Source organism: Podarcis melisellensis (assembly GCF_964234715.1).
Source record: "Podarcis melisellensis genome assembly, chromosome: 9".
NCBI classification, from domain to species: Eukaryota; Metazoa; Chordata; class Lepidosauria; order Squamata; family Lacertidae; genus Podarcis; species Podarcis melisellensis.
The window spans coordinates 75,295,984-75,440,162 of record NC_138541.1 but is presented as its reverse complement, the minus strand read 5'-3'; the positions used below and the strand labels follow the sequence as shown (position 1 = coordinate 75,440,162).

Genomic DNA, 144,179 nt, shown 5'->3' with positions numbered 1-144,179 from the left:
GCTTTCAGCAGTGACACACTAAGTATTTCATGCTTATCCTGTGGAGATAGATTCAATAGGCAAACACAGACTTTTTGAAAAGTCACTTCTTACAAGAGAATTAAAAATGTGAAGATCTCTGTACTTTTTAAAGGCAGGGATTCTATGGAACTGTGAGGAGGTGGATAAAATATTCATTATTCTCCGCTTAAACCAGCAAAACACCACTGAGTTCAGCAAGTTTACTCCTGAATTTGCAATAGACAATTATATTCACAAGAGCAAAATCCTGCATCTGGGAAACCTCAGTCATTGTTTGGCTCTCCATGTGTTTTACCCACTTTTTCTGTTCACTATTCCATTTTAAAGGAGAGTCTGTCTTCAGAATCAGATAACTAGAACCCCAGTTTATGGCAGTTCTTGATGAACAAAGAGCTTTACAGTCTTGCACTGACATATTCTAACAACTACAAGAAAGGCCTTTGTGGAAGCACCAACCTTGGGAATGTGTGAGGGTACCAACCACACAAATTATGTAAGACTCAGGTGATCGTGCACATATACTTTATTCTGACATTCAGAAGATATTTCGCCTGGTTGTTAACTTTATTCTAAAATGTGGAGTTTTCATTGTACCTTTTGTTGTTGATTCTGATGCTGAAGAGGATGTCCTAATTAGTTAACTGCGATGTTTTGTAAATTGACATTTTTCTAATAGTTTTGTATGATCTTTATTAATGATGTTTAAGATACACTGTAAACCACTTAGACCCCCCCCAATATAAGCAGTATATAACTTGTCTAAATAAACGAATAAGTACAAATGTACACTTTTTTGCAATTTTCCTGACGTCTATATGAGTTGAGCTACACCACCTTGCATTCCGTTCCCAACATCATGTGCCCTGACTGGTCCCTCCTCCTGCCATTTGAATGTTCAATGTGAAGGAAGGGTTCTTTGCAACCACAGCAAAGGCTCCTCCCTGGTTGCTGGGGGAGAGGCTTGTCGGGACACACAGTGTATTTGGTGTGGCTCTCTCACACATGAGCCCTTCTTCTGCATAGGGCTAGATATCAGGGAGGGATTAGTTGGAGGCTGCAATGTCAGGAACCTGACTAACCAGCACAACCCTGCTCACACATTCTCCTGAACAGAGCCTGTGATTGTCCCACTCCTTGGGGCATGAATATGGGGTGAATCATTTACACATTTGTACATACAAGAGATTGTGGCTGGCTTTTACATGGCACCATTTGTGAGTCAATTAACCAAGCCTGGTTCTTCCTGCCCATTACATAGAACTGTTTAACTGCAAATTGCCACATGCTTCTTTTAAAAGCCTCTGTAATGCTAGTACATTGCATGTGTTCAAATGACTTCACATGCATTAGCTCAATAACCCTCGGAGCATGGTGGGGCAGCAGCACCCACCTGAGCTCTGGCTACCCATGTTGCTGCTGCTTACAGGAGGAGCGGGGAGCAAGGCGATGGTGAGGTCAGTGCCATGCAAACATGCTGGCAGGAATGCCAGACTGGTGCAGTGCAAATGCACCACAGCACCAATCTTGCCACTGCCTTGCTCCCCCCTCCATCGCAGTATGCAGCAGCTACATGGATGCCCAGAGTGTCACCACCGGACCCCACCGGCTGCTACTGCTACGGCTCTGTGAAGCTAAAGCAATACTGTTTTCTGCATGCTGCCGTATAATAAGTGAAAGCTAAGAAAATATGGGCTTTCTCAATGACAGTTAAGTGTCTTTGTGAGTGAACGGAAGACTTCATTGCCCATAGTTCACCTTCTTTGGCATCAGTCCTATACACACTTGCTTACTTTCATGTAGGCATGACTGGGATTGCACTGTTAGCCTCTGAGGTGCACGAACTCTCAGATGTGTACCATATCACAAAGTATATTGTATCAAGCATCCAAATGGAGGTGATGAAGAGTTAGCATACACTGGTACCTCGGGTTAAGTACTTAATTCGTTCCAGAGGTTCGCTCTTAACCTGAAACTGTTCTTAATCTGAAGCACCACTTTAGCTAATGGGGCCTCCTGCTGCTGCCACGCCACCGGAGCACGATTTCTGTTCTCATCCTGAAGCAAAGTTCTTAACCCAAGGTACTATTTCTGGGTTAGCAGAGTCTGTAACCTGAAGCGTATGTAACCCGAGGTACCACTGTATTCTGTTTTGTGAGTCTGCATAAAGCGATCACCTGAAATAGCAACGGCCTGCTCCCTTTTCACCCTAAGTGGTGAGAAATGTAAACATTGCTTTTTCTGTGCCATTCAAATGACTAAAGTGCCAAAGGATGTCTCCGCTCTCTAAAAAGCCACTGTGGTATCCTTTCGTCAACTAATGACTGACTCCCACACTCATTAAGCCAAGAACTTCCCTGACTCTCTGTCAACAACTGCACCGTCTGTCAGATCATTGCAGAATATTTCTTACAACATTTGCATACCAAATTTGAGGCACCAAAGAGTATGATTAGCTGCTAACGAGTCTACAAGGCCTAGTGGACATTTGTAGTCAGGGGTGGGGGGTTGACATTTTTATTCTGACCCAACATACAAATCATGCTTATATTTCAAATTTGTATTCCTACGTCCTTCTCTGGGGTTCAGGGAAGTATGCAGAGGGTTATCCCATTTTATCCCTTCAGAAACTCCATCCAATAGATTAAGCTGAAACATAGTGACTGACCCAACATCACCATAGAATCATAGAGTTGGAAGAGACCACAAGGGCCATCGAGTCCAACCCCCTGCCAAGCAGGAAACACCATCAGAGCACTCCTGACATATGGTTGTCAAGCCTCTGCTTAAAGCAGGCTTCATGGCTGAGCAGGGCTCTGAAGCAACTAACACACCAACCTCTGGCCTGTCCACAAATTTTAATTAAAATTTTAAGCTAGCAATTCTCACTAAAATACATGATTACATATTATGTGGGTCCTATCTACACTGCAAACTTAACTATAGTCTATTAGAGATCTCCCAGAATGTCACTTGCCACAGTAAAGATGTGTGTGTGTTCATGAATATATATCCAGGTTGTATTCAGTTGTGTCCCTCTGCTTGTGGGAGGTTCTTTTATCCAGTGGAGGCTTCCATTAACAGAAAGGTAGGGAAGAGATGGGACACAGGTGGCGCTGTGGGTTAAAGCCTCAGCGACTAGGACTTGCCGATCGAAAGGTCGGCGGTTCGAATCCCTGCTGCGGGGTGCGCTCCCGCTGCTCGGTCCCAGTGCCTGCCAACCTAGCAGTTCGAAAGCACCTCCGGGTGCAAGTAGATAAATAGGGACCGCTTACCAGCGGGAAGGTAAACGGCGTTTCCGTGTGCAGTTCTGGCTCGCCAGAGCAGCGATGTCACACTGGCCATGTGACCCGGAAGTGTCTCCGGACAGCGCTGGCCCCTGGCCTCTTAAGTGAGATGGGCGCACAACCCCAGAGTCTGTCAAGACTGGCCCGTATGGGCAGGGGTACCTTTACCTTTACCCTTTAGGGAAGAGATATGTGCTTATTCCCCCACTTCCCTCTGCAACTCCCTGTGTGCATCCCTAAATCTACTTCAGAACATTAGAAGATCTTTTAGAATGGCAGGTTTGGTGGTGCAGGGGGAATGCGAGATAAAGGAAGAGTTTGCTAAAATCACCTCCCATGACCCACCCCTTTAAACTGATGGAAGCCTCTGATGGGTCAGTCTTCCTCCAGTGGAGGGGTGCAATTGGATGCAACTCATGCGCATACATGCCAACCTATAATTTAAAATGAGTGCATGGGGTGGTTCTTCGTAGCTTTCATTGCAAGTTCAAAAATATCTAAGACCTGCACTGAGTAGCAAAATTGATTTCTACAAGAGGAATTACAACAACAGGCTCAGCGAAGTTAATTACCCTAGTAATGCAATATTCCACAATAAAAGTTAAGAAAATTGGTCACGAAGAAACATACCAATATTATGATATTAGAAACACAACAATAAAATTAATGTCCCAGCATGCTACATAATTGCCAGGTGGTACTTATTAGGCTGTGTCTCAAGAAGCTGATATCTACAGTCCAACATTGAAGTACAATTCCAATTTCCAATCTGCAATCTGCAATGACCATGCAGTGATAATGCATAGGTATTTCTGAATATGAATCCAAACACATTGACTCCTGGTTTGGGGGAGGGAATCACAGGGCCATTCAGTTCCTGAGAATCGCAAGGTGGGGTGTGTCCTCTTGCACTCAAGCCCGGCTTATGGGGTCCCCACCGCAATCTGCTTAGACACTGTGAGTTTTCTGGTTGACCCACACTTTCTAGGCCCAGATCCAAGTGGTTTACCCTTTGCCCCACTGCTTTCCTGGGGAAAACCAGCTCTTTAGTACCAAATCAGAGCAACATGAATCTGACAAAAACCCGAATTAGCGTTCACTCTGAGGGAGCGCTAAAGAGCAGTTTTCCTTGGAGGCAGGGGCATATTGCCTGCTGGGGCAATAACTCTGGGGGCATTTTGGGGGGGTATGCGCTGGCAGAGTGGCATGAGGAGAACACAACAGACATGCGCCCTTCAAATCAGTCTGATCGGACTGATTGGAAGGGCACGTGCCTGCCCTGCTGCGTCCTCCTCACATTGCCCTCCGCAACCCGCCTCCGCCACCCGCCCCGGGCGCCATGAAGACACACACCACTGCTGCCGGGGGGGCGGGGAGAGCAGCAGGAACAGGATGTGGAAGTGTGGCTCAGCCCTCCAAGAAGAAAGCTAGACTAGGTGGGCCTTTGGCATGGTCCAACAGGACTCTTCTTACATTCCTATGAGCATCATTTTTATACTGTTTGCTTATGAACAATAGGTACATTAGGCAAATCCTCCTTGGATATATGGAAATCCTGAAGGGGGAGGAGCAGGTTTGAGGAGCTGTGTGCCATACAGTTAATGAAACTGCCTCCCTGTGATATTTGGGGATGTTTCAGAGGGATTTCATCTCCATACTCTCCAGGAAACTTCCCCAGCTATATGACAAGAAAGTGCTCATATCTGAGACTGGCACATTGGCACTATACAGTACAGTGTGTGACAGTTTCAGGCAGTGCCAGATTAAACATTGTGGAAGCCGCTAGGCAGCTGAAATCTCCACACACACCCCACCGCCCGCATTGAGCTAAGAAAGCTTGATTGTAATTTCCTTTCAAGATCAAATCAATATAATTTTGATCCGTTGTCACAGGGCCCTTAAAGGTGTGGGGCCCCTAAGGTGGTGCCTACTCTGCCCACTTGGTAATCTGGCACTGCTTTCAGGCGAGGGGGGAAGTTTTATTAAAAGTATCTTCTTCAACCCCCACCCCATTTTCCATGAGCCTGGAACAAGCGCCACAAGGCTCCTGTTCTACTTAGAGGCTGACAGGATTTCTTACTTCTGGTTTCTAAATTACACCTCCTTGGGTTGTCTAGGTGACAGACAAAGGAAGGCATGCAAGAAGGAAGATTGGCTTTTTGACTGATTCCCAAAGTGGAGTTTGATCTTTATGAAATGCCAGTCACTTTATCAAGCAAACTTGGTTTCATTACAAGGTCTTCATGAAACACTCAATAAATGTATGGGGTTCCTTGCCGCAGAACATTGTGAGGGATGTCAGCATAACCTATTAAGCAAACACCTATTTCTAAAAGTGCTAAAAATGGAAACAAGAATACATGTTTCCTCCCATTTTAGCCTCTCAGCAAACTTGTGAAGTAGCTTAGGCTGTTTATTCCATCCTGGCAGCCGCTAGAAAAAAACAATATGTGGGTAATCCTCAGGTAGGTCTGCCCCAGTGTTCAGTTCTGTTCCCAATCCCCCCACAAGGTCTGAGGGACAGTGGACTGGCTCCCTGCTGAAAAAGTTTGCTGACCCCTGTGCAAGAGCAATGCAACCACAAGCCTGAAGTTGAAGTAGTTCTGGCCAAACTATTCAGCCCAGAGCTCTTCTCCAGTTTCAGAAGGGTGGATGTGGGCCAAAAAGAAATGCTGAAAGGTGAAATGGTTACCTGCCACTCCAGTCTCTGCTGAGTGGGGCGTGAGACTCCAGGGGTTCCTGGCACTTACACAGAGTTTGTGTTTCCTTTTGGAAATGGGTCACAGCAGAGACTGTGGTGTCATTATGATATATGGATTATTTATACATATTTACAACCTGAGCCTAGATGAAGATTGCAGAGTCTAGGATTTCAGGGTGGATGGCATAAGCGATTGCAGAGCATTCGCACCCCAAGTGGGTCTGCCTTCCTCCATAAGCGCAGCGTTGGATTCAGAGAACAGCCAAAAGCCATGCCCTGTGCATCTCTTGTTCCAGCCTGTCACAGCTGGCCCATATCGTGTTCTCCCCCCCCCCTTTGGTCTCTGCCCCCCAACACAAGGCTGAAGGAAGGGCCCCTCCCCCTCCTTGTCTGGCCGCCTTCACTCTCCCTTGATGGTTTCCTTGAGGGCCCATCACTGGTCTTTGTCTCTTAATGTCAGAGACTGGGCAGAGGAGGAATGGTGGAGACCGCCACCCCAGCCTGACCCCTCCACGGAGGAGGAAGAGGAAGACAGTATAGATCTACAACAGGGGGCTGAGGGAGGTCATAGCTCAGAGGCAGATGAGGGGGAAAGTTGGGAAATAATGGGAAAGGAGGAGGCAAGACCATAATGGCAGCTGACTGACATGTGGTCATTAGAAAGCATTCCAGACCCTCCATCTCCCAGAACCCGGCGAGCCTTAAAAGTAGGAGAGCAAAGAGCTCAAAGACAGAGGGCACGTAGCAACACCCATAGGAGAAACGATGAGATTGGTGAATGAGGAAGTGGGAGAGACTGGGGGGGGTGGAGATTCACTTGGCACAATGCCATTATCCAAGAGGTTGGGTTCTATAGGCTCTCTCTGTAATAATGAAATGAAAAAGGACAGTAAGGAACTTTGCCTTGTCTTTATACTTTCCTGGGCAACTGGCCAGGAGTCACTGACAGCTTCCTGACACTTAATGTTTAGGGAAGTTTTTAATATTTGATATTTTATTGTGCTTTTAATTCTGTTGGGAGCCGCCCAGAGTGGCTGGGAAACTCAGTCAGATCGGTGGGGTATGTATAAATGAATTATTATTATTATTAGCTTACACTCAGCTAGCCATGCCAGGCTAGTCTGGCTGGTTAGCATAAGCTAAACCTAGAAATTTCTGTGTTTGGCATAATTTAATCAAACCTTGATTGATTCTTGCTTTTACTAATTCTCAGAATTATGAGTGCCTTTCACCCACAAAACTCTGGCGCCCCAACACATAACAATAGTATGAAATAAGGTAGCAATATTCCTACAGTCAGATGGCGTCGGGGCCAGAATCCACAGGGAATCCATTCAGGGCAGCCACCCACCCACAACCTCAGGAAAGACACAATAACAAGCCCCATGAATCTCAAAGGATCAAAACAGGTCCTATAGCAGGGTCTGAACCGTATAAAAGCTTCCAAGTTGGTCTTGATATCTGGCTGTCAATTAAAAAAAAAGTAGTGTGGGGGCTTTGTATTTTGAGAAGGAGCAGACGAGAGGTCCACATTTTTCAAGACAACGATAACAACTCAGAAAACATCAGCTGCTGTTTCAGGTTTGATTCCACACCTGTAACAACGTCACTGATACTCGACTGGTAGCCGCAACTGGCAACAAAAATACTCCTTTTAGCACACAGCTCTCCTGTCAATATTCCGCAGGAAGCTCTCTCAGGCTAAGAGGGAGAAAGGCATTAAAAGAATCAGAACCATGGTAACAATAACACTGCCCAAGCCAAGTTGTGTTCTGAAATGGGTAGGTGGCTTGTGTTTCTAGAATAATTAAGCGAGGGGGATTTTTACTGTGAATCCACTCTATTGAGGACTGGAATTGCCTTTTTTTTTGCCAGAGAAATGGACAAGACCTGTCGGTTGCCCTCAGCTATGTACTGACCTACTACTGTTTGTTTCCATGAACCCTCTGTCTCTCCGAAAATAAATTTGTAGTCAGAGGCAGCTGCCTTGGGTTTCTGCCAAGAGGGCCCTGCTTGGCTATGGCTGATTATACCTGTGATGCTCTCTCTTGCACCTGGAGACAGACAATGGAGACAACAGGAAGAGGTGGAGGAGCTGACATCCCTGCCTGAGGAGGCGCTTCTCTTTGTCAGCCAGGGACTGCATTGGTTATTTTTCACCCCTGGGAACAAGAGAAGGAGCGGCTGCCTTACCCCCTTCTAGCAGATTTTGGAGAGTGAACGTTAACTACTCTTCATAGCTTCAGATCTTTTTTAGGACCATATCTTTTGTTGGAGGCATTCATAAAGATCTTTGTTAGACTTCTTGCTTTGGACGCTTGAGGAGATCTGCAAAAGCTTTGTGAATTTATTAACTCTGGTTAGCAAAGAAGGGTGGAAAGCAGTGCTCCTCACTCCAACGGTGCTTCCAGACAGGTGTTGATGGTGGGATAAGCGTGTTTTTCGCAGCATCCACACAATATTGTTGACATCAAAATGGAAGCCCACATTTTCCCCAATTTAATCTGGATTTTCCTTTTCCAGGAAAAACCCAGTAAGTTAAAACAAAAAAACAAAAAAACCCCAAAAAACAGACCACCAGTTGGAAGTATCCAGAATGGGCTCCATTTGCTTTTGAATGGTAAGATGGTAACTGTCATCACATGATCCTGAACTCTGGATTAGATTTCTTGAGAAACCAAGAAAGCAGCAGCCACTCAGACTCCAGCTGGGGACAAGGAGAGGATAGCTGCAAACTGCTGTAAAAAAGTTAGGATCAATAAGGTTTCCCTCAGTGGGGAGCTGAACCCCGTAATCATTACTTTAAAGTCTAAAAATATGTCCAGAGAACTTTCAGCTCAACTTAGCCAATGATCAACCAAATCTTCTATCTATACTAACAAAACTCTCCCTGAAATCTTTTCTGCTGGTTGACGGCAACATTAAACAGGAAACTTGTGGCACATGTCCTTTTGAATCATCTGATTTCTGCTTCACAAAATAGAAGCATCACTTCTTTTTTATGGCATTGGAGCAGCAACGTAGCAGCCATTTTCTGCCTTCAAGTGAAATGTTTTCTATTTCGTGGATTTCTTCTTAAATTGGGGAAAAAGCATCTTAACTACCCAGAAAGGCTCGTCTTCTTTTCCCAACGGCATTTGCAAATTATACTTTCATGCCGCTTACTGGCTGTGCTATATTAGAGAGGATACAGTCAGACTTGGCTGATCAAGCTTAGTGTAGCCTTATGTTTGTGTTTCTGAAACATGGTAAACAATTTCCGAGTATGTACAAGCTCACTGACTTTCAAACAAGGAACATTTTTCTGACTTGAATAAAAATGAAGTCTGCAAGCTCATGATCTGTGTCTCTTATGAGGATTTGTATATCTTGTACCCCGTGTTTGCTAATGGGAATAAACAGGTTTGGGTCCACCACCACCTACTTAGTTTCCTTGCACAGCCCCTACTGAAGGGAATGGAAGTTGTGTGATGCACCAATGTGGAAGTGTGGAAGAAGGCTCCCTGAAAACCAGGGGCAAATAACACATAATCTTATGCCAATAGTGCAAATTCAATTTCTTCAACCACTTCTCCACTGTCAATGGAAAAGAGCCAAGCCCAACCACCATTGTTCCTAAATCTCTCTCTCTCTCTCTCTCTCTCTCTCTCTCTCTCTCTCTCTCTCTCTCTCTCTCTCACACACACACACACACACACACACACACACACACCATGCTCCTTTTCTTTTTCACTTGCATTCTCTTCCTCAGTGGAGAGTTAACGTATAGGTAGTCACTCATTTGAGGTGAATGGGGGCCGTGGAGACGGTCTTTTGAGTGGTGATGCTCCAGTTATGGAATGCTCTCCCCAGAGAAGTCTTCTTGGCTTTGTTGTCTTTTCAACACCCAGACCTTATACATATAATTTTAGCTGCCTTGATTGTTTTGCCTTGCTTTATAAAAGTTGCCACCTTTTACTTCTTGTGGTCATTATGACTGTTTCGTTTGCATTATTTTCATTTCAACTGGATGATGTCTCATACTCAGAGCAGGCCCACTGAACGAATGGACTTCAGTAACTTACGTCCACTGAGTCTACTCTGAGTATCTGAGTTGAAAACTACCCATCGCCTTTGTATTTTCCTCTTATAAAAACTGCCTTCATTATTTTTTATGAAGGGTAATATGAAAAAAGTATGATGAATGAATAAGCAAACAAATAGAATGCCCAAAAAATTCACAACAATTATATGGAAAACAGCCAAATTACAGGCTGCTCGTCTCCCAATAAAAGCAAGGAGAAACAAATATGAATGGGAACAGCAAGAATGAATGTGAAGTTAGTAAATATGTAAAAGGTAAAGGTACCCCTGGCCGTACGGGCCAGTTGTGACCGACTCTAGGGTTGCGCGCTCATCTCGCTCAAGAGGCCAGGAGCCAGTGCTGTCCGGAGACACTTCCGGGTCACGTGGCCAGCGTGACGAAGCTGCTCTGGCGAGCCAGCACCAGCGCAGCACACGGAAACGCCGTTTACCTTCCCACTATAAAGCGGTACCTATTTATCTGCTTGAATTTAGGGGTGCTTTCGAACTGCTAGGTGGGCAGGAGCTGGGACCGAAGGCGGGAGCTCACCCCGCCGCGGGGATTCGAACTGCCGACCATACGATCGGCAAGTCCTAGGCACTGAGGTTTTACCCACAGCGCCACCCGCGTCCCTGTGGTGATTATCATTTATTTATATAAAGCCATCAATGTTCCTAGTGCTGTACACAGTCAAAATAAGAATGCCACATTGAAGGGCATACAATCTAAAACAACAACTATAAACAACACAATAAAAATCAATAGTTTAAAATGCACTATTCACAAACCATTCCATCAGGTATACGAAAACCAATCTATCTGGGTGCAGCCCTTTGCACCCATGGCATGCAAAAAGGGGAGAAACCTGAGGGGTAACTCCCTGTGGTGTCTCCCCCTTGAGGTGACTCCCACTGGCATTGGCCTATCACTGTGCAGATTGCTGCCTGCCTGCCTGCCTGCCTGACTGACTGAGATGCCAGAGGTTTGTGTCTCTGAGCAGTGGCTCCCAGCTAGATCCTTGAGGGGCAGAAGGAACAAGCACAAGCTCCGAATGCAGTCCGAAGTCTCCCAGGTGTTCCCCTTCTCTCGCACTCCAGTCCCCTCCTGGAGAGTAACAAAATTAGTGAAGTATTTGACAATGAAGAAGAATGCAATAGTGAAACTCCTTTTTTTGCAGATCCCCAGTGGCGTAGCGTGGGGGGTACTGGGGGGCCAGCCACACCGGGCGCAACATCTGGGGGGGGGCGCTCGCACTCGCAGCTCTCTGCCCCTACCTGGCTCACTCACTCTCTCTCACTGCAGTGCTGGCTGTGCGAATCTGATCCGAGCCGCCGGGTCGCCGCCCACTGTGGAGGGGGTGGGTGCCAGGCATGCCGTGCGGAGAGAGAGCGAGGGACTATCTGGGGGAGGGACAGTGCAGCGGCCGCCCAGTGCAGCGCTGAGCGCGGGAGAGAACCACACCAGACCAGACCAGGCAGCAGCAAGAAGAAGCTGGCAGCGGCGGCAGGTTAGGGGTTAGGGGGCGCAAATTACTTGCCTTGCCCCGGGTGCTGACAACCCACGCTACGCCGCTGCAGATCCCTCGGGCACTGAAGAGCTGAGAAATCAAGTAGCATACATGTACATGTGGACCAGCCCTTAGACTGCAGAGGGTGCTAGAGGTTAAGGATGGAACTTTCCAGGACATGGGGCTACCACCAAAAATAGCATCCACTTATTCTTTTCCAGTCCCCCATAATATGTAGGGATTCTGAGGCCCTGGTGTAGCATAATCACATCTTGAATTTCCATATTCAATGAGGGGCAACCAGCAAACAAACAAACAAACAAACAAACAAATAAATAAAGGTGGACAGGTAAATCCATGTCCTAATGATGACACTGCAAAACAGAGAAGTGTGCCTAAGCGTCACAAGGAGCAAGGAGAATGGGGCGCCATTTTTGGAAGCAGTCCAAAGTGTCCAGGACCAGCTCTCGTTCTCTCATCTCACTATATTGCACTGTCTTCCTCCTCCTGAAGGGGATCAATATGCATCTGTGTGAGGACTGGCTGTGAACACTGCAAATGTTGAGATTACATTACCTAGATTGTTTCATTTGTTAAATACACCTTCATATTTGTAATGTTGGGATTTTATGAGGCACTGAGGCAAAAATATTTCTACTTTATTTCACACTCCCTTTTAATAGCCTACTGCAGAATCTATAGGCAAATCTGTTAAATGCTGTATTTGTAATAAGTAGCATGTGTTTCTCTCCCCCTGCCCAGAGCTTTGTCACAGTGCTTACAGCCTGGGGGGGGGAAAGAGTGAGAAGCTCATTTGGATGTACTGTTCAGCAAGCGCCAGGTTTTCAACACAGTGAGATTAGGCACCACGGTGTTGTTTGCCAAGAATCAACACAAATTAATGACTTAAATTACTGTTCATCTCACTTTATAAAAATCACACCTGGGAGCATCTGAGCACCCTAGGGCTTTCGCACAAACAGATGCAGGCAGGCTCCTTGCATTAAGTCCATTGCATCTTGGTCTTCTTTCTCTTTGCTTTTAATGGTTCTTTACATCATGAACTCTCAGGGGCGAACAATAAAGCAGGCACACAGCAGAAGGTACGAGGACTTTCAGAGGTAAAAGCTCTCTGTGCGGCATCTCAATACACTCCATTAGTTCTAGGAAACAGAGGCAAAATGTGGCAGATGTGCCCTTACTCACCAGGCTGCAGACAAATGCAATTAAATCTATTTTAATCATCCATGAGATGCAAATAGGTTCCACTTGTGCACTCGCAGAAGCCATTGTCTGCCTTACTGGAGTGTAGTACAATGCCAATTAAACAGGTTTCCCCGTGTGAAAGGTTATCCTGGTTGCTTGTGTAGAATTGCCTTTTTTCCTGGATATAAGCAGTGGCGTAGCAAGGTCAGGTGGTACCCGGTACAGAAAAATTCTTGTCACCTCCCCCCCCCCCATCGATTTTTATTTTTTATTTTTTGCCTGCAAAAATGGTTTGACTTTATTTCTTTTTTCTTCTTTTTTCCCCTTTTTTTTGCAGAGCCAAAGTTGTTGAGTTTTAGGGGGGAGCCAAAGTTGTTGAACTTCTTTTTTGGGGCAGCCAAAGTTCTTGAGCTTTTGGGAGGGGATTACAATGGGGAGTCTGCCAGCCGCCCTACAGCTGAGGGGCAGCCGGGAAGCCTGCGCGTGTCAAAGGCACAGCGTCTCTCGCAGATATCGAGTGCCGCACAGCATTTTGTCACCCCCTCGGAGGTGACACCCGGGGTGGACCAAGAAGAGAAGAAAAAGAGTTTGGATTTGATATCTCGCCTTTCACTCCCTTTAAGGAGTCTCAAAGCGGCTAACATTCTCCTTTCCCTTCCTCCCCCACAACAAACACTCTGTGAGGCAAGTGGGGCTGAGAGACCTCAGAGAAGTGTGACTGGCCCAAGATCACCCAGCAGCTGCAGGTGGAGGAGCGGAGACGCGAACCCGGTTCCCCAGATTACGAGTCTATCACTCTTAACCACTACACCACACTGGCTCCCAAACCCACCACATCCACCTTGCGACATCTCTGGAGATAAGACCAACATTATGAGGTCCATGGGTTTGCCCCCCCCTATAGTGCAGTGTTTTTTGGCACCAGGAGCAGCCCGGGGTGGAGGTGGGGGCTGATAGCAAATGCACACATAATTTGGGAGCAGTCTTCAGCAGGGTTACCCAGCTAAGTTTTGGAAGCTGTGCTCTCACCACGTTGGGCAGTTGTTAGCAGTGCATTGGGGTTGGTTTTGCTGTAGGCTTGCAGTCCACAGTGCATTGGGAGTGAAGAACATTTTTGCTTCTACAGCTGTTGGGAGACCGGTTGCTTACTTGTGAAGTGTCAAGAGCGACACAAGGCAGTGATGAATAATGGTCATGGACTACAACAGATATGAGGCAGTCTTTTACTTGTCCTGGCTGCCAGCTGCTTAAAGCTTTAAAAACTAATATGTTGGACTGGAGCTTAGTGAAGCTGGTAAAGAGGGGGAAATGCTTGCTCCAAAAGTCTAGCAAAAGGCAGTTGTTCAGCCACTGCACTTTGTATCACCTGAAATTTCCAGATACTTTTAGAAGGCAACCCTGCGAAGAGTACATTACAGAAATTTCACTTAGATGCATCAGAGATGTGTGTTCTCTCCAGAAACAAGCACAATTTACACACCAACTTCACCTGGGCTAAAAGCAGCCCATAGCTTAAATCTGGGAGTACCTTCAAGTTGTAAACCTACTTTTTCAAGGAGAGTGCAAACCTGCCAAAAATAACCTGTCACTGAATCAGCAGTTCTACTAACCAAGAGCACAGGCCTGGAATAATTTTCCATTTGGGAAATAGAATAGATTGGGATAGAAATGGAATAAATAAATAAAATTAGCAGTTGCTGTTATGCAAGCCAGCTTAGTGTCATAGTTAGAATGCCAGGCTTGGACCTGGGAGACCAGAGTTCAAATCCCCACTGAACCATGAAGCTCACTGTCTCTCAGCATAATCTACCTCACAGGGTTGTTGTGAGAATATTGTGTGCGTGTTTATATATAGCTTATATGTTTTATATATATAACTATATATTGAATTAAAATTTGCTATTGTGTCTGAGATTTGGGCTCTGACCCGTGAAATTATTTTGTTTCATTTTTTTGTTTTAACTGTTTACTTGTAAATGACCCTGAGATCTTTGGATGAAGGGCAGAAAATAATAATAATAATAATAATAATAATAATAATAATAATAATATGATGATGATGATGATGATGATGATGATGATGATGGAGGAGGAGGAGAAGTTATCCCACATCCAGTCTGTTCTTGATTTCAGGCATCTTCAGGACCACTATAGACTGAGATGGAAGTGAGAGATAAGACTTATTTATCATCAGTATATTGGTGATATTGAACTGATATTCTATTGAAGACCCCTCCCAGCTGTTTTCTGTAGATAGCAGAGAGTTCAAGTTAGAGCCTTTAGAGACCATTAGGGTTGTGTCCCTGGCCAGGACACTGAGCAAATGTCTCTCAGCATTACCTTCTGGAACAGGGGCAGCTAGGGTGATGCTCCCAGACACTATTGGACTCCAGATCTCGACCGCCCTAGCAAGCATGACCAATTGTCCTGACACCATCCTTGGGTACTGGGAGTTCTAGTCCAACAACATATGGAGGAGACCATGTTGGCTACCCCTGTTTTAGAACCTATCCTCCAGGAATGACAAGAACCACCTAAAATAGTCACAGCAAGGAAATGTAAAGAAAAAGAAGGTACCTTTTATCACATGTGGTGGTCATGTAAGGTAATAAAGGCTTTCTGGGAAATGATATATAATGAATTGAAAAAATGTTTAAAATCACCTTTGTAAAAAACAAAAAACAAAACCAGAAACTATTAGGAATTATAGGTACCGATAGTCCAAAGGAACAGAAAAGACTCTTTATGTATGCGACAACAGCAGCACGGATGCTACTAGCCCAGAGATGGAAAGAAAAATGAGTCCCTACCAAAGAGGAATGGCAAACTAAGCTGTTAGACTATGCTAAAATGGCAAACTGACCGGGAAACTCAGAGACCAAGAAGACAAGAAATTCAAGAAAGAATGGGGAAAGTTTGTAATTTACATAGGAGACCACTGTAAGCAGATGAAAACATTAGCGGGATTTTAATCTCACTTGTAATGTAAGAAATACTATGGACAATATGGATGGATACAAAACATAGTCTACGAAATAATATGTAGTTGGAAATGTTGACAATAGAGGGAGGGGGTGGGGGGAAGTCCCGAGATTCAGAGAAATCTCATTTTATGGATATGTATTTGGTATTGTAACTAATTTACATTTGTAAAATCAAACAAAAATGATTTTAAAAAAGGGTTAACAAAAAACAAAAATAGTTGCAGCAAGTCTCATCCCAGCCAAGAGAAAACAGAAATATACCATAGTGGAAGATGTCAAAAACCACTGAAAAGTCTGGCAAAGTCATCTGGTATAATCTCCCCTCCCTTTTCTCCCGGCATAGATCATCCACCATGGTGAGCAAGATCCAAAAAATGGGTCAGAAAACATGCTGGAATGGATCAAAACGTTCGGTATTATCCAGAATTCTGCAGAGCTGAGTTGCCAGCACACTCTCAAGTATCTCCAATCCCCACCCCCCATAAACGTTTTTCAAATGCTGTTTCTTAAGGAGGCAAGCAAAACTGTTTCAACCTGAAGCAGCCGGAGAAGACACGTTCAAGCTCGCAGGCAGGTGGAGCAGTTCTCCAATGCCAATGTCTCTTCAGCATCTGCTGGCACAACTGACTGGTATCCTATCCATGTCCCACTAATGTAAGTTGAGGATTGTACTGTTTGTCTCCCAGTGCGTATTTACAATACCAAGCGTACAGCTTATCTGATAGAACACATGAATTTTGGTCCAAAAGCCCCGATGAAAGGAGCTTTATTGTAGAGAAACCAAATAGCCCAATGGCTATCTGCCCCTCCTTGTTAAATCTAGCTTTGCAGAATTAAAGCCAGAAAAGGAAGATTCTGGTAGCTATCTCTAGCATGTGCTGCTCACTTGAACTGAGATCTCCAGACTAACATCATGTTTTTTCTAAGATGTATTAGAAAAAGGGGCTCCTTGTGAATAATTATTTAGTGATAAAAAGAGCTGTTCGTTGGCTTTTAACAGATCCTGTACAGCTAATTAGGAAGTTAAAGGCAGACCATCCATGCCCATGTGACTTAATCTTAAATTACTAGTTATAAGACTTTAAATATCCTCCCTTTTTATCTATTTGCAGGTCCCACCCACAAAATCTCTGCTACAAACCCCTCTGTTTTGCAGAAAAAGCATATCCATCAGCGTTTCACAAACAAAAATGGGAATGCCTTCTTACAGCACTTTGCCTACCCACCACCCCAGCCAACCGTAGCAAACTAACCATAGCAGCTTCTTTTAAAAGAAGAATTTTATGTATTGGATTAACACAATCGGCAGCATTTTCTCCCACCACACACACAACACGCAAACTCTCTCTTCAGATTTAACTTCAGGGAAACTTCTCTCCGTCTCTCGTGTGTGTGTGTGTGTGTGTTGGTGTGTTTGTAAACTAACATTTCAAAATCATATTCCCAAAGCTGATAATAGGGATAGGTGGAGCATGTGAAAAGGTGGAATCTTGGTTCTCTTATCACCACATTATCTTGTACAGTGTTCTCATTATTGGATCTGCATAAAATTGGCCATAGTAGAAAGTAATGTCTTTCTGGATTCTTCAGCTGCCATGTCAGTCAGCTCCACTTTCCCACCCTGTGTTAGACAATGACAAGCCAGGTGACTCACAGATCCAATCTAGCATAAGACCACTTGTTCTGTTCCCATCTGCTGACAGGAGGGTATCTTACCAGCAATGCCATAATAATAAAGGCAACTCTCTGGGTTCTGAGGTGCCACTTCATGCTTGAATCCCAAAGTTGGCTGTCACTTCAGGAATCCATCCATTTATGGGGTCTCCTTGTTTGGTTAACTGCTATAATTATTCAGCCAAAGCTCCTGGGTTTTCTGAATTTAGGACATGATTCACACAGCAGCAAGAGAAGGGACAGCAGGCTTCTCAGGAGCAGAGCAGAGCTATTAGCAAGCATTACCAGCGCAGGAGAGGGGGAGGCAGACACTTCAAGTCGTACAATCATAGAATCATAGAACTTTAGAGCAGGAAAGGACCCCTGAAAGTTATCTAGTCCAGCCCCCTGCAATGCAGGCATCTCAACTAAAGCATCTGTTATGTACTGAGTTGAATAGGATCCAAACTGCAGCAGTCTGATTGGTCCTAGAACAATAGGCTCCAAAAGGCAGCAGTCTGATTGGTCCTAGAACAATAGGATTCAGAATGCAGCAGTCTGATTGGTCCTAGAACAATGCAGCAGTATGATTGGTTGGCAGGAACCACCCAATCATGCTCCAGATAGAAGTGAATCCACAACCTGATTGGCTTACAGTAGAATTCCGGAATTAGCCAATCATGTGCAGCCCATTGTGTAAATAATGTACATAAAGCAGATACATTGAGCCAATGCAATTCTGGGCTGCATCAATAGGAGTATAGCATCTAGATCAAGGGAAGTAATAGTGCCACTGTATTCTGCTCTGGTCAGACCTCACCTGGAGTACTGTGTCCAGTTCTGGGCACCACAGTTCAAGAAGGACACTGACAAACTGGAACGTGTCCAGAGGAGGGCAACCAAAATGGTCAAAGGCCTGGAAACAATGCCTTATGAGGAACGGCTAAGGGAGCTGGGCATGTTTAGCCTGGAGAAGAGGAGGTTAAGGGGTGATATGATAGCCATGTTCAAATATATAAAAGGATGTCACATAGAGGAGGGAGAAAGGTTGTTTTCTGCTGCTCCAGAGAAGCGGACACGGAGCAATGGATCCAAACTACAAGAAAGAAGATTCCACCTAAACATTAGGAAGAACTTCCTGACAGTAAGAGCTGTTCGACAGTGGAATTTGCTGCCAAGGAGTGTGGTGGAGTCTCCTTCTTTGGAGGTCTTTAAGCAGAGGCTTGACAACCATATGTCAGGAGTGCTCTGATGGTGTTTCCTGCTTGGCAGGGGGTTGGACTCGATGGCCCTTGTGGTCTCTTCCAACTCTATGATTCTATGATTCTATGACATTCATTCATTCCTCCTCACCACTATGAGCTGAATAAAGAGCATGAAATCACTTTGCGACTCTGAGTATATTTCAGCATCCATGACAGATAGCCACCTAACCTCTGCTTAAAACCCCCAAGGAACAAGAGTCCACAACCTCCCAAAGAAGACCGTTCCACTATCAAACAGCTCATACTGTCAGAAAGTTCTTCCTGTTGTTTTGTCAGAATCACATTTCTTGTAATCCCTCCAGGGTCTGTCATCCCTGCTCAACGCCCATAGATGGTACTGCTACTAAATGCTAGGCCAGTCCAGAACAGTAGCTTGCCAATGGACTGCCTGTTTCTGCCTCCGAGCCTCTGCTACACTGGGGAGGTAAAACCTGACACTGCAGGGTGACTGTGGAGGCTGGGTGGGTGGGGGCCACTGCTTCAGCACCATGCCATGTGACTCACATTGGGAATCTCCCCCATACAGCAGTGTTCAGCTACAACACCATTTGAGAAACAGTGCAGGTTTATCTATTTACATGTCTTGATCTTTACTCACTTGATGGCTGTTTGCTGGATGTGCAAAGTGACTCCATTTCATAGGAACCAACTCCTAGGGGCTGAGCCCCCTCTAAAATATTTGAGGAGATGGGGCCCCCCAATGTCGATAGGCATTGCCATTCAAATGGTGTGTGCGCACATCACTGCGCCTTGTGATTGATTATGGGGGGAAGGACTTATCTACCCCCCAATATTTTATCCAAGTTGGCACCCCTGCTCCATTTACTACATCTGTAGGCAGCAGCCCAATCTGCTTAGCATCAGTATTATCACTGAATCATGTGACTGCAAACTGCTACTTGGGTCCAAGTATTGCATTTCAGGTGTGCAATGGGAAAGCTCTTAATTGAACTTGTTTCGGTTGTTGCTCGTTTAACAAATTCTTTATTAAATCTACTTTAATAGAGGTTACTGACACTAATTGTGTGGGAATAGCCTCTGGAGCATTTGAAGACCCACTGTGATCAGCTGGCTGCACATTTTGAGAGTCAACTTGCTCAACTTCTGAGTGACCTGGACTCCGCAGTTGTTGCAGTTTCACCCAAAACAACCAATGTTGCAGTCTGCGATGTGTTGTATGATCAGTTTCAGTTTATGCAGTTAGATGTTGTGGGCAGATCCTGACTGCATGCCCTCTTTATGAGCCAAATTAATGGAGGACGGTGTGTCTTCTGAGGAAAACTGAAACTTTTGAGGAAAACTGAAACTTTCTAAAGAAGGCTTTTGATAGTGTAAGTGGGATAGCTCAGGAATTACTTGAGTGGGGATGTGTAGGATGCTGACAGCCTCCTGAGTGTGCATCTCCCTGACAAAGTAACACTGCGGAAAAAAGAAAATACTGCTCTATCTGAAATGACTGCAGTCCTCAAGCTACAATCCTTAAGCATGGAACATGGATCTAACCAAGCTGGGGTTGAGGGAAGGAGATGAAGAAGTTGGTCACCTCAAGAAGATGACTAAAGAAATGCAGTGCTGAAAAGAGAAGGCCAAAGCAATAAAACACCCTGCATCAAGAAACATGGCCCAAACATGCACAAGAATGGGAAAGGGTTTAATGCCACACTCAAATCAGGAATAAATCACTAGAACTTTTACAAGCATGTCCACATCAACAATGAGTTAGGATCTGTTTTATGAATCCATAAGGAAGACTTTTGGGAATGATTACTGTGATGCATTCTGTTGGTTTTTTCCCCAAAAAAATTATTGGTTTTCACAATATTATAAACAAACAAACAAACAAACAAGACAAACAAACAAACCAAACATAAATCATAGCCTTTTTAAAAATTACAGTTATTAACTTTGTTAAGTGACTTCCTCGCTTCCCCTTGGTTGAATTTCATTGCATGTCCTTTTAACGGTTTTCCAAATCCCAATTTTTATGAAATTTAACTTAAACATTAACATCCTTAAATCTTCACCTTATAGAATTAAACATATTAATTCATCACTTAACATAAATAAAATCCTAAGCCCATTAAGTATCTGCAAGCTATTTCCAGTTAGTTTAACTTAACAAATTTAACTAAATAATCATTAAATTTATTCCATTCTTCCTGATACTCCTCCTCCTTCTGGTCAGATCGGCTAGCTCTGAAAAATCTATCATCATCTACCATTCTTCTATTGTTGGTAATTCTTGGGTTTTCCACTTTTTTGCCAACAAAATACGAGCAGTGACTATGTGAGGGCATGACAGAGGATTATACAATTAGAAAGACTGTGGGGAAAGAGTGTTTACTCCTTCTCAATCTTAAAATCCGATGAAAGTGATTAGTAGTGGCTTCAGACATCTACACAATGCATAAGTAACCTATGAAATTCATCTTCAAAAGATGTGGTAACAACCCCCAATTAAGTTGGCTTTAAAAAAGGATTGGGTAGATTAATAGAAGACAAGTCTATCATGGCTTTTAGCCACAATAAGTAAATGTAGCCCTCCGGTTCAGAGGCAGTCTGACCATGAAAAACAGATTATGTGCTCAGGCAACTGGGGCGGGCCGTTGCCACCATGCCCTGCCTGTTGGTGCCAAGAAAAATGTTCATCCCAATACAGCCCCACTGACTCCAAAATTCACCAGCTGTCACTTGTTCTCAATGGTGTCTGTTCTTATGGGGCAAATGTTCCCATGAGATAAAACAACAAAGCTGCAGTCTAGAATTACAGCTGGCTCAGGAAGCACGGCAATGCATCCTTTTGGAAGGCACTAAGTTGAGGGACGCAGGTGGCACTGTGGGTTAAACCACAGAGCCTAGGACTTTCCAATAAGAAGGTCGGTGGTTCGAATCTCCGCGACGGGGTGAGCTCCTGTTGCTACCGGTCCCTGCTCCTGCCAACCTAGCAGTTCAAAAGCACATCAAAGTGCAAGTAGATAAATAGGTACCACTCTGGTGGGAAGGTAAACGGCGTTTCCATGCGCTGCTCTGGTTCGCCAGAAGCGGCTTAGTCATGCTGGCCACATGACCTGGAAGCTGTACGCCAGCTCCCTCAGCCAGTAAAGCAAGATGAGCGCAGCAACCCCAGAGTCAGTCACGACTGGACCTAATGGTCAGGGGTTTACCTTTACCTTTACCCTTTACCTTTACCTTTAAGATGCTGTGCTTGGTTACATCATTACACTGATTACAAATCCTGCACTCTACCCAGGTCACGGGATGGCCAACCCCCCACTGACAGAGAGCCGATAAGGGCAGAACGGATGTCTCTGTGTGCAGGCTGCAAAAAGACTCTGCTTCTCTACCTAGTACCATGGTCCTTGCATTATCACAAGTTCTACCTTCACACACACAGAGAGACACATACCATTTTTCCTAGCATACTATAATTATTAGTCAGCTATGCTGCAAGCATGTAAGTTTTGCCACACACTGCTATGTTAGAAATTCTCAACCTCCACCATTGCTAAAATCACCTTCAGAGCCAGAAGTAGGAGCAGGTAATTTAGTTTCCATGGCAATGCAGTTCTGGACCATTCTTAGGCAGAAGCTGCCAACTATGACAAATGGTAGGTGCCTTTTTTTTGTATGTGAACAGCTATTCCGCTGGAATTGAAATGAGATTGCCAAATTCACTTTCCCCGGGATCTGAACGAGGGTCAAAAGCCGGGTTACAAACTATCGTTTTAAAAAATGGAGGTTTAAGCTTCTCCATTACAGAATACAATATACAGAATTTATATTTAAACAAACTCCATATGAGACACATCAAACGTTGGAACAGATTTATGTCAGGTATGTCTAAGATCAGTTGTAAGCATGGATTAATAGATGATAAGACCGGTTGCTCTTCATTCCCTTATGAGGAAAAAATCAGTCTCTCTTTATACACCCTCTGTTGCTAGTATAGTAAGCATTCATATCTACTTCCCCAGACAGGCTCACAATGCAAGTTCCTTAGAGAGTGTGAAAAGTGGAAATGAACTTTCAAGACTACTGATGGTAACAATCAAAGTTTTAAGGACACAGAGTTCTGCTTCTTCTCAAAAGCTGTTCTGGCAGAAAAGCCTGTCAGTTGCTCTCCACTGTCCCATGTTTCTGATCTGCTCCCCCCTCCCTTGTTGGTTTTGCTGAATGTGATGTGTGTGTGTGTGTGTGTGTGTGTGTGTGTGTGTTTGTGCTAGGCAGTGTGGGCCAGTGAGAAGCCACAAGGATGCATTGCGCGTGGCCTGCTCTCCTCACCAAACATCTGAGAAAACTGTTCTCTGGCTTTTCATGTATCATGCTGAAAGCCTGCTCAGTTATTTTACAATGGAAAACAAATATCCAACCATTTAACATTTTAAAATAAATGTCAATATCATTTAGTGTACTGGGGAGGGATTATCATACCATTGGCTGGTATAAATGCATAAAGACTTGCCACAAAATCCTGTGTGTTTACTCAAAGCTAAGCTCTTTGGAATTTACACAAGTGTGCATAAGATTGCTGCCTTAAATTCTTCATTTTATCTTAGGGTCATGTTTCTCTGTAAAATGTCATGTGCATTAAATTGGGGGGGGGGGGTGAATAGAATTCCCAAAGATAAGTGTTGGACCATTTCTGTTGTCTCCTTCAGGAAAGCCATGAAAACATTTTTATTTCACCATCTCTTTGATCTTTAAGTCATTGAGAGCTTGATTTTCTTTATGTTGCCTTCTATTTTAATGATGATTTGTTTTTAAAGTGAACTTTTTTTAAAAAAAAGGAAACTGCTGAAAAGAAAATCTAAATTTGGAAATAATAAACAACAAGCAATATCCTTTTCCATTCATGAATCATCACTGCAGTCATTAGATGGTCCACCAGAAATTGGCCAGAGATCAATTGCAGAATCATTATGTTTCGTAGATGGTCTTTTTATTCTATCCCATTTCGTTTCAAGCACAGAAATAGGGCAGTTGTGATCCCAATGGAAAAGTGCTTAACTGTTTACATATTATTCTGACAGATGATCAAAAAGTGACACATTCAAGCTTGCAAGAGGACAGATGGGGAAAGAGGAGGCATCAGTATGCAAATGTAGGCAGCTGTATGCAAATTAACTGCACTATTTCCAAACTGATGCTGATAGGACGCATCCATACAACCAATCAGTGGTTGATGGACACTTCCTGGGGTGGCGGCAATGAACTTTCAGCCAATCAGAAGAATGCTTTTGACAGCTACCTATGGATCAGTGTTTGTAATTGAAAAGTGTTAAAAGGGATGAAGGAGAGTGGGAGAACCCAGGGAATCAGCAACAAGAAGGGAATGAGCTGTGAGTGTATTTCAATAAAGTAAAACATGCAAAATTTATTGACCAATTAGGTATTAATAAAACTGGACCACAGCTAAGAAAATGAATTTCAATAGGGACAAGTGTTAGATTCTGCACTTAGGCAGGAAGGACCAGCTGCACAAATATGAGGGACACCTGGCATACTAGTAAAGCATCTAGGGGGCCTTAGGAGGCCACAAGTTTAACATGAGTCAATAGCAGCAAAAAAATAAAGCTAATGCTCTTCTAAGCTGCATCAACAGAAGTATAGTGTCCAGGTCAAGGGAAGTAATAGGCCCATTCTATTCTGCCTTGGTCAAACGACACCTGGAATACTGTGTCCAGTTCTGGACACTACAATTTCAGAAGGATATTGATAAGCTGGAATGTGTGCAGAGGAGGGTAAAGGTAAAGGGACCCCTGACCATTAGGTCCAGTCGTGGCCGACTCTGGGGTTGTGGCACTCATCTCGTTTTACTGGCCGAGGGAGCCGGTGTACAGCTTCCAGGTCATGTGGCCAGCATGGCTAACCCATGGCGAACCAGAGCGGCGCAAGGAAACACTGCTTACCTTCCACCAAGCTAATACAAAATCTGGAAGCCAAGCCATTCGCCATGCTTCTGGAAATATGGAAACTAGGACTGGGAATCTGGGAGGTGAAGATTCAAATCCTTTCTCGTCCATGAAACTCGCTGGGTGATCTTGGGCTAGCCACTGTCTCAAATACCTCACAAAGTTGTTGTTAGGATAAAACAGGGAGAGGAGAGCTATGCATGGTGCCTTAAGATCCATGGAGGGAAACCGTGAATATTAACATAATAATAAATAAATTTTTGGAATTGTAGAAGGGAACCCCAAGGGCCATCTGGTCCTGCAGTGCAGGAATCTTGGCTAACGCCTTCATGGCAGGTGGCAAGTTTATAATGTTAGGATGCAAAAAAATAAATGAAAAACAGCTTTGCTGTATATCACACTTGAAATTCAGGGAGCGAGGACCTGTTTCTCCAAAGATGCAGTGCAGACACACCACCCAGGCAAAGTCTATGAAAGGGGGAAAAAACACCTCACCTGTCAGCTTCACAAAGCCCTCATCAAACCTTTAACTCATTCAGTATAAGCCATTTCTCATCCTTTCTACCCCAAATTTGATATGTACCATCCTCAAACTTCTCAGACTGCCAAGTTTCAAAGTAGTCCACTGTTTTTCCCTGTAAACATAAGCTGTAGGACCTTTCCCCCCCATCATTTCTAATTATAATGGAGGAATGTGATTCAGCTGATTCATGCTTAACACAAGGCCACAGCTGAGGTTCTGTGACCAAAAACACAGAATCCATATCCTCCCTCATCTTCAGTTATCCTAAATATATTGTGCTTTTTGCCTGCTTGGCTGTAGAAACATCTTCTGGAGAGCTGTGTGCGTGGATCTTATTACAATTGGCAGTATAATTTACGGTTTGTTACTATGACTCCCTGCCCCCCTCCAGTTGCTTTAGAAAGATGAATAGCTGACACTTATTCCAGCTACTGAGTGTTAAAAGTTGATTTCTACTTTCTTCCACAAAAATTCAATTTTACATCGAAGCCACAAATAGCCTTCCCCATGCCATTTGAAGATGCGTGTGAAATACGGCTCCCTAGTGCGTCTCAATGAGCTGCATTTACTGATGTAAGCAGGCTACAGAATTTAGTTGCTCATGCCTCATCTTTCACTCCATGTAAACTCTGTGAAGACTCTGAAAACCTATTAAGCCCATACCTTAATTAAAGATTAGGTGTGCCTTTATGTTTGCACGAGAGCTGCAGTATATAACAGTGTTGCATATAATGTATGAAAGATGGCGTGCAATCCATTCTGAAGCTTAACGGAGATGAAAAAGCAAAGAGAAGGATAAAATGTTAGGGGCAAAGCTAATAGTGGCAACCCACGCTGTGATGATTATCGGATTCGGCGAGGAAAATTTCCCTTCTTGTGAATAGAGCGTTCTCAAAGTGCAACCAAGAGAAGTTTGATTGTGTCTGCTTTTATAGTCAGATGTAAGATGGTGTGTTGCTGAGGCAGCTGGGCCTGTATGACAGAGGCCACTCAACTCCCGCTTGCTTCAGTGTGATTAAGCAAACCGTTTGCAGGATTGCTACCATACACGCCTGCTAAATGGCTTGCAGGAGGAAGGATCCCTGGGGTGGGAAAGAACAGTTCTGAAGACGGGCTTTTGTTGGTATCTGAAACAGATGGGGTGGCAGTGTTAGCATACTGGCTGTCATCTCCAGTATTTTCAGGGGGACCAAAAGCCACCCCACTTCTTTTCAGTGGACAAAACTGACCATAACCTTTTCCCCTCCCTTCCACCTCAAGCGTTGTGTCCCAAACATTTTGCTGCCTGAGGAGAAGGACACAATGGCATGCTTCCACACCACTTTTGCATACAGAAGCTGCCCGGCCTGGCCGTTGAAACTGACTTCAATGCAGGCAGTGGATCATGTCCTCCACTGCACCTGAGGGCCTTACGCTACATAGGGGGATGCAGGAAAGACTGCGCAGCAAACACACAGTCTGTCTTCCCACAGAAGGGTACCAGGCTAAAAAAGCCCCAAGCAGCTGGGGAGGGTGTCTCCATTCCCACCACCCCAACATTTCCCATCAGAGGCAGCTGCCTAAGGACAGGCCCATCCCTGACTGGGATCTAGGTCAACAAGGATTTCAGAGCGTTACACTGACCAAATCATTTGGGCAAGACACATCTGGAAGCACTGTTTCCCCTGCAGTCCTGATATTTCTGCAGGGCTCTTTGTTTGCATGGAAGTTCACCCACCCAGGTCCCTGCTTCATGGGGGGGGGACCATTTGGGGTTTCCCAGAATTCCCTTCAAATGCTAAAGCAAAAAAAACCAATGACTTTTCCCCAAAAAAGTTTGACAGGAACATCTGAAAGGCTGAAAAGTTTGGGGCCCTCATTCACACCCACTCTAAAGGTGGGGTCTCCCCTTCACATTAACACCCCAGCACAGTCAGCTTGGTGTTTACAGTCTTTATTACATATGTACAAGAAACAGCTACAGTTCAGGATTACGCCTCTGAACCCGTTGAGTTTGGGGAGTGGCTTCCTTTGATTCCAGTGCCAACAAAGTAGGTGTGGGAATCCTTTTCTTTCCCTCCTTGTCTGTGCTGATTTGAAAGCCCCCTCCCTTCCAGAGTCTGAGCTCCCTTCCCATCCTCTGTGGGGTTGCAGGGCTCCACAACATCCCTGAGCCCTTCCTCCTCCTGGCTAATCTCCGCCCTCTCTTCCGCTTCCTCCGTCTCTGGGCGGTTGAAGGGCTCCACAGCATCCCCGAGCCCCTGCTCTGCCTCTTCTGTCACCTGCTCCTCCGAATTCTCCCCGACACCCACCCACCTGTAGCTTCTGAAAGAAATTGTGGCAAATTGTGTATGCTCTGTGCCCCGCAAAAATTGCAAGGGGGGGGGGATAGAACATTGGAGAATTCCACACAGGTGTGAAACACTTTGGGACCAGATGAGTAGAGTTTCAGAAGTCCTAGACTTCAACTAGATTTGAATGTACATATTTTACAGCTACTGGAACGAAAAATGGTACAGGTTTTTTGTTGGTGTCCTTAGAATTTATTCTTGTGTGCATCTTTCTCAGCAAAGTTAGAAAATCCATGTGCTCTGAAGTGAATGGGAGCTGCAAACGAGCACTACAAGGCTCTCATTCATTTCAATAGATGCTAAGTAGGAGAACACCCATGTGCATTGTTCCCCAAACCCCACAAATGGTAAACAGCATTGCTCTAGCCAGATAGAAATGATTATCCACTTCACATTCATAAATAACACCAACACCTGTATGTTGTGACACTATTCATATTAAACAGGAACAGTAGATGGACTTTAATGGAGATGGGAAAGTGAGTGTGAGCTGCTGGACATTTGGGTTATATGCAAAGGCTACATTCACACGAAGTTTATTCTGCTAATCCAAAGCTAGCTCAGCTGGTAGAGCATGAGACTCTTAATCTTAGAATCGGGGGTTCAAGCCCCATATTGGACAAAAGATTTGGGATCGGATGACCCTGATGGTCCCTTCCGGCTCTATGATTCTATGAAGTTCTATGTTTTACTGATTATAATGCCCATTTTCTAGTGTTCCTCTCACCCTGCAGTACTGACACACAGCCAAGTCACCCTAAATTTCATTCATACTGAAATAGGCACTGCAAGAGTGAGGTTCTGCACCCTGAAGGATCATGGGGGGGGGGGGTAGGACGAAGCCCTGAAACCAGCTTTCCTATAGGAATGCAACTTGCTCAGTATCACAAGAAGGGGGGTTTGGGTGGGAAGTGAGGCAAAGGGGGGCTGGTCAAGGTGCTTGTTCAATTTGGGCCTGACTACCTTTTCTGTGAACATTTCAAGTTTGACAGCAACAGTGAGATGGAGAGAAAGGCGTATGGAATTGAGGCACAAAAGTCCCACAACTTACGGCATGTAATGCCCTAAAAGAAAATATTATGAAAATGATTTACAGGTGGTACATGACCCCAGTCAAGCTTGCAAAAATTTACCACTTGGCTGATAATAAGTGTTGGAAATGTAAAGAGAATGAAGGTACATTCTTTCACCTTTGGTGGACATGCCCAAGGATTAAGGCCTTCTGGGAAATGATTTATAATGAAATAAAAAAGGTACTTAAATATACCTTTTTGAAGAAACCAGAGGCCTTTCTCCTGGGTATGGTAGGCCAATTGGTGTTAAAGAAGGATAGAACATTTTTTATGTATGCTACAACAGCAGCAAGAATACTTATCGCAAAGTATAGGAAGACACAAGAATTACCCACCGTGGAAGAATGGCAGATGAAGGTTATAGACTATATGGGACTGGCAGAAATGACCGGCAGAATCCGAGACCAGGGAAAAGAGACGGCGGAAGAAGATTGGAAGAAATTTAAGGACTATCTTAAGAAACATTGTAAGATTATTGAATGTTAGAATGATGTTGATTTAGAAATTAAGGGGTTTCTAGCTGTAATGATTATGTAATTAAGAAAAGAAAGATAAAAAATTAAACAGGAATTAGGGGAAGGATTTGCTGAATTGGCTTGATTAGAGATTGGAATACAGAGAGGGGAGGTATGAGGAGGTCGGGAAAGTAAGTTATATGACTATAAGGGATCGAAATTATACTTGTTATTTGTTTTGTATGTATGTTTATCTTATTGTTATCTTTGTTTTCTTTTTGTTTTCTTTCTTTTTGTTTCTATGTTATATAATTTCTTGAAAACTTTAATAAATATTCTTTAAAGAAAAAAAAAAGTCCCACAACTTCCCTAGCTAAGGGATCTGCAAACAGAAAATGTCTGGAATATTCCATTGCATTCCCTTAGTTTTACGGAAGCGGCTTTTATGTCATGTGAAAACTCATATAGAATGTGCAAAATAACAGTTAGGGAAACATCAGGAGAACAGAACAAATTACCATGTGAATTGGCAGCCAAAATCCCTCCATAAAACCTTGAGCATCGAAAACCTGGTTGGATTCCGTACATAACATTTGCTTGCAAAAATGTCTGGGTAATATTAATATATTCAATGCAAAAAATAATGCTATCCTTGTTTATTGCTGCTGTAGAGGTTTTGATACTTCGATTTTCACTACAAAATAAGTGGAAACCATATAATTTATGATTATGTGTAAAGTGATTTTATGGTGTTTCTTCCTGTTGACAGAATGTTCGGAATAAAATCCCATTTTGTTGACAAAACTGTGATGAAAGGCCCTTTGTGAACATTATGAAGTTTGACCAAACACATTTTGCCGAGAGGATGAAATAAAAGTTTAGACCAAATGAATATTGTCTTTCAGCTGTGTGGACTCAGAATAATGTCTGACATTTTACAAAACCACTTTGTGGTATTCTGAGTGAGTAGTTTTATCCAAATTATCTAGACCTAAAGAGTTAAGGGACAAAAGAATAAGTAAGTAGTGTGAAGTTTTGTATTAGCATTTAAAACAAAATACACACAACCAAGCACTGCCATGGAAAACTGTCTTTTGCTGCATTGTGATTAACTTGTATGCAACAGTGATTTTTAACTTTGTCACTGTTTTACTTTATACGCCACCTAAACAATTATTGTTATAGGGCAGTGTATTCACTGAACAAACAAAGGACGGAATGTAAGAACAAAATTCCAACTTTTTAATTCCTCCCCCCCCCTCCAAAAAAATCTAATAATTGCGCTTAGGGGTTTAGGGGAGTTTCCACATGAGCATTTAGGGTGGAATTGGTGCTCCACATGCATGCATTCCCGCCCCGCCCCCAGCATCCACATAACATAGTTGGCATCAAAATGCCAACCTCCGTTCTCTCACCCCCATTCATCCAGATTAATCTTTTCCGGTGGAAATCCAATATGTTAAAAAAGAAACTCTTTCCAATGACCGATTTATGATATTTCCATGACCCATCTGCAAATTAAGCCCCAATGTTGAAGCCCCCTAGAAATAGCTACAATCCAACTGCTAGATAACTGACTAAATAAATGTTTTGGGATGAGTAGTTATTTTAGATTACAGTAGCTGCCTAATTTTTGCCAGTTTTGGTTGAGAATGTTAGAGCTTTGTCCTTGCCATAAAATAGCATAACCTCATTGCTTAATTTCCAGATATGGGAAACTCATAAAACCAGTGGGACAGAGTTAGCATGCTCAGTTCCTGCTTGTATACTTCCCATATGCATCTGATTGGCCACTGTGGGAAGAAATGGCTGGGCTAGATGTGATCCAGTTTATGACTCTGTAACATTTCCCATTACGGTTAAGAATGTGAAATCTTATTCATAAATTCATTGCAAGAGGCTGAACCCAAGCAACCTCTTTTGTGCTTCCCTGCTCTGCAATTTTACCATTCAAACCGAAAAACCACGTTTTTGATAGGAAAGCAAACATTCTCAGGAAGGTCTTTTATACCCCTAGATTGTCCCTGGATTTTTCCTAGAGAAAAATTGGGGGGGGGGGCACCTCAAGACAAGCTGAAATTTCTCCAGGTGGGTTGGTGGGAATCCACACATCTCTGAGCTTTAACTCAAATTCAAAGGAATGTTGGAGGTAAAACACTAGAAGAATTTTAAGGGAAGCTTTATCAATGTCAAAATGACTACTGAACTGTTTGGTGGGATAGTGTGTGCATGGGGGATCAATATCATCATTGCATATTGTCATATATATTAGCTATAAACACCCCAATAGTATTTTGCGTTGTCTTCTTTGACTTCAAAGTGTGCTCCCTGAGAGATCTATTTTTAAAAAGGGGGAAGAAGTAAGATAAAACTGAACATTATTCTGATTTTCCCTCACCAAAATGCAGGGTTTTGCATGCAAAAAAAACCCCCAAAAACCTAATGACACAAAAAGTGGAGAAATGCTAAAAGGCAATCAGAGTGATGTGTTATAAGTAAAATAGCAAATTACATGCAAAAACTATGCTAATGGAACATTCAGGTTAAGATTCTAATTGCCCAAAGGCAGGAAACTGATTGTTATGGTTCGCATAGCAATCATTGCTCAGGCCCTTGAAGATATTTAGAATTCTGTCTTCAGGATTGTACAGCATACAAAATAAAAAGCTGCATACTCTTTGAAAAGAGAAGAGAAATGCAGACGGGCTACAGAAGCAGACCCTGCACTCCATTTTTATTTTCTAATGGCAAAGTTTGTTATAGCCAAGCATGGTATAGCATTAACTGACATACAATTAACTCATCCTAATTCCTATATTTGGATGTATAAAAGAAATAAACATGAGAAACTGGGTTATGAGGGGCTCTTTGCACCTAAAAAGCCAATTAAAATGCATACAGCTACTCACAACCCAAACAGATTATTGCATTGCATTCATTCATTGACTACCACAAAGATCATAGACTTGGTAGGCCCCGCTACAAAGTTCCATAGACAAGAACTGTCACTGGTAGGTCTACAATTATAGACTTTGTTTGTTTCCTTAGTGGTTCACCCAGTGGTGAACCTGAGGAACCTTTGGAAACAGTGGAAGAGGAGGCTGAGAGGAGATATGATAGCCATCTTCAAATATCTGAAGGGCTGTCATATGGAAGAGGAAACAAGCTTGTTTTCTCCTGCTCTGGAGGGTAGGTCTCAAACCAACGGCTTCAAGTTACAAGAAAGGAGATTCTGACTTTCTGACAGGAAGAACTTCTGACAGTAAGAGCTGTTTGACAGTGGAACAGACTCCCTTGGGAGGTTGTGGACTCTTCTTCCTTGGAGGTTGTTAAGCAGAAGTTGGTTGTCCATCTGTCTTGGATGCTTCAGTTGAGATTCCCGCATTGCAGGGGGTTGGGCTAGATGACTCCTGAGGTCCCTACCAATGCAACAATTCTAAGAAGACATTTGTCCTTGGATCGCCAGCTATACAGAAGAAGAAGAAGAGTTTGGATTTGATATCCCGCCTTTCACTCCCCTTCAGGAGTCTCAAAGCGGCTAACCATCTCCTTTCCCTTCCTCCCCCACAACAAACACTCTGTGGGGTGAGTGGGGCTGAGAGACTTCAGAGAAGTGTGACTGGCCCAAGGTCACCCAGCAGCTGCATGTGGAGGAGCGGAGACACGAACCCGGTTCCCCAGATTACGAGTCTACCACTCTTAACCACTACACCACACTGGCTCTATACAGCCAGGATTTTACTGGTTCAAGCTCTAAAATTGTGCTTTCTTGTCCAGTAACCAGAATTGAAACTTAGCACCTATTTAGCCAACATCCCAGAGAGAAGTTAAAAGCCTTGGGATACAAACAAATGTTCAGTGACCTAGAGATATAGAACCAAGGGCAATACCAGAATTTTAACAGACAAACATTGAAAATAAGCACAGCTTAGAGTCTAACAACACTTCTCGTCCAATAATCAGACATTTCTTTTACAACCAGTATCCGAAAATTGCAAACAGGTTGGCAACCCCAAAACGTGTGCTAGTAAGACCCTCTTTCATGGCAACCACACCAGCCGAGAGGTGTTATACTGGGCAGGTGGGTTAAAAACTGCTGTGCCTCATTTTAAAGAATTCTTAGTCAGTAACCAAATCAAGGGATACTTTTGGGAGAGTAGAATTTTGCCTGCTATTTCATATCAGCCATTTTAAAATTCACGAATGACTAAACAAAGCTACAGCCTAAAAAACTGCAGTCTTTATTTATTCCCCTGACATTAATTCCCAGTTAAGAAATTTGCCTTTTTCTCACACAGCCGTATTTCACAATTGTTATGCAGGTATCCTATGTAGATTATATTACTTGCTTCAAATAAAACCTGAGTTCCAGACTTACCTGGGACAAGTGAAGATCACCACCTTAGCTTGTCTGAATTGCGGAGGGATGTGATGGGGCTGTTGTGTCGTTGCAAGGTTGTGGGGAAGACATCCTTCAAGAGAGCCAGTCAGTGCCCTTGCTGGCTCCTGCGGAGGTGGGCCCCAAGGGTGGACTGGAGACAAGACTGGGCCTTCTCTGGTCTACTCTGGGCTATTTCTCCAAATATTCTCTGCCACTTCTCCAAATATTCCCCCATCCTCTGCTCCCTAAGTTCTGTTTGACTGAATAACTATGTTCTCCTCATAGTTATTCAGTCAAACAGAATGACAAGAAAAGTTGATTAACTATGCAGAGTTAGCAAAGTTAACGGACATCTGCATGAAAAGGACAATAGTGACTTTGAAAAAGAATGGGAACCCTTTACAATATATTTGCAGAAGCAACAGAAAGAAATGGTCTCGTTGGCAGGATTTAAATAAATATTTATAATTTTATTTACAGAGAACATTACAACAATGTGATAACATAGTATTGTATATAAACAGCAGAATGTATCATCTGATGTAATAAACCAGAAATGGTATTTGAGGGAAGTCAAAAGGGAGGGAGGGGGGATTGGAAAATGTATGTTTAGCAATGATATTGGATATTTGTTTTGACAAAAGAAAATTAATAAAAATTATTAAAAAGGAAAAAAAGAATAACTATGTTCTCCTCAATCCCTGCTGTGGACATAGTCAGTGGTTGTTTGCCAAGGCTGGGAAGAAATTTCACCTACAGGATGATTGAGTATTGCTGCTGTTGTGTGTACTGTCACAACTAGGCAAAATTTGGCATTTGGTTGGTTCTCTAGTGGAAATACATACCAGGAATGAACTCCTGGCTTCGCATTTTGAGGAACCCCCTTTGGGATGCAGGTATCTGCCTCCGTATCCATGATCCTAGCTCAGACGGCAAGGTGGGAGGAGGCAGCCGAGGGCCAACCATCTTGTATCCCCACAGTAGCTCCCCAGGGCTTCACCTGGTGGGTGAGGGCTTACACATCACACAGCATAAGGGTTGTGCAGCAAGCATATCCTGCCCCAGTGCCAAGCCAAACTCCCATGTTCTCTTGCCAATACAGCTGTCTCCCATTGCAGCTGGGTCTGCAATAAGGCTTATCTGCAACTGCTGTGGGTTGTTGTTTTTAAGGGTGGTTTCTGAAAACAGCTGATTGTTTCTCCAATTTGTTGAACTATTGTCCAAAATGATCTGCAAAACAGTTTTAAAAGATAAGCTGCCTGCTAAACAGCTTTTGTATCATTTATTCAAAAGTAATAAGCACCAGGAAGACAAATTCAGTTGTTTCCTTAAACCAACTGAGGAACCCATGTTCTGAGACTATGTACTACAATACTGTACTAATATAAATGGATTTAAAACACGCTGAAAAATAGCTTTGTCACACGAAACCTCAAGAATTGTAGTCCAAAGGAGCTGGAGGTTCACAGAGAATTATTAGCCCTCATAAACCTACAATTCCCTGGGCTCCTTTGGGAAGGCAAGGAGAATATTGTTATTGTTATTCCCATGATTTCTATCATGGTCAAAATGCTTAAATGTTTGGTCTGCCATCTCATGACATCTAAAAGTACTGCGGGAACCTCGTCAGACTGATCCTGGGTCTTCAGAAAGGTTGGAAGTTTTCCCTCACTGAGCCGCTGAGAATATAAAGGTAAGAAGCAATTGGGGGGGAAATGGTCTTTGTTTGAAATGCTTACAATTACTCTGTGGCTGGCTATGTTCCTGAGTGAAGAGTGATTTAAGGGCAGGCTCATAGCTTGGGTAAATAGCCCTTGAACAAGCCTGTGTCCTACCCTGAGTGCCAGTGCCTCTAAGTGCCGGCAATAGCGTACTCTGTTGCCCAGGAGAAGCCTGGCTTTCTCACTAATCTTTCAGCAAAATTGAAAAGGATGGTTCATACCACTTTGCCATAAAGGCCATTGCTATTTGTCTCTCCATTCCATGTCTCATGTAATTCACATCTGAATCACTTTCAGGGAACAGTTGTGCTGTCCTGTTGTGGCACCTTAAATACTAATACCTGGATGGCCCTATGCACGTTTACTCAGAAGTAGGTTCCACTGCGCTCAGTGGGGCTTGCTTCCAAGTAAGTGCATACAGCGGTACAACTCTTGTCTGTTGCCCCAGACTGAAACAAAGCCCCACTATGTGTAATTAATTGCATTTTCTCAAATTCATCCCAGTACCCAGTGCCTCCAACTTTGCTTAATTTCTTTTGCTCCAGGGCCGGCTCTACCATTAGGCAGAGTGAGGCGGCCATCTCAGGCAGCAAATGCAAAAAGACTGGTAGCAGAGCATTTTAACTGAACAAACCTACATTTCTGGCATGCACTTGAATCAGAGGCGCCATTGTTATTTATTTCAGTCCTGGAGGTGCTGTTGAATATGATTAGAAGGGACCGTCTGATTAAAGGAATTCAGGTCGGAGCCAAACAATATAAATTGAAGGCTTTTGCAGATGACTTAGTTTTGACATTACAGGAGCCAGAATCTAGTACGAAAAGGGTATTAGAACTGATTCCAGAATTTGGTCATGTGGCAGGATTTAAATTGAACAAGTCAAAAACTAAGGTTTTAGAGAAAAATCTAACACAGATTGAAAAAGAAAGGTTTCAGAATGAGACTGGTTTGACCCTAGTTAAGAAAGTGAAATATCTGGGGATTAATATGACAGCTAAAAACTTGAATCTATTTAAGGACAATTATGAGAAATGTTGGTCAGAAGTTAAAAAAGATTTAGAAATATGGTCTAAATTGAAGCTTTCCTTGTTGGGTCGAATTGCAGTTATAAAAATGAATGTATTGCCAAAAATGATATTTTTGTTCCAAACTTTACAGATTGTGGACAAGATGGATTGTTTCAAGTGGCAGAAAGATATTTCTAGATTTGTCTGGCAGGGCAAAAAGCCCAGAATAAAATTTAAAATATTAACTGATGCGAAGGAAAGAGGGGGGTTTGCCCTGTCGGACTTTAAACTTTACTATGAATCACCAGCATTCTGCTGGTTGAAAGACTGGCTGCTTCTTGAGAACACTGACATTTTGGATTTGGAAGGTTTTGACAATGCTTTTGGATGGCATGCATATTTGTGGTACGACAAGGTTAACGCGCACAAAACTTTTAAACACCATATTGTCAGGAAAGCATTATTTAATGTCTGGATAAGGTACAAAGATTTATTGGAAAATAAGACCCCAAGGTGGCTGTCACCCATGGAAGCAAAGGCTCTGAAAAGACTCAATATGGAGGCCAAATGGCCAAAATATTGGGAGATACTAGAACAAGAAGGAGATAAACTGAAACTGCAGAGTTTTGAGAAATTAAAAGACAAAGTGCGAGATTGGCTTCATTATTATCAAGTAAGAGAGGCCTATAATTTGGATAAAAAATTGGGCTTCCAGGTGGAAAAATCAAAATTGGAAACAGAACTGTTAGAACCTAAAACTAAGATTCTTTCAATAATGTATAACTTGCTGTTAAAATGGAATACACAGGATGAAACAGTCAAATCAGCTATGATCAAATAGGCACAGGACATAGGTCATAACATTATGTTTGCCGACTGGGAAAAGTTGTGGACCACCGGTATGAAATTTACGGCATGTAATGCCCTAAGAGAGAATATTATGAAAATGATTTATAGGTGGTACATGACCCCAGTCAAGCTTGCAAAGATTTATCACCTGCCTGATAATAAGTGTTGGAAATGTAAAGAGTCTGAGGGTACATTCTTTCACCTATGGTGGACGTGCCCAAAGATTAAGGCTTTCTGGGAGATGATATATAATGAACTGAAAAAGGTATTTAAATATACCTTCCTTAAGAAACCAGAGGCCTTTCTCTTGGGCATAGTCGGCCAATTGGTGTTAAAGAAAGATAGAACGTTTTTTATGTATGTGACAACAGCAGCAAGAATCCTCATCGCAAAGTATTGGAAGACACAAGATTTGCCCACCTTGGAAGAATGGCAGATGCAAGTGATAGACTATATGGAGTTGGCAGAAATGACTGGCAGAATCCGAGACCTGGGAAAAGATTTAGTGGAAGAGGACTGGAAGAAGTTTAAAGACTATCTGCAGAAATACTGCAAAGTTTATGAATGTTAAAACAATGTAGGATATGAAAATAATATGGCATTAGTGATACAGTTTAAAAAAGTATGCAAAAATGCAACAGAAAAGGGTGAAAGACTAAAGTTATATTATGTCGAAAGTAAATAACATTTTAAAGGTGTTTAAGTATAAGGAGGAAAGATTGGAGACATAATAGAATGAATCTAATAATTAGAAATGAGATCTGAAAGAGGGTAAGGATTTGCTGTATCTGATTGGGTAAAGAGCAACACAAAAAAGGGAGGCGTGAGGAAGTCAAGAAAGGAAGTTAATTAAGTATGATTTTAAAAGTTGGAGTTTTTATGTTTTTTATTTTGTTGGGTGGAATCTTATTTTTCTGTACTCTGTTGTTCTGACTTGTTTTATATGTATCTTTGATTATGTTTTGTTTCTTTTCACTTTTGTGGTAGTTATGTGTTTTTTTCTTTTGTAAAAACCTAATAAATATATTTTTTAAAAAAAAAACAGAGGCGCCGACTTCTGCCCAACACTGGAGGAATTGGTTCAGCGTGTGTGCATGACATTACATGTGTGGCACACGTGTGTGATGTCACGTATGTCAGGAGGAGGCCACGAGGCCTAGGGAGACCCACTGCTGCTGTAGGGAGGCCCAGCAGGGCCCAGCCCCTCAAGATTGGGGGGCTCAGCGCCATACCCACATACTTCAGGAGGGTGAGCTGTTCTCAGCCCCATAGAGTTGGCCCCTGTGACTTGAATCCTTCCTGCCAAATACTGGTAATCCGGATGCTCCTAGTTTGTCTTTATGCACTGCTTTGTAAGTTTCCAGAAACATTTCAATGGCCTGTGCTGGAAATTGGTTAATGAACTGGGTGCCCCCTTTGTTCTGATGTAAGACTGGATATAAGCCCTTCTGGGCATAAGCTCTTAAGATTACCTGTTTTTTATTTAAAAAATAAAAAAATTAAAAATATCAATAAAGATTTGCAGGCTCTCCAAGTGTCCCTATTTCCCAGGGGCATCCCTGATTTAGAGAAGCTGCCCTGGTTTCTGATTGGATCCTGGAATGTCCCACTTTTCCTTTGGATGTCCCTGTTGTCACTGGGGAAATGTTGAAGGGTATGGAGTTATCTGACCCCCAAGCTGTCTGAAGGCAATGAATGTTTAATGTTTTATTATGCTTTTATATATGTTGGAAGTTGCCCACAGTGGCTGGGGCAATTCAGTAAGATGTGTGGGATATAAATAGTAAATTTATTGTTATGGAATGGGATGTCCCTATTTTCATGGGACAAATGTTGGAGGGTATGGATTTGTACCCATTTCAACACAATTCTGTATTCCAGTGCTTCTTCCTTTAAACCCCCACAACTTTCATGTTCTCACTATAAAACCGGAAACGAACAAGTTGCCAGAGACAAGAAACTTGGCTGTCTCCCTGGACTGACTGGCTGTGTACATGTAAAAACTATGAATCAGCAAAAGTGGTTCATCCTGCAAACGAGAAAGACAGGCTTTCCTGCATTGCAAGCAAAAGGACAAGCATATAATTGCTATAAATACTGTGTTTTATTTTTAAAAAAAGCACAAATGCTGTTCATTCATCTATTTAATTGATGGATCACACTGCTCCCATTATATTAAAAAAATGCTCAGTAATTCAGTAATTATCAAAAGCCATTGAAAGAGGTGAATACTGTGCAACTAGAAAAACATTTCGTTCACCTAGAAACTCTGGGAACAAAATATGTTTCCAATCAGGTTGTGCTACAATCCAAGCACACTGTGTGCTTTCCTTGAAATAATTCTAGTTGCCTTTTGTATTCTTTTCCAGTAGTAATAGAAACTTCTTTAATCTCTAACCCCTAATCCTCCTAAAGTCATCTATTCGGGCATGTCTCAATACTCCTCTGAGTTCTGCTAGAACCTGTTTACATGCTCTGTGCCAAAACCTCTAACATCCAGAACTTTTCCAAGGCAAGAGAAAAATGTAAAAACGTGGATAAATCCAGTTGCTGCATACCCTCCAACATTTCTCTAATGAAAATAGGGACATCCTTTTCCATTACTATTATTATTGTTGTTTCTATTTATACCCCACCGGTCTGACTGGGTTACTCCAGCCACTCTGGGCAGCTTCCAACAGATATAAAATCATAATAAAACGTTAAACATTTAAAAATATTCCCTATGCAAGGCTGCCTTCAGATGTCTCTGAGGTCAGATAACTCTATACCCGCCAACATTTCTCTGATAAAAATAGGGACGTCCTAAGGAAAAGCAGGACAATCTGGTATCTAATCAGAAACAGAAATGGCTTCTGTAAATCCGGGACTCTCCCTGGAAAATAGGGACACTTGGAAAGTCTGTTGCTGGAACATTTAGTTATAAACCAGATTGGATGTAAATTCCAACACATATAGATTGCAAAGAGTAATCATGTTCTCTTGTGCTATCAAGAAATAGACTGCACAAACTGAGCCCACAAGTCTTGGATTTGTCACACATTATGTTCCATTCAAAAGGAAGAAGTCCTGTTAGGAGGAGAGCAGGTAGGTGGCCGGGAAACTTTCCATTTCCCATTAAAAAATAAATGGTTTAATGTTTACATCTGCTTTTGTTGTCCATCCCACCCACCCCCACCCCAAGTGGAAGGGGTGGTGGAAGCTGCCATTGGCTGATAGATCTCCTTTCCTTGCATCAATAGACTATCTGAAATGGACACACTTGAAACCCTGCACTGTATTATTCAGCAATACATTATTCACTGTCTTAGATGTCTCTGTTCTACATTGCCATGTTCCATATTCCTGCATTTATACCAGCTTCCTCTTTCCATTCCTTGCTGTTCCAGTTACTTTACCTCCCTACCAGCCCCAGAAAGCACCAGCTGCCACCATTGTTGACTTTTGAATGCCCGCATTTGAGCATTCTATTGTTTTCTGCTCTTCTTTCTTCCTATGCCCCTTCTTGAAATATTTGTTCCTTTGAAACTGCTCTGTTCCACAGATCCATACTTATATCTTCCATTGCACTTTCTCCTCTTATGCTCTTCACTACCAGAACTAACTCTTTACCTCATGCTACTAGAGATTTATGGGACGCGGGTGGCGCTGTGGCCTAAACCACAGAGCTTAGGACTTGCCGATCAGAAGGTTGGCGGTTCGAATCCCCACGACTGGGTGAGCTCCCTGCTCCTGCCAACCTAGCAGTTCAAAAGCACGTCAGAGTGCAAGTAGATAAATAGGTACCACTGCGGCGGGAAGGTAAATGGCATTTCCGTGTGCTCTGGTTTCCGTCACAGTGTTCTGTTGCGCCAGAAGGAGTTTAGTCCTGCTGGCCACATGACCTGGAAACTGTCTGTGGACAAATGCCAGCTCCCTCAGCCAGTAAAGCGAGATGAGCACCGTAACCCAAGTCGTCTGCGACTGGACTTAGTGGTCAGGGGTCCCTTTACCTAGCTACAGATTTAAATGCCTATTTAAAACTCACATCTTTATGATGACATACCCCAAACACATCTCCCTTCCCTACTTTTCCCTTTTTTGCCTATCCTGCAGGGTGTCCGGTCTCTCGGAATTCTCTGCCTGAGAGCAAGGCCTGTGTTTTCCTTGTGCCTAGTTGCTGTAGATGCATTATTATTATTTATAAAGCACTTTTAATTTTTTAGATGCTGTGCGGAGATTAAAAATACAAGAGTGTTCCTGTCTGCAGGGTCAAAATCAGACAAAGAGAAAATAACAAAGGATTGATGTGGGAAGCAAACAAATATTGGTACCAAAACTTAAAAGTTTTGCATGTTACTGACAATTTACAGGTGGTGGGGATGGGAATAAAAAGCATTTCATTTTGAAGCAAAAGTTTACATACCCTTCCTTGATAATGGGTGGCACAGACACTCGGTGGGGAAATGTTTCATGGTTTTGCTTGCTTTCTTATTGTACATCCTTAACGCTGCAAGCTGTTGTAAACTGAGAACTCATGTGAGCCATGGGCTGATATTAATTTTTCAATAATGGACATGAAATAAGCCTTTCCCTAACAGGCTCTGCAAGATGGGGGTTTCCCTCCACGCATACCCCACCCATCATCATCACGATGGGCATTTTGCTAGTAAAACAGCTTTTCCCTACCCATTGGTATTTAGGGCTGCCGTACGTCCAGATATTACTGGGATTTCAAAGGGGGAATTGACATCTGGGGGGATTTTCAAATGGCAGCCTTTTGTCCTGGATCTTAGGCATGTCAATCAAAAAATTATGTTTTGGGGACATTTTTAGGTGTTTCCTAAAGTGAAGCTCAACCACCTTTGGGGTGTCCTGGTTTTTACTTTTTGAAATATGGCAGCCCTATTGGTATTATGCTGCCAGGCCAGAAATAGGCAGCAATCACTTGTTTGCCTCCAGACATGCGTAGCAGGTGTGGACTAGTAGCCATCGGAAAGGCATGAGGGGTGGATAGGAGGAAGCCTGCATAATATTTCCTCCTCCCACTTTTCAACAGTAATGTGACTCTCAGTTGCTTGCTCTCAATTTGGCAGGAAGCGCCATCTCAGACTCAAGCTGAGGCTAAAGGTTGCAGCGGAAGGGTGGAAGGTTTTCTCCCGCCACTTCTCCACTGCAATTGCAGGGGAATTTTTCAGTGATAGAGGAATGCTGAATCCTTCCCCTGCGGTGCCTTTATCATATCTTGTTTAATTGTCCTTTATACAGTATATTGTTCCCCGATCAAGGATTCTGAGTTCAATCATTTTGGAAACTGTTGCTAAACCACCTGAATTACATCTAGCCTATCTACTCCAGGACATTGACTCTTATAGAACATTACAGGTTGCCAGATTCCTGATTTCAGTTCTTTCATATAAAAGACTTCATGGAATGCTGCATGACAATTAAAAATCTAGTAAACTCTATGCACCATCTTTATATTCAAGGCCACAATACGGTACATCTAGAGATTGTATGTAATGTGAAGGAGATTATGCGTTGAAATATTTTAGTTGATATTTTAGAATGTAAGATGCTATTTTATTTATTGATTGGTTTTACCTTGTGGGCTTATAGCCGAATAAAGTATTATCTATCTATCTTTCCCTGCGGTGTGTTTTTTTTCCCCTAAAGTGTTTTTGTTTTAAGTGGGTTAGTTGCACTGGAGCACCAAATCCACTTTAGCTGTACAGTGTGATTTTGCCAGTGAGCAACTGAAGCCCATCTGCAAGGTATTGACGCCCTGAAAGTGGCTCAAATGTCTAGTTGCTCCCAAGAGATGAAACAGGTATGACAGGACTTTCACACCTGTTAATGATACATGTTTACCATGTGAAAATCTGAAAAGTTGGAACTGAAACAAACATCATTTTAGATAACATACAGAGAGCAGCAAAGGAATGGTAAAATGTCTGTGTTACAGATGGAAGCAAATTACCTGGATGATATTGTCATGGCCACTGCATGATTTATGACAGGCAGATTGTGACTCACTCCCTGCCTACCACAAATGCCTTTTCATCCTTACAGATCAATGTGGAACTACAGGCTTTTATTACTGCCTTATTCTACGACATCCCAGGTGAGATGCACAGTTTCATTTTTCACAACTTTTAAGCAACACATATGAGCAAAATATCCATGGATTAGCAAACTGCTACACATAAAAACGCCCATCAACAAATGAGAATGACTCAATGAATGTGAGTCAAGATTAACATGTAATATCTCTTCGTAGCCCTGTGACTGTAAGATGGGCAGTCCCGAAAAGCTGAAATCCAGGTGCAGTCACATGCAGCTATGTTCACACACTAGAGCCAATTCACAAACCTATCTAGCACAATCTTATACATGTCGAAAGAAAGTCCTAGTGAGTTCAATGGTGCTTATTCCCAGGTAGGGATGGAAGGATGAGTTGAGATTGGGGTGACAGGTGACAATCATGTGAGTTTCATGGATGGGTGGAGATTTGAACCTGATCCCCTCTGATCTAAGCCCAAGACTAGGCACCACACCATTAGGCCATTAGGGCCTGAGGATTGCCAAAGCCTTGATATTCAAACAGCATAGTGAATGAATTTGAAAAGGCAGTGCACTGGGTTCAGTCCAGATACTAACATTCCCCCCTGCTCTGGGAGCCTCTCAAAACTGAGCACTCTTGGCTCTCAGCCTGATTCAGAGGCTGTAGCTGTACCTTGAGCTGGATCAGCCTCTTTAGAGTACTGTTTGATGAGCTTGATCTTACGTTGCAGATTGCGATGCCATGAGACCTTTTGAGGAAATGGTACCAGATTTGGGCCACAGTCTAAGGAATCATTAGCAGCCCCCGTGCTCTGTTGAATCCCACCCATATGTACAGTACATGGGATTTGGAGCAGCCCTTCTACTACCATCTCAGAAGGCCCGGGGAAGGGCTTGCGAAAGGGAAAACACTTCCTCAGATTTGAAAGCAAGGGTTCAAGGGCACAGCCAGTTCCGCCTTGGAAGTTAAAGAGGATTCTTAGACATGGACAACAGCAAGCATTACAATTTTAAGGTTTATTCAAGCTAGGAATGGTGAAAACACTGCCACACATTTTCTGACATCCTCACCCAAATTCTTGTTCCATTTTGTACAATAGCTGTATTACACAGGTTTTTTCCCCTACATACAGTCCAAAAATAATAATTTATTTTAATCCTAAATTACTTTCTCAAAATTAGCTTGCTCTCTTGAAGCGTTTCCATTGACATAAATGAAAGTACAAGAGAAATCTTTATTAAAAAAGATTTGACTGATGGGTTGGTTGACCAAGAAGCATTGGTGGATTGCTGGGGCCATCTCTACACAGGGAAAAAGCTGAAGACCAGCTGCCTGAGAGTGTAACACTACTGTTGCTTGCATTGATTGGCTATCTCATCTGAATGGACTTTTCATTCTGACCTATGGTCCTCCTAAGGGTGCATATCTTCAGTAGTTTCTTCTTTGTTAATCAGAATTCATTAAACTTTATAGGGTTCATCTATTCCAATGAGTTTTACATTTTGACTGCCTAGTGTGGGGATGAGGAATCTGTGACCCACTGCTTGTTGCTGGTTTACAACTCCCACAATCCCTGAAAATTGGCTGTGCTCATGGGGGTTGATGGGTGTCAGACAACAGGTGGAGAACCACAAATTCCCCATCCCTAGTGGAGTGTGCAAACGAAACACAATGCACTGTAGACAAGTGTCTCAGGACACATGTTCATTCCCAGTTTTCAATCTGACCTGCTGCCATGCATTTCACAGCATTAGTGTTACATTTACCTGATTGATCCTACCACGCATTTCTCAAAGCTGTTGCAGGGCTAGCCAAGCAACCGTGGCACACTTAGCAGTGCAATTGCTTTAAGATAGGAATGCTGAGATAAGTATCTGGTTAATTATGGGTGTAGCAAACTTGGGCTGATTTCACGCAGCATAAAAAGTTCTTGCAGTGTAGTTAATGCATTAAAGTAGTATTATGTAATGTTGTATCTAATTAAAAACTTTAAAGTTTCAGTGACTGGAACTGGAATTACATGCACCGAACTTGGTTTAAGACAGCAATCCTACGTAGAGCAACGTAAGTGTGCCAAGGGTTTCCTACTTACATTTAATTGTACCCTGACCTAATAAAACAAGTCATAATAATATGGGGATTTCAGTTGTAAAAACAGTAACTAATTGATGATTACCAAATGGGTTTGTGGATGAACTGGGAGCTGAATTCAACATACCAACTCTGAAAACATAGAACTGGTTTGAGGTCCTCTGATTTCAGTGGAACTTTCTTTTAGCTAAGTGGTTCCCATCGCAGCCCAAGTATTGATTTGAGAAAGCAAACAGTGATGCCAAGCAGACGTACCTGGAAAATGGGGAGGGGCTGGGTTGGGGTAATGGGCATGTGTGGGCAGAGGAAGCAGGTCTGGAGGAGGTGCACCTAGGGGAAGCGGCCGATGATTTGTGGGGTTCTGTGCCACCCATGAAGCAGTGCTGAGCAATCTGCAGCCCAGGGCCCCATAATCTCTGTGGGGCTCGGACACATGCCAATTTAAAACAAAAACAAAAACGAAGAAAAACAGGCAGATTTTACTATCTAGGCATAGAAAATGGTACACTGTGACTTACTGACTGATATAATGGGTAGGTTTGCATCAAAAAGAGCTTGAAATAGAATCATAGAATCATAGAGTTGGAAGAGACCACAAGGGTCATCGAGTCCAACCCCCTGCCAAGCAGGAAACACCATCAGAGCACTCCTGACATATGGTTGTCAAGCCTCTGCTTAAAGACCTCCAAAGAAGGAGACTCCACCACACTCCTTGGCAGCAAATTCCACTGTCCAACAGCTCTTACTGTCAGGAAGTTCTTCCTAATGTTTAGGTGGAATCTTCTTTCTTGTAGTTTGGATCCATTGCTCCGTGTCCGCTTCTCTGGAGCAGCAGAAAACAACCTTTCTCCCTCCTCTATGTGACATCCTTTTATATATTTGAACATGGCTATCATATCACCCCTTAACCTCCTCTTCTCCAGGCTAAACATGCCCAGCTCCCTTAGCCGTTCCTCATAGGGCACCGTTTCCAGGCCTTTGACCATTTTGGTTGCCCTCCTCTGGACATGTTCCAGTTTGTCAGTGTCCTTCTTGAACTGTGGTGCCCAGAACTGGACACAGTACTCCAGGTGAGGTCTGACCAGAGCAGAATACAGTGGCACTATTACTTCCCTTGATCTAGATGCTATACTCCTATTGATGCAGCCCAGAATTGCATTGGCTTTTTTAGCTGCCGCGTCACACTGTTGGCTCATGTCAAGTTTGTGGTCAACCAAGACTCCTAGATCCTTTTCACATGTACTGCTCTCAAGCCAGGTGTCACCCATCTTGTATTTGTGCCTCTCATTTTTTTTGCCCAAGTGCAATACTTTACATTTCTCCCTGTTAAAATTCATCTTGTTTGTTTTGGCCCAGTTCTCTAATCTGTCAAGGTCGTTTTGAAGTGTGATCCTGTCCTCTGGGGTGTTAGCCACCCCTCCCAATTTGGTGTCATCTGCAAATTTGATCAGGATGCCCTTGAGTCCATCATCCAAGTCGTTGATAAAGATGTTGAATAAGACCGGGCCCAAGACAGAACCCTGTGGCACCCCACTAGTCACTCTTCTCCAGGATGAAGAGGAACCATTGATGAGCACCCTTTGGGTTCGGTCAATCAGCCAGTTACAAATCCACTGAGTGGTAGCATAGTCAAGACTGCATTTTACCAGCTTCTTTACAAGAATATCATGGGGCACCTTGTCAAATGATTTTGAATATAGCATAATGTTATAACCATGATTCCCCTATGAACATTCCGTGTGAATGTCTTCATTAATCCCATACCTTGATCAACTCCTTATAGGTGATAGATTTATAAAGAATCTTTTTATCAGTGCTAAAATTTCAGCAACGTTCTGCTGTCATTGAGTAAAGGAGATGACAAGGTTTTGTTTCTAGTGATTGGATTCTGTTAAGTCTGGGCATTCCGGAGGCTCCTAGCCCAGCGCCTTTACTTGCTTCATTGTCGGCAGCTGGTGGTGGTGTTAGAAGATGAGGAGATGTAGACATGGTAGAAGGTGGCAGGAGAAGAGCTACAGGCACTCTTGGAGTCTGGAGAGCCTGTGGCGCTCCCAGAGGGACTCCTGCTTTTGGTACCCCCAGCATCCGTCCCCCCTTCGTTGAGGGACTTGAAGCAATGTGTCAGACTAGGGGGGTTAAGAAGGCAGGAGGGCAGGCCTACACTGTTGCTCCAACTGTCTGAGCTGGAGTGCAACTCTGCAATCATAGGCTGCCTAGTTAGCAGAGAGTATTGCTGCATTCTACTTGCATAGGAGGAGCCGATGTAATCAAGTTCTTTGCCAATAAAGAATAAAAGTCCAGTCACTCGTCCTTGTTGGTCTGGGTGTGTTTGAGACAAGTTGGGGGTCCAGCAAGGGGAATGGTTACTCCCAGCTCTGGATTTAGAGCAGTGTGGGCCGTCCCATCCCCCACAGGGCGCGGAGCCAAGGGAGCGCAAAATTGAGAAGATCCATGATTGAAAAGATCCATTTGGGGATGCCAAATTTTGGCCTCATACAGGGTCCCATATTATGAAAGATTACCCAAGTCCTCCCCTGGTTAGTACGGGGGTGGGGAAGTGGCATAGAGGAAACATGGAAACTAGGATGAATTAAACACCCCTCTTTGTGCCTGCCATCTCTCTACTGCAGATCTGCACTTGCCCACTCCCCATACATAGGACCTGACCAGTAATGTATAGTGCAGCCCATAGCACAGATAGTACATTCTGTTTAATTATTGATACCCAACATAGCCAATGTATCATGTGAGAAGCGGCATTTCTAATACCGTATTTCCTTGCAGTTGTTGACTCAGTGTGATGGTAGTTTCTTAGTGGTCAAACCTCCCCCCAAATCCTAGAGCACTCATTCAAAGTCTAACTACTGATTTAAATACTTTTAAATGCTAATTTTAATTTAATCTTTATTTATTTACCAACCCTGTAACATTAATTGGATATTCAAGGCATCTTACATCCAAACATAACACTAAAAACAATTTCTTTAAATTATGTAGATGAGCAACCTTGTTTACTATACCTGCTTTATGAGATCTGGCACATTTCCAAAATAATGCAGTATCCTGGGGACGGTGTGTAATGAGATGTATTTTTAAATTGGTGTGCAAACATGGACATACCAAAAATAGCCCTTTATAACACCATGTTATCAGAGTGAAAATGCAAGTAGTAGTCAGGTAAGCCAATTATCATCTAATTTCCATGGCTACCGTGCCTTTTCATCACAAATGAAGTTAGCATTCTGGGGGGGAAACGAACTCCTTATATTCTCATCTATCTAATATTTTTCTCCAATAACTTTTTGAGTATATTTTACAGTTGCAGTGTAGTGCCTGAGAAAATTTTGAAATCATCACTGTTTCTTCTTTTATAATTTTAAAAAATCATTCCAGTCCCACAAAATTAAACTGTAAAAAGTTTGCATCAAAATGCAGGATTTTGACCTATGCATTAAACTTGGTTGAACAGTGGTATCTATATAAATGAATTACTTAATTTCAGGATATGAAAGGGGGGTGGATTATGGATATGTGTTCCCTGAGCAGTATTCGGTCAAGTGAATACACAAACACGAAGACCGTGTCCCAGCAGCTTTTGCCATTAGACTATTTCAAACATCATAGAATCATAGAGTTGGAAGAGACCACAAGGGCCATCGAGTCCAACCCCCTGCCAAGCAGGAAACACCATCAGAGCACTCCTGACATATGGTTGTCAAGCCTCTGCTTAAAGACCTCCAAAGAAGGAGACTCCACCACACTCCTTGGCAGCAAATTCCACTGTCGAACAGCTCTTACTGTCAGGAAGTTCTTCCTAATGTTTAGGTGGAATCTTCTTTCTTGTAGTTTGGATCCATTGCTCCGTGTCCGCTTCTCTGGAGCAGCAGAAAACAACCTTTCTCCCTCCTCTATGTGACATCCTTTTATATATTTGAACATGGCTATCATATCACCCCTTAACCTCCTCTTCTCCAGGCTAAACATGCCCAGCTCCCTTAGTCGTTCCTCATAAGGCATCGTTTCCAGGCCTTTGACCATTTTGGTTGCCCTCCTCTGGACACGTTCCAGTTTGTCAGTGTCCTTCTTGAACTGTGGTGCCCAGAACTGGACATGTTTTCAAATGTGGCTGGATAGGTGCAGAGCTTAATGGCAACAACAATCCCCTGCTGCTTGCCCTCCCTCCTCAGTAAACGCTATGCAAAAGCACACTGCCCCCCAACTTATAGTTCCTGCCTGACTCAGAGGAGCCAACTCCTAGGGGCCACGGGGCCGGGCTCCCGCAAAGTTGATGGGCATTCCCATTCAAATGGTGCGTGTGAGCATGTCATGTGATCGATTATGTGGGGCGGGGCTTACCTGGGCCCCGACAATATTTTATTCAAGTTGGCACCCCTGCTCTGACTGGTAGACCTTTCTGCCATGAATTCGTCTTAAAACAACAAACCACATTTTGAAGCCATCCAAGCATTGTGGCAGTGAATTACTAAGTTCATTATGTGAAGTACAGTGGTACCTCGGGTTACATACGCTTCAGGTTACATACACTTCAGGTTACAGGCTCCACTAACCCAGAAATAGTGCTTCAGGTTAAGAACTTTGCTTCACGATGAGTACAGAAATCGTGCTCCGGCGGCGCAGCGGCAGCAGGAGGCCCCATTAGCTAAAGTGGTGCTTCAGGTTAAGAACAGTTTCAGGTTAAGTACCGATGTCCGGAACGAATTAAGTACTTAACCCGAGGTACCACTGTACTCTTCTTCTTTTTGCCAGTCCAGAATCTACTGAGAATTGGTCAATGAATAAATTTAGATATGGAATAGGAGAGTGCTGTTGGGTTTATGTCCTAATTCTAGGCTTCCTGGGGGCCTCTGGTTGGCTATTGTGGGAACAAGATGCTGAATTAGATGGGGAACAGCAAGGCTGTTCTTAGAGAGGGGGCAGAATTATCCCTCATCTTCCTCTATCCCGTACATAGTTTGATGAACATCTATATTGCCTTTTAGTCCACTTCTTCAAAGGGTGTCTGGGGTGTTAGAAGATGGGTAATACACATTGTGCTCCTTCTGGGGTGGTTTGTCCACCTTTGGTCTCCCCTCCCCCTGCACTCAGCTCCCACCTGTGGCTCCTAGTAGTTGTCAGCATGTGACAGTGGCCACACCCCGGGAACGGATTTGACTGGACTGCTAAACCAGGTGAGGGTAGCCAATGGGTCTCAAACCCTCAGTGCGTTAGGGACTTCCCCTGCATGCGAAGACAAGAAGGAGGTTTCTGCATGCGCTATAGAGGGAAGTGAGAGGCTGATGAGGCTCATCAACCTGGGAAGGTAGCCCACCTAGAAGAAGGAGAAGTCAGATCCTAAACTGCCACTGCCTTGCGGGATATCTTCTGGAGAAGAAAAGACTAAGGAGTAAACTGTACACAAATCTGGAGTGGAGTCTTGTCATCTTGGCAGCGCAGGACCTCCATACACACTGCCTCGGCTTGCAGTGGTTTGACTTCGCCACCGGCGGCAAACTCCATTGTCTCTCAAGACAGACAGATGCCAAAAAATTATTCTAAATAAAAAGCCTTTGTCCACAAGGAAGGTGCTCCAGACCCTTGATGAAAGATGCATGGCTGAATCCCTTGCATTTCTCAAAAATACTCTGAGCGTTTATTTGTAGGTTTAATTAATTTATATGCTTACAAAAACTGGTTGAAACAACATAAAAATATATTTTGAAAACTGATTGAAACAGCATTAAATTGTCCAATTCCAAGCTGAAAACAGCAGCAGTCTTAAACACAGCATACAGTTCTTCAATAAAACACAAAGGTTGTAAGGTCCTTTAATCAATGCCAAGTTGCTCCAATATCATACACTGCTCTCATTCCAGAAGCAACATCTCAGTTATAGTCTATAAGAACAAGAAAGACCTTGTGTTACTCAGGAGCTACATCATATACAAGAGGTAGTTTAGGTCCATTAGACAGTTAGGACATTTGTACTTGGCTGCAACTCTCAGGCCCTTTTGTCTATATGGCATGTAATGTTATCTGGCTGTGTGGAGAGACCATCGTAGCATAGCTATAGACTTCCAGCACATCCATAGCTGTGAGAATTCTCACCCACCCACCATAATTGGCACGCTAGCAATCAGTGTTGATAGTAAAAGCTGATTCAACCAGTTTACCATGTGCAAGGAAGTCTGCATGGACTGAAAAACAAGTAGTTGCGTGAATCAGGGCTAATTTAGGGTGTGTGCATCCCAACCCTTTGCTTGCTTCATTTCCCCTTTATCTTATTTCATTGGCCAGTTGCCCTCTTTAAAAGATTGTCCGTGTGCACCCATTGATCCAACACACATGAGCTGTAGAAGAGTCACCAATGAATGTGATTCAACTTCATTCCATTACCAAATATGTATCACACCTACAGTATGTCTTGAAAAGAGTAGAGGGCTGTTGGCCAGGGTTTTCCAGGACGCCACCACACTGCTCTGGGTGTTGTTGTTTTTCTGATGCAGTGAAACCAGCTAAGGAAGCCACTTTATACAAAAAGGCCTGAGGAGATCAAGTGATATTCCCTGACTCATAAAAGAATTGTTTTATTATTAATGTTTTTATGATACTGTGTTTTTATTGGTATTCTTATGTTTTGTAAATTGCCTTAAGGACTTTCCATTGAAGGCACATTATAGACACTCCTAAAATAAATAAATTATAAGAGCTTCTGGATCAGAAAGATTGCTCAGTGGTCTGAGCAGCTAGGTGGCCTGTCACTTCAGAATACAGATTACATTTGCTCTGTTCTCAGCTGCGCAGGAGCAGAGTACGACAGGAACTTGATAGCTCTTATTTCTTTGGAGACTAATTTAATTCTAAAGAATCACAGTGTCAAATCAGTAAACAAAACAAATGCATTAATGTACAAAAATGCCGTCTGAAGCATTATCAAACCCTACGAAAACAGCCAAGCTTTTGCAAATGATGCAACAGAAGGATTGCTGGTGGCCAGTAAACACTTGCAAACCACCTGCCCCAACCTCACACTCCCCCTACCTCCAAGCCCTGGGGGGGGGGGCAAAAGAAGGGTTAAGTGGTTAAGCCTAGTTCACCTCTTTGTCCAGTTCATTGTGGGATCTCCCACCTTCCCTTCCTTTGTGTTGGCTTTTGTGTGCCACTTGACCTTGCTATGGCTATTGTTGGCTGCTGTGTTCAGGGCCATGTTGGAATTTGCCCAGGGGACTGTCCTTTGGTTTTGCCTCATAGCAATTCTAACAAGTTTGATGGTTAAGGGATTGGGTAAATCTTAGTCTTTGGTGGAGGTGAGGTTGTAACCTCTGCATGCCCCTCTAAAGCTCAGGGGTATCCCGGTAGAGAAATCCAGGAGGAACTGCTTCTGTCTGGAAGCCGAGGTGGGGCTAAGGGCCATAACACTCCTCAAACTCACACCCTCCAACATTTCTCTGATGAAAATAGAGCATCCTACGGAAAATCTGGACATTTCAGGATCAAATCAGAAACCAGGTTGGCTTCTGTAAAACTGGGACTGTCCCTGGAGTATAGGGACACTTGGAAGGTCTGCAAGCTGACAACCCCACAGGGGGTACCTACTTGATGTGTGTCATCAGGTCCCCTTTGCCTCAGGTTGACCCCAAAATGGTATACCTCAGCAAGCGGACTGATGGTCAAACTGGTTTCCCAATGCCTTGCCCAACCCTTCATCTGTAATCAATAAAAGTTGCAGTCTTATTTGACCTAAGTTACATGTCCTGTGTAATCATTGCAGGCGCTCCTAGGGGGAGGGAGTGCCCGGCTCACGCAACGAGAAGTTAATTGCAGTCTCCAAATCCCCAGTAGGAAAATACTCTGTGGGGTTTCTGGGAGCACCCATGGTAGCTGCCCCCTGTCACAGCATTCTTGGGTTTGTGGGAAAGGGGAAAGAGAGGTGGCTGCAGGCTGGTGAGCAGCCAGGGCTTGCCTTGGTTCTGCTCACGAGCGCTGGAGCAGAGATACTCGGTTTTGTAAATCAGCCTGGCTGAATGGTCACACTATTCCTACTATTCAGAAAGAGACCACAGTGGGGCAAAAAACCTGAGTGCTAGCACTACAGGCAAGAGTAGCTTGGTCACATCCTGCAAGCCTCTGGAAAACACCCTTCTGACCTGTCATAATGTTGAGCTCCTCAGGGTGCCCTGCATTCCTTTCGCTTCATTTCTCTTCTTCATACAATAGCTTAAACTTGGGAGTAACCCAAGAAACTCAGCGCCTAAACTTACATGACAATGATTTAATTGAACCCTTGATGTCTAAAATAAGATCCAGCAATGAGCCTCTCCCTGTACCTTGGCTTCTAGCAAGACTGGTTGGGCAGTCTGTTGTGTTGGCCAACTTAACACTGCTTCAGAAACAAGTGAGCTGACATGGGATAATGGTCAAACGCAACATTGTCCAGACCTGTTATCATCTAAAGTAGTTTTCATCTTTCTGGACTCAACTTAAACACCAGACTTGGTTTCTCCCATTAGTATTTCTCTCTCCCCCTCCCCCCCCCCCCGCTTCTCATAGAGCTGAAAAAGTATTTGGTTATTTAAAGGACCACCATCATTCATATAAACTTTCCCAGTGCATATGGTCATTATTTCTGGACCTACTTTTAGGTACCTACTTTTAGGTACTCATTTGGGAGTACCAGACGCAGGTCCTTTTCTGCGCAATTCTTTCCTGAAGAATTGTGAAATTCTTCCCTAGCCCATTCCAGCAAGTGCCTCCCCCCACGTACTTTAAAATGAGCTTTGGGGGGGGGGGATTAAAATTCAAGGCCATTTATGGCTGGAGTTTTGTTTATTTATTTATATTTTTTTGGAGTGCTGTTTTAACATTTTTGGGCTTGTGGGGATATTTTCCAAAAGGTGAAGTGTAACCCACCAATAAATGACAAAATAAAATATATAGCAGCAACCATTTTTGAAACCCCACCTCACTTGTTCCTGGCTCTTTTTAACTTACATTCCTAACCTTCACCAGCAAACACAAGGAAAAAGCAAACAAACAAAAAAGCCAGAATTTGTTTTGCAAACTGGCCAAGGAAGATGATTGTTGTGCCACTATATATGTATTTGTAAAGAAGCAGCTCCTCCACAAGTGTGACCCAGCTAAGGTTAGTTTATTACGCACATTTCACTAACAGAATCATAGAATTGGAAGGGACCCCAGGGGGCATTCAGTCCATATCCCTGCAATGCAGGAATGGCATATAGGGAGGAGACCAATGAGAAATTTCTCTCCGATCCCTACACATGAGTCTGTGATCATATTATTAATAATAGTCTTGGCAATTAGAGCTGTGCACAAACAGCACTTCAACAATCACCTTAAGCCATTGAGAATTATGCCTGCTTTGTCTGAATAGAGCCCTTCTGGACTTTGCTTCTTGCTCAAGCTCTGCTGAATGGCCAAGAAGAGACAGAATGTCGGCAGCGTGGGACTGAGGACTGCCTGAAGCAGTGTGATTGCTACATGCTAATAGGGTGATCCCAACCATTTAAAAAAAAATCACATAGGAATTTTAGATGTACGTCCTGTAGAACTCCATGGGACTTAGCTCTGTGTAGACCTGAACAGGACTGCACTGTGAGATATCTAACAATAAAATACAGGCAGGTCATAGACTGATCATTCTCTACTATTCTTTGTGGCACACAATGGCCTCACAGATATATCAGACCTGAGAAGTAAGATGCACACACACACACACACACACATTCACACTAGCAAAGTAAAACACAGCTGGTAACTCTACATTTAAAACCTTTTCTTTCAGCAGAGTGCCTTTGAAATGTTAAAATATTTATGCTTTCTGAAATGCAATGTGCACAAACAGAACTTTTTTCCTGCAAAGCATTAACTTTTTTAAAAAAGTGGGGCATTAGAAAGTTGTGCTGTAGTTGGTGTTCCTGTTCCATAATCTACCCATTAATATTTCACCAGTGAAACTTAGAGAATGGGGAAAATCTTTTGAATTTTGTATGGCATGACAAACGTCCAAGAGTAACGAAAGCTACTCTGGCAAGACTCCCTGGGGACGAGGGTTTAGGTCTTCCTGTTATTGCCTTATGCTCATCTATGTCATCTGCACTTCCTGGCAAGATGGGTTTTAGCAGGAAGTAATTCTCCATGGAAGGAGCTAGAAGAAAATTATTTTAAGACTCCACTGGAATATGTTTTGTGCACTGACGTCAGTATTAGATAAGGGTACAGGTTAAAACTTTGAATGAAGATCTGAGGATCTGAAAACTGATCCAGACAGAGCCCTCTTGCCATCAGTTCTGTTTATGGACAAGTTCAACAAGGATGGTTTTTTTGTGAAACTTTGACAGATGAATGAGGGCAGCTCCCACTGGATGGACTGATGAGGAGAAAGTTGTCCATTTATTCCCTAATAAGAATTGCCTGTGGAGAATACTGATTTCCCATTTCAAAACTCCCTTCAAGCCGGACATTTCATACAAACTCAGAAAACTCACTTTGTCACCCTATTTCTCTAACCCTTTCTGGTTGTGAATTGTGGTGTCTCTGAGGGAACATGAAACTTGGTGGGACTCCTGCAGACCTCCTGCTGCATGTGGCTGCCATTGTCCTCCCCAGCCCAGAACAATACGCCCTGGGATGATGCTACATCATGACATGGTGTCCTTCTGAGGGAGGGAGGCCAGTGCCCACTGCCTGTCACGGGGGACCATTTCCCCCCACATAATGCCGCTCAGAACGACACTCCCACCATTCCTGAAATTACATGACTTTTAAATTGTAGATTAGTTATTGGAGATATGGGATATAGCTTTCACAGAAAGGTTACTTAATATATGAAGATAAGAGAATGAAGAACATATCATGAGGTTCTGGCAAAATGGGAGTTTATTTCTACATTTCTGGAAATAACATGGTAAGATTATGAATTTGACACTGTAGCAATAGATGCGAACTGAGTATTTGAAATGTGATATTGTTTGCATTGCAGATATACTATACATTTCTTCCCTAATAAAAGAAATGTTCAATGGTATTGTGTTCTCTTTTTGGTTTTCTTTCATCATGTATGGTTGCAGTCCAAGGTTTGACCATTACAAAAACAAAATGACCCTCGTAGTTTTCTTTTTTTTAATCTCTGAGTTCAGTTTGCCTTTGCTATCTACCATGTGCCCAAACCCTGTTTTAGAGTAGTTCTCCAATCACATGAGAAAGGACCACCTTCATATCACCCTGAAGTCTGGTGTTTTGCTTTGCTGGGCTGCACAGTGCAGCCAAAGAGCGAGAGGGAGAGAGATGGCTCTCTCATCAACCCTAGTATTCCCATTCAATGTGATGATGCTACGCCAGTTTCCTGCCATGCACATCCCTCATCACTTCCCACTGTCTCCTGCAGTTGCCCCCTCCTCCAATCCAGTGGGATATATTTCAAAGTCAGAACTACTTATATCACTGTTTTTATTTATTTATTAGATTTAGCCACAGTCCTTCAACAAAAGATCTCAGGGCGGTTCACAAGATAAAAAAATACAAGACAAAAGTGCAAATATGCAGATGTTAAATAGCATGGAGGATCAAACTGAGCCCTGAGGAACTCCACGTTGAAGGCTTAGAATCATAGAATCATAGAGTTGGAAGAGACCACAATGGCCATCGAGTCCAACCCTCTGCCAAGCAGGAAACACCATCAGAGCACTCCTGGCATATGGTTGTCAAGCCTCTGCTTAAAGACCTCCAAAGAAGGAGACTCCACCACACTCCTTGGCAGCAAATTCCACTGTCGAACAGCTCTTACTGTCAGGAAGTTCTTCCCAATGTTTAGGTGGAATCTTCTTTCTTGTAGTTTGGATCCATTGCTCTGTGTCCGCTTTTCTGGAGCAGCAGAAAACAACCTTTCTCCCTCCTCTGTGTGACATCCTTTTATATATTTGAACATGGCTATCATATCACCCCTGAACCTCCTCTTCTCCAGGCTAAACATGCCCAGCTCCCTTAGCCGTTCCTCATAAGGCATCGTTTCCAGGCCTTTGACCATTTTGGTTTCCCTCCTCTGGACACGTTCCAGTTTGTCAGTGTCCTTCTTGAACTGTGGTGCCCAGAATTGGACACAGTACTCCAGGTGAGGTCTGACCAGAGCAGAATACAGTGGCACTATTACTTCCCTTGATCTAGATGCTATACTCCTATTGATGCAGCCCAGAATTGCATTGGCTTTTTTAGCTGCCACGTCACACTGTTGGCTCATGTCAAGTTTGTGGTCAACCAAGACTCCTAGATCTTTTTCACATGTACTGCTCTCAAGCCAGGTGTCACCCATCTTGTATTTGTGCCTCTCATTGTTTTTGCCCAAGTGCAATACTTTACATTTCTCCCTGTTAAAATTCATCTTGTTTGTTTTGGCCCAGTTCTCTAATCTGTCAATGTCGTTTTGAAGTGTGATTTCAGCTTCACAGGGCTGAAAAGCATCACCATCTGAGTAGGACCAGAATCACCACAAAGCGATGCCACCTACGCCCAACTCAGACAGTCTCTCCAGAAGGATGCCATGGCTGATGGTATCAGAAGCTACTGAGAGGTTGAGGAGAACTCGCAAGGTCACATATCCCCTGTCTCTCTCCCGACGAAGGTCATCATGCAGGGCTACCCAGTTAAAAATGCAACATTTGCCATGTTGACTACACAGGAATCTTGCAGATGTTTCTGGGATTATCTGTTGGTAATATAGATATATTTTTGAGGGTTCGGGAAGGCTGCATTGGGCTGGCCCATTCATTTTGCAGCCATTCCACGGGAGTCACTTGGCTCTAGAGGTCAAGCTCATTGGTAAAGGATGGGTGACAGGCTGCTCTGGAGACTAACAGGCTTACAAAGCAGATTATGAAGAAGGCAGAACATTAGTACGGGCAAAGAGTACCATGTCTGTAGAATGCCCTCCCAACTCTGTAGGCCTGTATGCTTTGTGAAAACATTTTGTTGTACCCAGGCACTTTAATAAGTAGTTATGTTTAGTTGTGCTGGTTTGATATTTAAACAAACAAACAAATGCTTCAAGATTACAAATCATATCTTGAACAAATCATATATGTTAAAACAGCAGAGGCAATAGGAACATGAGAGCATTGCAGTGGTGGACTGAAAGCAGGACAGGACACATTTGGGGAAAATAAAGAGGTATTGTCACACCCCATAAAGATCTAAGCATGAGTTACAGGATCTCTGTAAAGATTACAGAGATAATGTGATGTGATATGCTTCGAACATGCAAAATAAACTATATAATTGCTAAGGTTTATCATTATGATCGTCTCTAACAATGGAATCTTGAAGGGAGAGAAAGATTCTGCCACCTCACATTACTAAGCATTATAGTAATGCCAGCTGGCAGCGTTGGGGCGGGGGGAGCCTTGGAACAAATGCTTTCTGCCAGATATCATGCGCCGCATTCAAAGTTTAGAGCGCCATGGTGCTTTTCTTTCAGCAGACATGTTCTGCTTTCACGGAAAAGAACGTGAGCACTTTGCTGCTACAAACGATGAAGGGCAGAGATTCCTTTTACTAGACCCATATCCATTAGTGGAGGGGGGGGGGTGTATTTGGACTTTTGATACCATTTAGCTTATATAATACTGTTTGTGAAGAGCAACTCAGTGTCCCTCACAAGCTCACACGTCCGCCACAGCTAGGCCGCAGTTCAGCAAAAGCATATCTTTGCATCTCCTTTTGTGCGCCTTCGGAATACGCCATTTAAATGCATCCTTCCTTCAAATTATTACTGCAGGGAGAGAGAGAGAGGACAGTAGATGTGAGACACTAAGAGGCACAGTTATCTTGGGCTTTTGATCATTTAGTTTTCCTTACCTCTGCACCTGTTTAATATTTCAGACTTGAGATACTGTCTTTTATGTCCTCCTTTTTTCTGCCATCTGTTGACACAATTCAGTTTGTGTCGCCTGGGTAAAGTCCAGCTGGCAAACACAGAAAGTGAGCACATTCACTTCCCCTGAAATTGCAGATTCGGTTGGTGGGGGAGAACGGGGTGCGCTGGGGAGCAGCGACTGAACCTGCTCCTCCAGACTACGGTAATAGCTCCTGAGCTAAGAAGCCCATAATTGCAATCAGCGCGGAGGCCAAATTTTCTCCATACGCAGGCATCCTTTTCTCTCTCTCCCCACCCGGCTCCCCTGCCCCACTTGTATGTTGTAATCACAAACAATAGGAAATGCAGGATAACAATCACGATGATAACAGCTGCACTCTGGGGTCACGCTTTACATATTCCCCTCTTAACAATAGCAACGTGTAACTCCATCTCCGCACCGAGCTCTGAATAATTTATTTATAGATGCCATATCTATTTTCTATGACATCAGAATGGCTTTTCATAAAGGGAAGGTCACCCAGATCATTCTACACAGCAGCCCTGAAGGATTACAAGTATCTGTTCTTAATAGATAGAATTTAAATTTCAGGAGGCAGGCGGGTGTGGGTGGTGGGTTATTGCAAAATAAAATGAAATGTTCTCTGACACTGGCTTGTTTTGGAAAACGGTGACATGCCATTGTAACATTAATGTCCCCATTTCACAGTGGAACAAACTAGTGAGGAGAATCAAGAAAATCATTAACTTTTCTCTTGTGCTTGACTCTTCCTAAAGCTGCCAGTTTTTCCATGGACCACAAGAGATTGTGCAATTTCTGGGAAATCCAGCTAATTGCAATAAAATAAATCATTTACCAGGTGTATGAAAAATGTGCAAAGGTTCGATTTAGTTCTTATAAAATGGTTTCAAAAATTTAAATATACAAATTTGACATTTTTACTTGAAAATTATTATATTAGATCCGGGACTTAATTTATCCCATTGTGTTCATTTCTCCCATTCCATAGCATTTAAATATATTTCATTTTTCTTCTATCCCCTTGTTAAGCATGCTTAATTCACTCACTCCTTTGATTATAACTATGGGTATTTGTGTGTTTGTGTGTGTGTAAGTTGCTTGGAGACCTCTGGATGGCAAGCAACTAATAATTTTAATAATAATAATAATAATAATACAGTGGTACCTCGGGTTAAGAATTTAATTTGTTCCGGAGGTCTGTTTTTAACCTGAAACTGTTCTTAACCTGAAGCACCACTTTAGCTAATGGGGCCTCCTGCTGCCGCCGCGCCACCGTAGCACGATTTCTGTTCTTATCCTGAAGTAAAGTTCTTAACCCGAGGTACTATTTCTGGGTTAGCGGAGTCTGTAACCTGAAGTGTCTGTAACCTGAAGCGTATGTAACCCGAGGTACCACTGTAATAATAATGGGTGATATTTATTGGTTTGTTGCTTTGTTTAAATATTTATAAACTGCACTTTCACACAAAAAAATACAGCAAGGCAGTGCACTGCAAAATAATAATAATAATAATAATAATAATAATAATAATAATAATAATCAATAGCAGCAATAATAATATAAGTAAAAACAGCAATAAATACTGGTCAGCAACTTGTCTGAATAACACAGTTTTAATGAGATGTCTAAACAAAGACAAGAACAATTCCTACCAAACTTCTACTGGCAGGGAGTTCCATGGGGCAGACATGTCACCTGAAAGGCTTGGGCCCTAGCAGAGGTCGCCTGAACCTCAGGGGTATGGGGAACCACAAGAAGAGGCAGTGTGGTGTAGTGATTAGAGTGTTGGACTAGAACCAGTGAAACCAGGGTTCAAATCCCTGCTCAGCCATGAAACTCCCTGGGTGACCTTGGGACAGTCACAATCTTGCAGCCTAACCTTCCTCAAATGTAAAGGGGAGGAAGAGAAGCATGTATGCCGCTTTGAGCACCTGCAGAAAAGGTGGCATAAAAGTGCAATAAATCCTAGAAAGTGCCACATAAGGGGATCATAGGCTGTGTGCACATTAGCAGCTTAACAGGCAGCAAGATCATTTTTCCTTGCTGCATTTCAAGATGCATTTGCAAACTGCTGTACACACCAGAGAGCGGGCAGGGATGTCCTCAGCTGTTGTGCATTACCTGTCTACTTTCCCCACACTTGCAAGGCCCCAATCCCAATTTGTGAAGCTGTCATCTGTGCATGAGCCATGGCCTTCACAGATGTACACACACCAGCTTAAACAGGTAAAAGGTAAAGGACGCCTGGACGGTTAAGTCCAGTCAAAGGCAACTATGGGGTTGTTGTGCTCATCTCGCTTTTCAGGCGGAGGGAGCCAGCGTTTGTCCACAGACAGCTTTTTGGGTCGTGCAGCCAGCAGGACTAAACCACCTCTGGTGCAACAGGACACCGTGACGGAAACCAGAGTGCACAGAAACACCGTTTACCTTCCCACCAGAGCGGTACCTATTTATCTACTTGCACTTTGATGTGCTTTTAAACTGCTAGGCTGGTAGGAGCAGGGACAGAGCAACGGGAGCTCACCCCGTCACAGGGATTCGAACCGCCGACCTTCTAAACAGCAACTCCATGAGGCATAGAAGGCACCCATCCAGCTATCTTAGGGACTGCATTCCAGATTTGTGTAGCATTTACTAGGCAGCGGAGGTTTAGGACCAGTTTTCCTTCTCCTAGATGGGCTCCCTTCCCAGCTTGACAAGCCCCATCTGCCCCCCACTTCCCTCTACAGCACATGCAGAAACCGCCTTCTTGACTGCTGGACCCACTGTTGGTCTTGTCCGCTTAGTCTGCCAGATCCTCCAGGGGAAGGCCCAAACTCATTGAGGGTTTGAGACCCATTGGCTACCCTCTCCTGGTTTTGCCAGCCAGTAAAAGCTGTTCCCAGGTTGTGGCCGCTGTCACATGCTGACAGCTTATAGCAGCCACAAATGAAAGCTGAGCGCAGGGTCAGAGGCATACAAAGGGGGGGCGGGGGCGCTCACTCCGGGTTCCATCCCAGAGGGGGGGTGCCAAAATCCCCCCTGGACGAATCGTGCCGCCACACCACGATAGGGCCCCTGCCAGGCGGATTGCGCCACCACGCTGCAATCACCCCCCCCCCTCCTGAGGATCATGCCGCCATGCTGAATGCCCCAGCACTCTGGGTACAGGGGCAGCTAGCTCCGCCACTGTGCAGGGTACCCCGCCCCTCCCCATACTTAATTTTAAAGCGCTCACATGCCAATTATGCAAAACTTTGAAATGACTTTCCCTCAGAGTTGTTGACTTTCTAAAAAACTTGTTCAAAAAAAGAGCTCTCCACATATAATATACAGTGGTACCTCTAGTTGCGAACTTAATTCGTTCCAGAGGTCTGTTCTTAACCTGAAACTGTTCTTAACTAGAGGCATGCTTTTGTTAATGGGGCCTCTTGCTGCTGCTGCGCCGCTGGGACATAATTTCTGTTCTCATCCTGGGGCAAAGTTCTCAACTCAAGGTAACTCTTCCAGGTTAGCGGAGTTTGTAACCTGAAGCGTTTGTAACTCGAGGTATTTGAATAAGAAATAAAGGAAGGCTTATTTATTTCTCTTTTACTTCTCACCCCTGGGCAATCTACCATAGTCTAAAAGACAAGGTCTCATGACTGGCAGCTGGCTGGTTCCTTATAATCCGAGTCTGCATCCAGTCTGGCTAATTACAGCCTATGATTACCAATCACTGAACATCGCTGTCACCTGCCATAGCTTGACAGGATGGTACCATCTGTGCCCCATGGCCGCAGTATGGCAAGCAGGCAAGAGGTCACAAAGAGGGGCAAAGAATCCTTGGTGGGTGGTAAATGTGTTACGGACATGACAGCTGAGTGTCATTGAAGCATATGTATTGAAAAATATGTATTCACAGCTGAAGATGCTCTCCTGAGAAAGAAGTTGCCTCTGCAGCATGGCAGGGATCACTCAATATTCTTCAACAAAATGCAGTTCAGACAAATCTCTCTTTTCCCACAAAGGTGAGCACCTGCACACAAATATTAAACCATAAGTTATGGTTCTTAAAAGGAAAGCTGTTTTGTGCTTGATAATAAAGATGCAATGTATCACAGTGTTCCTTGCTCGGTTTTTTGGTTGCTGGGAGAAGGATGTGCATGTAAAACATCCCTAAATCTTGGCCCGGGAACACATAGCTTGGATAACAAGGGATAACAAGCATGGAGCCACATCACTCTCACTTCATGCCTGGAGAACCTCTGAGGACGCAAGAGGGTGATGGGAAACCTGGTGACACAAACAGTTTGGCCGAATAACACAGGTAAACAAAAGGGAGGGAGTCCTTGCCTTCCTGTAGGAGTGGATAACTGGGCCACAAATATGGGGAAAGAGGGTGCCAACTAAATAATAATTCCTCCGTCAACAGGTAGTAGCAACGTCTCCTATACAGTGCAGAGCAGGGGTAGTCAACCTTTTTATACCTACCACCCACTAATGCATCTTTCTGGATGGTAAAATTTCCTTACCGCCCACCAGTGCTCAATGGAAGAATTCAACTTATGCCGTAGAACCCCCAACTGCCCACCTAGAATCCTGAAACGCTCACTAGTAGGTGGTAGGGAACAGGTTGACAACCCCTGGGTAGAGGAAGAGCTTTGTTGGCCATGAAACCCTGCATGCAGGATAACTCCTGACATACACAAGCCAGCGAGGACAATGGGGCATACAACCACCTTTGTGAGTGAACACAAAGCTTCTGCTCTCCAGCTATTGCTACTGTTGGACAAATACTTGTGACCCCTTTGGGGCCAGATCCTTGGCATATATAGTAAGTTTTATGCAAACACCAAAATCCAGCCTCCAACCCCCAAGATGTAAGTCATTTTTGTTCTTGACTTATGAAACACGGGTTATTTTAACAATGGTTTGCTGTTGCATCCAAACCTAGCAGTCTTGCTTAACCATTATTTGTTTGACCACTCCACCTTGGTGTTTACTAAGTTACAGGTGCACAAAGAGCAACTGGGGAGGGACCAAGCTAACCTACTTGCTTGTGGGATGTCTCATGGTTTATTGAACAACCGTGGTTAAAACAAGCCATGGCTTAATGTTATGTGCAGCAATTATTGGAATGAGAGGTATTTCAGAAAGAGCTTTGCTGTGAGAATAACCAGCAAAATAAGTTGTTGTTTTTTTAAAAAAAATTATTGAGATTTTACATTTTTTTAAAAATAAAAATATCATAACATATAAAAAAAATACCATTCCCTAATTTCCCCCTCCCCTCCACAACTTCCCTCAGCTTCCTCTTCTGGTTTTTTGGCATATTATCTCCTCCTGCTTATTTGTTATTTCTTATTCTTTTTTTAAAAAATAGTCATTATTCTTCTCTTATCATTTTAAAATTGTAATTCTAATTCCTACATTTGTTTTCTTAATTGCAAGTGTTTAATCAAACCACAGAGCCTAGGAGTTGCCAATCAGAAGGACGGTGGTTCGAATCCCCGAATCTCTGGCGGGAAGGTAAGCGGCGTTTCCGTGCGCTGCTCTGGTTCGCCAGAAGCGGCTTAGTCCTGCTGGCCACATGACCCAGAAGCTGTACGCCGGCTCCCTCGGCCAATAAAGCTAGATGAGCGCCGCAACCCCAGAGTTGGTCATGACTGGACCTACTGGTCAGGGGTCCATTTACCATTTTTAATCAAACCCTGCAAGTGATTCCATTTCTTTACATTGATTCTGTAAGTATGACATGAATGGTTCCCAGTCTTTCTTAAAACCTCTATTGTCCTTGTCTCAAAGTCTTTCCATTAGTTTTGCCATTTCAGGATATTCCATCAGTTTCCCTTGCCATTCTTCTTTAGTTGGTATTTCGACACTTTTCCATCTTTGTACTAGCAATATCCTAGCTGCAGTTGTAGCACACATGAAAAGTTTTTTTCTTCTCTTTTGGCAAATCTTGACCTGAAATGCCTAGCATAAAATCTTCTGGATTTTTCACAAAGGTTATCTTAAACATTTTTTTCAGTTCATTGTAAATCATAGCAATCGTAACTTGTGATGCATCACGTGAAATGCATTCCAACATCCAAAAATGGTGCCAGAGCTGGTGAAAGGGAAAGGTGGCTTGAAAGTGTTCATTTTTTGCAAGCACCGATAGGACTGCATGCAAAGATGGACAGCCAAGCTCATGTACCTTCATCCACTATGTCCAGGAGGCAAGCAGATAGCTTGTGCAAATTTCCCACTGCTACACTTTCTTCGTACCAGGTATAAGACCTTAAAATCTGTTTTAAAAGCATAAATCAGTTTTACTTGTGAACTACCACCATATTTTGTAAATAACTGTTTGGTACGACCTGAGAAAGTCTCGAGGAACACAATTTTCATATAAATTGGCCAGGGCTGGAGGAGTACGTCTGACAGCTATACGAAGGAGCATGCAGTGAAGGAATCCTAATTTATCTGCAGTACAGCAAAATGAGGGAAATGTGGTTTATGTACTAAGCTGCTAGATCATTCAAAGTGCTGCTGCATATTAGCTTGCCAGAAAAAACACATTGGTTTTTATGACAGAGAAGTCTTGATTCTTTCCCTCATTTTAAATTACTGTATATATTAATATAGTCTTCTAGTTTTTCCCATCCTATTCCTTCAGAGATCAGAACTAGCCAGCAACCTCTAAATGAAATAGTAGCTGCTTGCACTGCTTCTTCTTTTGTTGTTGGCATTGAGAAAGGCAAATTTGAGGGAGGAGATGAGAGAGGGAGAATGGAACAGAGACTTAGGCACCATCTTTAAGATCCTCAAGGTTCTCTCAAGATTGACTAAAAGGAGATAATCGCAAAACCATTGAAATCTGAAAGGGCTAACTGAACAGCTAATGGGCCAGATAAGAGCAGCTCATAGCTCCAACCACTGGCGCTGGAAGAGGGATTTTAGAAGCACATGGAACAGGAAGTACAATCCAACTACACTTCCTGCTTCCTTCCTCATAGCATCACGTTCAAAATGGGCATCAGGCAGGGCCTTCAGTTCATCAGTCACGCACAACATCCCTTTGTGTTTCCCTCAGAATTCTGATGTACCAATGATAATCATGCCTTAAAGTAACAAAGTGGAAAAGTGTTGGCCGGCTTTGTCATTTTTTCAGAGCAGTTGTTAGACAAGAGTGGGAGAAAGCCTGTCATGCTGATAATTATCCTCAAAACTATTTTTTTAATGCTTCCTATTTGACAATTGCACATTTTCATGCATGTGCTAGTATGCTGGGGTACTGGGCAGGATGAGGCCAGCAAGAGCACTTCTATGTGTGCTATGTACAGGGGCTGCTGCCCTTCCCTTGTCTCCTCCAAAGCTGGTGAGGGCAGAGGCAACAGGGACACAGCAGTGGTGGATAGGCTCACACCCCAGCCCAAACTGACCACACTGGGAGATGTTTCCGTTTTTCAGATGCTCAACCTTGGGCAGATAAATGTCTGTTTGTATGGAACATGCCGAAGCTTTCCAACCAGTCTCACCAACGTAAAAATGTTACTTCCAGGAGAGACTCCACCACTTGATACAGAATGGTTGTATGAGAAGGAACTGGAGCTGATACCAAGGGCCTTCTCGGTGGTGGCTGCTCCGAAACGATGGAACTCCCTCTCTGGAGAAACTAGACTGCCTCCCTCCTTGCCATCCTTCCACCAGCAAGTGAAGGACTTTCCGATTCCAACAGGCTTTTGGGAACTGACAACTTTCAATGACAGGGCTAGCGTCATGTTGCTTTTATTATTTTATTATTGTAATTATTTGTATGGTTTTAATAGTGTGTGTGTGTATGTGTGTGTTCCATCAATCAAGGTTTATTTCATTTCTTTCTATATTTATAGCTGTTTATTTTTATGTTTATTTTTATTTTTTAAATTTGTACCCCACCATCTGACTGGGTTGCCCCAGACACTCTGGGCGGCTTCCAGCGCATATGAAAACATAATAAAACATTAGGAGCAGGAATCTGCATCTTGCCAGCCTGCAGATACCTAAGTTCCCACCAGCTTAGTTCCCGCTCCCCCACTCTCTGGGCTTTACTTTATAGATTATAAATGCTGTATTTATCTGTCAATCATAAAACGTGACTTTTTACTGTATTGTGATGTTTAGTTTTAGTTGTTTTAGTTGTTGCCTTGTTAACAGTGTTCTTTAGATTGTAAATGTTTGTTTCACTGATGATGCCTTAATTATCTTATATGATCTATGCTGCATTTGTGATGTTCTGTTGTGTTCTACCATGTTGTCGTTATTAGTTGTTTGTGAGCCACTTTGGGATTCATTTCAATGACAAGAGGCATAGAAATATACTGAATCAAAACCAAACCGAGCCACTTGCCGCAGCTTGCGAAAAGCGACTGATGACGTTGCGAAGCGAGTGGTGGGCGGGACCGTGTCCCACGCGAACGAGGCGTTGGAGTGACGTCAGGCTCCTTGGGAGAGCCGATTGCGCCGCGCTTCCTGGGGGACGTGGGGAGAGAGGACGGGGCGGAGACGCTGTTTCCCAACGCAGCCAAGTAAAACACCCAAATGAGCTTTCCACCGTGTCAGCCAACGTATCCCTCCGGCCGCGTTAATGAATTTTTTGTAAAAGAAAAGCCCCCCCTAATGAAATGTATCCCGTTGGTCTCGTCCGGCTTCCCCCCAGCGCCGACTAACTGACGTCGAAGACGCCGCGGAGAGACGCGAGCCGACGGCGCATGAATAATTCAGAAGGAGGCGGGGCCTGAGGGCGCGGCGGGGACGTTGACAGACTGGCGAGGGGCGGGATTGTGATGCGTGACGGCCGTGACGGCAGTTCCGGGTTCTTATGCGGGCGGCTGCGGCGGGGCTGGCGCTGCTCAGGCGGGGCTGACAGACCGGCTGCGGAAGAAACGAAACGCGGGGATCCTGTGCAGGGAAAAGAGGCGGCCGCCCTTTGGGGAGGGGGGGTGTCTTCCCAGTCCTTTCTTTTGCGCAGGCCGTTCGTAGGGCAGGACAGTAGAACATGGAGGGGCTTTGACAGGAGCTGCTAAGAGCACCAGATCGAGGGCGGCGGGGATCGCTTCAGTTTTTATGCAGATAAATGAGATCGATAGATAGGCAGATATATGTATTTATGTACATACCGAGAGAGAGAAATCGCTGGTTTCGGAAGGGGTTTTTTTCCTATGATTTTTTCAATGTCTTCTTTAAAGCGGGGGCTATTTTTCAGCACAGGGGGATTTCCCCCCAGTACTTTAGTGACGTGAGGAAATCCATTCAATAGAGTTGGACACCAGTCATAAACAGGGCTGCTTCTAGATATACATATACTGAATTTTTTATTATTATTTTAATAACTTTGACAATATTCCGTGAAGGGCGGTGGTTGTTCTCCCCCCCCCCTTTTTTTTTGGTCCAGGACCGGTTTTTGTTAGTTAAAACCCTCCCCCACTTCTCTCCGCCCCCTGCCCCCCCCCCCAGGAACCCAAATACATGATTTTTGCAGCCGAAGCCTCTTTCAGCAACGAGCAGGGAAGCTCTGGTTTCGCCATCGCTGGGTACTTTGGGGGCGAAGCAAGCCAGGAAGGAAGATTAGCTCCCCCCCCCCCCCAAAATAAAATCTGGGCAGCAGCAGCAGCGCGGAGGGGGAGAAAAGAAGAAGGGCAGCCTTTGCATTGACTGAAAGAGCCGGACTCTGCAGAGAGGGAGAAAAAGGAAAGCGCCGAGCCAGCAGCAGCAGAAGCAGCAGCGCTTCGGCGGAGGGAGGCGTCGCCCTCGGTCCTTCTCGCCGCTCCGGACGCCGCTTCCCCGAGAAGCCGAAGCAGCTTGTCAGGGGAGGGCGAGCGCCGCTGGCGGGGCTGAGCGCGGGGAAGGCGAGGCTGGAGCGGCGGGCGAAGCGGGCGGCGCCGGCGGCCCCCACCCACCGCTCTCCTCTTCTCTCCGCCCCGGCCGGCTTTAAACCCCGACCCGGACGAGGGAGTCGCCTGCTGCGTGTCACCCAGCGGCGGCCTCGCGAGCTGAGCCGCCCCGAAGGCTCGCTTGGCCCGCGCCGCCCTTTCTCCTCACAGCGAAGCAGCCCAAGCGCCGCCGCCAGCGCGGTCGGACCCCCGGCGTCCCTCGGCTCGCTCGCTCGGCCGACCCCGATGTGGCGCCCGGCGGCGACGTCGGCTGCCCGGTGGTGGTGAAGCGGCGCCGTCGTCGCCCGCTCCCTTCTCGCCCTCCTCCCTATGGAGTCTCCCCCCAGCAGCAGCAGCACCAGCAGCCACTTGCTGGGCAGCGCCGGGAGCCTCCTGCCCGGCGGGCTGGGCTCGGGCTTCAGCAGCCTGCAGAGCCCCGAGCTGGGCAGCCCTCACGGCGGAGGCTCCTCCTCGGCAGCCGCGGCCTCCCCTCCGCCGCTGCCCAGCTTCGGCACGCCGTGGTCGGTGCAGACCTCGCCGCCGCCTCAGCAACCGCCGCCGGGCCAGCAGCAGCAGCCGCCGCCGCAGCCGCCTCCTCCGGCCGCCTCAGCCGCCGCCGCCATGGCTCCTCCGCCCAGCCCGGAGTCGTCGTCGTCTTCGGAGGGCGGCAGCAGTTTCTACGCGGCGGGCGGCGGGATGCCGTCGTCGCTCAACCCGGCTTTCTTCCAGAGCTTCTCGCCCGTCTCGACCCACGCCGCCTCCGTGGGGCCTTTCGGAAGCCCCTTCTCGCCAGCGCCGCCGCCGCCGCCGCCTCAGATCAGTTTACCTCAGCAGCAGCCGCAGAACCGGCGCTCGCCCGTCAGCCCGCAGCTGCAGCAGCACCACCAACACCAGGCGGCCGCGGCCGCAGCGGCAGCCGCCTTCCTGCAGCAGAGGAACTCCTACAACCACCACCAGGTGGGTGCTGCGGGAAACGGGGGGCCTCGGGGGTCCCGGGTGGGTGGCGACCCAGAGGAGAAGATCCAGCTCTCTGGCAGCTATTGCCGATTACTGGCCCTTTCCCCGATCTGGCCCTCTAGTCGCCTGGGCGCGCCGTCCCATCAAGCAGTTTGGACCTATCGATGGAGCGATTGAATACATGATCAGGCAGGAAAACGGTGTATTAACAGTCGCCCTCCCCCATTTGGATGGTGGTTTAATGGCGGGAGGGCTGGGTAAAGAGGAATTTAATTGCTTACAGAAAGCTGGTGGTGAAACAGGGTTTGTGTGTTTCTGTGTGTGTGTGTCAAAGGAAGAGGAGTGTGTGTGTGTGTGTGTATCTAAAGAGGATGTCCTATGATATGAGTGGGGTTGTTTTGGAAACGTGTGTGCATGCATGTTATTTTTGCTTTAAAAATTGTTTTTGCTGAAAACATAAAAGAATGGGGGGGACACACATTTCGAATGCATGAAAATTGAGCAAGGAAATATGGTGGCAAGTTCTGTTTAGGTTTAAGGCTTCTCAGGTTTGAACCCTGTCCTATAGGGTTGCTCTCTTCCAAGAAGAGTTTGCCATGTATGCTGTGGCAGGAATCTGTTTTTGAGGAGAACGACTGAGTGAGGAAGGGGCTGGGGGGCCAAAGAGAACAGTGGAGTGAGCCTGGGCAGGCTGTGTGTGCGCACATGCCAGAGAGATTTTTAAGGACACAAATGCACATGCTGAAGTGTCAGAGGAGTGTCAAGCCGCCAGCTGGCTAGTGGAGCATGGTGGGGGCCCCAAGGTGCCTTCCTTCGGAGAGAGGAGTTTTTCTAGGGGTTGGGAGTAGACAAGACGTACCACACCTGACCTCTCGGTCCAATGTGCTCACAAGGGAACACTTGTGACCACGTATATGGCTTTTCTAGTGCAAAGGTTACCTCAGGGTAGGGGCAAGAGGGAATAAATATGTGCTATAATCTTTAGGATGATTTCACAAGTTACAAAATTCCAATGTGAAAAATAAGTCGTAAAAAAATAAAGATAAAATGAATCCTGTGTGTACGTCAGTTGTGTGCGGATGATCTTATATGTCTGCTTTTTTTGCACAGTATGTGTGCATTGGGCAATCAACCATTGAGGTGTAATTGTCACATACGGCGTTCTGTATTGGACTTACATTGTGCAATACATGAAAGCGCTTTCTTTGTTGGAATTCGGTAATATGTGAAGAAGTCCTAGGAAGACAAAGGAGACCTTTAACTCCCACATCTTTTTCTTAGTTTCTGTTACAGTAATTCATAATAAATTACTGTACTAGCATTCAGTTGGCTGTTCTCTCTTCCCAGTCCTCTTGATCAAATCTGCAGTCTTAACCCACTTAACTGGCAGAAAGCCCTATTGAATTCAGTAGAACTTACTTCTGAGTAAACATGGTTAGGCTTTTTCCATTAAATATTTATTCTCTGTATATATAATATGGCCTAGACATTTCATGCACTTAACAATACAATCGGTGCAACCTTATGCATGTTCACTTGTAAATAAACTAGGGTTTCGATGCTGAGATCTGCTGAATTTTACTGCTAGTTTTTATTGTTTATTTTGCATTGGGTTTTTCCGCTGGATATTTGTAAATGGTTTTGTATTGTATTTTTACCTAACGATGATAGCCACTTTGCGGAGTATGAGCTCAAAAAGCAGATTATCAGTTTTTTCAAACCAAATAAATTACCAAATAAATAAGTTCTGTATTCAGTACAACTTACATCTGGATAAGTATACACAGGATTTCAGTTATGAAGGGCATGGGTGTAGCGGGGGGGGGGATCAATCAAAATCCTGGCTACGCCCATGATGAAGGGTCTACATAACTTATAGTTATGTTTAAGCAGTATTCACTGGGTTGTTATACTGGCTACCTATAGATTTTATTTGCTTTTATTGAATAGTTTTATTTTGCAGTGAATCAGCAACATCATAACTTCATAATGAACAGAACAGGGCAGTTTTGAACATCTGTTTCAGACAAGTTTATTAGTTTATAGTGACTGTTTTTTGTTTAAACGAGTTATACATATGTGTAAACCAACAACCATAAGTGGTAGTCCAAAATTTGGCATTCCAATCCACACACCCATAAATTGGCCTAAAGCAGCTTAAACTGAGTATCTTGATTTATCCAGGTTGTGAATAGGTCTGTACACAAATTTCCACTTACGTTTTATTTTGCAACACTGAGCTATGTGCTAAGCAGCTTGCATAAGCAGCTGTAGATGCCAAGAAAAGTTTTAGTGTGGTATTTCAGGTTGTCCCAGTCTTTTCGCATGCAGCACTTACTGCTGCTACCTTATGGGTGGGCTGAAAACCTTTTCTCCCATTGGTTGGAAGCTTTCTTCTTTCAATGAGCTCTGCATACTCACAGTAATATAAGTTTACAGTTTCATGTTTTCTATAACAGACTAGCTTTAAACTTCCTTGTTCATCGGGTAGTGTGCTGCATTTTGTTTGTGCTCTAGTATTGTACATTTATGCTTAGTATTAAACATTTTCCTTCTAATCTTTTTATTGATTCATTTAAAGCTCTTTAATGTTAAAGGCCTCTTGCTTCTTCTTGGAACAAGCTGGCCTAGTAGATTGCTGCTGCTCCCATTTTACAGATGGCTGAGAGAGTAAGTGGCTGCCTAGCAGGTCAAAAGTGGATTGAGATCAAATGTCACCCATGATGGTGTAGAATCTAATTATGATTGTCTGTGTAACCAACTGTGTTTCTGTAATAAAGACCTACAATGACAAAACAAAAAAGAATTATAAGTTGTATTTAATGGAGAAACTAAAATAAGATTTTTTAAAAGTACAGTATCGTTGATATTCACTATTCGGTCTATTGTTGGACAAGCTAAGAATTACAGAAAGAATTTCTAAGTTTTTCACAAAGCAAATGAAATCTCTTCTGCCTTTTGTGCTTTAAGCTTTATAAATAGTAGTACTTGGTGGGCATCAGACTAGCTGTAAAGATGAAAATCCTGTTAAATCCTGTTACCTTCACTGTTAGTTTTACAGTATGATGCATATTTCTCCTAAAAATTGCAGCACGAGACATTCAAGACTGACAATGTCTATCTGCAATTATTTAGGACTTTAGTGTCTGCCTAATTATCCTACCCAAATGTTTTATATATCTTCTTCACCAGGATGTATCACAACAGTCTTGAAAATATTTCACTTTGAAATAATTATATCGTGACTGTTCCTGTGAGATACTAGCTCTCATCATCCCTGACGATTGGCCATGGTGACTGGGGCTAATGGGAATAGTAGCCCTCTAGTTGTTGCAGTACTATAAGTTGCCCCTCCCAAATTCTTTTTAAATGTATGGGGTTGTTGTTTTTTAAGCCGTGTTAAATTAATAACATTGGACACATTGCACAGCTTATCTGAAAGATAAAGAACTGAGTACACATAAGTATTATGGACAGTTGAGCTAGCAAATATCTGTGGGACATTAAAGGTGCAGTCTTATACAGTACTTTGATCACCTGGGGGCAAGCACCATTGAACACAGTAAGACTTAATTTTGAGTTGCACTTTAAGCCTTGCATACTTCTGTAATCCTGAGAGAATCACCTCCCTTATCAAAATAGGAAGATAGTGTTATTGAAATAGGGATAAATACTTACTATTACTGTGTGTGTGTGTGTGTGTGTGTGTGTGTGTGTGTGAGAGAGAGAGAGAGAGAGAGAGAGAGAGAGAGAGAGAGAGAGAGAGAGAGAGAGAGAGAGAGAGAGACCTTCAGTGGTATGTATAAAGCAAGTGTCAGTTTTCATTTTAATTATTTATGAATAATGTTAGAGATGGGACACGGGTGGCGCTGTGGGTAAAACCTCAACGCCTAGGACTTGCCGATCGTATGGTCGGCGGTTCAAATCCCCGTGGCGGGGTGAGCTCCCGTCGTTTGTCCCAGCTCCTGCCCACCTAGCAATTCGAAAGCACCCTTAAGTGCAAGTAGATAAATAGGGACCGCTTTATAGTGGGAAGGTAAACGGCGTTTCCGTATGCTGTGCTGGTGCAGGCTCGCCAGAGCAGCTTCGTCACGCTGGCCACGTGACCTGGAAGTGTCTTTGGACAGCGCTGGCCCCGGCCTCTTAAGCAAGATGGGCGTGCAACCCCAGAGTCGGTCACGACTGGCCCGTACGGGCAGGGGTACCTTTACCTTTTAATGTTAGAGATACAGAACAGTGAGACTCTGGACTGCAAGTTCAACCAAGCACTCAAGTTGAGGAATTGCAAATATTTCCTAATTTGTGAGAGAACAGGGCTGATCATTTTGGGATATTATAAATCTGGCATGTAGTTTTGACATTTTTCTTTAAAACCTGATTCATCTGTTTCCGTCTACACATACAGCCTTAAGGAAATAGATTCTATTAATAAGTGGCAACTTTTGGTTTTGTACTCTTTTAGTCAGTCACATCTTTGCTTTCATTAGTAGAGGGGCACTAAAACTTTTTTAGAGAGAGTGACTGTGGGACTGATCTCGCAGCAAGAGAGGAAATTAGCAGAAAGAAAAATATTTATTTTCTTGGTATTATAAGATTAGTACTTAAAGTGGCTGGGCCTCCAAGTTCTGCCCTAGAAAAATAACATGCAAAAATTGAGATGGGAATAGAGAGCTTGAGCCTCTCATAGCAATCGCCAGAGATACCTATTGTCATTCTCATGTCACTACTACGTACAGTGGTACCTCCTGGATGTGAACAGGATCCGTTCCAGAGCCCCGTTCGCATCCTGAAGCGAATGCAACCCATGTCCGTGTGTGCCGCGATTCATCGCTTCCGCGCATGCGCGTGACATCATTTTGAGCGCATGCGCGAGCGGCGAAACCCGGAAGTAATGCGCTCCGTTACTTCTGGGTCACTGCAGCGCACAACCCGAAAATACTCATCCCGAAGCTACTTTAACCTGAGATATGACTGTATATGCTAGTTTTATCAAAACTAAGAACTATGTTTTGTGTTCCTCCTGTTGCCCTGATCCAGAAAAAGTCAATTTGGTTTTAATAAGATTGTAGTATTAAGCTTATTTGGGAGTAAGCGGAATTCTGAATTCAGCAGGAATAATTTCTGAGCAGTCATGCATAGGATTAGGCTGTGTTACCAATACTTTTTAAGAAATTGATCAGAAATATTTTCAAATAACTTTAGTATTTCTCCTCCTTCACCTCCCCTCCTCAGCCTCTTCTGAAGACATCACCCTGGAGCAACCATCAGAGTACTGGCTGGAGCACAGGAAATATGTCTTGGGGAAGTGTGCATGGTAGAGACCATCGTAGAACTGGAAACATGGGAATTCCAGGAACTATGAACCAGATCTCTCCCTTAAAGAAGCCGTTTTCTGGTAACGTCATAGCTCCTCCCAAGTTTACTCGTTCTACTCCATCGCTGACTCCTAAATCATGGATTGAAGATAATGTTTTCCGAACAGACAGCAACAGTAACACGCTCTTACCCTTACAGGTAAGAATGGTATGTAACCACAGCCTTTCGATGTTGTTCAACTTTTGCCAACATACTGTTTTTTAAATAAGCAAGATGGCTGAAAATGTACTTTCTGACTACAGTTAACATCTCCTTAATATATAGCTTGTGTTGTTTAGTTCTCTCTGTAGATATTGAATGAGATAAAACTGAATACTTCCTTAATCATGCAACTTTTGTAACGTTTATACAGTGGAGCCTCCAGATACGAACTTAATTCATTCTGGTACGAAACTTAATTCATACGTACCCCAGAAAGTCCACATCTAGAGGCACCGCTTCTGCGCACGCACGCGGCGTGATAGAGTGGTACTGCGCATGCGCACGTGGTGAAACCCGGAAGTGTACACTTCCGGGTTGGCCACGTTTGCAACCCGAAGGTTACATTACCTGAAGGTCACGTAACCCGAAGGTCCACTTTATATTGTCAGAGCAATGTTTTGCACCCTGAAACTTGCTATGAAAGTCAACAGTCAGTACGGTGGAATACTTAGCATTGCGGATCTTGATACTGCATTAGTATAGCAATGACTTTCTGCTGGAATTGCAAACATGGCATTGCAAATGTTTAGATTTGGAATGCAAGTATTCTCTTTTTTATACTTTTGTCATATGATTTTCCTTGTAAATTAACTCTGGTTTCCTTGTCAGTTTTCCCTGCGTTTCATACCACTGAAATGAGCAACTTGGTACTTAGAAAATCTGGGGGGAAAATTGAGTTTTTATCACTTTTGCATAAACTACAAAACAAGGCAATAGCAGAAATATCAAAGAAAATGTGTTGTATTATCACTTCTTTCAATGAGTACATGAGTGATGTAGACACATATCAAAGAACAACTATTAATAAGTCCATATGCCATGCTTTTCTTCAAAGCATGGCATATGGACTTATTAATGAAAATTATTTGTCTTAGTATGAGTAATATAGTCCCACCATAAAGTAAAGTATGTTCTGGGTGTTTGAGAGCTTTGGGGACTTTACATTGTACATTATAATTTCTCTAGTTGTCAAGTTCCATGCATTGTTATACCATAAAGAAATTTGCAGATCCTAGTGTCTTCAATTTTTGCAACATGGATAATCCTAGGCGGTACCAGCAGCCATGTTGTAAGTTCTTTGGGGTGCAGTCGTCAAGTTTGGTTGTGCCATATATTTAAAAGCCAGCCTTGTAGAGTTATTTGAATAGAAGTTTTGAAGATAATGGAAAACTAATGAAACACATTATGCCATGACTTTTTTTTACAATCAGACACTCCCAACACAGGTGAAAAGATGTTCCCTGGGCCCCAAGAGTCTGGTGCTGTTGATGTTGTGTACACTAGCAGATGTTGCAACCAAGGCTAGGATTAGAGTTCAATAAGATGTTATCCAGAGCAATGTTAAAGTATATTGCACATAAAAAAAAATCTTAATAGATAACAGTGGAGTGGCTTGCCTAGACAGTAATGAGAAAACAATCTGTGTATAAGATCACAAACTATAAATCAACCATGTTGTGTTGAAAATGGAATTTCAATGTAGATCGCCTCAGATCAAAGATACAGGAGGCAACACTTTCATTTGACATTGAGTAGGCCTCTAGTGGGCATAGTTTTGTGTTCCCCATTTAGGCTGGAAGCTTGCATCCTGCAGGGCAGAAATGTGTAGAAATGATGTTGAAGTAACTGGATTTAACTGCAGCAGTTGGCATTGTATAAATCTGTGTGTCCTATCTTGAAAATCATCTTTCATTCAACACTTAGTTTTTGCATGTGCTAGCTATTAAGTTCTGAAACTTCATAATACTATTGTTGGGCCAGCTTTTCTTGATGCATTTGTAGATGTTTGAGTGGCACAGAAATTTGAGGTATCTGTGTGTCAGTGATACACGTGCACTTGTACAGAATTTAGTGGCTTAATTTTTTTTTTTATAAAGTCTCAGAGTTTATATTGCTTATGGTTTTGGGAATGCAAATTGAAAATTGTTCCACACACAATGTAATTTTTTTTAAAAAAGTGTTATGGTTAATATTGCTGTGTTGAGAAGCAACTTGGATATTGTGTACTGGTAACTGGGTGGAGTTGTCATTCAGGAATAGGAGATCTTACTCCATTTTGCCTTGACTGTTAATACTGCTTACTATACTGCTAAACCAGTGTCCCATAAATCAACAGAGTCTTTCCTCTACTCTTCCCCCATTTGAAAGTATTCTCAAAGTACGAAAAATACCTTAATACCTTAAAAAATACCTTAACAGTGAGGTTAGTAGTCAGTATGACCATTATCTTTCATTTATTAATGTGTAGTGGCATTTCCATTACAGTACTTTGAGAAATCTGGAGATCACTTTCAAGGAAGTCTTGTTGAGAAGGAATTGAATTTTCCTAGTACTGAAAACACAATACTTTGCTATTGGGAAAACATGAATTTATTCCTTCTACACTTCTTAGTGCTGTGTGAAGTAGATTTCATAAATGTCTTGCGACATCCATGGTAACAAAGGATGCATGTTTGACTCCACCATTTTATACAGTTTTTGAAACTAATTTTATCATACAGTATTGAAGCTAAGCTCTCCCAGGCTGTAACACTAAAGCATGTGAATTAAAAAGAAGAGGAGCAGCATGAGCTACAGACATTCTCATTCTGACCTTGTAGTATTTATGTCAGGTCTACTTTTTTATATAAAAAAGTTAATAAACTTTAATCTGTGAAGTTGATAGTAGTTAGGATCATTTTGTTCTGTATAGCATGAAATTGTTTATGAATTGTAAGCAAGCAGATAAAACAAGTATAAGACAATAGGATTATTATTATTGTTGTTGTTGTTTCCCACACTTCTGGAATAGCAAATGGCTTTTGCACATTTTATGAGTGGAGAGATTGGCAGCTATTGTAGCTGAGACAGCACCATAACAGTTCAGTTATTCTTCTGAGTATGTTCTATGATTGTGATTATTCCTCATTGCATCTTGGCTGCGTTAAGTATGGATGATCTACACGGGCACCTTTACAGTGCTATCTTCCAGTTACTGTATTTTTCGCTCTATAAGACGCACCAGACCATAAGACACACCTAATTTTTGGAGGAGGAAAACAAGAAAATAAATATTCTGAATCCCAGAAGCCAGAACAGCAAGAGGGATCGCTGCGCAGCGAAAGCAGCGATCCCTCTTGCTGTTTTGGCTTCTGTGATAGCTGCGCAGCCTGCATTCGCTCCAAAAGACGCACACACATTTCCCCTTACTTTTTAGGAGGGAAAAAGTGAGTCTTATAGAGCAAAAAAAAATGGTAATTCTCTGCCTTTGTTATATGACATGATTATTCATGCCATCCTACTGGCTTATTGGCTTCTGCTATTAAAAGCAAAATTGCAAGATCTTTTCCAACAAACACTGTGTGATCTCAAGGTAAATAAGGATTTTATTTTATATTCACCCAAAAGGAAAGCAATGCCCAACCTGGTGATAACAGAATAAATGATATAAGGAGGGAGCTGCAGCCCAGGATAGGAAAAGAGGTAGTAAGGGAACACCTAGCTACTTTAAATGAATTCAAATCTCCAGGGCCTGATGAGCTGCATCCAAGGGTACTAAAGGAGCTTGTGGATGTATTTTAAGAGCCCTTGTCTATTATCTTTGAGAATTCTTGGAGAGCAGGTGAGGACCCTGCAGACTGGAGGCAGGCAAATATTGTCCCCATCTTCAAAAAGGGGGAAAGGGATGACCCAGGAAATACCAACCGGTGAGCTTGACATCGATACCAGGGAAGATCCTAGAACAGATAATTCAACTGTTGGTCTGTGAGCATTTAGAAAGGGATGCTGTGATTACTAAGCCCCACCATGGGTTTCTCACAAATAAGTCATGCCAGACCAATCTGATTCCTTTTTTTGATGGAATTACAAACTTGGTAGATCATGGAAATGTTGTGGACATAGTGTATCCTGATTTCAGTAAGGCTTTTGACAACGTCTGCCATGATATTCTCACAAGGAAGCTGCTAAAATGTGGGTTGAACAAGGTAAATGTTAGGTTGATTTGTAGCTGGTTGACTGACTGAATCGAAAAAGTACTCATTAATGGTTCCTTGTCACCCTGGATAAAAGTAACAAGTGGGGTGCCACACGGTTCTGTCTTGGGCCTGTTGTTGTTTAATGTCTTTATAAATGACTTGGATGAAGAAATTGAGGGGATGCTAATCAAATTTGCAGATGACACCAAACTGGGAGGGGTAGCTAATGCTGCAGAAGACAAAATCAGAATTCAAAATGACCTTAACAGATTGAAGAACTGGGCACAAGCTAACAAAATGAATTTCAGTAGGGGCAAATGTAAGGTTCTGCACTTAGGCAAGAAGAACCAGATGCACAAATATAGGACCTGGCTTACTAGCAGTACATGGGAAAAGGATCTATGGGTCTTGGTGGCCTTATTACCTTTGGTGCTCTAAAATGCTATGCAGAAGCTAGTATACTAGAACCCCAACAATACTTTCCCTGTGGAGTGGAATATGAGCACAAACTGCACCCAGTCATGTGGGGCAGAACATTTTGTAGCTTTATTTTCTGTGGAAACTAAGTATGGATGTGCAGAAACAAATTTCAAATAGTTTTAGACAAGCTAGGCACTTTCAAAAGTTTTAGCTTAGTGCATTAAATACAAATAAAACAGCCATACTAAATTAGGGCACCAAATTCTGTAGGGCACCAAATTCTACTCTCCTTCCCCCCATGCTAACTGAAAGTTTTCAGATGTAAGTTAACCTGCAAATTACCCTAATTTGCAGGCTAGACAATGAGATTGAATTTTCCAGTTCATTTCCCCCCTCAAACCCCATTTCTCTGATTGCACCTGTATGTTTTGCCCTATACATCTTGCGCTCCCTGATCTAGATGTCAAATACCCTCGTTCATATGCACTTTTAGCAAAAAAATAAAATATGCCATCAGTATCTAATCACAGATCTTGTGCATCACATGTAGTTTGTCTCTGTAATACTGTGGTGCCTCGCAAGACGAAATTAATCCGTTCCGCGAGTCTCTTCTTCTTGCGGTTTTTTCGTCTTGCGAAGCACGGCTATTAGCGGCTTAGCAGCTATTAGCGGCTTAGCGGCTATTAACGGCTTAGCGGCTTTAAGAAAAAGGAAAAAAACTTGCAAGAACTCGCAAGACGTTTCATCTTGCGAAGCAAGCCCATAGGGAAATTCGTCTAGCGAAGCGGCGCAAAAACCGAAAAACCCTTTCGTCTTGCGCGTTTTTCATTTTGCGAGGCATTCGTCTTGCGGGGCACCACTGTAGAGCAATCTCTTCCTGTTGTCTGGACTGAAACACCTTGATGAATCTATGTATGCATGTAATAGTGCCCTGTGCCTATAGTAGAAAGTTGTTGACACATTAGTAGGTTGTCATGAATTGTAGCTTTTCCTCACATTTAATGCTGTTTTCACATGTAAAGTTTTATGTGCAGGACTTGTGCAGTTTCTCATATGGAAGTATTTTAGATTAGGATTTGTGCAAAGCATGAATACAATACCCTCCCCCATTGTACTTTGAGGTACTCTTCCTCTGAATCTGGAGACTCCATTTAGTGTACATGATTAATAGCTGATAAACATATGCTCCATGAATTTGTCTAATCCCCCTTTAAAGTCATCTCACTCCCTGGTCTTCACCATTTATTGTGCCAAGAGAACTCTCATGATGCATTGTGTGAAGATGTCCTTTCTTTTGTCTTCCTTTGATCAATTGCCAATAAATTTCATTGAATCACCCATATTGTAATTTTTATTGTTTTTTCATGTATAAAAAGGCCCTCTCTTTTCCAGTTCTTCACATCACGCCTAATTTAAGGCATCTTGTTTTTATTACTGCTTGTTAGCCGCCCTGAGCCCGGCCTTGGCTGAGGAGGGCGGGGTATAAATAAAAATTATTATTATTATTATTATTATTATTATTATTATTATTATTATTATTATTATCTTAGTCATGCAGTTATCTGACTTAAACCCTTATCTTTCTAACCCCATGTTGAGGAGGTCAACTTTAGTGATAGACATGAAGAAGGGAGGATGCTTAGGACAGCGTCTCACACCCCTTTCTTTGCCCTGCAGTACTAAGAGTTGAGTCTTAATATCCAGTAGTTGCTGCTGCCACCACTCCTTTTTGGTCACCTATATCCCCAGAAACAAGGGGTAGGGAATGAGGATATCCAATTAATGGTTAAATTCCGGGATCCTGGATTAGCAGGCTTCATGCCTCCAGCCAAACCCTTGCAATTTATGTAGAGTGTAAAGTCAGCTCTCCAGCGCTCTGTTTCTCCCTGACAATAGGGCAAATTACTGGATTTCCTAACTCTGTTCTTAGATTTCAATAGCGTTAAACCCAAAGCAACCTAGGTGCGTGGTGATTCCCAAATCCTGAGGGTGGCAGTCACATACTGATTCCACTAGTTCAGTTGTGAAAGTTTATTAAGAGTACACAAGGAAAAGGGCAATAAGGTCCAACAGAAATATTAAAAAGAGCCGGAAGGCTCTAACACCTGATTACTTTTATTCTAATTGCTAATACAGTAGCACAATGATCTCAGTCTACTTTCACATAGGCAGTGAGGCTGGTTAGCTTCCTGGTGATATGGAAGAGCCAGCCTGGATTCCTGATTATGAGAGGGACAAAAGTTGCAAGAGCAGCTCAGTTTTTAAATACTCTCTCTCCTCTCCCTTCTCCCCTCTCCCTGAAGAGAGTGACCTTTGGATCTTTCTAACCAATGAGAGCCATAGTCATTTTGTCAGATTTGTCACATATCCCAGGTAGGCGTCTTAAGTACCTTTTCCCATGTGAGTAGAATTAGTGGGAGATACATGACAGTCTGGCTTAGAGAAATGATGGAGGTAGGAGACCAAGGTCCTGTGTGACAGCAAGTCGCATATTTTTTGGTAAGGGAACTCCAGTTCCACATTTGAGGTTTTTTAAAAACAGTAAAATATTTGAATATAACTTGGATTAAAACAAGATAATATCAAAAACCAGAGTAACAGCTTTCAACTTTAAATAAGTTATTTCTAGGGAAGTTAGAATGGACTGAAAGGTCTGTAAAATATCTTGGTGAATTCTTAAGAAGGATATACAATATATTAATGTAATTAAGAATAACTGCAGACTCTTAAGAAAATCAAGGTCTGGTGGTCTTGTCTAAATATCTCATTTGGATGAGGGTAATTAAGAATATAAGAACTGGAGTTGCAGCATTGTGGAACAGGGAGAAAGTGAATGGCTTAGTGTTGCATGAATGCACCTAACCACCTCCCAGGCCCAGTGTTCGGAATTAGCCAGGCACATATTGCACCTGGTTTTTGACACTTGTGACCAAATGAAGATGCCTGGATGGTGCCTGACATCTCCACCATCTGGAAGTGCATGCCTGAGGTTCATTGGACTGTTTTCACACACTAATACCACACCCTGTACAATTCTATCAGTTATATTTTATCTGTACAATTGAAAATAATTTCAGAAACCAAAATGCTTTTTCTGTGCAGCAGCAGTCACCGTTATGAAAAAGAGGTAGGAATAGGCTAATACATACGTGGACTCTCCCTGGATCGAGTGACTTTAAGTTCTCAAAGTTCTTAACCTAGCTCAAGGTTGTCATCTGAACTAGCCAGTTATTTAATTGATAATCAGTCATAGTCCATCATATAAGACTTTAGAGCCATCTTACCCCTAGACATTTTGTTTTGCTGACTCTAACCTTGGTTTATGGAGCCATTTGGCACTGAGCTTATGTATCTGAGTTTTGGACACTGCCCAGTCCTTTTCACTCTGCTTCAACCCACATGACCAAGAGAAGGAGTTCAGAACTTTCCACTTTGGCTCTTAGTTATGGTTTGGGAAACAAAGGCAAACACAAAACGTGGGAAGAGAGTAGGCTCACTCACGTCACCTTGAACCATGACTTAGCATGGCATCTGAATGGAGCCAGTGTTTCTTCACTCTGTCCAGATTGTGTATAATTTTATAAACTTCTGCCATATTCCTTCCTCAGTAAATCTTTTACTATGCTAAATAGTTCCAAATACTTTTGCCTTTCCTCATAGAGAAGATGTTTCATTACCTTTATCATTCTTGTTGTCCTTTTATGTACCTTCTTCTGTTCTATGTTGTCCTCCTTGAGATGGAGAGACTAGCAATTTTCTTTTCAGTCCCCTTAATCATTCCCAACATGGAATTTGCTGTTGCTATCCCAGCTGCAACATGCAAACTTTACATTTTCACTGTGCTATTTTTTATCTTCTGGTCTGTGACTGTCAGTTTAGACCTCCCCACCATCACCTGTGTATAGGTGAAGTTAGGATTATTTATTTCCTTCACTGGGCATTACCTTGAAGCAAGGAATTCTCATATAAATGATAATGAAATCATTATGAATTTAACCAAAAGGGAGCTTTTTTAGAAACCTGTTGATTTTTATCCCAGATAAGACTATGAGATTCACAGATATCATTAAAATTTATCAGATGTAGCAAAAAGCTGAAAGGTGACGCAGAAAATTATTTTATGATTAGGAAAAAGGATTGTAGTGCTAAGCCTACAGTTGCATTACAAATAATCCAAACTGGTGTTTTTATTAGACTGGCTCAATGAGAATGTAATCCATCTTGGATATCCCATGAACAAGTAAAATTTTTTTTTAGAGATTGTATTCAAACCTTGGGCAAATATGTTAATTTCGCTCCAGAAACCTTACCCTAAGTAGTTCAATATGTGAATTTTAACCCATTTGCAACTTAGAAATGCCAGCATTTGAGGAAAATGCATTATAGAGAGCTATAAATACTACATTGTTAATAACATATGCAGAGATTACAGGTTCATTTCAGCAAAACTGAATCCAAGATATATTGAACTAGCAGTTTCCATATCTTGCACTAGAAATCTAATAGATTTTTTTCAAGCTGCAACTGCTGTATCTTGAAGTAGTTTCCCCATAGTCTTCCAGCTTTTAATATGCAGCTTTTTTATACTTTGCCACTTTAACATGTAGCTATTTTATTGTTCCTTTATCATTGCTAAAAAAAATTTGTAAAGCTCATATAGTCATGACAGTGGTAAAGCTGTCATGGCCTATGACCCTTGCTCAATTATTTGTTACAGCTTTTGAACAGCAAACACATCAAAATCTGTGGTTCCAAAAAGAAAAAAATATTAGACTTGAGTAACAACTTCTGTTGTTTTTTCTCTGTGTTAGTTTTGTATCCAGGAAATACATATTCTTATTTTGCATTATTCTGACCTTACTGACAGCTCTTTTTCTTGTTTGGAAATCCCTTGGAGGTAATCAGAGGTTCTGAACAACTGTGTGTGCAAGTTTCAGAAGGAATTACATATTAATGTATTGCAGCAAAGAGAATTGTGGTATAACCTTTTTACTTTAGAGCACACTTTATTCAGGTAGCAATGTAGGCATCCAGGAAAGCTTGCATCATTTGTGTCAAGAGACTTCCAAGGTTTAGAGTACCTTGGCTGATACACCAACAGCAAGCATATCTGGGAGGAGATGGCCTGACACCACTATCCAGACCCTGTTAAACCTCCTACTTCAACAATACAGAGGTCACAAACATTTTTGGGATCTGTGGACACATTCATAATAGGATTAAAATGGATCCTTTTGAATTTGCATTATGTTATATGGGGTTCTTATGTTAAATTAAACTTTGCAGTGGTAGACTGCATGGTAAAAAATCAGATGCAGTGCTTGTTAGCACCCTAAAATATTGATTCAAGGTACAGATCCTCATGGATCTTCATATTTTTTTACACAGTATGCCAATAAAATCAGCAACAAATCACAGAACACAGATGTGAACTACAATTTGATGGTAGTTTGACTGGATCCTTTGGAAAAAATTGAGAATCTATATGGATCTGTGTCGTATTGGGAACTAAATCCTATTATTTTTACGGTTTAGTCAATGAAGACAGCTGGGATCTGTGATTTGAAAGAGGTGGGGGAAACTGAAAATTTAGTCAGTTCCAATGGTATCCATTTCACTGGATCCAGCTTCCGTATGTGGGTGTTCCATCTGTCTGTCTGTTTCTCTTGTGCACTTTTCCACACTTACCTTTCCTTCATTCCTTACAGACACTGTCTGCAATTTAAAGCTCTCTGTCCAAGCACCTCTCCCTCCACCATGAAAACCTGCTCTTTAAAGCTCTGTCAGAGCAAACTTCAATCCATGGAAAACTCGAATTGACATTTGCTCTGATTCAGCTATCCTTCCCTTCCTACCTTCTTGGCCACTTTGCTTTTTGTTCAGCTGCTCAGGTTGCAGTCTGAGCCTTGAAAAGTATAGAAAGATGAAAGACAAAGTTGGAAGGGTAATGTTCTTTCCCACTTCACTTCAACTCAATGTGCTTTTCAAAGCTTAGATCAGCATTTCAGCTGCTGACCCAATTCATGAGGAGCACAGAGCTGAAATAATAATAATTTTATTACTTATATTCCGCTCATCTGGCTGGGTTGCCCCAGCCACTCTGGGCAGTTAAAAAGAGTGCTGCTCTTCCAGTTTCCTCCTTCATTGTCCTTACCAGCACATAATGTTGGGGACAGTGAGAATATATATATGGGTTCAGAAGCATGGCAGGTGCCAGAGATACTCCTCATAGGTGAACTGGGTCTAGATGATTCAGTAACAGTATGCTGGTGTCTTATCAGCTACACTGGATGACAGGCCTCATCTGCACTACAGTGGAACCTCATGTTACATCCCATCCTCCTAACGAATGCTTCAGGTAATGAGCTCTGCTAACCCGGAAGTAGTTGCCCCTTGTTGTGAGCTTTGCCCCAGGATGCAAGCGGAAGTCGCGCACCGGCGGTGCAGCAGCAGCGGGAGGCCCCATGAGTGAAAGCGCACCTCGTGTTAAGAACGGTTTCGGCTTAAGTACAGACCTCCGGAATGGATTAAGTTCGTAAGCGGAGGTACAACTGTATACATTAAAAGCAGCATCATAATACTTTAAACAATCATGGCTTCAACCAAAGAATCCTGGGAACTGTCATTTGTTAAAGATGCAGAGAGAGAGTTGTTAGGAGACACCTTTTTCCCTACAGAACTACAATTCCCAGGGAAGAGGGATTGGCTGTCAAACCAGGGGTCTTCTAACAACTCTCAATCCTTAAACTACAGTTCCCAGGATTCTTTGGGGAAACCCAACAACTATTTAAAATGATATGATACTGCATTAAATGTATAGTGCAGATGAGGTCCCAGTCTCTTTTCTGACTCTTGGTTTTAACCTTAAATGTCCTCAATTGGCTTAGGGCCAGGACATCTTAAAATAATCTTCTCCCCGTTATATCCACCCACATTTTGAGATAGTCTTCTTTAGGAATGAACATACCTTTCAACTTTGGTGTTCTCAGTTTCTGATTTTTCTAATTTCAGTTTTCCAAATTTCTGCAACAATTCATGGATTAGAAATATTAATAATGAAAATTTATCAGCATTTTAGTACAAATTTCTTCTAATAATTACATGTTTATTGTACAGTTTTGACTACACATTTTGCAAGAATTCCCCCTAATATTTTGTATGTCACTTTCATAAATATATTCATTTTTATGAACACTTTCCACTGATACAGGCAATTTTATAAACATTGGTTGGAGAGTTGCACTGCAAAATTCAGATAAGTGCAAATTTCGAATGATAGCTGCATTTGGTTCTTATATTGTTTCAGAAGTGAACATTGGGCAGGTTCACCTTTAAATGTAAATGATATCTAATTTCTTCCCTATCTCTACTCTTCCGGGTCTCTACTCCTAATACCCTTGCCAAATGGTAGCTACCAAGAGAAGGGCCTTCTTGTTGGTAGCATATCAGCTGTCCCCTGAGAGGCTTCCCTGGTGCCAGTCTCACCTTCACAATCATTTTGGCACAAGGTGAAGACTACTTGGTACTCCTAGGTTGTGTTCTTAGGTGTATTTCCTCTTCTTAAATATTAAATTTAGGTCCTTCCATTGGCTCAACAATTGTGTGATGCTGGCAAAGGTTAAGGTTTGGGAATCTAACATGTCTATTTTAATGCCAGCCGTGTCTCCATTGTTGCTGTTGGTCTTTCATCCCTCTTTCTTCAATAGACACAGAGCTTTTGAGTCTGAGGTATGGTGTGCTAAGTGGTTGTATTGGGTCTCCAATTTCTTTATGCAGAACACTAATTACAGAACACATGGTTAGAGAGAATTTTAGAGCCACATTACTATCATGGTTCTCTTGGGTTCAGCTGTGCTCTTTTTTTGTTGAAGCCTGAGATTTATCATGTAGCCTATAGAAGGCTTACTTTGTTTGCTGGAGACTGTGAGTAGTAAGACAGGTTTGGCCCCAAACATGTATAGGTTACTGATAAACCATGAGGAAGGTGCAGTAGATGGTCTTTGTATGTGCTGAAAAGAAAATAGTTAAGTAGAAATAGATGATGGACAACTGATCTCACTTTGGGATAAACCTTTCAAATCAATAACTCTGATTAAGAGATCATTATTAAAACTAATTCATAACTGCTATCTTATTCCACAGAAGTATGTCATATCAACCATAAATCCTCTCCATTGTGTTGGAAAGAGTTCAGGTAATTGAAACTTACCTTCCTTTGTGGTGGGGAAGCCACAGAGTTTGGGAATTTTGCCAGTGAGTTTTTGTGAAATTAGAGCCATTACAAGACAGGCTGCAAAAAACTCGCTGCAACTGGCTCTTTTAAATTTATTTCTAGGTCATCATATGAAAAAGTATGAAAAGTAGCAAACTAATAAACAGTTTGTTATCTGCAGTCAGTGTTGGTGGCATGGGCCTGGTGTGACTTCTGTGCAGTAACTATAGATTCTTGCTACCAAAAGGTATAAAGAGGCAGCATTACTTTAGAAATTGATGCATAATTTAAGTGGATGTGGAAATTGAGTCAATGTGGACATGACTTGTTTTTGGCAGCTTGGCATGATTTTACTGTTTTTACAAACATGAAGGAACATGGTTGTCCTCTACCTGACAGATAACAAAGTTGAGTAAGTATAACCTAGTATTCCACAACAGTTTCTCTGTAATTGATTTCATGTATTTTAGGGGATTTTTAAAAAAACCTATATTGACCCAGATTATTATTTTTGCTTTGTTTGTTTAGTGATTTTATATTTGAGATACATACTTTGCTATAATTGTAAAATTTCATAAAAGTTCTGCATGGTTCCCCAGCTCCATTCCCTTGGTAACACTTGCTCTGATAACATCCTATTTTGATTGCTGTAAAGCTCTTCAGTGGGCTGTTTGGGAAGCTGTAGAATGCAGCTGCTAGGAAGTTAACTAGGTACACCAGGTTAGGACAATATAGCACTAGTCCTGAAGAACCTGTGGTGGCTGCCTATATATTTCCAATCCCAATCCAAGGTGATGGTGTAGATATATGAAACCATAAATGACTTGTGGCCTGAATATGTGAATAATTCCTCCCTCATGGGCTTATCCATGTGTTAAGATCAACAGGAGACGCATTTTTCATGGCTCCGTCACCAGACACAGGATGTAGCATGGTGGCACGGAATGGACCTTCTCAGTAGTGATTGTCTGGCCTTGAAATGACCCCTGGTCTAAGATGCATTTGATGCTGACATTTGTTTTTTGCCATTGTTTAAAGATGTAGTTAATAGTGGTGCTTTGGGCTACAAACATCTCGGGTTACAAACTCCGCTAACCCGGAAGTAGTACCTCAGGTTAAGAACTTCGCCCCAGACTGAGAACAGAAATTGCGCACCGGTGGTGGCAGCGGGAGGCCCCATTAGCTAAAGTGGTACTTCAGGTTAAGAGTCGTTTCAGCTTAAGAATGGACCTCTGGAGCAAATTAAGTTCGTAACAAAATGTACCACTGTATAAGTTTGTGGGGTGTTTATATATATATATATATATATAGAGAGAGAGAGAGAGAGAGAGAGAGAGAGTGTGTGTGTGTGTGTGTGTGTTGGACCTTCTGTTGTGTGAACAACACTGTAGGAGAGTGACTAGATGCCTGCAAATGTCCCAAGCACTTTGTCCCAAGCATATTTGAGGAAACTTCAGATTAACAAATGTGCTTTAAGTACTTGCAGTTATTTAATTTCTGTACTGTTTACACTGAGTGAAGAATTAAAATGAGGAAGAAACAAGGGTACAGGCTGCTCTTTAAAGAGAAGAGTAACATTCTGTTCTGGCTCCTTCATTGTTTATTCATGTGAATGTTGCAGGAGTAAGGTCCCTCTGTTGCTGTTCCCTGGTAACACAGTCTAGCACTGTAGGCAGCAGAACCAAGGAGTGCTCAAGGATAGCCTCTTGTAACCTCATTGAACATGTTGCTCCTTTGGGAGAAAATAGTGTTGTGTACTCTTGCTATTAAAACGTTGGTTGCTAGTGCAGAATCCCTGTTACATTCACATGAACATTGTTGGACACAGTTGTAGGTTTGTTCAGTGGGTCCTCCATGCGTTTGGATATTAGCTAACATACAGTGCAATCCTAAGCATGTTTACCCAAGAGTAAGTTCTAGTGCAGTTTCCTTCCTAGTAAGTGAGTATTAGATTACAACCTTCAAATTACAACATTGATTGGAGGAACCCTACTGACTATACATATTTGTGCATGTTTTGTCCTTCAGGTTCTACAGTGCATTGGACACTCAGGTCAAACTCAGATTCAAAGTTTGGTGATAATGGTTGTTGTTGTTTTATTTCTTAGATTTGGTAGTCACTTGTTACCTAATGGTCTCCAAGTTTCTTATGACACATCTAAAAACATAAACATGAATTATACCATTAAAATAATTCATGCAAAACACCTACAGTTCTCTCTCTCTCTCTCTCTCTCTCTCTCTCTCTCTCTCTCTCTCTCACACACACACACACACACAAACACACACACACACACACACACACACACACACACACACCAACCTCCCACAGCTGTCACAAAGGAGCTTTGGAAGCACTACTAATACTTTAACGGGCTAGTCTGTGCTGTAAATCTAAATTTTTGGAAAACTTGTGAACTGGTTTTCAGAAGTCTCTTAGACTGAAAAAGTGAATTGTTGTGGACCTTAATGTGTAGATGTTTGCCAGTGCTGGGCAGTATTGGATGTTTTGCAATGTGTAGATTGCTACTTTAGATACTTGGAATCTTTCATGTTTTTTGTGCTACTACAGCTAAAGTCAATCCATAGGGATTTAATTCTAAGTAAATGCTTTAGGAATAAAAGGGCAGCCAAGATTAGAAAAGCTAATAGTTGGAGTAATGGTTTTTCCCAAGAGGCAATGATCCCACACCCTTTTCAATAAACTAGGATAAACCAGCACAAGTTACAATTACGCCCATATTTAGTACCGACACTGTTCAGTATTGTATTATTATATGGCAGTCAATGTATATGTTGCTTTAAGTTGGGGATGGGAAACCTATGGTCCTCCAGATGTTCCTGCACTACAACTCCCATCATTGCCGATCATCGGCTCTGCTGGCTTGAGCTAATGGCGGTTGGAGTAGAAAAACATCTGGAGGGCCACATGTTTCTCCATGTCTGCTTTAAAACAAAAGCGGGTTCCTATGGCAATAAATTTGCCTTCATTACGATGAAGCATCTGAGAAATTGAAGGTGATACACAGATGTGATATATAGGCTTAAAATCATAGCTCCCCTTTCCCTGACTTGTCAGTACTATAGAGGCCACTATAATACATATTTAATGGGTAGCTGCAAGAGAAGAAACTGGGTAGCATGCAATAATACAATTTTAAGAATAATTTATATACTCCTGGAATTCTCTTACATGGGGCTGCAATGTTTAGATTTGCTTAGCTTCAGCAGTGCTGCAGCTTCATGTTCTCTTGAGTCCATTATTGGACTCTTGTTCAGATGATTCTCTTTAGAAATAAGGATGGGATTGTATTGCCTGGAAGTAAATTATAGAACGCAAAATAGCATGCCTGAGAAGTTAAAACCAGACAATAATTTTAAAAGTAATGGCAAGGAAGGTTTACTATACTGTACTCTACAGAATGGTGTGCATTTCCTGCAAGATGATCACTAACCAACTTGGCCTGTAGTGACAGTTTTGAGCTACAAGTCAAGCTGGTTTCCTTGAAGTCTTATCAGATCAGATGCTATTTTGCTTTGTTTGAATCGCATAAACAGTAAATATTTAGATGAGTATGTGGGTGTTGACCCTCTGTATAATAATACAGAATGTTAAACTGATGTATCATGAACAAATCTAATTAGGCTATGTTTGAAAGTGTGTGTCTGGTTTTTTAAGTAGAAATTAGACATTCAACCATAAAGGAAAAACTACATGTATGCAATCCTTAATTTTTCTTTCTCATCATGTGAAAAATCTAAATTTACATTCCTGGAAAACTACACTATTGTGTTCAAGAGTTAAATTAGACAGCAGTCCTCTACCACCACTATTGGGTTGCTGCTTATACTATTCCATTTTCTGCAAGTGGCCTCCATGTTTATTTTTCCAGTTCCATCATTTTAGGATGGTCCTTTTTCAGTGTCTAATGTAACATATTATGGAAATAGATGCTAAATTGAAGGGTCTTTTAGGATGATTGAAGTAATATTTATTTAAAGATGTGTAGCCTCCAATCAAACAATCTCTGGGGCATATTAGTTACCGGTACATTAGCAAGAGTTAATAGCTCATATGATAGTGTTACTGTAACAAAGAGAGCTAATGTGGGATCATAGTAAAGTCTCTCCACAGCTGTGTAATATTCCTGCTACTGCTATTCTTATATTCTTCAGTATATATTATTGTATTCTTATGTTCTTCAATGTGCTTCCATTGGAAATCACTTAGGGTAAGGGACTTCTCACATAGGGCAGATGAAACATGGCTCCTGGCTGGAATGGTGGCCAGGAAGAACAGTAGTCAGACATGATGTTACCCCTTTTTTTGTTCCTGCTCCAGTCCTTGGGAACTTATGGTGATCAGTTTCATAGATTACATGTATCATTTACACACTATCTTCTGGATAAAGAAGGATTGGTGATTGTTGCAAAAATTGGTACCACAAAAGCTAATTACTGTACAATGAAACAAATCAAATATTTGTTCCAAAGTATACGGACTTCCTGACAAAAACCTCACACTCTTAAAGATTTCTTAAGCAAAATAGATGCATACTCAGAAGGTTTCACTTAGTGCCTGCATCAAAATTGTGGCCCTATCCCCAGCGAGCTCCATTAACATAGTTAATTAACATCTTAAACATCTTAAAAAGTTACATTTAAAAGAATAGTAAAATGGTTAAATACTTTCTCATCCAGTGATCTCAGGGTTGCCAAGAGTGGTGTCTTTCGGCCATCAAATGTCTGGGTGGGTAAACAGAAATGTTTTCAAATTCCTCCTGAAAGTCTGTTATGATGGAAACAGATACATCTCATTCAAAACATGGGAACGACCAAGGAAAGGGCCCTGTCATGGATCAAAACCAACCAAACAGTTGTAGAGGGTCATCTCTGACTTAATTAGATAAAACCCATTGTGTGTGAAGGTACTCATAGCCAAAGTGGAGGAATTAATCCCTTCTCCCCTCCTCCAACTGAGACCTTCAGAGAAGGTGCTTCAGTCTCTGTACTATTTTAGACTATAAGCTGCTTTATCTTTCTGTTAAGGAATACTGAATAAAACATTTTTTAAACAAACTAAATGACTCAATTAGTGACATTTTCTGCTGTAAACCTTTTGATAATCAAAAACATCAGTAGCATTGTTAACAATGTTAAAGGCAGTGTGTGCGTTCATAGTGTTGGTTTCATTTCAAGGTGATGGCTGATTGTCAGATTAAATATAACCTGATAGTATAGTTTAGAGCAGTGTGGTATGCCATACTAGTAGGCAGATTAGATGTGAAGGAAGCTGCATCTGTAGCAAACAAATCATTAGAGGGTAAAGGTTGAGATGATGGCCTACTTCTCTCCTCTTGAAGTGTCTCTCAGAAAAAATATTTGCTGACCAGGGAAACAAAGTGCCAGAACAATCTGCACGTGCATTATTTTGCTCCAGGCTTTACAAGGAAATGGGATAGATTTCTTCATTCTCTGTTTCCTACCCGTTCACCTTACTGTCATGCCTAGAGTTGTTTGTGTGAGGAGGGATATATTAGCAGGAGCACCAGAAACAGTCTGATTTTTAATTCTTCCTTGGGACAGTAAGCACTTCTCGGAAATAAATAATGATTGTGCCATAATTCCCCTACCAGTTTTACTTAGATGGTTCTGGTCAAATCTAGATGTCCTCCTGTGATTGTCTCCTGAATGTTCCCTGTAACATTAACAACCCTGGGTCCAGAGAGAGAGAGGCTGTTTCTTTCTAAATATTCTGATCATTTATAAATATATGGTGTTTGCAAAGGGAAAGCACCAGATCTAGTTGAACTGACATATAAACCAAACAGGTTGCTTCTCACGAAACTAAAGTTTATAGATTTGATTATATTTGTTGTTCGAACATATTTCTATAACAATCTGTATTTCAGAAGTCACTCACTTCTAATTCCCAAATAGCATCTGAGCTGTTTAGTTAGATGCTAAATATAGTTAATGCTAAACATACTTGTGTGTAAGCCAAACTTACCGGCACTTCAGTGGCAGTTGTCTCAAAGTAAGCATGACTAGGTTGATGGGTCAATCTGTGAGGAAAAGCACTGACAATAGAATATTTCATTTCCTCTAGTTTATAGTAAAAGTAAGTTTTAAAAACTGATTTATAAAAATGTCTATGAGAAAATCTGTGTCCTGTTGTACCAACAGCTGGAAGAAAATTTTATGTAGAGACCTTTATTACAAGGCTAAATGAAGACTATTATAACAATAGCACACTTTCACTTATTCTAGAAATACTGTCCTTTTCTCCTTTTTTTTTTTAGCTTTAATGCTATGTATTTGTTCTTTTCTAGGATCGAAACAGAATGTATGACAGTCTGAATATGCATTCCTTGGAAAATTCACTCATTGATATAATGAGGGCTGAACATGATCCTCTTAAAGGTATGTTACTACTGTAGGTTAATGTTTCAGTCTGTAGGAGAGCTCTTTCACCATTACTGTATTTTTCCTTACTTGAAAAAATTAATGTTGCATTGGGGTTTAATCATATGCTTACACTGAATTAAGCAAGATAGGTCCTATTCAGATTGTTGGAAGTTATGCCCCTTTTCCACAGTTATCTCCTGGAAAAGATACAGAGAGAGCTTTGGGCTTTTAAAAAATATTATTATTTTATTAAATTTGTATGCCATCCATCATCCAAGTATCACATGTTCTCTTCCCTGCCCAAATGAGGAAATGCTGCAGGCAAATATCCAATTAAATCAATTTCTTCTTGGTGAGCAGAAGAATGAAGCATATTGGGAACCATAGGTGCCAACTCCCTGGGGCCCTGGGTGCCCGAGCAAATTAGTCTCCTTGGTTCTGTGATTTATTCTTTTGACAATACAGTGGTACCTTGGGTTAAGTACTTAATTCATTCCGGAGGTCCGTTCTTAACTTTCAGTTCAGTTTCTTTATGAAATTGTTCTTAACCTGAAGCACCACTTTAGCTAATGAGGCCTCCCACTGCCGCCGCACCGCTGGAGCACGATTTCTGTTCTCATCCTGAAGCAAAGTTCTTAACCCGAGGTACTATTTCTGGGTTAGCGGAGTATGTAACCTGAGGCCTATGTAACCTGAGGTACCACTGTACATTTGTAGCATCAAAAATGAAGCATTTAGAACTATAAGCATGTTTCAGATTTAGATTCTGACTGAGTCTTGCCCAGTTTGGGTTTGTTTTTAAAATTCATCTACAGCACTATCTTGTACATATCTACAGATAAGAAAGCACCATTGATTTCCTGGGATACAAACTCTCAGATAAGTTTGCATACCATAGCCTACTAAATGTATTGACTACAATGCTAAACACACTTAATAGGAATTAAGTCCCATTGAGCTCAGGCTGGTGCTGTTACTTTATTGAGAATTGTATTTATGTTTGAAAATCAGACTTTAAAGAATAAATTGGGTAAATTGAATAAATCAATCAATCAATCTTGGATTAATCAGGGTCTTGATTTTGTCAGGATTTAGAAAAGCAATTTAACAGAATGTCAATTCTATGAAGTAACAGCTTGTTGCTTTTTTGTCGTTTTGTATCTCTTAATAAGTCCTTAAATAGCTATAATAATCTAACATGTAAATACTCCCACGAAGTTTCAAAAGTTTTTACTCGTTTTCTGGATGGTGGCATAGGAGGAACCAAGAGTTCTATCCCGCCTCCACCATTCCACTGGAGGCGGGGGGGGGGGGGCTTCCTTACATTGATATCCTACTTGTTTCCTATGTGATATACAGAGGAGGGATGCTGGGCTCCATCCTTCATCAACCATCTCCAACTGCCTTGTCTGACTACCATCCTTGCGGCGTCTGATCAGTCCTTAAATGCACAACTGTAATAATTATATGATGAGGACTATCATTAGTATAGTTTAAAGTTACTAAAACTAATCATTTTTTGATCCAGAAAGGGCTTTTCCTATTATTTTTGTTCACAGTGATTTAAGCAACTTCTCCCAAAATGCTATTATTGCCTGACTTCCAGTCTTTCATCGCTGTCTTGATAGCCCTTACAGTTGCAATGAGAACGTCATTTTGCAATGGTTGAATGAGGAGTTCCGGAGATGCATGCACAAAATCTGGAATGAGGAGTGCAGAATTGTGTGCTGCACCTTCTCCAGTTCATTTTGATGGGGCTTATGCAGAGAACCTCTTGTTAAGTTGTTCCTTAGGAGCCTAAACTGAAGATTTGCTGAGTGGCAACATAATGCATTATTTGGAGCATATCCACATTATATCGCTCAGCATTCTCCTATTATGTTAGCTCAGTAAAATGTACAGCTGCCTTGAAAGTACACAGGCATCTACAACTATTTTTTTTTTTAATTAAAAAATTGTCCAGTAGCACCTTAGAGACCAACCAAGTTTGTTCTGGGTATAAGCTTTTGTGTGCATGCACACTTCTGATCAGCGTTCTGTACTCTAAACAGAAGCAAATAAAGGATGAACTCTTCTGAAAAAGTGTGCATACACACAAAAGCTTATAACCAGAACAAACTTAGTTGATCTCTAAGGTGCTACTGGAAAAAATTTAATTTTCTATTTATTTATTTTGACTGCGTCAGACCAGCACGGCTACCTACCTGAATCTACAACTATTTAAGATTAAGGTGCAAAAATTGCAGGGTTAAATGGAATTGTGCCATTGCTGCCCCTTCTCCTATGCTGTCCATAGTTAGAGTATAGGTGGTACTAGGTTTGCCAAATCAGAATATTAAAAATAAAAGATGCAGCTGGGCAATCACGTTGGGGGCTTTTGATCTGAAATGAGGGGACCTTACTTTTGTATTGATTTTGTACTGATTTCACTCAGTAAAGTATTGTATTTTAAAAAATGAGAAAAAGGATGCTAATCTATATAGAGTTTAATTAAATCTGTCTTAAAACAGAAATTACTTCTTTCATATGTATTTAGATGCCTGTTTGAGTCAGTAGTATTTAATACATTCAGTTGATCTAAGTTATATATGCAAAGTCCTGAATGAATGGACACTTCATGATTTGTCATCGGTCAACCTGAAGACAGAGCAGTGATTCTAAAAGCTGCAGTATATTAGTATATATTTGGGGATTATAGCAGATTTATTTAGAGCTTGAGTCTTCCATATCATAGTAAAACAAAGCAGCTGTTGTATGTTACTAAAACTTCTTAGTAAAATACAAAAGCTTTTGCTATGTGGTTCTAAATGTTCAGAATTCAATTATTATAGGAGTTCTTTCTTTCTTTAGTATTTTCTAACTTAAATCTAAAATGTACCAGCCAGAAAACATTCATGGAACTTGTATTATCTTAAAATATGTATTTAAATGTTTGGAGTAAATGAAAACCAGCTATACCAGAATAAATGATTTTGTCTGAGCTGTAGTGTCAGAAGATGTGTTTGAGATTTGAGCTGCTTGATATTTCTCCAGTGTGACTGAGTTTAAGCAGTTAGGTAGAAGTTTTCATAGTAAGAATGGAAAAGGAGACTTGGAATACAGTAGTCGGCACTATTTCTGGATTTCTTGAAACAAAGAGAACCTTTGTCCTCTTGGAGCTGATCCCAAAGCACATTGCAGATCTTATGACCAGAGAATTAAGGTTAAGAAGTTCATTCTTTCAACTTAAGTTGGCTCAAGGGTGGTGTTGGCTAATCAAGTAAAATATTAGCTGGTTCTGCTCTTGAACAAAATGGAGTTATGGTGGGATGGGTGTATCCACGTATATAACCTTCTTGGTAGTGGCACTCTCCCTGTGGAACACCCTTCAGGTGTCAAGGAAATAAACAACTATCTGACTTTTAGAAGACACCTGAAGGCGGTTCTGTTTAGGGAAGTTTTTAATGTTTGATGTTTTAATGTGTGTTTACTGTTCTGCTGGGAGCAGCCCAGAGTGGCTGGGGAAACCCAGCCAGAAAGGTGGGGTATAAATAAGAATTTTTTAATTTTTATTAAGTATTTTTGCACATCTTTTTTCCATTGAATATAATGGCTAAAATCCTACAACTATTTGTTCTTAGGTCGTTTGAATTACCCACATCCAGGAACTGACAATCTTCTAATGTTAAATGGTAAGAGCTAGTCTTCTAGCAGTTTAATTTTCTATTATCATAGTAAGCTTATTTTTTTATGTACCGCTGCATTCTGTTACTGAATAATCCACAAATAATCAAAGATAGCCAGCATTTTTGAGAACCATGGCTGTCTTCCACTTCCAAAAAGTAGTAGCTCATTTTACAGTATGTTTATATATCGTATCCACTGCATTTTGTGTGTGGAAGTACTCGACAATGTGGAGTACTGATTCCTCTATTTTTGCTGATCACAGAAGCCATTTTGTGCTAGCACCCACAAACTTACATCAATATAAAACGGCATTAAAATAAAAAAAAACAGAAACCAAAAGTTACTAATTTTAGCATTCCAGATATGCTTTTCCTCCTCCATCTGCTTTATTTTCTACCAATATATGACAATTCATTTGGAATTTTGTCATCTGACACACTTACTTTACATGGTTAAAATAAGTTTGCTTTTCTGTAATGATGCTTTCTGCAAATTGTGTTTGCTGCCAGGGGTGCCAACTTGAATAAAATACTATGGGGCCTGGGTAAGCCCCAGCCCACATAAACTATCACATACAATTTGAGAATGCCCATCAACTTTGTGGGGGCCTGGTCCCCTCAAATATTTTATTGTGGGGACTGAAGCCCCATGGCCCCTAGGAGCTGGTTCCTGTGTTTACAACTAAAAGGATTTAGATTTAAAACACTCCTTGGGTGCATAGGATTGCAGTCTTAACTTGGAACTAATGAAATCAGTGGGATTTACTTCTGAATAAACATGCATATAATTATGCTGTTAGACAATAGAGTGAGGGCATTTGCAGTTCTATAAACACAGAATTCGATGATCTACTGTACAGTTTGCCATGCTTGCATTTATGAATAGTGAAAAATTCAAGTTTTAATACTTCATATAAATGCAAAAACAAATCAGAATTGCCACGACCATAGGAGCGTACAGTGGTACCTCGGGTTAAGTAGTTAATTCGTTCCGGAGGTCCGTTCCTAACCTGAAACTGTTCTTAACCTGAAGCACCACTTTAGCTAATGGGGCCTCCTACTGCTGCTGTACCACCGGAGCATGATTTCTGTTCTCATCCTGAAGCAAAGTTCTTAACCCAAGGTAATATTTCTGGGTTAGCAGAGTCTCTAACCTGTAGCGTATGTAATCCAAGGTACCACTGTACATAGATCTGTTTTTTTCATTATTAACAGTAGTACATACTGTAGTACAGTCATGGGAGAGATATTTGAACTGATAGTTAAAGGTAAAGGGACCCCTGGCAGTTAAGTCCAGTCGCGGACGACTCTGGTGTTGCGGCGCTCATCTCGCTTTATTGGCCGAGGGAGCCGGTGTACAGCTTCCGGGTCATGTGGCCAGCAGGACTAAGTCACTTCTGGCAAACCATAGCAGCGCACGGAAACGCCGTTTACCTTCCCGCTGCCTATTTATCTACTTGCACTTTGACGTGCTTTCGAACTGCTAGGTTGGCAGGAGCTGGGACCGGGCAATGCTCACCCCGTCACAGGGATTCAAACCACCGACCTTCTGATTGGCAAGCCCTAGGCTTTGTGATTTAGACCACAGCGCCACCTGCGTCCCTTGAATTGATAGCATGTTGCAAAAATCAGGTATTACAGGATGTTGTAAAGATTAGATATTTTATTTATTTATTACGGTCTTTCCCACCCCACAACTTTTGAAACACACAAACAAATATAGAAACTAAGCAATATAAAAATAATGGTTAGAATGTTGGATTATGACCTGAGAGACTCAGCCATGAAGCTCACTGGGTGACCTTGGGCCAGTCACCATCTCTTAGCCTAACGCCCTAACCTACCTCACAGGGTTATTGTGAGGAGGAAAACCATTTGTACCACCTTAATCACCTTGGAAACTCAAACAAACAAGTATGTGTGTGCAGAATATATTAATCTAATTATTGGTAATTGTGCAGGTTGGTAGTCCAGTACTTAGTATGCATTTCAAACTGTACAAATGGTGTTTAAAATGGTGGTATATGAAGATTTTCTCCAAGTTTAGACCAGCATAAGCATTTTCCAGATCGGATGAATATTTACAAAAAGTGCAATCTAGATGTTGGAATTCCAGAACTTCTAGAGATTGAGCAGCAGATGTCAGCTGCTGAAATAAAGAATTAAAAATACCACTCAGTAGTAAAGATCTGCTAGATTAAAAGTATTTTTTTTTGGCTGGAAATTATTTAGTGGTAAGGTTTTCTTCCATTTTTGTTGTTTTTGTTGTTGTTGTATTAATAAATATGTGGTATTATATATATTTTTCTTGACATGCACTCTTAATATGTGATAAAATGCTGGAGACCTTAAGTAAGGCTTTTCGTATGTGTTTGTGTTACTTATTTATATTTCCCTTACCAAGGTAGCACTCAAGATAGGTAATTGGAATAGCTGGTAAATTGATAATCTTATTAGTAAAATAGGTGGGAATAAATTTCTGTGAGCTATAGAATTGCATCACTATAGTTTTCTTCTCTACTTCTCCACATGTTTCAGAGTTTATATTTAAGATTTCTGGTGCAGGTGTGTTGTTTATATATCTCAAACCATTTAAATATTTGCAATTTTTGTGAGTGTGTGTATTCTTTAAGAACAGTAAATCAATGTTTGCATACTACGAAAACTTGCTAGTTATTTGTAGAATACACTGACTAGAAATAGTAATGAAGTAGAATAGAAAATCTCAGTGCAATGTGCTTCTTTGACCCATAATAATAAAAGATTCTCTCCCCATAATCACAAGATCACTACAGAGTGCAAACTTAAAAAGTGTTTGTTTTTAAGTGAGAAACTTTAGACATATTCCTGAAGTTAGTTTTCTGTGATGACTTAGCTTGGTGATGTGTGCATGAGTAATCTAGATTTTAAGGTGTGTAATTATACAAAATAGATGACTTCACAGACTTAACAGCAATGTAAAACAGGACATTAGAAGCTTAAGAGCAATAATACCACCATATTTTTTAAAAGGTAGATTCCCCACCACACCCCAAAGAGAATACTTCAAAGACAGGAGCAAATTTTTAATGACCTCTTTGAAATTGCACTTGGGCAAAAATAATGAGAGGCACAAATACAAGATGGGTGACACCTGGCTTGAGAGCAGTACATGTGAAAAGGATCTAAGGAGTCTTGGTTGACCACAAACTTGACATGAGCCAACAGTGTGACGCGGCAGCTAAAAAAGCCAATGCAATTCTGGGCTGCATCAATAGGAGTATAGCATCTAGATCAAGGGAAGTAATAGTGCCACTGTATTCTGCTCTGGTCAGACCTCACCTGGAGTACTGTGTCCAGTTCTGGGCACCACAGTTCAAGGAGGACACTGACAAACTGGAACGTGTCCAGAGGAGGGCAACCAAAATGGTCAAAGGCCTGGAAACGATGCCTTATGAGGAACGGCTAAGGGAGCTGGGCATGTTTAGCCTGGAGAAGAGGAGGTTAAGGGGAGATATGATAGCCATGTTCAAATATATAAAAGGATGTCACATAGAGGAGGGAGAAAGGTTGTTTTCTGCTGCTCCAGAGAAGCGGACACGGAGCAATGGATCCAAACTACAAGAAAGAAGATTCCACCTAAACATTAGGAAGAAATTCCTGACAGTAAGAGCTGTTCGACAGTGGAATTTGCTGCCAAGGAGTGTGGTGGAGTCTCCTTCTTTGGAGGTCTTTAAGCAAAGGCTTGTCAATCATATGTCAGGAGTGCTCTGATGGTGTTTCCTGCTCGGCAGGGGGTTGGACTCGATGGCCCTTGGGGTCTCTTCCAACTCTATGATTCTATGATTCTAAATAGCACTATTTCATATTTACAACCTGCTTCCCTAAATATGTACTTTAGCATACAATTGAGAAATAGATGAACTTCTCTCAATTTACCTCTTGGTAATATGTGTTTGCTCTACATTATGAATGCTCTGGTAGTTATAAAACCCCTGACAATAATTTCAGATGCAGGGCTAAGATTTTTTGAGTGTGAATATTGCTGACTTTATTCTTGCATTTGTAAAATGTGAAATTCTTGCACTTCTAAATATAGAACAGAAAACTCTTTAACATTTCTGCTACATTGCAAGCAGATACCTGCAGCTTTCTGTTCTGGATAGAATGTGGAAACATCTTTTCATATAGTTCTTGACAGATAAATACACAATGGAGGCAATAGGGTTAAACCTTTCTTGTCTTCCTCCTTTGCTGAGCAAGTGAGCCACAGGATGCATTTTCCTTGGCCCTTCCCAACCTTTGAAGAAAGCATGGCATCTTATGGCCCCACAAACACTTGTGAGACAACCAAGCCATTCAGTAGACTGAGTTGGCCTTATTGCTTGTGCAGCTGAGATTTGGTTTCAGAATGACCGCTCCCCGCTTAAAACGGGGGGCGCCCTTTGCGTGGACGCGTGCAGCCCCTAGATCTGGAGCGGCTCCAACAGCATAGGCTAGGCTTTGCCTTCCCTCAGGTGGGATACCTGGAGGTCTCCGCCTACCTCAGTCAGTTGTCCAATCCCACCTGGGGGAAGAGTTGCCAAGGAGACCAGGCCAGGTAGGGGAGGGATTACCTGCCCACACAAAGGAGGGAGGATCTTACCTGGGAATTCTCACTTGGCTCCAGAGCTTAATATATACCGCTTAATATAAATAAGTATCTAAACTGTTTACATAAGTCAGAAAAAAACCAACATTAATGTAACAATACAACAATAACATTCAAATTAGACTTTCTAACAATTCAGTAAAAACATATATTTTTATATCGTAAGTAAAACTGAAAATAATTTAAAAGCTAGGATTTAGAGTTCAGGAAAGCTTGGCTAAACGAATATTAGAAAGGTGTTACTATCAAAGACCTGCTCCCATTTTGTTACCAAGTGACAATCCACTGATTGTGGAATGCCCAGCAGAATCTCCTCAGAGGACTTTAAAGCTTGGATTTACTGGGGAAGGTGGTCAGCTAGGTACCCAGTTTTCAAGTTGTTTGGGGCTTTAAATGTTAGCAAACGGACCTTGAACCTAACTAGGTGGCTTTTATTCAGCCAGGGCATATTTTTCAGAACTGTTGTCCTACTGAGCACCCTATCAGCTGTATTTTGCTCTAGCTGCAGCTTCCAAAAAAAGTGTAAGGATAGCCCCAGATGTAGAACATTACAATAGACTAATTGTAAGATCAGGGTCAGGCATGCCAAGTGGTGAGGGCAGAACTACCACTATCCTCTTGATTACCTTGCTTAGAAAAGGTGTATTCATAGAATCATAAAATTGTAAAGTTGGAAGGGACCCTGAGGATCATCTAATCCAACTTCCTGCAATGTAGAAATATGTAGCTGTTCCATATGAGGATCAGACTTGCAACCTTGGCATTATTAGCACCATGCTCTAATCAACTGAGCTAACCAACTGAGCTACCAGAGAAGGTAGTTATTTTTTAAGGAGAGCTTCCACCATCACCTCTTCCAAGACAATGTGGACCACTCTGCCATGCTCTGAATCCACCCAATCATTTTGCCATGGCTAGTACATGACCTAGAAGGGCAAGGGTCAAAAGAGCATAAGATTTGCTGCACAGCTGTGGGAGGCAGGTGTCAACAACTAGAACTGATCCCGCAAGAAGGTTCATTAGACATATCAACACGCACTGAATCAGCAGCAGCATTCAAGTCTGCAATTTTATCCTCAAAGTGACTCAAAAAATGGCACAGTGGGCTTCCAGTGTCTCTAAAACTGAGTTCATAGGGATACTACTCATAAATGTTCTGCTGGACAGATACTTGAGGGCATGATGAAGGCAGCAAAGAAGGTTGCCCTAGCTGCTGCACAGCAAGCCCAATTATGTACTTTTATGCCCTCCCAACCTAAAGCGCTCCAGTTGTCTCCTGTTCTGTTTCATTGCCAGGAGAGGTCTCCAGTAAACCAAGCAGCAGTCCAAGGCTTACAGTGTCTTGACGCCACCCTGCTGCTGTTGTGTAAACAGCTGTTCCTCTCAAGATGACTTAGGTCATGAAAGCTTATGCCTTAATACAGTAAGAGTTTAAGGACTCAGCTCTAGAGCTGCAAACAAAATGTTTTAAGTGTGTTTTAGTGCAATATACAATGTGACACTACATCACGATGGTGAGCCTTATGGAAAATTTGATGTATTTTTTAAAATGCTTTTTTTTTAAAAAGAAAGGATTTTCAAAATGCTTTTTTTTATGTGTGTGTAGATTCCACCTAAGTCAGTCAATTTGGTTTATTGTTTAGCAAGCAGCCATTACACACATAAAATAATAATAACAGGAATACTGCTACTAATAAACATTTATACTCCCTGACCCCTAGTGGATAAATCATCTCCCATTCCCCCCTCAAGTTTTGTTACACGAAATATGTAAAGCCTTAACAAGAAATCTAGATGTTCTAAAGGATATCGCTCTCTCAACATCAGACAGCAAAAAACAGGTATTTGCAAGAGATGACCTACCCCTCTGCGATCTTAGCAATGGGTGGATGTAATCGTTTCTGAGATCGTCATAGAAAGGGCACGCAAGGAGTACATGAGTTATGTCTTCTATTGATATAGAGTTGCAGCCAAATATGTAAGAGTTTAAGGTACCAAAAGGCTGATAGTTGTTTTTTTACTCCATGGTGAGATACTGGATGATATTTCTGCAGATGCCCTGCATCCTGTGCAACTGTCAGTAAATATGCAGCTGGCTTGGTTGAGCAGTTTTTAGAAGCCATATGGACTGTTTATTCCTCTGTGTCAGTCAAGGTGAAATTCTTTAGCATTCATCATTTGTCACTACTGCTTTAAGGGCATCACAGCAGTCTTCTCCGTGGCAGATTGCATTAGTCATGTCAAAGTGCTGCCATGGTAATTGGTGGCTTCATCATGGAGTCTGAAGTACCATTTGTCAGAATCCACCACCACAGCCTTCTAGTGCTACCACAACAAATTATAAGTTATTTTCCTTCTTATTTTGCAATTAGGCTCATTTGAGTGCTTTCCACAACCTGCTGCATGTGGTCATGCTTGATAATACAGCTGTACTTAGGCTTTGTGAGTAAATGACAGTTGTGGCTGGGAAGGGGAGGCAGTAGTATATAGATGGTGGCGCTAAGCTCATCAGGTTGGGGTAAGGTGGTGGCAGCAGCAAAGTTAAGGAAGCTCGGTGGTGGTGGTGGTAGCAGCAGCTCCACAGTGAATCCAGAGCTGCCCTGACCTTGCCCCACTCTCCCCTTGTATCAACAAGTACATTGCCGCTGCCCTGGGAGGATGCCACTACTAGACATTGTATATTGTGGGTATTTTAATTTGTAAAATGCCTGTAATCTTAATGATTGAATACTAGAGACATTTCCAGTCTGCCAGAGGAGAATTTCTCTATTTTGAAGACTTTTATGTGCATGTATACATACACACCGTATTTTTCGTCCCATAGCATGCTCCATCCCATAGGATGCACCTAATTTGGGGGGGGGATAAAGGGGGGGAATTCCCTTTATTCCCCCCCCAAACCAGGTCGGGGAACAGTGGGATGGCGGCGCTGCGCCTCCCCGCTGTCCCCCAAGCTTGTGGGGCTGGCCAATGTCTGCATGGGGCGCTCTGCTTCAGGGCAATTTGCCCGCCGGGCGGCAGGCTGCTATCCGCGGGGCTCCCCATGCTGCGCATGTTTGCCTGGCGCGCGGGGCGCTCTGCTTCAGGGCATCCCGTGCGCCGGGCGGCAGGCTGCTATCCACAGCCTAGGAGCCCTGCGGGAACTCCCGCGGGCTCCCCAGGCTTGCTGATAGCTTCCTGAAGCCTGGAGAGCGAGAGGGGTCGGTGCGCACCGACCCCTCTCACTCTCCAAGCTTCAGCGAAAGCCTGTATTCGCCCCATAGGACGCACACAGATTTCCCCTTCATTTTTGGAGGGGGAAAAGTGCGTCCTATAGGGCGAAAAATACGGTATATAAAACCCTGGTACATTATTGTACCATTATTGTTTAGGGAAGCTTTTAATGTATGACGCAGTATTGTATTTTAATATTTTGTTGGAAGCCTCCCAGAATGGCTGGGGAAACCCAGCCAGATGGGCAGGTATAAATTATTATTATTATTATTATTATTATTATTATTATTATTATTATTATTATTATTTTATTTTAGATCCAATGGAAATATGTTTTGTTCTATCTGTAGTTTGAACAATTATTTTAGCTAATTGTTTTGTTTTTCTACAATTGTTAGGTAAATACGCTTGTACTTGGATGATAATCTTTGGAAAGAAACGGCATACATGTATGGTTGATGATATTGGAGGGGGAGACTTTTTGCGCAGGGGGTGATAGCTGACAGGAGTGAAGTCAATGTAGTAAGAATCCATTGCACTTTGTTTGAGGATGGCATGTAAATACTAAGAAATGCAAGCAAACAAGTAGCTGTAAACCATGGTTTACCTGTTGGGCTCATACTGTGGCTTAGGTCCTAAAATATGACTACCTCAAGCCATTGCTTGACGCCTGAATTGAACCACATGAGTCACTCCCATACAGTCAGCTGTTTGCACTGTGAATGCTGCTCTTATGTTTAATTCTCTAATATTTTAATGAATGTTTTAAATTTTGTATATTGTATATTTTTACTCTCTGGAAGACCCATATGAGGTGAAAAAGCTGTGTGTGTGTGTGTGTGTGTTATAGTAAGTGCATGCACAGCATATGCTAGTTCTTCTATGCTAGAGTAGCTGGAAGTAGGAGTTAGGGCTAGAATGACTTTTAGTCCATAAGAAGCTCCCTTATCCAAAGTCCGACGACCTGGCTCTATTACTGACACAGACAGGCAGTGGCATTCCAAGGTTTCCATACCTATGCATGATACTTTTCCACACTTTTAAAAATCGGAGAGAACAGAGTCTGGCACAATAATGTCATGTGGCTATTTGTGGCTAGAGTAGAGGGCCCAGAGAGAGATCAGGACTTCTATTACAGCTATATGTGAAACACTCTGAGCCTTTAAACTGCAAAAAAAAGTCAGCAGTGATTCTGTCACACTTGAGTTACCAGGCAAAGGGGTTTTTTTTTTTACTTATCTGCAAGACTAATCTAAGATCAAAAGGAGTCTTTTGTTTGAGACAAAAGCCTTTGAGTTAATTTTCTTCCAGCTGTTTTCATGGCAAATGAAGGTCATAGCTTATAGTATTTGTATTACCACTGCGAAAGAAGTACAAAATGTCCCAAGAGTCAGGACATTTCTCAGATTCATTTGCATATTTCTACACTGAAAAGAATCAAAGTGCTCTCTGTTAAGAGTAAAGCTCTGTTCATCTTGTTTATACTCCATCCTGAAAGCTGAAAATGGGAAACACAGTTTTAAAATATTCACACGCAGTGTGTGATATTTGTTACAACTAATACGATCAGAATTTATAAGGCATTAAAATATTAAAATTTAAATAAAATTATCCAAACCATTTTCATACTTGCATAGGAAGTGTCTCTGGTGCTCATTATCAAATGAAAGTAAAAATGCACATCATAAACAAACACTGCGGACTAAATTTGGTATACACACAAATCACTTACATTATATTTGTATTTCCAAATGTTTTACCATTTGTCCTTTGTTTACATGCAGCAAGGAGTTATGGGCGAAGACGAGGTAATTCCCTTCTGTTTCCTATAATAAATCTAATGCTGATTGGGGTTAGACTGGCTGTTATTCTGATAATTACTCCAAATCAGTGATTCTGAAGGTGCCATTTACTTCTCATTGAAGTTGGTGGTAAACTAACAATTGATTTTTAATAATAGATTGTTCCTTTCATTTTGCATGACCACACTTCAGCAAAATCTTTATCTGCTTTAGATAATGATTTTAGTATTATCTAAATGTTGCTTGATTTCCCTCCCTCCTTATTCACATTCTTGTTTATAATAAATACTTCCTGAATAGGCTTATTAAAAAACACACCTTCCCCTCCTAAAAATGTTGTTTCATTCCATCAGCAAGTTTCAGATTCAATATACAGTTTTATATAGACTAAAACAACTCTTAGAAGCATAGCTCCACATCTAGTGGTTCAGATCTCAAACCATGACTCTCAGATATACTCAGCTTAAATGACTTATTAATAGAATAAATATTAATTTCACGGCCGAGTGCCTGGGTCATGAAGGAAAATAGTTTGGTGCCATGTAAAGGAAAGGCTAAGACCACCTGTCTATAGAGAGAGAATGATCATGAATGGATCACAGATGATCATGGATGGATTTTGATTACATTTGGTTAATCAGATTTCCAACCATGGGGATTGGAGCAAATCCCTCATGAAACTGTATATTTGGACCTAGTAACTGGGTTTGAATTGTCCAGGCTACATAATATTAAGGTTAGATTACTGTATTGCATAATGGGGAGGCTACTGTTGTTTTACCCCCTGCTTTTGAAGTGTCCTGGCTTGGCCTGCCTTGAAACAGTGAGACAAGATAAACTCTAAACTGAAGTATTGAAACGAATGTATTTTGGAGTCATGATAAGAAAAGAATAGCCTTCTCAAAGCGGACCATGGACTACAGCAAAAGAGAATGTAATTGCTGATGCTGAGAAGGTCCATATCTGAAATTTTAACCAGTTTTGCAACACTGGAAAGCCATGGTTATCTCAAGCAATGCTATATGTACCGGTACTTTCCTGTAAATATAGCACTAAAATAAAATGTGTTCTGTGGGACTCATTGCTTGAGACACATAAGTGATTTCCACTATCTAATGGCAATGGGCATTGGTAAATAATATATTGATTTAAATTAAGAGAAGTATGGGGAAACACCACAGCAAAGAGATTCTTGTCACCATGACCCAAAATCCACAATGGGGCAATACAGTTATTAGGACCAAGTGAACCATCATAAAATACTGAGAAAGTGATTGACTTCTCAAACATCTCCATCAGGCTAAGGTCTAACAATACTGTATAACATGGGAGGGAAAAGAGAAAAGGTTGGTGTGATGTTAATGGCATGATACCTTCATATTTTAACTGCCCCAAGAAGGTTTACAAAAGGAAGTGTACAGACTTAGTTAGATTAGTCTCTGTTAGATGCTAAATGGACCTTCAGATTTATGTTCTTTATATATTTCATAGGTTTTTAGCCCACTTTTAAGGCACCACTGCCTCCCAATCTCGTTTGCAACTGTGCATAAATATACCCATAGAATCAAGCAATAAAATCATTTAAAAATACACAGTTACATCCAAAAATATACAAACCATACAATAAATTAAAAATAATCTAGCTCAGACAGCAAAATGAGCATGCAATTTACAGATCCTAGATTAGCCCTCAAAGATCACAAAAAATGAGTCTTCAAGGCTCATTTAAAAGTAGCGATATCTTGCTTTGAATCAAGTTCCATAATTAGCTGCTGAAAAGGCCTGTTTCCATGTGCCTAATTTTTTTTAATAGGTAGGTGTCTGAAAAGGGCCTCTGAAGTAGATCTTAATGAACAGATAGGCAGATCAAGTAATAATAATAATAATAATTTATTATTTGTACCCCGCCCATCTGGCTGGGTTTCCCCAGCCACTCTGGGCGGCTTCCAACAGAAATGAAAAATACACTAAAAAGTGCAAAGTAGCCCTTAAAGTAACTTACTTTCAAGCTGTTTAGGGCTTCAAAGGTCATCACCACTGGTGACGCACTGGTAACCAGTGCAGCTGGCACAATTTTGGTGAAATTGTTCCATCCACCTGGGCCCAATGAGTAGTCAAGACAGACACATTTTGTACCTGTTGACGTTTTTGAACAGTCTTCAAAGGCAACCCCTTATATAGAGTATCATAGTAGCCTAACCTGGAAGTCACTAGTGCATATATAGCTGTGGCAAAGGTATGTTACCTCTATATAAGTTCATAGTTGGTGTTCCAGTGGGAGATGGGGAAAAGTATCCCCGGTCACCACGAAGCCAAATTGGGTAGCATTGCCTTCTTGTTTTGGAGGATATGTAGCATTCCAGAATGCAAACTCCCGTATTTCGGTGGCTGAAAATCATAACCTGCAGTTTCAGGTGCTCTCACCTGGGCAGCTAAATTTGATATTCTCCAAGATACATAAAATGCATATGTATCCATGGTTACATATTTTTCAGTGGCTCACTGTATTGGATAGAACCAACACATCCTCATTAATTCCACATAACTTACTGAAAGGACCAAGAAATTCAGTGGTATCCATGTCAGCACACGTACCACTTGCACAGAATCTAGATGAAACTCGTGTGTTAAATCTCTGATACTATATTATTTCTGATAGCAATTGCTTGGCCCACACTTTGCAAATCACAGCTAAAGGTGAAATACACAAAGGTACCAATAATCCTTATAGGTCATCCACTTCCTTACCAGGGTGCCATTTTGTAGCTGTCTAATTTGTTCCAAATACTTGGAGGTGAGTGAGTGGGTGCCAACCACTATCCTTTGGGAAGCTTTGTGCATATTGGCTGGTGAACATGTATGCTTGCACACACACACACACACACACACACACACACACACACACAGACCTGTCTCAGTAATATCCAACACCACGGAAGCAAACTTACACTTTGTCTTCTCCCTCCTGTGTTCTCTTAAAATGTTGCTCTGAAGGTTCCCCCAACCCTCTGGAGCAGATTTTAGGGACACATTGGTGGGGGTGGGGGCTGCAGAAAGGAGTGCAGGAGGAGGAACCCTCACCACGTAAATGGAAGTCTGCCCTGCTTGTGCACAGACAGTATTAGCTAGCACCCTGCTTCCAATGGAGGATGTTTCTTTGTTAATATGTAGTGATGAAAGATGTTACGTATGCAAAAGAGAGAACTTTTGACTCTCATTCTGCCCTTTGCACTTCACTTTGTGGTGTTTTCTTAATTATGTGGGTGTTGTTGCTATGACAACATGAGCTTTTTGGGTTAAGAGGCTAACAGCATGTTAAATGTTCTTTTCTCCTGCTTTGTGGAGTTGGCATTCGTATCAGTTCACCATAGTTTGATTCAGATTCTTTTGGTTTGGTTATAATTCTTCCGTTCCTTTTTCAAATATTTCTTTCCTCTAGGGCAAAAGTGCATCTTTCCACTACCTCTTTTAGGGTGGTGGCCTGCATAGTCTTGCAAGGAACCTCATGATAACATGACTCCACAATCATGAAATTGCATCCTAAGTCTTTGGTTTGTTTTGTTTAAAATATTTTTGGTCTTGACTATTAGCCTTCCAGGTTGCTCACAATTTCATATGAAAATAATAGATATGGTATAAATAACAGTAAAATAATGACAAATGAGACATCTCCAGCAGCAAATTAAGTAACTGTTTTTTCCTGGTGCCTAACCATCAAGTTTGGTGAATAGGTATCGGGGAGTGTGGTCTTCAAAACAACAAGGAAGTACCAAGAAGTTGCTCTTCTTACTCCTATGGTGGGGGAATGAAGAACCAGGTCTTCAGCAGATAGTTTAGCAGCCATAAGGGAATAGATATCATGGTCCATGGCCTTATGGAACTTTATAGGTCAAAACCAATTGTCCCTGGACATGAACTGGTAGCTATGAAAGATCTTCATTTACAGGTGACGTATATTCATTTCTAGATGTCCTAGCAAACAACCTAGCAACTGCATTCTGAATTATTTGTGGCCCCCAAATAATAGTTAACTACAGTACTCCAGCTTGGATGTTGCCAAGGCATAAGTGACTCTAGCTAGGCACATGTCTTTAATAAAGATTGTAACTGGCATATCCTAGCAGCCAAAACACTTCATCTCATCTAAAACATCTACATATAATCTGCAATGCCCGATTTTAAGGCATCACACAAATTGTGGACCAGATTATTTAATAGGAGTAGAACCCCATCCAAGACAGACCATCCCTTTTATTTTCTGGTCAATTCACACCAACAAACATTACTTTTGTTATATCTTAGTTTTATCTAGTTTGAGTTTGTTTATTAGACCACTACTAACTCCAAATACCTGTTCTGAATATTCACATCCCCACTTGGATTGGATTTGAAGGAGAAATGCAGGTGCCTTCTGTATAATACTTACTGTGCTTTATTCCAAATCTCCAAATGACCTCATTTGGTGGTTTTATGTTAAATAGCCTGGGAAACTCTTAACATAAGCATCATAGGGCATGCCAACTGTCTACCACACCTCCTCCTTTATTTGAAAGATTTTTTTAAAAAAATAGACAGGGATGGGCTCCCTCTGTCTCTCTTCCTGTGTAGCTCTTTCATAAGGGTGGTCCAAGTGTTCCATACAAGGTTGAAAGTCATACTGAAATTGGTTTAGATAATCAGCTTCATCTAGGATTTCATCTGGAGCTAAATTGTTACTAACTGCTGGAGAGACTCCCTGGGGGGAAAGTTATCAGTGAACAGTCAATTGTTACCAAAATCATCAGTGGCCAAAAACAGCTTCTACAGGAGTGCCTCATAACTGTTGCCATCAAGGCAACCAAAATTTGGTTCATTTCTCAGTGAAGCATTCATTGTCTCCTGGACCCAGCCAATCATCCTCTCTACCCTGTCCAGCCAAGATGTACAAAGGTTGAGTGCACACGTGTAAGTCATACCCCTCCAAGCACCCTGTCAGCATCCTTGGCCTCACCAATGGAAACCTATCCAAGCAGAAGTAACTCACGCTCTCATGGAAGCAGCTCTTTTTGCACTGAAAACAATGTGGAGCCCATATTAAAGGCCATCTGATTGTTTCACTCTGTGAAATTCCTTCACAAATAAGTAACCATGAGCCACTTTGCTATTTAAATACTCAGAAACGAGTCTGGATAAATTTCATTTGCATACAATATTTCCCCTTCCCTCTTTTTTGAAAACCACCGCCACTTTGTGTATGTTTATTTCCTTAAAGGAGGCATTCTGAGCATAATGAGTTCATGGGCAATCTGTAGGAAAAAAGAAGGGCAACAATACCAAACAAAACGAAAAGGCATACCTTGGCAGGTACTAAAAAATGAGTACTTTATTTAGAAAAGCATTCCTAAGTTCTGTTATGGCAAACACATTTTGAGTATGACATCTTCTCATCAGAGGCAGTACTTCCCTTCTGAATAAGACGTTCCTTTGTATTTTGGGAGTGCTCTCTGAAAAGACAAAGAAACTTCTCATTCCGGATACAAGAAGTATCTACTGCCTCTGGTGACGAGATGTCATATTCAGAATGTGTTAGCCATAATAACGGCGCATAGGAATGCTTTTGTAAATATTGTGTGGTATCCGACATCCTTGCGCAGATGGAATGAGTTTGTTGGACACCACCCAATGAATAATATTTTTTTTCAGCACCTGGTGAGCATTGTCTCGTTTGTTTGGTTGCTGTTTCGTGTTTTTGTTTCCAAGCAAACTCCTGTCTGGTTGCTGAGCCTCAGTGCCAATCAGGTGCTTTCACACCATAGCTGAATTAAAATTTGTTTCAGTCACAAAAGCTTTCCCAATAAACTGAGAAAAATCTACTCTGAAATACCATTATCTTCTGTAGTTTCCTCTGAACCAGTCAGTTAGGCATCTATGCCCAGTTTCATTGGAACATAGGAGATTTAGCAATATGTATGACATCCCTCTGGTTTTATGTGCAGTTTGACAATTGCTGGCAAATGGAACATATTGGACTGTTTACTTGCTAGTTTTTAGGATGTTTTCATATTAAAATTAATTCTCTGCTGTCTGAAGCACCAATACTTATTAATTTCTTACTTTTTTAAAAAATATATTAAACAATTTATAAATAACATTTTGCTGCTTCAGAAATCCCAGAATCATTTATTTAACTATGACGTGTGTAGATGTGGTTGCACTCAAGTGGAATGCACGTAAGTGGGTGTGGGTGTATGTAATCCTACTAAAGGTCCCATCTGGATATCAAGTAATCTTTTATAAAAAGTAGCTGCAATTCCTTTTTCTCCTATCCTGGTAAAATATTACTGCAAATTCAAAGCTAGTTAGGGCCCTACAAGCATCGGTTCAACAACAGAATGAGCCAGCTGACCTTTATGTACCCAGCCAAGCTCTTACTACCCAAATCTGTTCTATTGTAACTGGAGAGCAATGCCCACTAAAAGAAATCTCTTAAACAAACTGTCCTTTTTATCCTAGTTAATGTTTTGCTTCAGTATAACAGCAACTAGGCCTGGATAGTATTGCAAAGGGATTAATGGAGAACAAACCAGGGAAAGACAGGACTGCTATGAATTCTATATTGTAAGCGTGGCTTTTGTAAATGGATTCTGTATTTGTTTGAGCAAGCGAGTTCCACATTGGTTAAAATGGTAATCTCGCAATGGATCACAGCCTGAACTCTGAAGCACCGATAGTGTAACAGTTCTAATTATATTTATTCAAAACAATATAGTTTTATTAAAGCAACACATTAATCTTTTGCTTTACTTTTGAAATTTGCTTTCCTTAAATATTTTAAAATTGGCAAAAATGATTTTTTTGGTATTTGAAAACATAATTCCTTTAATCTTTCTTTCTTTCTTTCTTTCTTTCTTTCTTTCTTTCTTTCTTTCTTTCTTTCTTTCTTTCTTTCTTTCACATTGCAAAATTGGCATTGTATAGCGCATTAAAACACTTCACTTATGTGATCTTAGTAATCCTTATGGCAGCTTTATAGGGATGTCTGTTATTGTCTTCAGCTTGCAGGTGAGAATGCTGATTGTGAGAGATAGTAGCATGCCCAAGGCTACTAAGCGTCCAACTGCATGATACATAAAATTTGTGAATACATATTTCACATACAGGCAATGACTGTTTTATACTTATCCAAGTCTGCGACTGCGCATGTGTTCATTCCACGACCTGGAAGTGGCCAGAAAAGGGGGCAAGGCAGAACGTAACCCCTATGCAAAAAACCCATACCTATTTTTAAACACGGGGAGGTGTGCGTGTCAGAATTGGGACTATGCCGTGTAGCAGGTGTGTTTTTAACTTTTTCCTCCCGTATCATGGTCCCAAAGCTACTGATCTCCAGCGTGAAGCTTTCAATGACATCTAGTCTGACCATTAGAGGTTTGAATAAAGAATCCATAAATAACACTGAATTCTGTTCTCTCTTTCCCCCCCCCCCCCACAGGACGTTCTTCCCTCTTTCCAATAGATGATGGCTTACTGGATGATGGTCATAGTGACCAAGTAGGCGTGTTGAATTCACCTACATGCTATTCTGCTCATCAGAATGGAGAACGGATAGAACGTTTCTCTCGGAAGGTGTTTGTTGGTGGTCTTCCTCCAGACATTGATGAAGGTGAATTGCTCGATTGGGGGTGGGTCTTGGAAAAACCAAATAGATATGGAATTGATACTGCGATCCTATATGAACTTGCCCGGAAGTAAGCTTTACTGAAATCAATAAGATTAACTTCAAAGTAAACTTTATAGCACATGGTCCACTCTCCCAAAGGAATAAACTACCCTTAGTCTCTTGCCTTTAGAAGGTAGCAGGGCAAGCTTGCCCCTTCCAAGAGCAGGAATGCAGTTGGTACAAACAGTTTAAAAATAAAGCATTGCTGCTTTTGTATTGTCTTTCCATGTTTTTGAAAGATATATCAATAAAAGTATGTCTATAAGAGTTTGGTTTTCACAGCTCTGAAAAGCTAGTTTAATTATAGTTTCATATTTTAAATAAGTGAGGCCAAAAAAGCTTTGAAAACAGGCACCTCTTTCCAAGTTGGTCCCAAACCCCCCTTAAAATGGGGTCATACTCCCTGCCAATTCCTTCTTTAACCTTTACAATCAACCCCCTCAAATCCTCTTCCTTTGCAAAGTCTGCAACTAACCTGCCGGACTATGGGCTCCTCTTCACTTCCGCTTGTCCCATTCCTAGGATGCACAGTAAGTTTTCTGCTTGTCCCATGCTTTGTAGACATGGTTTTTCATTTGTCCCACCGCTTTCCCTGGGAAAACCCATTCTTTACCAATGAATCAAAATATGCATCAATCCATAGAAAAACGAATTGATATTTGTTCCAATTTAATGGTAAACAGAAGTGGGCTTTCCTGGGGGAAGTGGTGGGGGAAGCGTAGCTGTCACAAACTCCATACAGTACTCCTGCGCTCAGGAACATTGTCTCAAGCTCCTGCCAGTGTGGTCTACTGTGAGCCGCCCCTACCTTCAGTTACCCATCTCTCTTTTATAAAGGCAAGTAGATGCTTTTACTCGTGAGAGGTCGATGGGCTTCTGTGTGTGGAAAACCATCCGGGGACTTGCAAGCAATCATTTCAAATGCAGTGTTCAAAGATTGTTCAACGGGAATGTTTAGTAAACCCAAATGGTTCCATAGAAGAGAGTTCACACAGAACTACTTTCAATGCAAGCCATTTAAAATTGCATTATGTTAAAGGTAAAGGACCCCTGACCATTAGGTCCAGTCGCGAACGACTCTGGGGTTGCGCGCACATCTCGCTCTGTAGGCCAAGGGAGCCGGCGTTTGTCCACAGACAGCTTCCAGGTCATGTGGCCAGCATGACTAAGCCCAACAATGTAACCGGCTGTGCATTTACATAAACAATTCTCTTCTGTATTTTTATCACAGTATCAAATACTTCTCTTGCACATAATCAACACATAAAGTATAACAATGTAAACAGAAGTCCCAATAGATCAGTTCATTCATAGAGTCCAAATATCTGCTAGTTTCTGTTCCACATATGTCTTTGTATGTTCATAAAATCCAAATGGAAGCTTACTACAGTTCCACACAATCTTGACAAGGATTTCCGGAATAATGCCTTGTTTTGCCCTCCTGGGCTTCATCAATTGTATTTTATATAACGCTAGGTTTGATGTTGTTCAGCATGACTAAGCCGCTTCTTGTGAACCAGAGCAGCGCACGGAAACACCATTTACCTTCCCGCCTGTGTGGTACCTAGTTATCTACTTGCACTTCGTGCTTTCGAACTGCTAGGTGGGCGGGAGCTGGAACTGAGCAGCAGGAGCTCACCCCGTTGTGGGGATTCGAAGCGCTGACCTTCTGATCGGCAAGCCCTGGGCTCTGTGGTTTAGACTACATTACGTTAGACTTAATTAAATGGTTCACAAGTAGCTGTGGAAAATGTTAAGAAAGGAAATGCAGGCCAATACATTTACTCAGTTATTTGCATCAATTTTTTTAGATGAAATTACTGCTAGCTTCAGACGATTTGGACCTCTGGTCGTTGACTGGCCTCACAAAGCAGAAAGTAAATCCTACTTTCCACCTAAAGGTATTGCTTTTCTGAGTTCTTCACTCCATATAAGGCAGTTTTTGAAGAGACTTGAAGCTTGTTCACACATGTGAGCCATGCTTCCCTCTATTCTTTATCTGTACATGATTGTGTGGTGACTTGGCAGTACACATAACAAAGTGCAGCATCCATTACTATATTTATGGTAGCTAGAGAAAAGTGTCAACACATTTGTGGAAGTGCCTACTGATGACTGCAGTTAGTCTCAATATGTAGCCCAGTTCATCATATAGTTTCTCCACAAATTTACATACAGACGCTGTTTCCAATTTGTGAACTAGCCCTCAAAGCCTGTATATCATTTCTCTGTATGAGAGGTAACACTGCATGCTGCTATGGGAGCAGGAGCAAGGTGTATTTCATTCCTTACCAGAATAAAGTGACGGTCTTATGTCATACAAAATTAAATTACTTTCCTTACTTTTAATATACCACATGACAAACAGAAGCCATGCTCCTACTCAAACAAAACCAAATTTATTTGTAGTACACCCAAAAAGTAAAGGTAAGTATATTCACTCATAAGAAAAAATCCAAAACCAATATTAGGACCTTTGTTAGGTAAACTAAAATGTCACAAAATAGTGTGCAAGCTTTCAAACCCTCCTGATGGGGAGCTCAGGTATCCATCTCTACAGCTGATCAGTAGCTATGGACTATATTCTTAAAACATACAGTGGTACCTTGGATGTCGAACTTAATCTGTCCTGGGAGTCCGTTCGAATCTCAGAACTGTTTGAAAACCAAGGTGCATCTTCTGATTGACTGCAGGAGCTTTCTGCACTCAATTGGAAAGTGCGTAAACCCCATCGGACATTCAGCTTCCCAAAAACATTCAGAACGCTCACTTCTGGGTTTGTGGCGTTCGGGAGCCAAAATGTCCAAGTACCAAGGCATTCAAGGTACGACTGTATCAGGCCCTGGAAATAGCTATTCCCAAAGGTGCCATAGTCCACTCAGGGTGACATCCAGCCACTTCTGCAGCATATAGAAGTTCTCTGTTAAGACAGTTTACAAGGGAGTCCCATTGAAGTCTTTCATCCATTTACTGAACATTATTAGATGGAAGAGAATGAATGAGTCAACACAGCCTTTGAAATAAGCATTATGGAAGGTAGCTTCAGTGTTGTTGGTATCTGCCCTATTATAGTACAGTATGTACTACTTTTCTACAGCCCATATGTAAACAGAGGAAGTAAAAATGTGAGATTACCTTGTGAATTCCCTCTCTATGATTCTGAGGTGGGGCAGTCTACCCACCCTAAAAAGAAAACTCAGAAAAGGCAGAGTATGTGTTGCTTGAGAGCCTGCTCTCTTCAGTTGTTCACTATCCAGAAGTTTTAAAACATGGCCTGGGATCTCATCAGGTAGCTTCAATGCTGGTATGAAAACTTTGCAGGTTCCCATTTTCCTGAACACCCACCTGAAACAGTGGAGTGTTGGATAGCAGTGCAAGGGAAACTCCTGTATGCGCATGGAAACATACATATGGAGTCCTTTGGTTTTTGGTCATACTTAAGAATGTCTTAATGATACTCAAGCCTTTTTCCCTCTGTGCTGTTCAGGTTATGCATTCCTTCTTTTCCAAGAGGAGACCTCTGTTCAAGCACTGATTGATGCCTGCATTGAAGAAGATGGAAAGCTTTATCTGTGTGTTTCCAGCCCTACTATCAAGGACAAGCCAGTAAGTGAACCTAACATGGCCTAACATGGCTAACTGTCATTGTATGAAGGCTGCTTCCAAGAGGATGGTGATGAAAATAGCTAGAAGCAAGTTGTTACTTCGGGCCAGCATTTAATGTGTCTGTTTTCCCCCCTTCAACAATAGCAGTGGTGGAGGGTTAGCAGGATCGCTGCTGCAGGGAAGAAGATTAATCCTCCTCAGATCCCTGCAGTGGTTCTGCTAGAATTTTCATAACTGTTTTGATCCTTGGACCCAAACATCTGGATATATTCAGTTGATATAAAAAGTTCAGTACCTTAAATATTGAAAGACAGCAACTAAACAAGTTGATTTTATCAGGGCTCTCCAATCACAGTGAAGTAATACATCAACCCTGTTCTTATCTGTTCTGTGCTCTTTGGTAGTTCTGCTAGAGGTGCTTGCATGTAAAATGCTGCATGTTCAAGTCCTTCTGGTTCTGCCCCTGCCACATGCCCCTACATGTTAAACATGCAGCATGTTAAATCAGATTTGTATTTAGTTCCTGACTTTAATGCCAGTGAGCAGGACACAAAAAAGGCTGGAACTGTTTATATATATATTTCATTCAACACCATTCCTTAGTTGTCTACACTTATCCTTCTGAGATCCTTTCAATCAAATGTAAAGGTGCCTAGCTCTAATTATCCTGCACCAATCCTTCTGAAATTTAGCAGTGCAGTGGTACCTCGGTTTAAGTACTTAATTCGTTCTGGAGGTCCATTCTTAACCTGAAACTGTTCTTAACCTGAAGCACCACTTTAGCTAATGGGGCCTCCTGCTGCCGCCACGCTGCTGGAGCATGATTTCTGTTCTCATCCTGAAGCAAAGTTCTTAACCCGAGGTACTATTTCTGGGTTAGCGGAGTCTGTAACCTGAAGCATATGTAACCTGAAGCGTATGTAACCCGAGGTACCACTGTATTTATCTGCTCGGAACGAGCTAATATGCTAGCAAATTTCATCTAATATGGCAAAAAAGAAATAAAAAATTATAGAGGGTTATTTTTAAAATTAATACTTTAAAAGCATCCTGTACCTGTTAGTCTGTAGTTTGTCAGGTTTTGTTCACTGAGATGGGACCAGTATGAACCAGTGTGATGTATGGTGGTTTGAATATTGTACTAGGACCTGGGAGTCCCAAGGTCACTCAACCATGAAACTCGCTGGGTTACCTAAAATGAGAAGGGGGAGACCAATTATACCATCGTCAGCTCCTTGGAGGAAGGGTAGGACATAAATGTAAATAACAAAAACAAATAAATAAATATCTCTAAATTTCATTCAGTTCTGTCTAAAATAGAAGAATGTGGAGCTATTCATTGATTTCTCCATTATAGTCAGTGAGGAGAGACAAAGGCTCAGGTTTTCTAAACCAGAGATCTGATTTGAACCCAGTTGAAGCCAAATTAAACCAATTTTTACAGCACCAAATCAGGGCTCAAACCAAATCTTATAGTCAGTGCATACTCCTTGGTTACTGTTTTCAAAGCTTATAAAGGCAAAGGACCCCTGACAGTTAAGTCCAGTCACGAATGACTCTGGGGTTGCAGTGCTCATCTCGTTTTACTGGCCGAGGGAGCCGGCGTTTGTCCGCAGTTTTTCCGGGTCATGTGGCCAGCATGACTAAGCCGCTTCTGGCAAAACCAGAGCAGTGCATGGAAACGCCGTTTACCTTCCCGCCGGAGCAGTACCTATTTACCTACTTACACTTTGTTATGCTTTCAAACTGCTAGGTTGGCAGAAGCTGGGACTGAGCAACAGGAGCTCACCCCGTCACAGGGATTCGAACCGCCGACCTTCCGATTGGCAAGCCCTAGGCTCAGTGGTTTAGACCACAGCGCCACCCGCGTCCCTTTCAAAGCTTATACAAGCATTTAAAGCCCTTCATTTCTTAATGATGCCCACAGCTTTCATTGATGGCAGATACTCTCATACCTCCTTGCAGGGCCCCAGATATTGAGGATCTATTAGTTCTTTTATTCACTTTACTCTGATCCAAAAACCAAATTTCTGGGATCTATTCTGCCTCATCTATATTCCATACCATTCCAGAAAATACCTCCTGTCAGACACCAGTTGTAGGGTAACCCACAAGGTCTCTCTTTTTGGCCTAGCAGCAATGAAAATCCAGGCAAGAATTATTAAGGAGATTGCAGTTGACTGATTTGGAGATGCTCTTGTTTAACCTTAATATATTTTAATAATTAATGTTTTTAATCTGTATTAAATTTTACTCTTTCAATTTGTAAGTTCTATATATGTTACTGTGATTTATGTAGTATTGTGAAGATGTAGGTCTTATGTATGATTCTGGGTAGCACAGTGGTTTTATACAGTATTTTATACTGTTAGGTTTTGTACTGAACCTATTTATATTGCATGTGAATGACCTGTGTCCCAAGCATTAATAAACTACATCTACATCTAGTGAAAACTTTATATGCAGATCTATTCTTTGTTGTTTTAATAGGTCCAGATCCGTCCCTGGAACTTAAGTGATAGTGACTTTGTGATGGATGGTTCTCAGCCTCTTGATCCCCGAAAAACAATTTTTGTTGGTGGTGTCCCCAGGCCATTACGAGCTGGTAAGTATAGAACCGTTAAAGCACTGTAGCAAATTTTAACATTGCACTATCATTGCATTATTTTAAACACACATACCACCCTTGTTCACAAGCTAGCTTAATTGTGGTACAGTACTTTGATTTCAGCCAACAACAGGCCACATAACAAAGACACAAACAGGAAGACCAGACTGTGCAGTAAACTGAGATCCCTCTAATATGCCCTGGCGACACTATTACAGGACATAAGCCACAGCATCAAGAGTTCATATACCTTCTCATCGTTTGAAGTGACATAGGCCATCACCTGCCAGCAATGTTCTTCTGCACTCTGCATAGAACAAACAGATCTATCTCCGTGCAAAAGAATAAGTGGGTGCAAATCTGACATTTCGGTAATATCCAGAATTGAGTAGGTGAACAGTTCAGTCTACCAGGAAACTGTGTAACTGACCTCAAGATAACCATTTTTGAACAAAGACAATTGAAAGGGAAACTCCACTGAGAGAATCAGATGGATTAAATTTATTAGGCAAATCAGTTCTGTCACCTATGGCTTGAATCAAGATTATACTTTTTTTTAAAAAAAAAAAGCTACATATGACAGTTAGATTACCAATACCAGGATGCATGTGCTGTTACTTACACTGCCTCATTAATTGGTCACTAACTATTTTCCTTTTATGTAATAGTCACTGCCTGTTCTTTTTGCATTTCATTTACTCCTCTACATTTCCCCCACCCCATCTGTTTGCCTTTTTAGAATTATGCTTCATGTATTAGATGTGGTGCTTTGTGGTCCACAAAAGCTTATGCCATAATAAATTTGTTAATCTTAAAATGCATCAAGTTACTTTCACATATTGTCAGGTACTGTTAAAGAGCTATTAGTAGGCATTCTCATAAGTGTTTACCAGGGATGTGCTATCAAACAGGTGCTTGTGTCAGTGCTTTTTGGCTGCATCCTGTGGACAACTTTGAAAGGTGAACAAGGCAGCCCCCTTTTCAATCACTTGGCATCACAATTTACTGATAGGCCACGCCCACTTGTGAAAATCCGGACATCAAAGGTTGAAAGGGGAAGGCTTGCAAGGCCCTCCCCGTGCTGATACTTGCAAAAAGCCAAATGGGGAAAACTGGCAGGACAAGTTTGGCCCACAGGCTGGATGTTCCCATTCCAATATAGATTAACTCAGAGGAAACAGTAGGTTAAATGTAGTAAATGCATGGATTGGATTAATACAGTTGCTTAGCTATGGATCCTACATATATAATGGATCAAGCGTGCATATCCCCAGTTTCCACACTCTTTCCTTCACATTTCTGGCACAGATGCACAGATGGGTTCACTTTGCATGAATATCATTGTGTAAAGTAGGTCTGCATGTGAATGATGGAATACATATAGCACTTATAATCATGTGAGCTGGCCCTGAACGAAAGCTACTTTGCAGCTCAGCTTTTTTAATAGGTAGTTCTGGGTAAAATAACTGTGTCTTGAAACCAAATCTTATTTAGTTGGCGTGGGTACAAGCACAAGTTTGTACCATAAAGACTATAGCAAATACCTTGTGTGGGATCAAAACCACGCAGTCCTAAAACCCTTCTCATCACTGCAGGTTATTGCTAGCAGTTGAACAAAAATAACTGCAACAAAGTGTCTAGACATTTACTTCTGCCTGTAGTAGGCAGCATGAAATGCCACTGGTAAACCTGTCTCCTTTTGTCTGCAAATTGCTATTTGTGCAATACTGTTGCACCACAGTGGGTGTTATCCCCCTTCCTAACACAACAGCACTGCAAGCAGGTGTTGCCTGGTGCCGGGGATTGTAGCCTTGTACAGTACAAGTTGCCCTTTTGTCCCACCACTGCTAGCTCAACTCTTAATTCTAGGCACTATTTTTGCTATTCAGCAAATCACAGAATCCATGGCTTATGGGTTTTCCCATCCCATAATCCATTATAGTTTATAAATATGTGTCCCATTTAAAGTATATCAACTTAGTTTAATGTTACTGCAATGTTTTTTGTTCTTCTGTAGTGGAATTAGCCATGATAATGGACCGTCTGTATGGTGGAGTTTGTTACGCAGGAATTGATACAGATCCTGAACTCAAATATCCAAAAGGTGCTGGGCGAGTTGCTTTTTCCAATCAGCAGAGCTACATTGCTGCTATTAGTGCTCGGTTTGTTCAGCTTCAACATGGTGATATTGATAAACGAGTAAGTTGTATCAAATTAATATCAATCATGACATTGCTGTATTTCATAGCAACTATTATTTTCTATGGGACCAACTGGACAGACTGCATTTTGAAAAGCATATGAGGGTCTAAGCATGGGAGGGGGCACTTTACTTGGGCGCAAAGTCAAAGGGTGTATGTGTGTGCGCATGCGCACAGCCTGGGCTGCAAGCCAGTTGCCGTTAAGAAAAACTTATTGCCTAGTGTCTGTGTGGGATGTCAGGATCTTACAAGATGTTAAGATTAACTGGCTCTAATCAATTGGAGGGTTAATATCCCTCCCATGGTGCCATAGACCTGCTCCAGAGTTTGAAACTGCATTTGCTCTCACACAGTGCTTTTCTCCTAGAAAAATATGTGCTGGTACTCACCATGAAGTTGTTACAGTAAGAGTCACATCTTTTAACCAAAGAAAGAGAGGAGCTGGTACTGCATACCCTTGAGTACCCCCTGAAAAAAGCACTGCTCTTACAAAACGCACACACACATGCCAATTATATATCTCCACTGCCCTATCTTTTAATATGTTTCCTGCTACATAGCATGTTTCCGTCCAATATGATACATCAACATGTGATTTCACTGAACATGTAGATGATTCCTGAAGCACTCAGCAAGTTTTTCCAGAAAGACATTCATTCCAGTGTTCAGTTGGTGAACCTTCAACAACAGCTGGGGAAATTTCCAGTAGGCCAGCAGCCCCTTGCCCTCCCAAAATAAGTCACAGGTCCCTGTCTACTGTCTCCCTGCAGGTTATTCAAGTCAAGCTAGACCTTTCAGTAACATTGCCAAGAGGAGAATAAATCAGTCTCCCTATGCAGTAGTTCCAGTTCCTCTGGTTTCTTGAAAACCTCTCTTCTCTCTGAACCATATGGTGCTTATTTTAATTTCTTGTGTATTAGAAGTCACTTTGATGGACACTGAGCCACAAGGTGGTTCATATATGAATAAATGCATGATTCATACAAAAAAGCCAAAAGTGGACAGTCAGTCAGAAATTATCTCTGTCAAGCTTTGATAATTGAATATTTATCTCAAGGGGATTCTTACCTATGTTTTGTGTTCAACCTATATTTGGGCAACATTTGGATTTGATTTCATTCTGTAAGAAGTTGTTTAGTGAAAACATTGACTAGCATGACAAGAAGCAAGTCGAAGGCGGGGAGGGGTTGCCACAGTAAGATCTCTGGCAGCAGAGTGCCTGAGATAGATAACGGAAGGTCTTAGTTGGTCTAGATCATCTGATCATGTCAATCAGCAACAAACAGTGACTTACAAAATCTGGGCAACACAGAGATTTTGGTGCCAGAAAAGCTACACCGAGGTGAAACTGTATCCCGAATACAAGGTTTCCAAAACTTCTGTGTACATTGGCCCCTTGATGAGCTTATAAAATGGTTGTCGACCCCAATCCAAATTCTTAGGAATATCTTTGAGAGTTTGAATGGACTGACATGTGTCAAATGCCTACATATGTTTGATCTGTACCTGTTTGTCACACACCCTCACCACACTGATTTTCCATGTGTTTGCAAAAATTGAAGGAACAAAGTCCACTTATGTTGAGGAGTATGCTTTTAGGTCTCACACAGGTGGGATTGTATGGACACTGAGTTCAGCAAGGAGTCAGAGCCAGCCTGCACAATGCCACCCCCTTCACACACACAGACACCAGTTCTACTTCGATTGAAAGTCTAAACGTACATAAATCATCATATTGGGAAAGATACACAGGAACAATCAACTTTTGGGGAGTTCTCAGTTGAATTTATTTGATTTATTTGTGGGAAACTATTGGTCATCACAGAATACGTCAATTTAAATAAAAGCTGTTTTTAGAAACGTGTGTGTGTGCACATCTTCACAGCACATCTTCACAATTTGTTGATAGTTGTATATTGAACTAGGATTCTGAATAGATTAACTTTATAATACATACATAGTGAACACTAGTTAAAACTCATTTGCGGGGTGTGTGTGTCATTTTCACTTACTTGCTTTGATTTCCTGGCTCTGATTTTTACTGTAAGCTCTCTAATTTTATAATCTATAAAACTATTGTAAAAGTGCCTGGCAAAATTTGAGAGGGCAAGCCAACTTGTTTGCTGATAATTTTTTACTTCTTCGTTTTAAGCCCCGAGTCCAGATGTAATACTATACATCTTCTTTGCTTCTCACTACTATCTCTATTTCCCACAAAAAAACAACCCTCGAGGCCTAGTGTGATGAAGTGGATTGGTTGTTAAATTTGAAATAAGGCTTGCGTTAAAGCCCCTGTTCAGCATGAAGCTCACTATATTAACTCGGGCCAGTCACTATCTAATATAACTTAACTGATGTGCGCCGTCCATGTGGGGCGAGCTCATTTATGCCACCCAGATTTCCCTGGAGAAAAGAAAGGATACAAATTTAACAACGATATGTGAAGCTAATCCAATCGCTTGTGCGCTTGTTTCTTAAACAGGTGGAGGTAAAGCCATATGTGCTGGATGACCAGATGTGTGACGAATGCCAGGGCGCACGGTGTGGTGGGAAGTTTGCTCCCTTTTTTTGTGCCAATGTCACATGCCTGCAGTATTACTGTGAGTTTTGCTGGGCGAATATCCACTCTCGGGCAGGACGCGAATTCCATAAGCCATTGGTTAAGGAAGGGGCTGACCGCCCGCGCCAGATCCACTTCCGCTGGAACTGAGCCTGCCTCTCCAGCATCTCCTTAAGGAACAAAGGGTGCATGTGGCTTACTGTGTTTGAAGATACTGACATGCAGAAGAAATAAGTGCATTCTTCTGCTTCTCACCCCGACTCTCAATACATGCATCTTTTTCAGCAGCCAAAACACTACAAAGCCTCTTGTTTTTCACCAAAACCCTACATCTCAGGCTTAATAATTTTTGTGATATTTTCATGTTAAAATAAAAAAAAAATGTTTTTTTGTATTTTCTCCAACTTATTTTTATATGTAAAATTAAAACTAGATATGAGAATGTTTTTGCATAGGGGCACACTGTCTGCTGCTATATTTAGTGGGTGAAGCGTGCACTTATTTCTAAACATGGGTTTTTAACTTCAAGATCTGCCCTAGTAATTTACCAAAGGTAGCAAAAAATAGTGAAGATGGGATATGTCTGCTACAAAAAAGGCTTATTTTTATTGTTGTTGCTATTTTCAGTGTATACATCGATTAAAAAAAATAGGGTTGATTTTTTGCTCTCCATTTTGACTTGCAAGAAATAATACCTCAAGATAATCTGATTTATTAGCTATTTTTAAACATTTATAATCACAAGCTGTATTAGCTTTGCTGCTATATAGGTGTTGTGTGTAATGCCACCTATTAATACGGGATTAAAACGTTTTAAGATACACTGCATTGCCGATTAAAATGCAGGCAGCACAATATGGCATAAAGTGCCATAGTTTTAGAATGTGAAAAATTGCATGTTTACTTACCTGTATACACCATATGCATGCACTAGATCTAACAAGAGGTGAGTTATTGAAAATGTTTTTTTAATTCTCTGAAATCTAGATAGCATGAGCAAACCGCAAAATTTGTAACAAAAGACACTTGCATGCATTATTGTGACTCAAGTTTATTTTCCTCTAAAAATGTCCTACATGTGTACAATATGCAAACTAGTTTTAGATTAGAAAGTGCAGCCATTTTGTGACCTGGTTGGTAGTGGAATTCAATTTTTGCAGACTGGATGTAATATTGTAATCCCTGTGCAACTTTGTGATGTGTGGTTCTAATTAGTGTGGAGTGGTGTAGCTTAGACACGTTTGAGCAAAATTACTAGATTTTTAAATAGATTTATATTTATTTCAGCCCTCTTGATTGTTCACGGTTAAAACTTCCTTTACAAACCAAAGATGGCCAGCCCACTGCTAACCAGTCACCAAATGGGAAACTACTGAGAAATGAGCATTAAAATGTGCTCATACAAGAAAACTTAATGCTTTAGTAATAAAATAAAGTCAAAATGGAGATGGTGTAATATACAGACAGCTAGTTGCATAAGCTAAATCTTACCTTTAAGACAACAGTGAAATCTGGCTTAAACTGTGTGTGCTTGTTTGACCTTAGGTGCGTTTAAGACTTCTGTCAAACTAGGGTCACTGTTGCATGAAATGTAGTTAGTTGACGGACAGTCAAGCGTAGTGTTTTAATTTTGATGAAGGAGTTCTAAGTGACGACATTGCTTGCAAGATTTTTGGGAGGGAGGGGGGCTGTTTTTGGATTGAAACGCAAGAAATTTATTAGCAGTGTTTTTGTCCTCCACAAAACATTTTAATGCAACTAGCCCTTATGTTTCAATGGAAGAAAGAGCCACTCTACAGTTTAAGCAAGCACCAAGTGCAGAATTGAAAGTCTTATTCCAAGAGAGAAATTTGCAAGGGTTTTGCCCTTGGCAATTCCTTGCGGACAATCCTTCATGTAAGCAAAGTGTTGCTCTTATATTGGTTGTCTGCAATGTGCTTTTTGGTACTGTTCAATATGTGGTTTCATGTCTAAATCTGCTGTTTCGTTGTGGTTGTGGTTCAAGTTTTTAAAGTTTTAAAGTTGATGCTGTTTTAAGAAGAGCTTTTTAACTGATTTAGTTGTCAATGTACCCTATTTGTTACTTAACCATGATCCTCCAGATTTTTTGGAGTATTCTTTTCTAACCTTAAACCCTGCCAGACCTTGATCCATTTTTGACATTTGTTATGCACTATTTTTATATCTCTGTGAGAGATTTTTTTTCCAACTAGTCAGCTATTTTAAGGCACACTTTTTTTTGACTGACGACATCTCCTTTGCTATACCTCAATTTTTGGAATTTAGAAATGAAAAAAAAAATCAGTAGTTTTGCAATGTTAATTATTTAGATATAATTTAATTCCGCAGATGTTTTTAACTTTATTTTCATATTTCTTGCTTGAAGTTTAAAATTAAAGAGCCTTTACATGTTTTAAATAATGAAAATGAATATGGAAAATTGAAATAATTGGAGATGTTTAAAAATCCTGTTTCTCCCCAAATAAAACTGTAAGAAAACAGTGATGCCCTTTCTTTGGTATGGGTAAACTATTCTAAATATCAGGCTATGCTTCTCACTTCATTTCTGGAGCTATTGAGGCTAATAGCTCCTGTAAATTACATCTCCTCTTTTTATTCCTTTTTAAATCCATGTTCCTAGGACACAATCCCCCTGGAAGTTCTCCTGCATCAGCACTCTTTGAAGTGAATGGGCACATTCATCTCAATGGAGGCTGAGATCATGTGCTTTTGCACAGCTCCTGTTTGTTTCAGGGCAGGATAATAATGTAAGAGATTTCCCTAGTGGATTGTGCCCTTATTTTCTTAACTGTTCAACACTGTATTGGTTTTTGTTTATATAAATCATATTTATTTTACTATTTTTGTAGGAGATTGTTAATTTTATTGTATTTTTGTATTTTTAAAGCTTCTTTTATTTCCCCAAATGTGCATATTGCTGCCCAAACATATGACTGTGGAAGAAAAAAAATACTTTAAAAGTCCACACTTTTTGTTAAGAAGGAAACATTTAGCATTTATATATTTGTGTATGGAAAACACTTGATATTTTATTCCCTGTTGCATCTGGCTGCACAGAGCCTCTCCTCAAAGATGCTACAAAACTTGAATATAACACATTTTGGAAGGCTGACTAACCTCGATTCTGTGTTGTGACGTGCAATACTGTTTCTAATGTTTGTATAAAAAGAATAACAGTGTAAACCTTTTTAATGCAAATTTTATTTTTTTCATTGCATCTTTTGCAAATTTTATCCACAGTGTCATTTTTTACTGTCAGAAAAGAAAACCCCTTTTGTCATTGCAAATATTTTTTAAAATCCAGAAATCTTTGTACTGATGTAAATGATCGTAGTTATTTTGGATAGTGTTTTGCTAACAAAAGGAGAGACTTTTTTCATGCATATTTCTATTTTGTTGTCGTTTTGGGTTTTGTTTGTTTGTTTTATTTCAAATAGCAAAAATACTTGGAATAATTTTTCATATTCTTGTCATTAATATTATTTTGTATTTTTATGTGAAAATATATAATTTTATGACGCTAATTGCTAAAAGTTTATTTTATGTTGAATTATTTTTGGAGCCTAAATCTTTGTAATATTAAAGCAACTAGTTTCTAAATTCCGAGTTTCTGTAAAGAATCGCACAAGTGGTTTATGGAGTGTTTGGATTGAAATTATAAATGGTTCTTTGATATGCAAATTAATATTTTCAGTTAATTTTATTTTGTATTCCTAATGTGGTGTTAAAACAGTTTTTATTTTTTTCTAAATAAAAAGAAAACCCATGCTTTTTATGGATACAAAGGAACCAATGCACAAAGCACTGTCGCTGAGCACCCTACATTGGTTTCAGTGGAGCCCCATAAAAGTCCCAGTGAAATGAATGGGGTGACCCAGCAGCGGTGCTGGCAGATTGGTTCTCTAGTTAATCGCCTTCAGCTTAAAATCTTCTGTTAAAGTATTTTAGTTCATTTTACTGTTATCTTCCAGGTGTCTAAATCTCCAGTCTGTCTGTTGTACTGGTAATTTAACTCTGTAATGGAATAGTTTGCTGCCAACTATTTATATAATAAGTAATTTTTAAATATTTGTAATATTGTTGACTGACTAATAAACTATTAAGTTATTGGCATATTTTTCTCTCTGAATTGTTTTGCTTTCTGCTTGAGTCACGGATGAAAAGTGATTATCCTATCGTTAAGTAATGTGTTTCTTCCACAGCCCTAAAAACAGAAGTGCTGTTACCATCACACAAGAAATGCCCCTTGCCATGCTAATTTCTCTTGAACTTGTGCAAAACTTGTACTTAAATTTGTAACGTTTAAATCAGGGCAGGAAGCCTTCTTCAGCCCAAGAGCCCCATTCTCTCCTGGGCAACCCTTTCGAAGCAACATATCAGATGGGCAAGGCAAATGTAGACAGAGCAGTGAATGTGACTCTTACCTTTGTACAGCAGGCTGCATGCCAACTGTGCTTGCTGGTGGTTTCATAGAACTGTAGAGTTGGAAGAGACCTTGAGCGTCATCTAGTTCAACACCCTGCACTGCATGTGCGCAGAAACACACACGTCCGCCCAGGCAAACATCACAATTCAAGGACCTTCCAGCCAAGCACAAGCACTCAAGGAGGGTGCAGAGCTGGGACAGGGTGGCCTGGGAGACTCCGGAGGAGGCATGGGCAAACTCAGCCCTCCAGATGTTTTGGGACTACAACTCCCATCATCCCTAGCTAAAAGGACCAGTGGTCAGGGATGATGGGAATTGTAGTCTCAAAATATCTGGCGGGCCAAGTTTGCCTATGCCTGCTGCAGAGAGCTACATTTGACCTCCCAGGCTAAAGTTCCCCCACCCCTGATACAAGTGTTTTGGATGCACTTATTTTCATGGGACACCTTGAATGCATATTCTCACTTTCTTGACTGCTTTGCAGCTGTCATTTTCCCTGACTCATCTCTCCAACCAGAAAATCCTCCCTGTTCAGATGGTGCTGTCATTCTGCTGCATGTATGCCCTAACGTCCCAGCAATAGTAATGCATGAATTCTACTGCACTACTTGATTGCCCTTAGTGAACCATCTCTAGAATGAAAGGGAGGGCAGATTGCACAGCTCATGAGGCCTTACATGACCCACAATGGATGCATTCATATTCCTGACATCTTTTCATTTTGACCTTCATTTTAATAAGCTTTGCAAATCATCTTAGCCTTGGTAGTGAGCAATATGATGGGGCAGGTGCTTACCTGGCCCCTCAGCAGGTGAGTTACTGCTGCTTACGGAAAGGGAAGGGGTGGTGGGAGTGCAAATACGCCAACAGGAGCCCAAGATGTTTTTGATCTGCATTTGCACGATGCTGACCTTGCTACCACTTTGCACACACTGCTGTTTCCTACTGGTTTTAATCACTCTCTTACAAAAGTAAAAATATAGCCATCTTGGAGGCCTGTTGGTAGGGGTGCCAATAGGATTTTCTGCCTACATTGTGCATGCTTTGTGTCTTATATAGATTTGTATCCTTTTGTGAGTAGGGTATTGTTTGTTGTTTAGTCGTCTTAGTCATGTCCGACTCTCCATGACCCCATGAACCAGAGCATGCCTTGGAAACTCACTATCTTCTCAAAGCTCCTTTTTCATGTCCATGGAGTTTTCATGGCAAAAATACTGGAGTGGGTTGCCAGTTCCTTCTGCATTTAGTCTAAACTCTCGGCTATGACCTGTCCGTCTTGGGTGGCCCTGCACAGCATAGCTCAAAGCTTCTTGGAGGTATTCAAGCCCCTTCGCCACGAGAAGGCTGTGATTCATGAAGGGGGTGAGCAGGGTAGAGGGCCCCAAAATACGGTAAATAAGGGGTCATATGCGTGTAATAAGATCTCTAGAAGACTGAACTGGTGACAATTTCTTCCTAATTGTATTTCCATACTAGAAATTGTATTTCCATACTGCTGTGTAGCAGTCCTCCAATGCCAGCCCTAAACCACGCACAAAAAAACAACCCAGCCTTCATTAGTTGTAATGAATCTGTAGATATGAACAGATTTTATGATCCTTCAGATGGTGGCGGTATACGGCAATATTATCAGCACAGGTCAAAGAGCCACCTTGTGCCTGCACATTTTGATTCATAACTTTAGTTCTAAAGGGTGACCCTACCTATTGGCTCAAATGTGGGGAGGGAATCTCATAAACTGAGCAGATTATTCTAGGCTGCACACACAACACACACATCCTGCCTCTAATCTGTGGCAAAGGGGTCCAAATATATGTAGGACATGGTATAATGAGCTAAACATCTGGTTCACAGTTTTGTTTCTGTTCTCCATGACTGCTGGTGCTCATTTGCTGATCTTTTATTTTTTAAAAAAGGAAAGAAAGAAAACCACTTCCATTGTCAGGGTGTCATCATAAATCAGATTTTAACCCTCAGCAATTTTGTTCAAGGAGTTAGACATGCATTAAAATGGACGTGTTAATACATTAACCTTCCACCTCTGTAAAATGCTGCCTTGGGAATGAAAATTGGATTGGTGTCTAACCTCATGGTGCATGAGGTCCATCTATCTGGGCATCCCACAATTGGTGTAAGAGTTGCCCAAGCTAAGTTGGCATAGTATTCTTGAAGCAAGCGAAATGGCATTTCCAGGACCACCAAGCTCCATCTTTTGACAGTTTGCTGATGTTCTCCAGCCTTAGGGATGCAATATTTGCATATGATTTTGCTCATGTTAAGGTGATGAATTTCCCCAGAAAACTTAAGAAATCTGTTTCAAATGACACAGCATCCTTTTGGGAAATTTTCTGACTAAGTAAAAGATGTGGGTATTTGAAGAAGAGTTTGGATTTGATATCCCGCTTTATCACTCCCCTTCAGGAGTCTCAAAGCGGCCAACAATCTCCTTTCCCTTCCTCCCCCATAACAAACACTCTGTGAGGTGAGTGGGGCTGAGAGACTTCAGAGAGAAGTGTGACTGGCCCAAGGTCACCCAGCAGCTGCAGGTGGAGGAGCGGAGATGCGAACCCGGTTCCCCAGATTGCAAGACTACCGCTCTTAACCACTACACCACACTGGCTCCCACTTTAAAGCATGCCTCACCAAGCAGTCCTGGGGAGGACAAAGGCAGGTAGGGGGAGCAGTCCTTGTGGCAGTCCATGTGTAATAAGAGGATTCCCTTGTCTGTCGTGATTTGCACTCAGTCTAACAGCTACAACAAACCAAAGTTCCTCCAAGATCATACACGCCATACAGTACAGATGCAAAAAACCAAAATGCATATGTTAAGGCATGGAAGATGGTTAAAAAGTCAAATAAAGTGAATATAATTAGGAAGTTAATAGGAGCAGTTGAATGGGACTAAATTAATGGCTGTGTTGTGGATAAAAGACAGCTGGGGGCACAGGCAGATTGGGGGGAGCACAATCAGTTTGCCTGCGCTGGTTGCTGAGCCAAGAGGCTGATGCAGGAGCTCTGTAACAATGATGAATGACGGAAGGCGGGGGGGGATGACATTTCACAGGGCAATGCTGAAATTTGAAAGCCCAAAGTCTGCCACTGATGACTTGTCCAATGTCACTGTGACTTCTGGTGGCAATTTTAAAGGGACTCGTTTTCAGCACGAATCAGCTCACTGGAGCTAGCAGTGCACCAACAAAGGGATTCAAACCATGACTGAAGAGAAAAGCTGACCATTTGCAGACACAGTTTGAATCCAAATTGCACCTGCGAATAGACAAAAGGTGGGGGAGGGGGCTCAAAGCACCAATCAGCTAATTGGTGATGAAAGTGTGCCTTCACAGGCAGTGTTAGAAACTGAGATACATAATCTAATCAGCAAATCTAATCTTAAACCTGGGTTCCAGTTGCCACACTGGAATGTCTAGATGCCTTTTTTGGTTTTAGTGGAATTATTATTATTACAGTGGTACCTTGGGTTAAGAACATAATTCATTCCGGAGGTCTGTACTTAACCTGAAACTGTTCTTAACCTGAAGCACCACTTTAGCTAATGGGGCCTGCTACTGCCGTGCCGCCGGAGCACAATTTCTGTTCTCATCCTGAAGCAAAGTTCTTAACCCGAGGTACTATTTCTGGGTTAGCGGAGTCTGTAACCTGAACCGTATGTAACCTGAAGCGTCTGTAACCCGAGGTACCACTGTGTTGTATTATTATTATTTTTTTATTATTAATTTCATCTCTATACCACTTTCTAGAACAAATCTCAAAGCAGTTTTAAAGAACAAGCTTTAAAGAACAAATCTCAAAGCAATTTACAATACATTAAAGCATCAAATTAAACAATCCAGGGAGGGGAAATAACAAATTCAAGCTTCAAGGAAAGTATTTCAGATCCTTCTCTTAGTGATTTTGCTTTCCCGGTTGCCAGCCTGGTATCCAGAGATTTCCACATGGTCACAACTGGACCTGTTGCAGACACAAAATGTGCCTCGCACCTGGCTAATTTCTAACTGTTCACATGCGGTCACTTTCAGCTGATGGCTGCTAACAGCAAACCCCCTTAGAGTAGCCAATCCCAATGGGGCTTTGTTTGTTTGTTTGTTTGTCTCCCACCTTCTTTGCTGACAGGGTCTCAAAGCAGCTTACAGATAAACTCAGAACAACTAATACATTGCCAGATTTATGTATAAGCTAAACATGTTATAGCTTAGGGCCCCACTCTCTTGGGGGCCCCCAAAAAATTTAAAGGGGAAAAAACCAGTTGTACATTTCCAAAATATAAGATAAGTTCAACAATTACGTTGATAAAATACATATTTTGTTATGTGCAAATGGCTTTAGATAACTATTAGGTCCATAAATTACCATATAGCATATACTGAACACAAAAAACAGTGACAATTTGTTGTTGACAAAGCACAGCTGGACATAAAAAGGGCCCCATTACCTTCAGTAGCTTGGGGCCTCATCAAACCTAAATCCGGCCCTGAGCCGGATTTCTCTCACACAGAGAGAAAAACAATCATTTAAAATCATGGCACCAGCCCTTTCATTAAAAACTGTCAGTTCCCCAAAACCTGTTGGAACAAGGAGGTGGAGGAAAGACTGCAAGAAGACAGCCAGTCTAACCTTCCTAGGGAGGAGTTCCAAAGTTTTAGAGCAGCCACTGAGAAGGTAAAGGTAAAGGGACCCAGTTGTGGCCGACTCTGGGGTTGCGGCGCTCATCTTGCTTTACTGGCCGAGGGAGCTGGCGTACGGCTTCCGGGTCATGTGGCCAGCATGACTAAGCCGCTTCTGGCAAACCAGAGCAGCGCATGGAAACGCCATTTACCTTCCCGCCGGAGCAGGAGTATTTATCTACTTGCACTTCGTGCTTTTGAACTGCTAGGTTGGCAGGAGCAGGGGCCAAGCAACGGGAGCTCACCCTGTCGCGGGGATTCGAACCAACGACCTTCTGATTGGCAAGTCCTAGGCTCTGTGGTTTAACCCACAGCGCCACCCGCGTCCCTTCAGCCAGCCTATATGAGTTCTAATCAGCAAGTCCTGCTTGCAAAGGAACAAACAGCAGCTCATTAAAACTCCTGGTCTTTCGTTTGCAACTGCATCCTTACCTGCCCCACATCTAATGTCACATCTGACATCAGGTGGGTGCAGTTTCTCCTGGGCAGTTCCTCCCCCCTGCCTTATATCTTGCTTCAAGAGGTTTAGCATTCCAAGGAGATGATAGGTGATCCACACAGACCTGCAGATATTTAGTAATACAGTATTTGCTTTGTGAAATGTTGCATTGAGTGGGGATCTTCAAATCTACTTTTGAGGAAAGAGATTTAGAAAAGCCAAGTACAATTAATTTGCAGTGTAATATACTTAGCTCTCTGGATATTTTCCGCAGAAGCTGAAAGGTGTTTCAACAAACTAGCGCTCATCAGAAGCTGCAGGTGTTCTGCTAAAGTGCAAGGACCATTAAACCACAGAGCTCTTTTCTCTGTTGAGTGTGACCTTGGCAGAGAAACTGACTCTGGGAAAATAATTTATGATTTTGCAATCAGAAAAGCTGGGGGGGGGGGGACGACAATTAATGAACTGATTCATTTATAAAATGTTTGCAGCCACATTGTCCCTTTTGGAAGAGAAATCAAAATATCAGCAGGATAATACCATTATTAAGGTAATTTTAAACGTACAAGATATTTAGCATGCTTTGTGGAATGCTGCTTTGGGGTGAGGATTAAGGTGGAGCCATGATGGGCAATGGTGTAATTTAGGTGTAACAAACCTGCTCCCCCCACAAAAAATAACAGACTTCTTGTGTTAAGGGAAAGGATGGGAATTTGCACTGGAATGTGTAGGATAACAATTGCTTGATGCAACTTCATATAAACTCCCCACAAACAGATCAGAATCAATGCTCAGTAAATAGCTGTCATTGTCTACTTCCAGCCACCCTGCAAAATTAATGCAAACAAATCAGGCTGAATATTCCTTAAACAGATTGTCTAGAAGCAACTTGCAATGCCGCTGCTGAGTGAAACAAAGGGTGGATTTTTCCATTCAGATCAGTACAGAAAATAAAATTGGCTCATTCAAAGCCAAGGCAGCACCAGGTGCCTTAATTATCTTTCTGCTGGATGTTGGTTTATTGCTGTGGTCACCAGTGCCTCGTGATCAGCCTCGGCACCTGCGTTCGGCAGAATATCGTGGCATTTTGCTAAGCAAGATGAATATTGCCCAGATGGTGACTCCAGAAGGATGCATTTCACAGAGCATTCTTCCTGCCCTGCAGTTCCCAGTACAGGAATTCTGAATGTCATTCTAAAGACAGAGATGAACCCACATAAACAAACCAGCTAGCCAACAGAACGGTAAATTTGGAATAAAGAACCTTGGCAGAACTTTCACAGGAGATCAGGTGGGGGATGGGCAGATCATAAGACTTGGGAGCAGCTGGCACTTAATTCACTATTTAGTGACATCATTTATCTTAAGCGCAACAGCTGGACCAAGCTGAAGACCACTGAGGAAGGCTAGGTGTTTATTACTATGAATAAAGAAAAAGCCAATTTCTTGATTCATTCCACAGCACAGTATAGTTGGTGCACAGAAAGATCCCAGAGGAAAATCCAGCACCCTTACCAGCTTATTCATAAAAAAACTTATTGGTCTTTAAGGCAGTGGTCCTGAAAGGGCGTGACAACCACATTAGTGTGGCAGGAGAGGATGGCAAATGTGGCAGGAAGAATCAAGTACATCGGTACCTCGGGTTACATACACTTTGGGTTACATGCACTTCAGGTTACAGACTCCGCTAACCCAGAAATAGTGCTTCAGGTTAAAAACTTTGCTTCAGGATGAGAACAGAAATCGTGCTCCGGTGGCGCGGCGGCAGCAGGAGGCCCCATTAGCTGGAGTGGTGCTTCAGGTTAAGAACAGTTTCAGGCTAAGTACAGACCTCCGGAACGAATTAAGTACTTAACTTGAGGTACCACTGTACAGTCAATATTATACTTTGGGATTGATTCATGTTCTTGTGTAGCTGCATTGTTTTATACTTTCTGCATGTCCCATGGTCATATTATAAAGTGAAAAGGTAAAGGGACCCCTGACCATTAGGTCCAGTCGTGACCGACTCTGGGGTTGTGGTGCTCATCTCGCTTTATTGGCCGAGGGAGCCGGCGTACAGCTTCCGGGTCATGTGGTCAGCATGACTAAGCCACTTCTGGCGAACCAGAGCAGCGCACGGAAATGCCATTTAACTTCCCGCTGGAGCGGTACCTATTTATCTACTTGCACTTTGACGTGTTTTCAAACTGCTAGGTTGGCAGGAGCAACGTGAGCTCACCCCTTCGCAGGGATTTGATCAGCCAACCTTCTGATCAGCAAGCCCTAGGCTCTGTGGTTTAACCCACAGTGCCGCCCGCGTCCCTATTATAAAGTAGTTGTGTTTTATAAATCAGGCATTGCTAGAAGTTTTTAAAGTGTTTTCCAATATATTTCTTAACCATAAAAAATAATAATGTGGCACGAGGAAATTTTTATTCTGGAAGTGTGGCCCAGAGAAGAAAGTTTTGAAAACCACTGTTTTAAGGTATCACAAGACTCTGCATACTTTGTAGAGAAAGTTATTCTCTGAAGCAAGATGGTCATACATGAATGCAAGCTTTGTGTGCAACAACTGAAATCCAACAAAGCTGATGAAGATAACTGATCAGTAACTAAAGCTGCAAGAATCTATGTACTTCTGAATAAATGTGCATAGAATGGAGACACGCAGACACTGGTTGGCCAATCCACACCCCCTTCCCCGATTCCCTGTGCCTTCCCCTACCTAGTGGCCATAAAGCCACTCACAGCATTACTTCATAGTGGGTTTTGTGTCAGCCTGGCGTGAAAGTGGAGAAGAGGAAAGGCCAGAGAAATTGGTATCCCTGTTCCTCTCCCTGTAAAGGCCTTGTGCTGTCGGTGGCCAGGTGAAGATGGAAGTGATTTTCAGGAGCCAGGTTTGCCCACTGCAGTTCTTGTATCCTACCAGTGGTGTAGCGTTGGTTGCCGGGGCCTGGGGCAAACACATGTGTGTGCACCAGATGGGGGATGCCAGCCCAGCCCGCGCTGCTGATGCCGCTGAAGCAAAGCAGGGTCGCACTGAGCCCCTTGCCTGGGGGGAGCCCAGCCAGCCAATGCAGTCCTTGGCAAGTACAGTGGTACCTCGGGTTAAGAACTTAATTCATTCTGGAGGTACATTCTTAACCTGAAATTGTTCTTAACCTGAGGTACCACTTTAGCTAATGGGACCTCCCGCTGCCGCGCAATTTATCTTCTCATCCTGAAGCAAACTTCTTAACCCGAGGTACTATTTCTGGGTTAGCGGAGTCTGTAACCTGAAGCGTCTGTAACCCGAGGTGTGAGACGTCACTCAGAACTGTTTAACCCTGTAAGAGGAAAGCCTGCTTGCAGTCTGATTAATTATCCACACACAGCAACAGTTTTTCCCCACTGCGTGAACTCTGCTGGGACTAAGCTGAGAGAGCTGAAGATGTTTTCTATCGGCACAGAAGCACAGTATGAAGGGGGAAACGTGCCGGACGCCATCTTAATTGCACACGAGGTACCACTGTAGAGAGGAGCACCGAACCAGACCGCACTGGGGGCACCTATGTGGGGTCAGCTAGTTGGTGCCCATTCAAAAATTGTGAACCCAGGACCATGGCCCCTCCTCACTTCTCATACTATGCCTCTGTATCCTACTGTAGACAATTGTTTAAAATGCAGGTGAGAAGGAGGAAGGCAGAAACTCACAGGCCTCATCCACGCTTATCTTTGGCCCTACACTTTAAATCTCTGAGTCTGAACGCTCTTTTTTTCTTCTTCCACCCTGTAGATTTCCCTGTGAAAACCCACTCTTTAAAGCCAAGGCACAACTATCGGCAATTTGGATTTTCCACAGATTGCTGTTTGTTCTGATTCAGCAATAAAGAGCAAGTTTTCATGGGGAAAGTTCCAGGGAAGAAGAAGAAGAAGAAGAAGAAGAAGAAGAAGAAGAAGAAGAAGAAGAAGAAGAAGAAGAAGAAGAAGAAGAAGAAAGCTTGGATCAGGGGAAAGGTAAGTGTGGATAAGCCTACAGCATAAAACTGCATCAAAGTCCACGTGCAGTTTATAAGTGAAAAGAATAATGAATTGTGAAATACAGTTTCCACAAATACAATTGGATGATTTGGAAATGCAAAATCTGAGCAGAAATCTGCACTTCTCGAACACAAGCCGAAACAGCCATCTTTCAACATATCCACTTCTCTGAATTTTACAGCGCAGTTCTCCAAAATGGGTACGTCAGTGTAAATAATGTACAAAATGCAGTATGTTGTGGAAAATTGCAAACATATGCACATTAGAACATTGTGCATATTAGAAGCAATGTTTAGAAAAGTATGATTTTCATGGGGGTTTTAACATTCTTCCTCTGCTGCCAGACTGTGAAAATGGAGCAAACTGAGTTTAAGAATGGAAAAAGGAGAAACAGACAGAAACCAAAACAGACAAAAATCTGTCCATCAATAGCAAAGGCACCCTTCTGCCTCTGATGTCAGCCTGCATTTGTGCATTTCATCATCAGCTTATTTACACCCAAGAACAAAGAATGCGCAGGGACTGGGAAGCCAAACGTACTGAGATCAGCCTGCTCTTAACTTCTGCAAAGTTAATCTGCTGAAAGTGATTGGCAATCACCACAGATGGGAATGGGAATAAAATAGCACCAGGCTGAATTTAATTCTCTTCATAATAATAATAATAAACCCTGGCAAGGATGCATGCATTATTCATGGCAAGCAAGTGGTTCACCTCGGCAATATGAACCAGGAGGAGGCTGAGCTTGCAGTCTTCTTTGCTGCTTGAGGAACTGTAGCTGCAGAAGATGGTGACCTCAGGCTTCCAGAGAGTAGTTCTCATCTATGAAAATGAAAGAGCAAAGGAGTTTTCACCCCTTGATTCGTCCTTTATAAAAGATTTGGGCTTTGGAGGAATTTGTGTAAATCCCATTACAAGCCACCCAGGCTTAAATATCTGCTTGCAGTCATCATCCTCTGTATTCTTTATTGAAAACAAATCAAATTTCCACTGAAGGCATTTGAGACTTTCATCTCTTGCCCGTCTATGGAGGGGGGGAGAGACTCTTCATCCAATAGAGTTTATTGCTCAGATTTCCCAGCTGATGGAGATGTTCAGTTGTCATATCTAGCTGATGGGAAAATTATGAGGGGGGAAATAACCTGGTGGCAATGCATCGCACTAGGTATAGAAACAACGCAGATGGGACTTCCGGGTCGGCGCCATCGCCGAATGGCGGGCTCCCTCCGAGCTCCGGAGGGAGCCTGCTCGGCAGGGGCTGGGTCCTACCGCACCGGCGATGCGGGGACCCTCAAAAACCACGGCCAGAGTGAGGCCGTGGACATGGAGACTCGGCTGGCACCGTTAGCGCCCTCCCGGCTCGTGAAGGAGCCTTTTTAAAGGCTACGGATCGGGCGCCGGGGAGAAGCGTGGTGCTTTGAGTTCTCTGCTATCCCTGCCGAGCGCAGCCGCATGCCATCCGGCGGAGAGCGCTGACTTCTTCTATTGAAAATTTGGACCTAAAAGAAGAACCCGTGAGTAATTGGATTATGGATTAAAAAAGAGGGATAAATTTTTAAAATCTGGAGCGAACGGGGGAGGTGGAAAAAAGGAAGTCAGCCTACCCCTTAATTGTAGAAGAGCCAAAACAAAGGACTTAACGACTAAGATCGAGCGTATCTCTATCTTCATGAATTAGCAACTTTGCGAGGGAAAATTATAAGACTGTGCTGGAGGAGAAAAGTGGAATTTGTATTAAAAAAACAACCCCCCCCCCCCGGAATCTCTGGAGTGATCCGCGAAACTACCTGGGGAAGAGCATCGGGAGTTTTGACAGCTGTCAAAGGCTGTCAAAACGGAAGAATAAAGCAGGGACTTTGCTTTGAGGACTTTGCCGGTTACATTTGTTTTAAATTGTATACAAATTGTTTCAAATAAGGATTTACAAACTATTTGGACTAATGGATTTGATCTGGAAGGGAACTTAGTTACTGCGATCCACCTAGAGGAGCTGAGCGACATGGCATGTGTTTTTCTTAGGAAACCTGAACAGTTGTAACTTTTAATCTCTTGGGAACTGCAGAAATGGAACATTGTTTTGTCTACAGAGGGCTACAAACTACAGGAAACAATGGATTCTTTAGTTGGAAAACGAAAGGGACATGACATAATGTTTTGCTTCTGAATAACAAGCCTCTGCAGAAAATAAGAAGGTCATGGAAAAAGAACATTTTTGCGGGAAAACAGGGAAACAGAAGGAGGAGAGAGAATGACAAGAATATGGAAACATCATGAACTGGACAGAATTGGGAACATTTGGGACATCCAGATTTGACAAGCTTATGGAAATTAAATGGGAGTTTCTTACTCCTGGATATAAAAATCTGGATAGAAAAAATGGGCCCCTTTTTGAGACAGACTCCTTCCAAGATTGGACATTTGTAATTAAATATGACTGGCAAACTACTAGAGGGATATGGATTAAGCGGGTAGGAACTTCAGGAAGACATTAGGATGAAGGGATAGAAGGAACACAACAGAGAAAGGGGGGAGGGAAATTTGGAATCCAAAGGTTGTAAAATTATTTTTTTATCTTTATATCTTTTTTTCTTTTTTTATAAAATTTTGAAAGGGGGAACTCGTGGAAGGGAAAAAATCGATCTTAGGGGATGGGAATTTGGAAAAATTGGGTTATTGATGTTAAGTGAGTCATGGGATAAAAACTTGTTGAATTTAATTGCTTATTCGGAAGATTTGGAACGCAATTGGGGGCGGGAAGGGGAAGTCCTGGCTTTGGTTTTGGAAGAAAGTGTATGAATTGGATCTAATTTGTTTTTAATTTGGAAAATCTTAATAAAAATTATATTAAAAAAAAAAATAGAAACAACGCAGATGGCATCAAAATCAAGACAAAGGGTAACAGTATCATACTGGCATTCAAGAAACTTATTCTTAGATCCAATAACAGTGTGAAAATAAAGTCCCAGAGGCCAAACGCCCCAAATCCTAGCATGTGACATGTTACAATGCGTCTTTCAGACACATGTAATTAACTTCAGTAAATGATGGCCCCCAATTGTATTTCAAATGCACCTGATGCACCTTTGGGGGATTATCCCCTGTTTGGATTTACTGCAGCTTGCATGTGTTTGGAGCTGCGCTGGAGCCAATGGTCTCTTGTATTGGTGACGCCCTTCTCCTCCCTACAGTCACTGTTGCTCACTCATATTCATCCTTGGGGCTGAATGTGTACAATGGACTAGAGCGCAAGAGAGCATTGCTTGCATTCTTGGACAGGCAGGGACAGCAGGACCAGGAAACTCGTAAGTCGAGGTGGAGAAGCTCCCATGGGCCAAATTAGGCCTGCCAGGCCAGCCAGATTGGCCCTTGCGCTCATTTTCTGCTGGCCACCCCCACCTGTCACTGCCCTGACATCAGATGTGGGATTCGTAAAGCCCATCCAGGGCTTGCATTCAGCAGTGTTTAAATGTGACACAGAAGGCAAGCCCCATTAGACCTGGTCCACTCGAGATCTCAGCTGGACCTCCTGGGTGGAGGTGAGCTCTGCTGAAAGCAGCCAAGCACTCCTTTTGGTGTTGAATTTGAGCAGTGCCAAAGGTAAGTCCTGCTGCCAAGGAACCATCAGGAGAGTAGGGCTTAAAGGATGCTTCAATTTTTTGCTTTGCAAAAGGGCTTGCTTTTTCGTGCTGTTTAAATTCAGCCCCAACTTAAAGCCCCACTCCTTTGGTTTGCAGTCCTGGGTCCACAAATAATAATATCTTGGAGGTCCTGGGCGTCAAGGAGGTTAAACTGGCCTCAGACAGGGCCAAGGCCTTTTTGGCTTTGGCCCCAGCCTGGTGGAACACTCTATCGCAGGAGACTAGGGCCCTGCAGGACTTGACATCCTTCCGCAGGGCCTGCAAGATGGAGCTGTTCTGCCTGGCCTTTGGTCTAGGCCCAGTTTGACCCTCCTCTATGGGACCCTGTAAGTTACCTCTTTGGCCCTTTTATCGGCTCACATGGGACCAACATGGATAGCTGGCCCTGGTGAATACTTGCGGTCTCTAACACTATGGTTGTAATTCACTGGCAGTCATTTAATTTTATCCTGATTCTAATTTTTAAGCCATATTTTAATCAATTGTTTGATTGTGTTTTAATGTATTTGATATTTGATGTTAGCCGCCCTGAGCCCAGCCTTGGCCGGGCAGGGTGGGGTTTAAATAAAAATGTACTTACTTACATGACATCAGATGACTGAGAGGCCTGCCCACCTGTCCA

At 42.0% G+C, this 144,179-nt stretch overlaps 1 protein-coding gene across 4 annotated transcripts; it reads left to right on the top strand.

The window, feature by feature from the left end:
• The first annotated feature begins 69,106 nt into the window (after window positions 1–69,106).
• Window positions 69,107–130,483, top strand: CPEB2 (cytoplasmic polyadenylation element binding protein 2). Of its 4 annotated transcripts, none has more exons than XM_081925628.1 (11): window positions 69,107–69,792; window positions 75,025–75,315; window positions 94,290–94,380; window positions 97,986–98,036; window positions 107,658–107,681; window positions 115,147–115,317; window positions 117,186–117,275; window positions 118,862–118,980; window positions 121,471–121,585; window positions 123,606–123,787; window positions 126,272–130,483. In XM_081925628.1, exons 1-11 carry the CDS (start codon window positions 69,166–69,168, stop codon window positions 126,497–126,499), a joined length of 1,989 nt encoding a protein of 662 aa, XP_081781754.1. In that variant the 5' UTR covers window positions 69,107–69,165; the 3' UTR covers window positions 126,500–130,483. The 4 variants fall into 4 exon arrangements, with proteins under 4 accessions (XP_081781754.1, XP_081781755.1, XP_081781756.1 ...); XM_081925629.1 differs by having other exon boundaries at window positions 69,109–69,792; window positions 75,025–75,306; XM_081925630.1 differs by lacking the exon at window positions 107,658–107,681 and having other exon boundaries at window positions 69,110–69,792.
• The last annotated feature ends 13,696 nt before the right edge of the window (window positions 130,484–144,179 follow it).

Bases quoted from the DNA above. Each gene is read 5' to 3' on its own strand.
- CPEB2 (XM_081925628.1), top strand. From the start codon at position 69,166: ATGGAGTCTCCCCCCAGCAGCAGCAGCACCAGCAGCCACTTGCTGGGC. The intron at 107,682-115,146 runs GTAATTCCCTTC...CCCCCCCCACAG, and splicing joins GAGTTATGGGCGAAGACGAG to GACGTTCTTCCCTCTTTCCA. The intron at 123,788-126,271 runs GTAAGTTGTATC...TTTCTTAAACAG, and splicing joins ATGGTGATATTGATAAACGA to GTGGAGGTAAAGCCATATGT.